The following is a 144,179-nucleotide window of genomic DNA, read 5'->3' on the forward strand; positions in this document are numbered from 1 at the left end:
CTACGTGCTATAGGTAGGCTCTATGCTGGTGAGTCTGTGGTCACTGTTGCAAGAGCCTTTAATTGTTCACGCCAGACAATAATTAATCTTAGAATGCGAGTGCTTCAAGCTGGAACTATTGCCGACCGCCCAAGGGCGGGAGCGCCACGTGTGACGTCACTCCAGGAAGATCAAGCAATACGATTACGTCATTTTAGAAACAGATTTGTCACTGCAACCTCCACAAGTAGAGAGATGTTTGGTGGAAGGGTAACTGCACAAACTGTTCGAAATCGCTTGCAGGCTGCTGGTCTTCGAGCTCGGAGGCCCTATAATGGACCAATATTGACACCTCTTCATCGCCGTAACCGACTTGTGTGGGCCACAAGACACATAAGATTTACTCAAATACAGTGGAATTCGGTTGTTTATAGTGACGAATCTCGATTCACTTTGAGATTTGCCGATGGCAGGGTCCGATGTACCGCAGACGAGGTGAACGTTACGCTCAAGTATGCGTCAGAGAAGTTGACCGATTTGGTGGCGGCAGCGTCATGGTTTGGGGTTCTTTTTGTGCACATGGACGTTCTCCTCTTGTTGTTGTCCAAGGGAACTTAAATGCTGTCCAGTACAGGGGTCAGATTTTGCAACCTATTCTTCTTCCGTTTATGCAGAGACATGGGCCTGGACTAACGTTTCAACAAGACAATGCTCGACCCCATATAGCAATTGCTACCCAGAATTTTATAAGAAATGCCGGTGTCCAAGTCCTGGATTGGCCGTCGCTTAGCCTCGACCTTAATCCACCACTGACGTTGCAGGACCTTCAACATGCTCCTGCTGAGCAGTGGCGACGTCTTCCTCGGGTAGTGTTTACTAATGTTCTGAGATCCATGAGAAGACGTTGTGTGGCAGTACGAGACGCTAGAGGAGGCCACAGCCGTTACTAAACACTTTATTCCGATTGTTCTCCAAGTCTGTGAATTTCATTTTGGGGGGTACTGTGACATCACGAACGTTATCAATGTCAAGGACTTTCGGCGAGGCGTATTCTTGCTTTCTGTTGATGTCAAGGTCGTCTGTGCACAACATAACACTAAAATAGTTGCCATAAACCGAATATTAAAAATCTAGTCCCAAAAATCCCGAGTGTCAAGTTTTTAATTTGGCTGAGTATACATTGCCCATGCAGCATGCCTATTAAATTTATTCTTAAATATTTAAATTTGTACCATAAATGGACCGAACCATATAAATAACAAATGTGGCACTAATCCATTAAGCTTTACAGTAAAAAAAAAAATGTGTAAATATCCCATTTAACATATCTAAGGGTCCGAGCTACATCATTTGAGCAAACAGGCAACCGAACTACCAAATTTGGTAAAAATCCATCAACCGATTTAGTACAAAAAGTCGAAATTGCCTTTATTTACCGTTTCTGGGTGTCCCTGCATAAGCCCCAGGAGACAAATGAACACTAATCCATACGGAACCTAGCAACTTTATTTGATCATATCTCTATAAACATCACAAATCAACAGGCCTATATCAAAATCAGGTTGTCCTTGACAAGATGTTGACAATGTCTGAAAATATCTGTTTTCCCCTTTAGTTGCCCTTTCTCTTTTCCAAAGACCCTACCGACTTTATTTAGACAAATCTGAATAAGATCAAGAACACCTAGACAACTTATCTACCAAATTTGGTTGAAACTTACCAAGCAGTTTGGATAAGGTGCAGAAACGTTGTACTGTTGTTTTCAGAATCCACTCAAAATCTACACTGTGTTGAATTGAAATCCATGATCCATAGTAGAACCGGACTGGATTTCTTTTTCTTAGAATCCATACAGGACTCTGTATTAAATGCAATCTGGTTAAAATACAGATTTAATTTTACATTTCGTTTCGTTTATTTTTATACTTTCGATGGCCTCTACTACATGAAGATCTGGCCGGTTGTAGTGGAAGGTCGTGTCACGGGTCACACGAGCGACTTTTGACCCTATGACGTCAAACATTTAATTATCCAATCAGCACTGATGTTTCCAGGGGGTTACCCATAGTTTCGTGCATCTCAGGCCAAAATTCGCTGTAACAGATCGTTTCATTGGCTAATCCCTCACATCATCCAGAACGGGGGTTATATAACAACTCTTCCAGATCCTAGTCTAGTAAAGACAAGTAAAACAAAATTTTGAACTATAAAAAAAGCGAAACAAAATAGGATCCATGTTTTAATCAGATTGTATTAAGTGAAAAACAAGGGGAAACCTTCGTCAATATTTGTTAAATTACACCTCAAGCGAAAAACTATTTTAAAATCGTACAATACAATATTGTACAGACACCAAATAATATTGTATTACTTTACTGCAGTATTTTACTTTCAAATATTTTGGTAAAAGTGAATCGACTCTTCAATAGTCTATCACTTAAAGTATAATACCGGTACCTAAATTTACACGTGTCTCATTCGATGATTTAACATTATGAACGTTTAAAAATTGTCTTTATTCACACCCTCGTCAATGAGTTTCTTAAATGTTTGAACACGGGAATATCAGAAACACATTCAACTGAACCAATATTAAGATACAACACAGGTCTTGAAATGTAGAACTGTTTTAGCTGGATCCGGGAAGGTGAAGAAAACTTCTTGAAGTTTGGGCTTGAATATCGGATGAAGTGACATATCCAACTCTGTTTTAGTTGGATCCGGAAAGGTGAAGAAAACTTCAGGATGTTTGGGCATGAATATCTGGATAAAGCGGAATATTCAACTGTATTAAATATTGATTTCGGCAACATGTAATGAGAATCTGACGGGTTGTTTAGGCTGTTTGGTCCTCACATCAACTACTTTATCTCTACCTTCTGGTGGTGCTGAAAATGTTCCTGCCTTTTGTTGCAGATTGCCCATATATTGTTGAAAATGGTCGACACTTCGCACATCTTCGGATAAATCTGGTGTAGGAGATGGCGTGACGTAATCTGCGATAGCAAATATATTGATTTCATTTGAAGTCGAATTTTCCTTAACGGGTTTCTTTATAACATTGCGTAATCCAAGTAAATCTAATTTTAATTTCCAATAATCGCCTTCCAATTCCGTGTGTCTGCGTTGTCTTGATTTATTTGGTATTCCAAGCGACATGTTTTGATTTTTAGTGTTTTCTGTGAGTAACAGACGACAATTAAGTTCACGGCTGCAACTCTGGTTGTCACACTGTACAATATGATCTGTAATAATATCTTCTGTCGTTGGTAGAAAATTACAGATATCCGTCTTACCCGTGTCATTCTCTTCTTCTCCAGGCTGATCCATTCTGATCGGATAGCTTTCTGAGATACAGTCAAGAATATCGGTTAAGCGGATTCCAGGCTCATCAAGATTGTTGTCATCATCAGACAAATCTCCAATAATAGAACTCTTTGTATCATCAACGTAACAGGTCATATCGAAAACGGCTCTAAGGAGCTTATATCAATACATGTCTTTATGTAATGAAACTAAAATATTTTCAGAATTCTCAAAAATTAAATGATTTTTATCCTTGCTGTATCATGCTATATCTTTTATCGCCCCCATCTCCCATAATAATATGTACACATCCAATATTGAATATTGCTATAAATATAAACAACGATTTTAACAACTTCATCTACCTGAAGCAGGCATAGATAATATAAATTTGAATTGCCAGAAGTGGTTTTTATACGTGATGAGCACAAGAATAGGAAGAAATTAATTACTGAAACTGATAAATAGTTTATTACGTTTGGTCTTATCGTTAATTTCTCTTGGGAACAGAACTCAATTCCTTACTGGTATGTCGGTAGGTGATATTGTGTAGAGATATGTAATAGGTAGTCCCTACACGTATTTTTAAAAAAGTATCGTGAGAATTCAAGCCGCAGGATGAAAGATTGCATGCTAGTTTGTGTTCAGACTCCTTTTTTTATAAAAAAAAAATCCGCTGCCCTAGCAAATCTAAGTACAATTCTATAATATAAAGTTGAGTGTTAATTGGGTTAACTTGGTCGATATTCTAGCTAAATACCAGAATATGTTCACTACCCTTACTACATGTTTGTTTTATGGGTTGGGGAGGGGAGTGTTTGTGTGTGTGTGTGTGGGGGGGGGGGGATGCCAATCGGGTGATAATTTTAGCTGTTATGTTTATAAGTATTCGCATGAATATTAACACTGGGTGGAAGTTTCTATTCAATCAGATGACAACTTTAATTTAGAGTGTCCAAATGAATTTTGGACCAGGTACTATATACATGTATAATATGTCTACAATGAATATATTCTCTTTCAGAAAAGGTTAAAAAAAAACCTGGAGTATTAATAGCATCATTCAATGCACTTTCACATTTGGATTTAGATATATATTTTTATGCATTTTCATGTGGACGTATATTAATATCCTCGCCCCTGCACGTCCGTCCACAATTTGTGGACACTCTACAGGTCACAATTTTTATCTGATTTTGCCGAAACTTGAAATATAGGTTGACCTCCAAAAGGTCTCGGTTCCTTTCGATATTGGCATGTATTGAACCGAAACTTCATGGATTATGGTCCCTGCCCTGGTTGTGACTCTTAGAGGTCACATTTTTTTTATGATTTTGATGAAACTTGAAATGTATGTTTATAACCCCAGATCCCGGTTCCTTTAGATATGTTCGTGCATATCGGGCCTTAACTTCCTGTATTATGGCCCCAGTTTTTACAAAACTTGTTTCCTGTCCATCTCTTGCAAAATGTGGGCGTATCTTGCATGGCAACCGTATGTTTAATCATTATTTCCATGTAGATGGCATCACCGGCAGTGTCGATAAGAACTGCTTACTAATACTCTCGACTGTCTAGTGGCAATCTTCATGTTTATCACACTTTATAATTAGAAATAACAAGACCATAGATCTACCGTATTTAACATAATATAATTTTTTTATTAAGGGTATATCTTACTTGAACTAAGATCATGCAACAAATGGCCGAAGATAGGATTAATATAAACATAAAATGAAGAACGAAAGACAGTATAGTGTTATGTAATTAAGTCACAACCACAATAACTTCATCTTAAAAAGTCTGCCAACTTCATTATCATTATCCCAGTTGGTGCAGAAAAGTAGGACGTTATTTTAAAACGCATGTTGACAGAACCATCAGCAATATACTCCCTCATCAAATTAAGGTTTTGCAGGGGTGCTTTTAAACTTTTTTCACAATGGTCAAAGGACTTTATTTTTAATAATTTTCTTGCAAAATTGGCTTATTGTCTATAAATCACAGTAGGTTTTATATTTATAACCAAATTAATTAATAAATTGTTCATGATTAAATTTCCTCTAATACTGAATAATGAAATATCCTCAAGTTAACAACTAAGTAAAACTCTTTCTTACAGAAATGTACATAGTACATAATTAATCACACACATATATATATATATATATAATATAAATTATCTCAATCTGAATAAAATACAGATTTATATTTCGTTTCGTATATTTTATACATTCGATGGCCTACACTACATGAAGATCTGAGCAGTTGTATTGGGAGGTCGCGTCAAGGGCCGTAGGAGAGGCTTTCGACCCTATGATTAATTAATCAATCAGCGTTGACGTTTCTAGTGGTTTACCCACAGTTCAGTGCATTGCACGCCAACAAGTTGCCGTAACATATGGTTTCATTGACCAGTTGTATTGGGAGGTCGCGTCAGGGGTCATAGGAGAGGCTTTCGACCCTATGATTAATCAATCAGCTTGACGTTTCTAGTGGTTTTACCCACAGTTCCGTGCATTGCACACCAACAAGTTGCCGTAACAGATGGTTTCACTGACTAATATCCCTCACACCATCAAGAACGAAGGTTATATAACAACTCTTCCAGATCCTAGCGTAGTAAAGACAAGTAAAACAATATTCTGAACTATAAGAAAACAAAAGAAAATAGGATCTGTGTTTTAATCAGATTGTGTTGTAAACTATCTATGGATACATTTGGCTTGGCATTCACACCATACTATATATTGTACAAACAGAACAAATTCTACATATACTGATGTCCAAAAGAAAGTATATACACTAAAAGTATGACTAAGTTTTGTTTAGATTAAAAACATTTGATAAAGCAAATCTTTGTTTTTTTCTCTTGCGTCCAAACTCAACATTTCTAGGCAAAATAAAAATGTGAAAAAAATTGACATTCTACCCAAATACCGTATAGCATGGAAAAACGACCTTGGTTGATGCAGCACAAAATGCACAGTGTATACTTTCTTTTAGACATTAGTATATATCTAACTATAATACATCATTCAACACAGCTTCTTTAGGTTAACTAAACATATCATTTCACTGGATTTCCAAAGTTCAAATTTTGGTTTCCAATTAATATTATTATTAATCCTTCAATTAAATATTTGAGAAGAGTGAGTTGCTCTTCATTTTGATATGTAATTGTACGTAACATTGTCCTATATAAAACATAGGCATCAAAAGTTTTAAACAATTTAACATTACATAAATATATGTAAACTTTCATACATCAAGTTTTCAGTCCTTCACGTTTAAGGGGAGCTTTGCTCCTGCTCCTCTCGACGCACGTCGGCTGTCTTTCGAAGGAGTCATTAAAAACTCCTGCAAATTAGCTAAATCCCTTAAATATTGAGATTAATAAACTACTTTCAGTTTTTGTTCACTTTTAAACTGCATATATTCAAGGTATCAGGAGCTTTTTATGACTCCCGCACAATTTTATAAACATGAAGGACTGAGTTTTAGACATTGTTGAAAACATACAGAATTGGATTTCTTTAATAGCACTCATAAGAGCAAACAGAATATCTACCTCAGTAAGCTCTGGCTACATTAAAGGATGGGGGGCGGGATAGAAAATAAAATAAAGCTTGATGTATTTTGGCTTCTCAGCTGATCCATTAGTTGTATTTTAATAGAATTGTATGGTCAATCAGTTTCTGGGACTACTAAGATGGATTATGCAAGAGCTAAATCTGCCCACTGCAGATTTTTTTTCTAGCTTCAAATGTTATAAAAATTATTTTTAAAACATTTATTCACAGGACAAGGCCATAATCAACTCTCTAGACCATCAGATGGCTGGGATATTGAGTTGATTAGACAACAATGTCTGCCATATCTATGGTAAAATGGAGACTTTGTTTATTATCGTAGCAATGGTAATTGACAATCGAGACTGCTTACGCTACTTTCTTGTCAAAACTTCACATGTGCAGATTAAAGCAGTGCGACTGAAATTATCAATTTATTCATTTTTCATTACCTATTGTTGAACTATTACAGCCCGCTCTTTCTTTAAATCTTACATAACAAGTGAGAGAGAGAAATGGGGTTTAACTCCCACTCAACACAAACTAGGTTATTTCGGGACTAACATATGGTTCAATTTTATTTCAATAATTCCCTTACGCAAAGGGGTCTTTAGCAGTAGGAGGAAACTGGAGGACCCAGACAAAACCCACGAGGTTGGAAAGGCGACCCTACTTCTTGTTATGTACAACTTGGAAATTGAAACCCCACCAGTTGACTCAATGACCGACCTTGATACAACCACATGCGCTAACCATTCAGCCATCCCACCCACCCACCTTACACAACAAGAAAAGATTTGTTAAAAGTATAGACATATATATAAACAGTTGGCAGTTATTCTAACGACTTTCCAACTCACTTTGTACAATTAAAGCATGTTCATTGAGAGCTGATAATAAATTATGAAGATAAGACATCTTGGATGTGTCCTTATCTTGTAGAGTTTTTTTCATATACTCAATAGACATAAGAAAATGGCATCTAGATTTTTCTAATTGTCTTAACCGTCCTTCTTTAACCGAACCAGTGAGTGTTCGTAGTAGTAATTTTCTCTTGGTTAACAAAGCATCCAAATGATCATTCAACGATTCGACTTTAGAACTTGAAGTTGTGACCTTCTGTTTTTCGGAATAAACATCCAATATCTTTTTCTTCATTTGTAATAAAGACTGAAACAGTCGTTGAGACATAAAAGTATTGAGATAAAGAAAACAGCCACCAGTAGCATACACACATTTAACTTCATGATCAAACAATACAGGACTTGGGATTCGTTCATTAGGTCTATACATGAAATATTTACTATGTAATCCCATGATAAGTTCTCCCTCAACTTCCAATAAAGCAGTTTTGAGTGTAGATTGCGTAATATCATCTTTAGAAAATGATTTACCTGCAGGAAGCTCCCACGTCATTTTCACAAAGTCTGATTTGGATGTTTTAGAAAGTCTTTCCAAGAGGTTTTGAATAATTTTGATTTCTTTAATTAGACTAGTTTTATTCACGAGAGTTTCAGTGCCATTTTCTTGCTGTATTTCTTGTGGTTTATTTAAAGCACTATGTTTAGACAGAGGACTAGAATCTATGTTTGATGTTTTGTGGGTAGCAACAGAGTTCTTCTGGATTTCTGAATTTTTGACTGGTGGTTCAGTTCCCTTTTCAGATGACTGTGTCACTAATTCGGCTCCAAAATGTCTATTAGGTTGAGGTGCATCCTTACTTTGTTCCGTTTTACCCTCTTTGTTTTCATTTTGTTCCAAGCGGCTGTCTGATGTATTCAAACTATTTTGCGCGTTTCTCTCAGCAGATGTCTTTGTTTGGGCAATATACTGATGCCATTGCGTCCACTTTGAACTTGTTGATGAAGCTGCTGAATCTTTGAAAACACGACCGATTGCCTTTTTAGGATTTACAGAGGGTTCCGTTTTGTACACATTCTTATCCGCTGTACTCCCGTATGTTGGTGTGGAAGCAGACACAGGGTACGATATAAAAGGAATATATTGCGAGTTTAAATCACTAACTTTAGCATCAGTTTCGGCCGAGTGTTCAACAGAATCTACTGGATGATCACTTTTGAAACGTTTAACAAATGGATATTGTAATTGAGAAGAATGTCTTTTTATTGGGTACGTTATGAGAGGTTCCAATCCAGTGACTGATGGTAAATAATTATGATTGTCCCTGATTACTTCATTTGAAGACAAGCTGCCGCTACTTGGCGCAGAACTTTTTAACACAGGTTCAAGACATGGAGTTGGTAGAGGATACACAGTAGAAAGTAGTGACTGAGTAATAAATGGAGAGGGCGTAGAGAGTGGAGACTGAGTTGGGATTGGTGAATGGGTACACAGTGGTGATAGAGTTGAGACTGGTGATGGGGTAGGGAGTTTTGATTGAGTTGAGACTGGTGACTGGGTACAGAGTGGCGACAGAGTTGAGATTGGTGATGGGAGTGGTGATTGAGTATGAAATAGGGAATTAGTAGGGAGTAGTGATTGATTAGAGAGTGGTGATTGAGTAGTGAGTGGTGATTGAGTAATGAGTGGTGATTGAATAATGAGTGGTGATTGAGTAGTGAGTGGTGATTGAGTAGTGAGTGGTGATGGAGTAGTAAGTGGATACTGTGTAGAGAATGGTGATATTGGTGATGGAATGGGGAATTGGGATTGAGAAGGAAGTGGTGATTGAATAGAGATTGGTGATGGGGTGGGGAATGGGGATTGAGTAGAAAGTGGTGATTGAATAGATATTGGTGATGGAGTGGGGATTGGTGATTGAATAGAAATGGGTGATTGAATAGAAATTGTTGATTGAGGAGTAAGGAGCGGAAGTTGTTTAGTGAATGGAGCTTGAGTAGATATTGTTGATTGAGAGGAGAATGGGGGTTGAGAAGGAAGAAGTGATTGATTAGGTAGTGGAGATTGAGTGTCTCTAGAACTAACAACTTCAGTAGACTGAGTAACTTGAGGTCCACTCAAGCCACTAACATTAAACTTATCTAAGATATCTTTAACATTCTGAAGAAGATGAGAATCAATTACAGGGGGTTCTTCCGGTAGATCAGTTGTTTTGGTTATTAGTGGAGATTTCATCTGGATGTCTTTATCTTTGAGATAATTTCGCACATCATTAGATTTACTTTCAGGAACATTAGAAATAATTAAATCTTGTTGTTTCTTACATACGTCACACTCGCTCTCCATTATTTCACTCATCTGAAAAAAATAAACGACTCTAATCAATTATAAAATACTGACAGGTAAAAATACAGTCTGATTAAAATACAGATCTATATTTCGTTTCGTATTTTTTTATACTTTCGTTGGCCTACACTACATGAAGATCTGACAAGTTATAGTGGGAGTTCACGTCAGGGGTCAAATGAGTGGCTTTTGACCCTATGACGTCGGACATTGATTAATCACTCAGCATTGACGTTACTAGTGGTTTACCCACAGTTCCGTGCATTAAAAGGCCAAGAACTCGCCGTAACAGACTGTTTCATTGGCTAATCCCTCAAATCATCCAGAACACGTCAATGATAACAACTCCTCCAGATCCTAGTGTAGTAAAGACAATTAAAATGAAATTTTGAACTATAAAAAGGAAACGAAATAGGATCTGTGTTTTAATCAGATTGGGTAAAGATATTGATGGCTCAGTGCGGGATCAATGACATCTATTTTAAAATTCTCTTGTTTTGCACCGACTGGGCTAATGAAGATGGGCATACACCATCCAGTGTGCTGTAAGAGAAAGTTTGCCTGGACAGTGGCACTACAGTGTATTCTAGATTTCGAATTCCAATTGTCAAGGGATCTTTTACATGCATGCCAATGTGTACACAGGACCTTGGTTTTTAATCCCATTCAAAAGACTATACGCTGTCGCTTGCAAGGCCCTCAAGTTCTACACCACTGGCAAGTGGGAACCATGCCGGAAAATCCAGACGAATTTTCAGGGTCAACACTGGGATCGAACATCACCCCAAAAACATTTTCACTGGATGACTGATTGTATTTTTAAGTGATTTATCTGTCGGGGTTTCTGGTTTATTTTAAAGATAATTTACTTACCCTACCCAGATCTAAAAGAATAACTTTCGGATCTTGAAACAGTTTTTCTTCTAGAGGTTTAGGTTCTTCTTTATCTGACTTCAGATCAGTTACTAAATCATTTTTATCTGAGCTAAAACCATCAGCAGTACTTATATCACCGTCCTGCTCCTTACATTTAAGTTGAGGGTCGCCAAATTTAGATGAAGATGGTGTCACATATGATGTTGGGGTTGACTTCACATTGTATTGTGCCGTTGAATAACATTCCATGACAGACACATTCGTTTTATTGTTTCTAAGGGGTACATCAGTAGCCATTAATTTTTGATTCAAGTTCTGTTTGACGTTATAGCGATTGTCGTTAGACGTCTGGGTGTAATTGGGCAGGTCCGAGTTGGGGTACGACGACGATGATTTATATGAATCCTGCGATTTAAAATAACCACTTCTATTATCTACATTACCTCGATGCTGATTAGTTGATGTTTGGGAAATCTGTGCTCCGTCGTTCGGCATTCCAAAGGGTTTTTTACGATAATCTTTATCTCCGAAACAATTAGTGATATGATCTCTGCTCAGAGGATTTATCCATTTGCCAGGACTATTCAGACCTGGTATTTTAAAGTTTTCTAAATTCTTGGGAAGTTTATCTTGGTCACTATCATAATTATTGTTCGTATAAAACCCACCTCCTAATTGGCTGTATCTATCGATGAGTTTATCAGCAACTTCACCCATTTCACAACTATATCGTCTAGAAGTAGAATTATCAGCAGAATATTGCCCTCTTGGATAATCTTCACTAAAACTTCTTTCAATTTTTTTATCTGGGTTGTAATTTTGTTGAGATTGTTGGTCCGTATCATTTCCAAAATTAAATTTAGATAATACGTCCTTCAAATCCCCCATAGATTGCAACTGGACAGCTAAATCTTGAACGTATCCAATTTCTTTTGGTTTGCTTTGAGGTGAGTTTTGAGCTCTAGGTTTATCAGTGTCCATGTCTTGGTCTGACTGGTTGTTGACACTACTATCGTCGGTTGTATAAAACTTACTTTTTGGACTCGGTTCATAATCTGATAAATCATAACCGGTATGGGGACCTTTGATAAATTTGATATTTTCATCATCATCATCAAAATTAGAATCCGTTTCAAAACTGGTATCCATGGTTTCATCAGATACAGGAACTTTACCAAATATCTTATTAACAGTCTCTAACATTTTCTGCATATCAGCTTTATTATCAATGGGTTTATTTTCCTCTTCTACTGGTGGTGGTGGTGGGACAGGTTCTGGTGTTTTTATAACTGGTGCTACAGGGTACACTGCATTTACTACGTCCGCTGTTGGATAATCTAATCTTTCTATCACTAAATTATTACGTCTCATTGGAGTAAACAATCGTGGGTCACTAACAGTAGCCCCAACTTTCTTTTTCTTGCGCATCAAAGGATTAAGGGGTCTGTTGGTGGATGCATTCTGATCTGGTTTATTTGCGGTTGCTTCACCTTGGTATTGTTGATCGTTGGCTCCATCTATATTACTAACTTGATCTCCATTATTACCTCTATCTAGGTTACTCACTTCCTCCATGTTACCATAGCGATTCTGTTTTTCCAAATGGTCAGATGGACTTGTAGATACAGTGAAGCCTTCTTTAGAAATGATGGAATTACTGCTGGTGCTAGGATAAAAAGCTGGTCTATTTTCATATAAACCAGCTTGGTTTGGAAACGGGAATCTGTTCATGGCACTAGGGTTATCTATATTACGGTTTATATTCATAACAGGTGGGGATATGGGGTTGGCAAGAATCGGTGGTCTATCTAAACTGTTTCTCTGAAGTGCTCGGTTTCTAGCACCGTAAGTTCCTGGTTTATATCCTGGTGTAGAATCAGAGGATAATCTTCGATGTACGACAGCAGGAGAGGATGTAATGGAGAAAATGCTAGAAATAGCCGAGGGCGAGGACTTTGGTTTGTTTGTTTTGTTTACAAATTTTACGACAGCGTACGGAAGACAATGTCTTGGTCTATTCATTGGTAATGCATCATCTGAATACTCGTAGAGAAAAATCTGAAAAAAAATACATTTTCAGTGAACAGTTTTCAAAATCAGCACATTTTGTTGATGGTTTAGTTTTGTTAAAAACATTTTATGTTATTCCTGACAACAAAAGACATTGAGTACATTAGTTCTTCTTGATTTCTAATTACCAGAGTTAGTTTTTTCATGCTTGGGATAAACTGGATAAATTCATTACTACTGGATAGGAATACTTATCGGGTAGAAAAATTACCATGTAACTATAAGAATACCGTAAATTCTAAGGAAGAGTTCGAGAAATTAATCTGTATAAAATCCCGCAATGTCAAAAATCACATTGCTTGATTTGCCGTTGACACTGAGCAGCAAAGAAACCAACAAACGGGACTCGTTGCCTGTCCATCTATATACGGTACCCTGAGAAATCTGGGATTAATAAGTAATCTTGGGTTACAGCGATCTCAATAGAGAGAGAGAGAGAGATGGGGTTTAACGTCCACTCGACACAAACTAGGTCATTTCGGGACTAACATATGGTTTAATTTTATTTACATAATTCGCTTGCGCGTAGGGGTCTTTAGCAGTGGGAGGAAACCGGAGGACCCGGAGAAAACCCACGAGGTTGGACAGGCGACCCTACTCCTTGCCACGTACAACCGGGGATTCGAAACCACGCCAGTCGACTCAATGACAGACTTTTTGATACAGCACGCGCACGCTAACCATTCAGCCATCCACCCCCCCCCCCCCCCCCCCCGATCTCAATAGAACGTACCTGAGTTCTGGCGAAGAGAATATTATGAGGATCACATGATTGCGCTATAAGTGAACTACTACATGAATCATAATTAGGTACAGGTTCACCAGTCACATTCTGTTGAGGTTGAACAGCTTTACATCGACCCAGTAGCAGCTGCAAGAAACAAGTACACAAAATAATTATTGACATCACATTCTAATATATATCATCTTAATGAAATAAACAAAATAATGCTATTTTAGAAATGATGAACTGTACATGATTACTGGAAAGAAGAGAGAAAAGGGGGGGGGGGTAATTTAAATGGAAAAAAAAGAGTTTTTTGTAGGACAAGAAGCAATTTTTGGAATTTCCATTTTTTTTCCCCAAGAATTAAGAAGTTAGAGGATTAAAATTCAAATTCGTATGCTTAAACATACATTATGCAAGAGCTAAATCTGCCAATTTCCGGTCTTCCTTTAGGCCTGAAATGTTATCTAAATAATTAATTAGACATTAACTTATCCAGACCATAATCAACTCTCGATGTCATCACTAGCCTGCAATATTTACTGGATTAGGATCCGATTTGCTGAACAACTTTCATTCATGATTTAATCATGAAATGGATAATAGAGACTATGTTCTTTTATCAAACTGACTTTAGTAATGATGATTGAGGTTAGGCCCAAAATTCAATCGCTAAATTCTCGGTTCAGAGTGGATAAATTTGACTGAAATTTTCAGCAAATTCCCTTTATATTATCTAGTTTTTAACTATTATAGTGAGAACTGCCAGCTCCTTTTCTAATCTCCCATAATGTATGTTTTACATACAGGGCTCTTATTTTAGGTCATATTTGCAAGACCTGACTGACTGGCTAAGAAACTAACAAATTTAAATTCAATGATTTTAAATGGCTCAAATAATTTAAAGAATGCAACCTAAAATAATAATAAATATGGTGAAATTTGTAGTTTACCATTTTAATACGATGATTGTGATATTAGCTCAAAATATGTATGTTTACAATCTTGACATCAGAGTGCTATATCAGTATAAATACAGATAAATTAAATAAATTTCTCTCTGTGTGTACTTACCTTAAATACTATAATATATGCATTTTCTTCTTTCTTACCAACAGGTAATTTTAGCTGTACATCTGGATGCTTACAAACATAGATACCAAATTCGTTATCTCCTATAATATTAAATACAAAGGCATTTTTTTTAAAAATTCAGCATATATTCTGTCTATCCTATGGTTTGGTAGTATGGTGACAAATATAAAAAGGACTGTACACAGAAAACTATAAATTTCCAACCCATAAAAATAGCTGCCTTGTAAGTCATGCAAGCTTTATAAGGATACCATGCAAAATTAGATATCATGATGGCATCTTATGAGCATAGTAAATATATATATCAAATACCTATTGGATTGAAGGCGGATTTCTTTGTTTTTAAACCTTCTTTGACCATTTTAGCTACTAAATATTGGTCTTTGACATATAGAAATCCATAATGTTCTGTGAGTTCTCTTGTATTTCGGCCATTTTCCTTCAAATCTTTTCTCTTTTCTCTGAAAAAAGACCAACAGTATAAGGAATAAGTTTTTACATAACAAATATACCTAGTTGATTTTGGTCATACTAAAGTGTAGAATTCAAGTATTATTTCAGTTACTGATGAGAGAGACTCTATATTATTGAAATTTCATTTAGGCAGATTACATATAAGTCAGTTTGTTTGCTAATTATTCTGCGCCAATCAAAGTTAGGGGAGAGATACTTAAGTGGGCTCAATCCGTCCTTGTGTACCAGTTTTGTAGGCCTATTTTATAAACCGTTCAAGATACCTTTATGAAACTTTGTTCACATATCAACCTATTACATTAGCTTTGAAACTTGCTAATTAAATATTTCTCAGATTTGATCATTTTTTTTTTCAGGAAAACAAATTTGATTTAGTTTGGTTTTTAGCTAGAGCGATGAAAACAAAATATAACCCCTAGACTAGCCTAATCTATGGAAATAAAATTTGGAATGCAAAAAGACTGTCATCTCGTAAAACAAAATGACCATTAGACCATCAACTATAATCAGATTGACTTTTTAGTTTTTGCCCAATTCAAATTGAGTCCTTTTAATACAAGATTTCCATTGCTATTCAATATGATTCTTTTTTTCATTTTGAGTAAGGCCTTTATTAGGAATGTATGGGAAGTAGGTTATTACAGTTGGTACTGGATCCATTCACTTGATTTGATAGTACTTTTATTGTTTATCAACGTTTGTGTATGATGTATTTTGTCTTTGGGTTTGTCATCTGGGTTTCTATTTGTTTATGTGAGGTTCTCCTTCACTTATCATTAGTCATGATGTCTACTGGCATTTAATGCCTCTGTCAGGTCTACCTAGTTCCAATGCTAAAAACATATCTCAATATGTAAATTTAGCATTTGAAAAAAGAGAGAGAGAGAGAGAGAGAGAGATGTTTTAACTCCACTCAGCACAAACTAGGTCATTTCGGGACTAACACATGGTTCTTTTTTATTTCAATAATTCACTTGCGCGTATATAGGGGTCTTTAGCAGTGGGAGGAAACCGGAGGACCCAGAGAAAACCTATGAGCTAGAACAGGCGACCCTACTCCTTGTCATGTACAACTGGGGAATCGAAACCCTGCCAGATGACTCAATGACAGACCTTATGATACAGTGCGCACATGCTAACCATTGGCCATCCACCCCACCCCCTTGCAAAAATAAATCTATACATTACTAACCTATACTCAGCTTCTAGTGTACTATTTTCTACTAATGATATCTTTCCTGTGGTCCAATCTTCTTTAAACGAATGATTCATAGCTTGATGATCAACTATATTCATTACATCTATAGCATCTCGACTAGTTAATTCAACCTCTCGTAGATTATCTATAAAATACAATATAACATATTTTGTATATTTTCATTTACGTCTACTCTCTTTGCTGGCATGATCCAGCAACTACACAGATCTACCGGCCTGTCCCGCCTCTGCTACTCTTTTAAGGGAGTGTTGCCGTTCCCCCTTCATTTTTTCCTGAGAGAGAGAGAGAGAGAGAGAGAGAGAGAGAGATGGGGTTTAACGTCCACTTGACACAAACTCGGTCATTTTGGGACTAACACATGGTTCAATTTTATTTCAATAATTCGCTTGCGAGTAGGGATCTTTAGCAGTGGGAGGAAACTGGAGGACCTGGAGAAAACCCACAAGATTGGACAGACGACCCTACTCCTTGTCACGTACAACTGGGGAATCGACTGACATATTATAACATAATAGCCTTATAATAATAAAACTAAGAGGTCAAGTGGTTATTTTTAATCAACATTTTCTCATGTGATAATTACCATAGATTCAAGGAATTTCTAGCTTACACACATCTGTAAAAGTACTACAGAATCAACATTCATACAAAATTTGTTTCTAAATTTCGCTCTCCACAGTATGTGGCTGAAGTTCAGTCGCCGATTAACTGAATCTGAATAAAAACCACCTAAAGCAAGACACTTGACATTTTATATTTTAGATCAATCAAGTTGTTTTTGTGAATGAGGTGGAAACTGTTACTGTATATCGAGGGTTTAGAACATAATTGTGATAAGTCAATATATCAAGCATTGTGACTTATCACAATTATGTTCTAAACCCTCGATATATATATAAAATGAAATGAAATGGGGTTTAACATACTACTGTTCTGCCCCGAACTGGACTAATGAAGACGGGCATACGCCATACAGTGTGCTATGAGGGAAATTTTGCCCGGACAGCAGCACTACGACCTACTCTTAAATCGAATTCCAACTGTCAAGGGATCTTTTATGTGCATGCCAATGTGTACACGGGACCTCGATTTTTCCATTCCATCTGAACGACTAGAGAGCTGTCCTTGTCAGGCCTTCCGTCCTGCATCACTGACAAGGGGGGACCACGCCAGAAAATCTGGACGAACTTTCTCGGCCAATACAGGGATTGAACACCCAACCTTCAGGCGTATATATATATGTTTGTTTTAAATGATTAATGATGCACTATGTAAGATTTAGATAAAGAGATGAATGTTCTTACGTGTAATTTGTAATATGTCAAATTACATTACTCTGAGTGAAGTTATGACTGTTTGAAGTTTTGACAAGATTTAGTCAAAATAGTCTTGATTGTCAAGTATCATTGCTATGATAAAAAACAAAGTATTGATTATCAATTTTAAAGTTAAATCATTAAATGACACAGGTGTGTTCTAATCCATTAAATATCTCGAGCCATCCGATCAGACCTACAGTGTTGATTATGATCTTGGCAAGTAAATAAATCTATAAATAATAATTATTATAAGCATTTGAACTAGAAGAAAGACCTACAATAAGCAGATAAATAGCTCTTACATGATGCATCTTTAATCCATAGTCGGCTGTTTGGCTTAAAAATACATTATGCAAGAGTTAAATCTGCCTATTGCAGGTCTTTCTTTAGGCTTGAAATGTTATATAAACTATTAATTAGACATTAATTACAATGACAAGACCATAATCAACTCTCGATGTCATCATATGTGTCAGATTTTCATTGGATTTGAATCCGATCTGCTGCTCAACGCTCATTGATGATTAAATCCAAAAATGGATAATCAAGACTATGTTTTTTATCCTACTGACTTTAGTAATGATGACCGAGGCCAGGCTTAAAACTCAAAAGCTAATATCTCGGTTCAGAGTGGACAGTGGAGCAATTTGATTGATATTTTCAATATATTCTATTTACGTTATCTATTTTTTAACTATTATAGCGAGAACAGTCAACTCTTTATCTAATCTCCCATAATGCCTCCTTAAACATACATTATGCAAGAGCTAAATCTGCCTATTGCAGGTCTTTCTTTAGGCCTGAAATGTTATCTAAATTATTAATTAGACATTAATTAACTTATCCAAACCATAATTAACTCTTGATGCCATCGGATTTCTCCGATATTAAATAGATTAGAACAGTTCAGCCATATTTTGATTTAAGCTAAAAATGGAGGAGCGAGACTTAGCTTCGAACAACCAGTACGGTGGTTGAAATTATTGCACATGTCTTGTCAAACCTTCAAAGGCTAATATCTTCATTCGCAATAGAGTAATTTGAATGAAATTTTCAAATTATTCATTTTACATTATCTATTTTCGAACTATTATAGCAAGAAAGGCTAGCTCTTTATCTAAATCTCCCATAATGCCTCTTTAATTATGGCTTACTGTGTCAAATATGGACACAGGAACAGACAATCAGAATAAATGTCTCAATCTTATGTTTATCTATGAACACAAAATTTGGAACATAATATACAGAATACAGACTGTCATCCCAACAAAGAAATCATACGAGATCAGCAATATAATTTTCTAACCTTTCCATTTCACAGGTTTTATCTTTGGTATACTGAAGTTGATTTCTTTACTCTGTTTCTTCATGATCCTGAAACATTATTCATTGAATCAATTCTCTTCAATATAATAATAAAATAGTGTTTGGATAAAAAAAAAAAATTAAAAAAATTGTAACAGATGTTCATGTAATATAATACTCCTTGTCAAAAACTGACATTAAAATAATAATAATACAAGCTGGAGTATTTTAACCTTGTATGTATACTATTTAGTTGTCATGTCAAAAAAAATCTGCTAGAAATAATAATGGTTAGTATATATTTGTCCTACTTCAGTCCACAAGCGATACATTTCACAACATTAAAGGGGATAACTGAATCTATTCTTTGGAGAAAGAGAGAAAGAGAGAAATGGGGGGTAACGTCCACTCGACACAAACTAGGTCATTTTTGGACTAACACATGGTTCAATTTTTTTTCAATAATTCGCTTGCGCATAGGTGTCTTTAGCAGTGGGAGGAAACCGGAGGACCCGGAGAAAACCCACAAGGTTGGACAGGCGACCCTACTCGGTGTCGTGAGGAATCGAAACCAAGCCAGTTGACTCAATGACAGACCTTATGATATAGCGCACACGTGCTAACCATTCGGCCATCCAAACCTCCAAAAAAGTCGAAAAGCACATATTGATAATGAATGTGATATGAATGAACATAAACTGATTTACACTCAATTCATTAAATTTTTTGTGTAATTTTTCATCAGTTATGTTCGGTGAAAAATGTGAGCAGTTCAAACTGAATGGTAGTCGTTTGCATGAAACCAAAAGTTAAAGTTTATTCGGACCACATTCATGGCTGATTTGGACCACTATCAGACGGATTGCGACTATATGATAATAAATACTAGAAACTTAGTTTAGATATTTAACTAAGTTTAAAGGAGCTAAGTCGCTAATATTTGGGACCTAGAAATTGACACAAATGGGTCGCAACGCATACAATAATGTAATATGAATGTATATAAATTGATTTACATTCAATCGTTTCTGTTTTACTGTAATTTCTAATCAGTTAGGTTCGGCGACATACGCCAGTATTCTCAATCGAATTTCAATCTCTAGCTTCTGGTTATTCCAGTCTACCCTTGTATTTATTGGGCATGCTCTCCAGATAAGAATATAGTGTCACCGTTTGACATGACTTGTGGAATATGCCTAGCCTCGTTTTTCGAGTCCTTTATTACACATAGCGCCGAAACGCATTATGGTACACGATTCGTGTACCAATTGTAAAATGTTTATTTTGTCTTAAATATTGGATATCAGAAGTCCATCTTTTCCCAGTAAGATCACAACATCAATGTTGATTTAAACCGACAAATAAATCGTGTTTTCAATGTCGAAGATTTTGGATGATATTGAGTTAGAGACTTAGCTACTTTAAATGGGTTTTATTAAGACTATATCATCACTATCTATATGCTTTTATTCATATCAATTTAAGTTAATTTCAATAAGACATATAAGTATATCTATGGGGTTTCCCAGTTTATGGACCCAATTTTAATACAAATAGCAATAACCCAGTAACATTGTGGAAAATGTACTATACATAATTATACATGTACTATCATGAAAATAAATGATCTTTAGAAAAGCTATCAAAATATTAAGCTAATCTTATTCAGAAATAGATAATTTGTTTTATTGGAGATACATGTATCTGATTGTTTATTGGATTTATTACTTAGTAAGTTAGTGTTTAATTAACAATTAAGGTGTGATTTATAGGTTCTTGTATATTTCTACCTGCGATTTTATACCTTTGTCAAGTAAAGGTGTGATTTAATTTAAAACATTTAGTGTATTTAATTAAAACATTTAGTGTGTATTTTTGTACATTACTAAAGGAATGCCTCAAGGATCCATCATCAGTCCAACTCTTTCAACTAACATGATAAATGATCTGCCAAGCTCGGGGTCGGCAAAATGCTGAATCAGCACTTTTCGCAGATAGCACTTTCTGGAAATCATCAAAGATATCAAAAAAAAAAAAAAAATTACAATTTTCACTACAATATTTATACTCTTGATCAAATCTCAATGGGCAAATGATGCGGGGGGGGGGGGGGGGGGGGGGGGATTCAAAATATTACACAGAAACACAATTAGCAATGCTGTTCCATCCCTGACAGCAATACAAAAATTGAGTCAAAACTCAACGGCACAATTTAAATCAGAGACTCACAGCTAACATGAAAGCCACACATCAACGACACCATCAACCGCACGTACAGCCAAACCTTGAATATGATGATCAGACTGGATAGCCATCTTATATAATAATACTGCAGGCCAACACATTTTAATAGTAAGTGCAGGGCTACTGCACCACATATAATTTACACAAAAACAAATCTACGGACAAGACACAATACGCAGGAATCACAAACAAACGTACATATCAAATGAAGTGAATGGATCTGGGGGCTAGACGTAAGCATCCACTTTTGATTTCACACTCATAAAATGCTACGTAATAATTAAAATATTATACACAGAACACTTTTCTTTCCTGTTTGCAAAATATCGCAGATTCGTTGCAGATTATACTGGTATGCAGCTATTTGATAATTTTAGGTTATCATTTCATTAAATTGATAATACTGGGTAAGTGTATGGACATGGTGACTAGCATTAGTTTATTTCCTAGTTCTGGGTTAACTGGAAATTGTTAATCACATTTTAACGACTGTTTCCGTGATTACTGAAGTAATCACTTTACACTACTTATAGTCATTTTTGTCATATTATTAAATATGCAAACATATATCTTAAATACTCTAGCCTCTAGCCATTCCAATAATGGTCTGAAAGTGAAGGAGCCTTATCATGGTCCAAATGTTAATGACTCATGAGCAAAGAATCTTGGCCGAGAATCTGGTCCGAATCAACCACTGTTAATTATTAACAACAACTAACTCCTTTTATTTTCTCAAAAGTCCCTGAATAAAAAGATCAACTTGGAGGCGGTGAAATTGTTTAATTCCCGCGGGATACTGACAGCATACAAAACCAAAGGTTTATAAACAACAAAGACAAATTGACAAATGTCAAAAGAAAATAATTTTAGTCCTATTAAGACTGATTTATGATGTTTAAGAATTAAATTTTAACAGAGATCAACTCACAAATAAGATAGTTATGTAAATGTAATAACATAGCAAGTATTCATAATAATAAAGACAATTCAGCGATAATTTTGTCCCTTTTACAATTTTTCTCTTCTCGTGTTTTTGTCTCACAGTCGAACTTGATTTAGGATTAAAATAAAGGAATCGGCACGGTAAGTTACAAATCTTGTAAAAACAATTTTAGTTAAATCTGTAGAGAATATGTGCTAACGACATTAATTCTTTTATTGATACATGTAATATCATAGCATACGGAACCCAGAAATACTCAAAACAATAGAATGTTGAACTACAACAGTTTATAGAATCACGTGAATATGCAAAGCGAGTACGTCCTTAATTTGTTGTGAGTTACCAAAATGGATGGTATGGAAGAACTCGAAATACCAGGTAAAACTATGCATGTGATTTTTCTGCTCTACTGTTCGCTCCTCATGCTTTACGAAAATCAGAATACTTTAAAACTTGGCAATAAATCTTACCACAAAAATGGTTGTTTGCTCCCATTACACAAGTGCAGGAGGACCGCACCACACATTCAATAACAATCATCATTTATAAATTTATATTTGCATAAAAATGATAAATAAAGTTATAAAAAAAACGTCAATAAAACATTATAACAAAACGAGACGAACCGGTGGACAAGACACACAGACATTGCAAGCACTAAAAAACAAACATATGTATATCAAATCAAGTGAATTGATCGAGGGGGCGCCAGCCCAATGCACTGTCATTCAGAATAAATAGATCGACTAATTTAGAAATTAATGAAATATTTTGAAAAAAAAATAAATACCGAAAAATTACTGAATAAATGCCAGTACCGGAAAGAAAAAAAAAATATCGAAATACTGAAAAATTACTGTAGGGACGTCTCGGCCTCCAAGCCTTGCCAGACCTTGCTTGGTTTGGCTCATTTGGGCACCCAGCTCCCAGTAGGGCTTCCTGGGACCCAGTCTTAGCCCTCACTGTAGGGTTTTAAATATTGTCATTATCTGTTGGCATGTGTATTTTTCTGACCATTCCCATAGACGGGCCTTCTGCAGTCAACTTGAAACACGTTATAAATCTGAATGTTCAATGACAGTATTGACATCTCCTGTTATGGCTTTTGGTTTATAACCAATCTCACAAACTAAAATGAAATGAAATGCAGTTAACATTCAACTGTTTTGTTCCGACTGAGCTAATGAAGACAGGCATAAATGCCTTACAGTGTGCTATGAGGGAAATTTTGCCCAGGCAGTGGCACTATGGCCTACTCTTATATTGAATTCCAACTGCTCAGGGATCTTTTACCTGCAAGCCAATGTATACATGGGACCTCAATTTTTTGTCTCATCCAAATGACTAGACAGCTGTCCTTGTTGTTAGACTCTCCATCCTGCACCACCGACAAGCCGAAGGGGATATACCATGTCGGAAAATCCTGTTGAACTTCCTTGGCCAATGCAAGGATCAAACACGCGACCTCAAGGCTAGCAAGCCAGCGTCTTACCCACTTAGCCACCATTGCTCCCCACACAAACTTAAGATCTGTGCTAAATTGAGTGTACCAGGTATAGGATTATATGATGCATTTGAAACAGTTTTAGATAGTGGATTGTTTCACTGCTTCCTTTATATTAGGTTGCCTGTTCGACCTCGTGGGTTTTCTCTGGGGCCTCCGGTTTCCTCCCACTGCTAAAGACCCCTACGCGCAAGCGAATTATTGAAATAAAATTGAACCATGTGTTAGCCCCGAAATGACCTAGTTTGTGTCGAGTGGACTTAAACCCCATCTCTCTCTCTCTCTCTCTCTCTCTCCTTTATATTAGGAAGGTTAAGGTTTACAAACCAAGATTATAAATCTGAATGTTTGTGATAAATACATGTACCTATCGATTCAAAAATAAAATTGTTCTGTTGTTTTGTTTTTCAGTTTCTGGAGCTATTTTCACTTTTGGTAAAAGTCATTTATCTGAATTTTTACCAAATCAGTTTTGGGTAAATAATGACAGTGTAGTTGATATTTCTTGTGGGGATGAACATACAGTACTTGTAGCAGGTTTGTATTTAGCTACATCTACAATCATTTATATATACGGCTACCATTTTTGAAATATCCATTTAACTTACTCAGTAACCCTAATATCTGTGTCGCCCTGGTTGTACGTGACAAGGAGTAGGGTCGCCTGTATAACCTCGTGGGTTTTCTCAGGGTCCTCCGGTTTCCTCCCACTGCTAACGACCCCTACGCGCAAGCGAATTATTGAAATAAAAATTGACCCATATGTTAGTCCCGAAATGACCTGGTTTGTGTCGAGTGGACATTAAACAAATTTCTCTCTCTGTGTCGCCTTTTAAGCTTGTAGATCATTTCACCTAAACTTTTTCTATTTTAATTTTCTGAATCTTTAAATTGGTTTACTTTTGTAGAAAGTGGTAGAGTATTTGTGTTTGGTAATAATGCTCAAGGTCAACTTGGTTTAGGAAATGATATAACTACTAAGAAACCATCCTGTATTAAATGTAAGTATCCAAACTTTATCACTATCAGTCTGCTAATACTGGTACATCATTTCATTTAAAATGTCACTCGAAATTGCCTGCCAATCTTTTTGATACATTGTTTGCTGCATTTAAATGGGAGTATAAAATTTCCTGAATCCAAGAGCTCATCATTTGGTAGAGTAATATCTGATTCAGGATTCTTTTATTGGCAATGCAGTATGTTGGAATTTTGAAGTTAAAAGTATCCAAGAATTTTATATTTATGATTTATGTCGTGATATTTGAATTTGGTCAGAAAAAAATTAGCATATAAAGATAGGTTGAATACAGATTCAATCCACCATACACTTTAAGCCAGATGTGTAATATTTTGATAGCCGTCTTTGGCCTCTGGTTATACTATTACACCAGTAGTATTCTCCTGTGGGGTATGTTCAGTCTCGTTTATCGAGTCGCTTCATTACAAACTCGAAAGCATTACTGGCATGCGATTCATGTGCCAATTTTAAAATTTTCATTTTGTGTTAAATATTGGATATCAGAAGCCCATCTTTTCACAGTAAGATAACAACAATGTTGATTTAAATAAACCAAAGAGTCGTGTTTGCGATGTCGAAGACTGTGGATGATATTGAGTTATCGACTTGCCTTCTTTAAGTGGCTCATTTCAACTGATTGTGACCTTTAAATTAATATTTCTTGAGTTAAATGAAGTCTATGTATTGATAATAATGGTGTGGTATTTACCATGACAGCGGTGTTTATTCTTCTAATAGTATCCAATATTAAAATTAATTAAATAATATCTACTGTATGCTAGAAATAGAATTTCCCAAGATCAGTGACATAAATTTATTAGCTCTTTGTGCATCATTTGTATTTTTCGGAAAAATTTCGAATTTTCAATGACTTTAAAATCCACACTAAAATGTACTCACGTCTATAATGTTTTCAATTCATCATGCCAGATAAGAATATTAACTAAATATGGTTTAATTAGAATGTTGACTTATAAGATTACTTTTTAATTTGCAGCAATTAAAAATGAAAAAATCAAGTTGGTAGCTTGTGGGAGATCTCATTCAGTTTTTGCTTCAGGTAAATTGAAGAATCAGATAAAACAGCAATCAATAGTTATTTTGGATAAATCTACAAGTCGCCATTGTTGTTAAGATTCATCCACTTTCAGAGGTTGTAAATTTGAGCTCTATATTATTGCAGCATGTTCTAATAGGCCTAAGAGGGGTTGGATGGCCGAATGGTTAGCACATGCGCATTGTATCATAAGGTCTGTCATTGAGTCAACTGGTGTGGTTTTGATGCCACGGTTGTACATGACAAGGAGTAGGGTCAACTGTCCAACCTCGTGGGTTTTCTCCTGGTCCTCTGGTTCCCCCCCCCACTGCTAAAGCCCCCTACGCGCAAGTGAATTATTGAAATAAAATTGAACCATGTGCTAGTCCCGAACCTAGTTTGTGTCGAGTGGACATTAAACCCCATTTCTCTCACTTTAATAAAAGTTTTCCATACATTTATATAACTGATAAATTAGAAAATTCAATTTTTATGATTTGCTATTTCAGAATCTGGTTATCTTTATTCGTGTGGTAGTAATTCAGAGAGTCAGTTAGGTTTAAAAGAAGTTAGACAAGTTGATAAACCACAGTGTATTAAGGGTGTTGAACCACAACAATATAAAATGTTATCATGTGGTGCTGACCATAGTGTTGCTTTAACAGGTAATCTAATAATCATCCATTATCCTTCAAAACACATCAGATTTCTTTTGCTTTGTTTTCGATTGTTATTTATTTATGTTTTCCGACGTGGTTTCTCCTTGTCAGTGGTGCAGAACGGAGGGCCTGACAAGGACAGCTGACTAGTCCTTCGGATGAGACGAAAAACCGAGGTCCCGTGTATACATTGGAATGCACGTAAAAGATCCCTTGGCAGTTGGAATTCGATATAAGAGTAGGTGATAGTGCCGCTGCCCTGGCAAAATTTCCCTCATAGCACACTGTATGGCGTATACCCGTCTTCATTAGCCCTGTATAGGAGCAGAACAGTAGGACGTTAAACCCAATTTCATTTTTATCCCAAAACTATCTATTTACTCCTTAAATTTTGCCCATTTGTACGTGACAAGGAGTAGGGATGCCTGTCCAACCTCATGGGTCTGGGTCCTCCGGTTTCCCCCCACTGCTAAAGACCCCTACGTGCAAGTGAATTATTGAAATAAAATTGAACCATATGTTAGTCCCGAAATGAACTGGTTTGTGTCGAGTGGATGTGCACATTAAACTCTCTCTCTCTCTCTCTCTCTCTCTCTCTCTCTCTCTCTCTCTCTCTGTATTAATAATGTGATTTTGGAGGTAAGTGTTAGATTGCAAGAGTTATGTCCCATATATTACTATAGAATATTTACTGAAGACTCAAACTGATCAGTCCCTCGATTTGTGACGGGCAAATATATACAAGAAGTTTAGAAACCAAGACCTTTGCCAACTGCATATTATACTATCTTGACTAATCACTATAGCCGAAGCCTTTTTATACAGCCCACATTGAAATGGGGTCATATATTGTTAACTGTCTGTTAACTGATGCTCTAAAGGCTAAAGTTAATAACCAATTGACTTTAAAGTTATACACTTTGTTCAAGGTCATGATTCGAAGATGCTTTGGCAGTTACTGATTATAATTAAAAAATGGATAATCAAAACTTTGTTTACTATCATAACAATGATTGCAATGACAATCAAGACTCCACTATTCTCCAAACAGCTGTAACTTAGCTCAGAATAAAGTACAGTAATTGGTCTGAAATTTCCAACATATTTCCTTTTCATTATCCATTTTTTAACTTTTATAGCGAGAAATATCAGTTCTTTATCTAAAGCTTACATAACGTATCTTTAAATACGTATCTTTAAAATCTGTTAAATGTTGATGAGACAGCCTTTTTTAAAAAAAAAGATAATGGAAGTTGTTATAACTCAAGAAAGAGTAAAAGTATTATGTAAAGCGCCTTAGAGCAGCTTGCTTGATTTGTCGGTGCTATATAAATTAATTATTATTATTATTATGTATTAACTATGATTATATGTGTTTTGTAGTAAATGGTGAAGTATATGTATGGGGTGGTGGTGATGATGGTAAATTAGGATTAGGTGATGAAAAAGAACACAATATACCAACTTTATTACCATTTGATGAAAAAATAACTTGTATATCATGTGGTTATTATCATACAGCATTTGTAACAGGTGAAATAATATATTAGTTTATCATTCAGTTATCACTCTTCCTGTTAAAACCTACACACAGTGAAATCAGATTAAAAATATTTTTATTATTGTATGGGAAATGAACAAGCTTGATAATAATTTCTTAAATATTTTTGTTCATTCGTGAGACAAAGAAACCCAGAGATTTTCAATGATTTCCGATAATTACTACCAGAGTTATGGTACTAGAGACCAAAGTTATCATCTGATTGACTTTAGATTTAAAATATTATATTTTTGTATGGGAAATGAACAAGCTTGATAATAATTTTTTAAATATTTTTGTTCGTTCTGTTAAAGAATATTGTTGTTTATAATTACAGTAAGTGGTAAACTATATACTTTTGGAGAAACAGATGAAGGAAAGCTTGGTTTAGAAAAATCTGTAAGAGAAGCTCTTACACCACATCATGTGTCTTCTATACCAGAAAAAGTGAAAGCTGTATCATGTGGTGGATCACATACAGCCGTAGTAACAGGTTGGTTTTATATTTATATTCTAGTACATGTGATGATTCGGTTTCATTTAACCCTCTCAACTTTCATGCAAAATTAATATTGGTAGTCTTAAATAACTGAAGTAACTAGGTATTAGATGTTAAACAGTATTTTCTTCATTTGTGAATTAATTAGCATGATAATTTATATTTAAAATGATGGAAGTATCACTGTAACCCAGGTATTGTTTAATCTTGTGTATCTAGCACTAATTTCTTTCACATTCGTTTAATATCAAATCTTTGTTTAAAAATTTGTAAAAATCGTTTAAAATCACCAAAAATCATCTAATTTGTACATGTGTCCAGTTTAAAGCTGACTGATTAATTTTGATAATGAGTGTCCAATTTACAAGTATTTAATTTCCTGATCACTGTTCAAAAATTAATCATTATACATCATTAATTATTTAATCAATTGGGTTGGGGTTTTTTTAACAATGATTGAGAAATTAAACACTTGTAAATTGGACACTCATTATCAAAATTGAATGGTCAGCTTTAAACTGGACAGAAGTACAAATTAAACGATTTATGGTAATTTTAAACAGTTTTTACAAATTTTTAAACAAAGATTGGATATTAAACGAATGTGAAAGAAATTGGTGCTAGATACACAAGATTAAACGAAACCTGCATTCCTATTGATGTTAGGAATTAGCCAATGAAATGATTTTACGGTGAGTTTTGACGTGAGTGGGTAATCCACAAGAGACATCAAGGCTGATTGGTTAATCAAATGTCTAACATCATAGGGTCAAAAGCCTCTCGCATGTAGTGTAGTCCATCGAAAGTATGAAAAAAGGAAACAACATATAGATCTGTATTTTAATCAGATTGGATAACATATGACACATGTATTTGTAGTGGATGGTAAAGTTTATACATTTGGAGATGGATCAAATGGTCAGCTTGGAAGAGGTACATCTGAATTACAATTATGGACACCGAAGTGTGTAGAACTTGGTTTTAAAGCCGTTGATGTATCTTGTGGTGAAAACTTCACTGCCATTATATCAGGTTTCTTATCTTTACTTATTATTTTTATACAAATATCATTTAATGTTATGCTTAGAAAATTTTCAATGATTGCAAATTCTATAACCTTTAAATTAATGTTGCTTTTAACAATTAATGATGAATTTAAGTTTTGATATGAAGATACGGTGAACTGTAAACCAAGATATTGATGCAAGCAACAAATTAACGGCAGTTGGTTATGTAAATGTTATACTTATGTAATTAAGTACATTCAAGTATAAAATCCCCTACCAAACATTTATGGCTTGTATGAAAAAATACATAAAGATGACAGCATAAATCAATAGGAACCAATGCAAACTTTAAATGATCGTAACTTAATGATTATGACTCATAAATTAGATTTGATCGATTTTAATGCATTTTGGACCAGGATTTTAAAAAAGTAAAAGTACTTTTGAGTATGTATATATTGTCTTATATTTAATATTCATCCCCAGAAACTAAGGGTGTATTCGAAACAGTGTTCGCACAGGTTCGCACAGATTTATACAATCTATTGTCGTTGCCCCCGTCCGTTTTGAAATTAATATATGTTGTTTGTTTTAGTGAGATGAAGAATCCTATTTAATTTCAATAATTTCCGTTAGTTTCTTCTGGAGTTATGGCCCTTGTTTCACTTTATTGCACCTTGTGAACGCTGTTCTACTTTATAGCTTGATGTAAATGTAATGATTATAATTGTAGAGAATGGGTTTTTATATACGTGTGGTAATGGTAGACATGGTAGATTAGCACAAGAACAAGATAGTTATTCTAATCAATTTTTACCTCAGAGAGTTAACAGATTTAGACAGTTCTTTGTTCATAAGGTAATTATATTAATTTTACAATGTAATGTAATTTTACAATGTAATGTATAAAATGTGCTTATTTTTGGAGAAAACCCAAGAGGACCCTACTCCTTGCCACATACACCAGGGAATCGAAACCACGCCAGTTGACTCAATGATAGACCTTATGATACAGCGGGCATACGCTAACCATTCAGCCATCCAACACTCCAGATTAGATAGGAATACCATAACTTACTTTAATACAATCGTACCAAAAATAATTTATTTTGAATAAATGGTATGATGATAGTTCTCTGACTTGTGGAGGTTGGATCGCTGAATGGTTAGCACGTGCGCGTTGCATCATAAGGTCTGTCATACAAGCAACTGGTGTGGTTTTGATTCCCCGGTTGTACGTGACAAAGAGTTGGGTCGCCTGTCCAACCCCGTGGGTTTTCTCTGTATCCTCTAGTTTCCTCCCACTGTTAAAGACCCCTGGGCGCAAGCGAATTATTAAAATAAAATAGAACCATATGTTAGTCCCGAAATGACCTAGGTGTCTCACCTGGTGTACCTGTTATATTATTACAGGTAGCATGTGGTGGTTGTCATATGATAGTATCAGCTACAAAACATGTAGAAGACTCTTCTAATAGACGCCATTCTGTTAATAGTATCAATGATATAGGACTACTTAATGAAGCTCGTGTTCGTAGACGTCAACTGGTATGTAGATTTATTATTAAATTGACATGTAATCTAAATTAGAAAAAGGCTGTCATCGTATATCTTGGTAATAATTACCTTGTTTCTAGTAAAACGGGATGCACTATACAAATTATTAATCCACCTAATAAAAAACTGGATACTCTTTAAAGGTTACCAGTTGACATAGTAAGGGGGTGTATTATAAAGATTATCTATACAACTGGTAAAACAGGAATGCAATTTATAATTAACAGTGCACCTAGTAAAACAGGGGTCCACTATAAGGATTAGCAATGCAACTATTAAAACAGGGGCGCACTATAAAGATAAACCATGCCCCCAGTAAAAGAGGGAATAAACTATAAAGATTAGCAATGCACCTAGTAAAAGAGAGGTGGACTATAATATAAAGAGTAACACTGCATCTTGTAAAAGTGGGAAGTTACTATTTGTTGGAATTCTATTTTTTTATGTGTTACCCGTAGTTAAATATGTATTTTCTCGTTGTCATTTTCAGCATAATATGTCATTAAATAAAACCATGCCAGTTCTGCCACAACTAAGTCGAAATAACTCCAAACCTAAAATGCTGAACCAAACCATGCCTCACCCTGTTTCTAAGAGGAAACTGACCAAGCGGGCAAGATAAAATTACACCGGGTTAATTTACATTTATCATTCCGTCCTATTTAATTGTTGATATTTGATAAATCTATTTTTTATTATTTTATTTAGTGATATATATTTTAGAATGCCTACATTGTGCTTTTATAATACAAATTTATCTTAGTGTTAATAACTTGGTACAAACATAGTGCAAAATGTCCAAATCAATTGGCTATGATTTAAATTAGCCAAAAACATTTTCTCAGAGTAAATATAAAATATCTAATTTGTAGACTGAGCTAGACTACAAATAAAAGATATTTTATGGGGTAAAAATCTCTATAGATAGTGACTTCTAAAAGTTTTTGTAAAACATTAAAGCATTTGATTATATGTGACAGTTTATTAAGACAATATTAATTTTGACATGGCATATATCGAGAATATTATTTCATAATCAGATAAGCATTATGAATAAATTCTAGGGGATCTTCGTGATGTTGATGGAAGCAGGCAAATCCCTATTATTGTATGTTGTACGAGATTTGATTTCATATCAGATTTGACTGTCATGGATACAGCACATTTGTGACTTTTTTTATTGAGTAAACTATTTGTGTCCGGAAATTAATGAGACTTTTTTAAATTTAAAAAAAAAAATGGCTCTTAGAACCAGAATATTTTTTTATATGGCCTTATAATTATTATAAAATTTGAAGCCGTAAAATAATACTTCCTATAATTATTATAAAATTTGAAGCCGTAAAAAATACTTGCATACATATGGGCATACATCTTTATTAGGGACACATCACACAGGATTATCTTAGAACCACAATGTTTTTTTATATGGCCTAATAATTAATATAAAATTTATAGCCGTAAATAATACGTGCTATAGGCAGATTTAGCTCTTGTATACATCTTTATTCCTAAATTACTGCTGAATAATTAAATGTTTTATTTCAAATTTTAAACATGATTTCAACGAATTATTGTATAGAATTTACACATTTTTATGATACTTAGAGAACTATTTGATTATATTCGTGAAGTTTTACTGTAGGCAATGTTGGGATTTCAAAATTTTTCTTGTCAGATGTTTTTACCGACAGTAAAGGGACATAACTCTTATCTTTATTTAAACAGGCAGTTTCAGACCACACACAAAAATCGTTTGTCAACAAAATATTCAAATTCGTACATAATAAAAAATACGTGCACCTCATTATTTTGATATTTAATTCCTGTGCGGTATTCAAATTAATGTCAGTAATATTCTTACAAAATTATGTGTTGTTGTAATACTATAGAATGAAAGCGTACCGACTACTGCCGACCTGTACTTTAACCAGTTATTTTCTATTTTATGTCTGTATAGCAAGAGATACATATATTGTTTTATTATAACTACTGTTAACCAGTTATTGTCTATTTTATGACTATATATTGTTTTATTGTACCTACCGTTTAATTCAACTAGTTATTAACTATTGTATGGCGAAATATGTAGATCTAAGTATTGTTTTATTAGAACTACTGTTTAATTCAACCAGTTATTATGGTTGTATATAAATATAAAGGTATTGTTTTATTATATCAGCTGTTTAATTCAACCAGTTTTTAACTATTGTATGGCTATGTCGATCTATTTATTAGATTGTTTTATTAGAACTACTGTTTAATTCAACCAGTTATAAACTATTATATGATTGTATTGGTATTATTTTATAATATCTACTGTTTAATTCAACCAGTTATTGTCTATTGTATGGCTATTCAGATCTATATATTGTTTTATGATCACAATACTACTATATAGCCATACAGAGTATAGAAGTATTGTTTTATCTCTTGCCCTCTGTGATTGTATGGGAAATTCTGATATTTTTAATTCAAAAATATCTTGGTGGCTCAAAATGAAATACCCAGCAATTTGATTTACTGTATTTTAACTTAATTTATTTTTATATAATAATCTACTCCTCCCATTTTAAATATTTTCACTTTCCTGGTTCATTTCCTACTCATTTTTTTTCTCTGTGTGGGAAGAAATCTTTGAAAGCTGAACATAGAACTGCCGGTATATTTTACCATCCAGGAAGTAATTTTAAACCGTTATCAATGGTATTCTATTCTACTACCTCTTCCCCTTCCTCTGCAAGTTGGAACAGTACAGTAGAATGTTAAACCATTTCCTTCCTCTGCATTGTCAACCCCCAAAAATGTGTACCATTATATTAATTAATGAATGAATGAAATGAAGTTTTATGGTACATCAGCTCCAACTGGGCTATATTGTGTCAAAGTACCGGTGCATTAAAAGTTGCACTAAAATTTAACTGCCAAATGAAGATAGTTTATAACAAATTAAAGCTGAGAATTTGTTGCTTTCGAGAATATTATTGTTTTCAGTGAACATAGTGATTTTTATCCAATACAAATTCCCAAAAATTTAAATGATATATATTAAATGATTTTATTATTATATCTATATATATCAACATAAGGTATATGATTAATCTAATGTACTTTATTTTATAGTAATAATAATAAAATTTTAATATAAATGAAATGGAAAGTCATTTAAACAAATGAAGTAGAAGATTCTCATTAGTAATTACAATGTAGTCCATTAAAATTATTTATGATTACTGGGAAATATAACAGTCTGTTTATATATATAATATTATACAAGTGGTTTTTAATTTGATATTATTTACTGTATAGTAGTATAAAGGGTAGTTCATCTATTACTGGTATAAAAGCTGGCAGTATTATATATTCTACCAGATTCAATGTGTAATAAATAAAATCAGGTTTAAAGGACAATATTGGTGTCAGTCATTATTGCATATGTGATAGAACTCGTTAAATACGTTCCAAATATAATTTTAACGCAGAGATCATTGCTATGATAGATGCGTAATGAAGGTTTCTACAAAAGGAAGTGACGAACACAAAAGGAAAACACGAGTTATCCTTCAATATAACTGACTGAAGTGACGAGTGATAACAGATACACGGCCGAATTTTTGCTCACTAACAATTCCTTCGAAGACCAAAAGTTGTTATGTGAGACTGTGAGAGGATATCTGACAATTCAAAAAAGTAATTGAATGTGATAATGACTGACACCAATATTGTCCTTTAACATCTAGCTTTACACCAACCAGGGCTAATGAAGATGTTCAAGTGTAACAACTATTGTATAAGTTTTATTTTATAAATTACTTTATTCCTACTGTTATATTTATCATTCTTTATTTTAGTTTTTATAATAAAATAATTTGTAAGAATTAAATGTTATTTTGTTTTAACTGCATAAAATTATAAAGGAAAGGATAGAGGCAGTGGTGTGATGGGATGGTTGCAGCAAGAGGGGCAAAATTTTGTAATTGTGTCCCATTTGGGGGGTATTAGCTACCACAGGCAGAGCCAAACCTACATTTTTTCAGGCGAGTGACCATAAACCACAAGTAAATTAATCCAGCTGCGGATCCCGGGAGCGTTGTATATGTAAGTCTACTGAGAGGGTCAAGGGCCTAAAACCCCAGCTTGTTTTTCTGTTAAATTGTGTACAGAATCTGATCATGAGATATGTTGTAAACATGAGCGGGTTCCCCTTGTGCAATGATGGACCAGCCTATTTACAACATTTATTGGTTTAGGGGAAATCTGCATGTGCAGTTGTTTTTTATATAAAAGCCGGTGTGGTTTGTCCCGCCCTTCTTGATCCAGGATTTTCAGCCAAGCTGGGTGCAAAAACCAGTTGTTCATTTCTATTGGATGTGTTTATTTCGATTGGATTATAGTGAGTAGTTTACATTACTTGCTTATATATATATATATATATATATATATATACCTATGTATTGCATGATATGCTAGATTAGCTGCTTGGTGTTAAACGTGCTCGGCTTGTCTGTGGACAACTAATCCCCTTTAAAATACATATGTGACGTCATCCTTCGGTGTTGGCGTATCATTATTTCAAAAAATGGTACGGCCAATGTGCCAAGCATAAATTATTTATACTAGTTAAAATTTGTGACCCGCGTTATGTATTTCATTGCAAAGTATTTTAAGTTGTTTAATGGTCTCAAGCTTAATTACATTATTACTTAATGTCTCGCTCTCGACCATTAAACCACACATATACACCCATTTGCCTGCACAACGGCCATCGTAGGCTGATAGGTTGGTTGGGAATTTATAGATATAGGTAACAGCGACCTATTTTAACATGAGATATACGTGACTGTCCCTTGTAGACAAGACAACCAGCTTGAGGTGGGGAGCACTACAAAATGTTACAACACACATAATATAGCTTGGCAGGTGTCCTGTGAAATAATTATATATCATATAAGAAAAAAATTAAAGATATATAATTGTTACTAACCTAACCACACCATCCATAATTTTAAAGTCTCTCGTTAATTCTCTAACATTTACGGGGGATCACGGTGGCTTAGTGGGTAAGGCGCTGGCTCGCTAGCCTGGAGGTCGGGTGTTCGATCCCTGCATTGGCCGAGAAAGTTCATCCCAATTTTCCTGCGTGGTTCCCCCTTGTCAGGGATGCAGGACGGAGGGCCTGACAAGGACAGCTGTCTAGTCATTCGGATGAGACGAAAAAACGAGGTCCCGTGTACACATTGGCATGCACGTAGTGCCGCTGTCCGGGCAAAATTTCCCTCATAGCACACTGTATGGCGTATGCCCGTCTTCATTAGCCCAGTTCGGAGCAAAACAGTAGGACATTAAACCCCATTTCATTTCATTTCATTTCATTTTCTAACATTTACATAAATAATGGGTTTCCATAGTCTCTACTAACTTAATGTAAACATTAACTGATTTATTTCCATTTTCTACCATGAATTAATTTGATATTTGCCCGTTATTGAAATTTCATTCTGAACCCCCTTATAAAACATAAAATTTATTCACCATTATAAGTGTGCTTGATTGAAGTAAACTATTTATTAATATGTTAAAATTATCCTTGAAACTGGAATTTAAAGGAGCTAAATCGCTAATATTTGGGGCCTGGAAATGGACACAAATGGGTCGCAACGCATATAATAATGTAATATGAATGTATATAAACTGATTTAAATTCAATCGTTTCTGTTTTTAGTATACTTTCTAATAAGTTATGTTCGGCGAAATACGCCAGAAGTCTCAATCAAATGGCAATCTCTAGCGTCTGGTTATTCCAGTCTATACCGATAGTACTTATTGCACATGCTCTCCAGATAAGAACATAGTGTCACCGTTTGACATGACTTGTGGAATATGTCTAGCCTCGTTCTTCGAATCCCTTGTTACAAATGGCACAGAAACGGATTATGGTACACGAAAAATGTACCAATGGTAAAATGTTTATCTTGTCTTAAATACTGGATATCAGAAGGCCATCTTTTCCAGGTAGGATCACAACATCAATGTTGATTTAAATTGACAAATAATTTGTGTTTTCATTGTCAAAGACTTTGGATGATATTGAGTTAGAGACTTAGCTACTTTAAATAAGCAATAAAATAGAAGTCTAATGCACTTGCTGCAGATTTTATATTAAGGATATAGGGAGGCAGGGAATAAAGTTAAATATAATTATGAAGGTTAAAAGGTTAACAAGCTCTTTATGACATAACTATTATAGTTAGGTGTGGTTTGCATTAGTAATATGATGGTTGACATTTTACATACATTTTCAAAACATTTCCTGCTATTATCATTGAAGCTTAACAGATCCTCTTTAAAGATGCATTGTGGGGGGAGATGGCCGAATGGTTAGCACGTGCGTGCTGTATCATAAGGTCTGTTATTGAGTCAACTGGCGTGGTTTCGATTCTCCGGTTGTATGTGACAAGGAGTAGGGTCGCCTGTTCAACCTCGTGGGAAAGCTCCGGGTCCTCTGGTTTGCCCCCACTGTTAAAGACCCCTACGCGCAAGCAAGTTATTGAAATAAAATTGAACCATATGTTAGTCCCGAAATGACCTGGTTTGTGTCAAGTAGACGTTAAACCCCATTTCTCTCACTTGGTAGTTTATGCCTATGTTTTCAGAAAACAGAAAATATTCACTGACATGGCTTATGTTAGTCCCAAAATGACCTGGTTTGTGTCGAATGGACGTTAAACCCCATTTCTCTCTCTCTCTTAAAGATGCATTGTCGTTCTTGTTATAATAATTTAAAATAGATAATGATAGATCAATATATTGAAAATTTCAATCAAATTATTTTAATCTGGGTGAAGTTATGAATGTTTGAAATTTTGACAAGAAATAGCATAAATGGTCCCGATTGTGAATTACCTTTGCTACAATAACAAACATGGAAAGTATCGATTTTCCATTTTAATGTTTAGTGAAAACATCACAGACATTGTCTAATCCACTTAATATCTCAGTCATTTGATAGTCTAGAGAGTTAATAATAGGCTTGTCATGTGAATAAATGTCTAAATAATAATTTATAGAGCATTTGAAGCTAGACAAAAGTCCTGCTGTAGACAGATTTAGCTCTTACATAATGCATCTTGAATTGAATGATGGCCAATGACTATGACTCAATGAAATCTATTTATCAGTAATTTTATTCAGTTTAGTAATAATTACAAACATATTCTAATTTCTGACTGTAATTAAAAATAAATGACCAGAAGGGAAAAGAAACCTTCAGTTTGACATCGATGTATGTACAAAAAATACTACACAGAATTCTAAAAGCTTATAGAGTAATAATATACAAAACAAAATCAAGCACAAAAAGTTGACAATACATTTCAAAAATATATACAATGAGTAAAAAAGAGCACTTATAAAATAAACCCATATTCAAAAATATTTTGGAAAAACCATTTACATTATATATATTTTAAAATACATATTCTAAAGATATTAAATGTTCAGTATTTTTTAATAAATCATTTTTATGTTGTAATTTTACAAAATTGACATTCTTTAACCATGATAGATTGATTACCCACATATTAGCACCCTTTCAGAAACAACACTATTCTTCCAATTATTTTTCAAGTTAATTTCAAAATAAGCGTTAATCTACACTAATTGAAAAGACCTTAAGAAATTAATATGTGATAATATTTTATCCATATGTAAACACAAGAGAAAATTTCATTATTCTATGGTAACATTTAAAAATTAAAAATATAAAATAACAGTTTTAAAAATGTATATTTATTACAAGTACTGATAAAAATTAGACAATATTTATCTTATCTTTCAAATCATCAAATATTTGAACACAATTAGGTACACTGGTATAAACAAGAAAACGACCGCGAGTTCAGTTTAAAAATAACTTTACCTTAGGTTACCTTAGATAGGTCAAGTTTAAAAATAACTTTACCTTAGGTTACCTTAGATAGGTCAAGTTTTAAAATAACTTTACCTTAGGTTACCTTAGATAGGTCAAGTTCAAAAATAACTTTACATATATAGCTGAATTTAAAATAGATTTAACCCCCAACTGGTCTACGTCATTTTGACGTCATGAAGTCGTCTGGCTAAATAAAGGCTAATGTGAAATATTTTGTATGCCTATTTCAAACGACTACTGCTGGATAATTATACGTGACATACACCTGACAACAATAAAAAAGTTGAAGGGGATAAGTTGATCTATAATTTGCACGTTGTCTCTCTTTTTCTAAATCATTTTCATCAGAAATATCGTCTTCAGAATCAGTGTCATCGATATAATCTGAGTCGGAATCATTCATAAGCATTTCAACCACTTTCACAGTCTTTAATTAACCTCCCGACATCATTAAAAAATTACGTTTTTGTCAAAAAATGTTGACAAGACAAGTTTCTGTCTGACACGCATGCATGGCCATATCAATTAAATACGAAACTAATTACTCAAAAGCGGCTTATAAAAAAGGTTCTTACTGCGGTCGACCGTGACCACTTAGCTGTATAATGTTATGGTGACTATAGTCGACAAAGACCGGTTAAGGGTTAAGATGTTTACACAAAGATGAGTTGAAATAACTGAATATAGTAAAGAATAAAGTTTATGTACATAAAGAATGTATATATTTAGATTCAATGTCAAATAAAATACTGATAAAAGTTATAAATTTTATCATGTAAGCTTATAAAGACATACAATAAGGCACCATTAAGCTTTCTGATCTAATACTGCTATTACTAGTTTTGAACCAAAGCGAATATTACAAAGCATTGTTTAGCTGTCTGCTGCCAACAAAAAAATCCTTCTACATCAACCCAATCTTTATCCTTGATCAATTGCTATGGGTATATATGAAGAGTCAATGGGAAAAACGATCTAAGTCACATTTTTGTCTTTTCGCATAAAAGGCTAAACAGACTTTTGGACGAGAATGCTTGACGCGAGTGGGTTTAATTACAACTTCAAAATGATGGTTAATACGAATCATAATTACCAGTACAACAACTGACTTCCACTTTTTAGCCAAATTAAGGTCAAATAAATACAATGGACTTGTATTTGTCCGGGAGGCCATTTCAGAAGGGCCTTGGTTCGATGTGACTGATCGTTTTTACCTGAAATTGATTGTTCCACAGAAAGCTTATACAATTTGATACCATATATGGTGCCATTAACTGGGGTTTGTTGAAAAAGTGACTTAGATCGTTCTTCCCCGGGGCTCTTCATATTGGTTGAAGATGTACTACTTACTGCTCTTTTAACAAGTTCTATCAACAAACAAGAACACTGATGCCATATAACATACAACAACATTGTTTAATGCGACAAACCAGATATTTCAAGAATTACAGCTAACCAAGGGTATTAATACAAAGATGCTTCCGCTCTAATCAGTGACTAGTCCTACATTCCAGCCCACAACTACATACACCCATTATACATTAAGCGCGTTAAAAAAAAGGAATGTTGGTTTGCAAAAACCAGAAAAATAAGTATCTTCAGTCCAGTCAAACATTGGCATTTATGGAAATGAAGATATAGGTGATAAGATTTATATATTACAATATATACAACGATTAATTGTTTTTTTATGAATAATTGAAACATGTTATACAGTCTATGAACCATTTACAGTATATTGTATCCATATGAAGGGGGTTGGATGTTTGAATGGTTAGCATGTGCGCGCTGTATCATTAAGTCTGTCATTGAGTCAACTGGCGTGGTTTCGATTCTCCGGTTGTATGTGACAAGGAGTAGGGTCGCCTGTTCAACCTCATGGGAAAGCTCCGGGTCCTCTGTTTTGCCCCCACTGTTAAAGACCCCTACGCGCAAGCAAGTTATTGAAATAAAATAGAACCATATGTTAGTCCCGAAATGACCTGGTTTGTGTCAAGTAGACGTTAAACCCCATTTCTCTCTCTCTCTCTGTATCCATATGGATATACTATAAATGATATATATAGATTGTATTGTTATGGATATAAAATATATGAAACATATAAATTGGATAAAATATAAAAGAAACAAATAAATTGTATCTTGATAGACATATGGAACATATAAATTGTATCTTGATGGATAGACATATGGAACATATAAATTGTATCTTGATGGATAGACATATGGAACATATAAATTGTATCTTGATGGATAGACATATGGAACATATAAATTGTATCTTGATGGATAGACATATGGAACATATAAATTGTTATCTTGATCGTTAGACATATGGAACATATAAATTGTTATCTTGATCGATAGACATATGGAACATATAAATTGGATCTTCCTGGATATAATATGGAACATATGAATTGCATCTTTTTTGATATACAATAATATATGGAACATATAAATTGCATCTTCTTGGATATACAATGTTATATTATGGAACATATGAATTATATCTTTTTTGGATATACAATAATATATGGAACATATAAATTGTATCTTGATGGATATACAATGGAACATATGAATTGATATCTTGATTGATATACAATATATTGGAACATAAGAATTGTATCTTTTTGGATATACAATATATGACACATATGAACTGCATTGTGATGGATATACAATATATGACACATATGAACTGCATTGTGATGGATATACAATATATGAAACATAACTTGTATCTTGACAAAGATACAATATATGTAACACATGATTTTATCCTTAAAGGTATAGGATATATGAAACATCTTACGGGCTACAAGGTAAACGAAACAATATACATTATACCTTTCTGGATATTATATGAAACTGCACAGATACAATATTTATGAAACATATCAATGTTCAGGTATAGTAAAAAAAACAAAATGAGGTTTTTGTTGTTACATAATTAGACTTAATGAATTTATTTTCACATGAAATTACTGAAAATCAACAATAGTGAATTAAGATGTAATAAGTCAAACCCAATCTTCAATTCTGAGACGCTATATCGTTATGGTTTCATGGTTTGTCCGTTACTAGAGTTTTACGTCCACTACCACCAAGCGTGATATCGTAGACAACCGTGTTATCATGAAATGATTGCTCCTTTAATTGGACCCATCATAAATTTTGCATTAATTTCAGGCATAAAATACTTTCATTTTTTATGGTATTTAAGCTTAATAATATATGGTACATCCTCTTTGCCAAATCAGTTTTTACTTAAAAATATTATACATTTTCTAATGTATTTACAACACTAACTTATGTATCTTAAAATTAAAGGACAATAGTGGTGCCAGTCATTATCACATATGTGATAGAGCTGGTTAAACACATTCCAAATATAATTTTAACACAGAGATCATTGCTACGATAGCTGAGTAATACAGCTTTCCTGGATCGGAAGTGACGTACGCCAAAGGAAAACACGAGTCATCTCTCTATATAACTGACTGATGTGACGAGTGATACCGGATATACGGGCGAATTTCTGCTCACTAATAATTCCCTCGAAGACCAAAAGTTGTTGTGTGAGGCTGTGAGAGGATATCTGACAATTCTTAAAAAGAATTGACTGCCACTAGATAAGTGAAAACGAAAGAAAAACATAAAAATGCTGTGCATTACCATGTTTTTATAAGGTATAGAATGAATATAAACAGGGGAATTTCTATTTTTCTCGTGTTCTCTTATCTAATGACATTCAATTACTTTATTGAATTGTCAGGTATCCTCTTACAGTCCCATATAACATCTTTTTGTCTTCGAAGGAACTATTAGTGAGCAGAAATTCGGCCGTGTATCTGTTATCACTCGTCACATCAGTCAGTTATATAGAGAGATGACTCGTGTTTTCCTTTGGCATTCGTCACTTCCGATTCAGGAAAGCTGTATTACTCAGCTATCGTAGCAATGATCTCTGTGTTCAAATTATATTTGGAATGTCTATCACATATGTGATAATGACCGGCACCAACATTGTCCTTTAAGCTAGTGTACTATAGTAGATTGAACAAAAGTATCCATTAATTTTGTGATTAGTTGGCAAGATGTTTGCAGATGGTATGGAAACATGTTTCGATGAGAAGAAACTTAAAAAAAAAAAAGAAAGCATACCACATAATTACACATATGTACTCTCTAGCTTCAATAACTCTTAATAGAAATAACAACATTCACTTTGTTTTTACAATGCCCTATATGTATTAATAGAAGTTTTTTTTATCCGTATTTATAACATTTTTAAAGTAACAAACTTCAAATAGAATATAGCTTCATGTCTTTTTATGTATCAAGTTATATTTTACAAACGCTGAGATTGAAAAATAATGGTAGAGTGTTTATGCAAATTAAAACCCTGTATGTAAAAACACTGTAAAATCATTTGATAAAATTTATAATCAAAGGACAATATGCCATATGTAAAATTATGACTCTTATACCAAATAAAGGTTTTTTAAAGACGATGCTAGTTATAAATTCCTAATGACCTACACATGTACGACATTTATTCATCATGTGTAGTATCACCATTGCCTTGTGATATCCGGCTCCCACGTTTTTTATCGGACTGTGTTTCTACAAGTTCAATGGATCGATCATCTATAGGAGCGTGCTGATCTTGTTCCAGTTGATGTCTACATAAATGAGCCACCACACCTGCTCCAAAACTGTCTCCTAATACGTTGATAGAGGTACGAATTCTGTCCCTAAAAACATAGAACAGATTATGTGATTGCAGGATGGATACCATTTTGATAATTAGATTGCAGAAGGTATAATAAATATGCTTAAAATACAGATGTGATGTCATTCTTTGATGTTGGCGTAACATTATTTCAGATAATGGTTTATACTAGTTTAAATTTTGGACCTTTGTGACATATTTCATTGCAAAGCACATGCGAGTGTCTGTATTTTAAGTTGTTTAATGATCTCGACCTTAAGACATTGCATAATATATTGAAACAACACAAGTGGCATAGTCACGAGTTGTTGTTTCAATATAATGTCTGGCTCTCGACCATTTTACCACATAGAGGGCACTGAAGTTTGAACCTGAGCAAGTGTCTATGAATATAGTATGATAATAAAGGTATGTTCAAAGTTTAATGAAAATCTATTCACTAGAAATAAAATTATTAGGTTTCAAAGGATCAACAAATAAAATTGCTAAAGGTTAATTAAATATCCATGGATAGCTCTGAAGGTATATAAAAAATATACAGGTTTTATTGCCACTTGTACTTGATCTTAAGCGGGTGACTGATAATGATAGTATGTATATCCCCAGTTTTATCAACATTCTCCAGAAATAAAGTTATTTCATTTTAAAGGATCAACCAACTAGATGTCAGTAGACCTATTTAATATGGACAGACAGCACTGATGTTCAAACTTTGGTCAGTGACTGTGATAATAAAGATATGTTCTTAGCCGTATCTAAATTCATTTTCTAGAAATAAAGTTACACATTTTCAAAAGACCTATTAAATACGGACAGATAGCATTGATGTTCGAACTTTGGTCAGTGACTGTGATAATAAAGATATGTTCTCAGCTTTATATAAATTCATTCTCTAGAAATAAAGTTACAGGTTTCCAAAAGATGGAAAGACAGGACAGATGGACTCAATAATGTAATAGCCATACACCTTCAGGCACAGTTTTTTTTAACTGTTTCAGGTACTACTACTAATGTCAATGTTATATATTGGAACTTACAAAAACCAATCAACAGCCAGAATCAAACTGACATCATCAGCAGGAAGACCAACAGATGTAAGTACCATCACCATGGTAACCAGACCAGCACTGGGTATAGCAGCAGCTCCAATACTAGCACATGTTGCTGTTAAACTGCAAACAGAACCATTAATAATCAAAATAAATAATATGTAAAAATGATTTGAAGTAGATACCAATGCAATGCATTTCTTCCCAAAATAATCATAGTATATAGTGGTGTATGCAGGATTCACTGAAATAAGTTCTTTAAAAGAAAATATGGTCCATGTCAATCAGTTCATTTACAATAAAGAGGCACTTTAAAAAAAAATTTTTGATTTGTAGAATTTGACTATTGAGCATTCAAATTAGATTCTATGCAAAATTTGAAAGACACCTGTTCATCCATCACAGAGATATTCATATTTTAACTTTCATTTACAAGCCATACAAAATTTTTAAGGTTTTTTTTTTTAGGAGTAGCCTTGCTCTAATTATAAAAATAAGGTGGGTTACTTCGAATCTGATATTTTTCAAAATTAAGATACATTTATTTTCTTGTGGAAAAAATTAATACCTAAGACTGTGTATTTAGTGCTAATTTCTTTAATATTCATTCAATATCAAATCTAAATTCATAAAATCGACTAAAATCACCCAAGGATTTGAGGCTAAAGAAATTAAGGCTAATTACGCAGGATTAAGTGTAATACCACTCCCAAAAGGATTTTATAAAATGAGACTATATTATAAATACCTAAAACTGTAATCTGGGTATCATTTTATAAAATGAGACTATATTATAAATACCTAAAACTGTAATCTGGGTATCATTTAATCTTGCATATTTAGCACTAATTTACGAATCTAAATTCGTAAAAATCATCTGAAATCACCCAAAGATTTGATACTGAATGAATGTGAAAGAAATTAGGGCTAAATACACAAGATTAAATGATACCTGGGTTACAGTGTAATACTACTCCCCAAAAAGATTTTATAAAATAAGACATTATAAATACCTGATAGTAATAATCTGACCAAAGTTGAGGTCTATACCATTCATTTGAGCAATAAATATGGGAGCAACAGCTTCATATAGAGCTGTACCATCCATATTTATAGTAGCTCCTATTGGTAGGACAAATCTTGTTACACGTCTGTCAATATTTAAATTCTCTTCTAAACAACGGAAAGTTACTGGCAACGTAGCAGAACTGAAAAAAACAACAAACGAATTTAAGTTCAGAACAGATAAAAACGTAATATTTCAATTGTCATTATACTCAAGTGCTCTGTTGATTGAGAAAGTTCATTTGGGGGGTCGTTTAGCCAAAATGCGACCGACTGATGCCCATACCCCTAGTACGAGTGACGCAGTCAGGAGCCGAGCACCACAGGTGCGAGTTTTGTAGGGGCCATGTGCAGTAGCGGATCTAGATAGGGGTGGGGGTCCAAATCTAGGGCGCCACCCCAGCCACAATTCCACCCCACAATGAATGTCAACAAAATACTGGCTATAACATTAAGCGTCCCGGTAGAACATAGGTGGTATTGTATAATTATATAGTTGTTTGCCGATCGTTGTCTCGCTGGAAAGCAGTTTTATTTAAGTTGACATAAAGTTTATGTCATATATGATTGTGCCTATAACACTGAGCAACCCGAGAAAATTTTGAAATATTCAGTCAATATCTTGGCATTTGAGGTCATTGCTTGGAGAAATTCTTGTGGACGAGAGGACCAGAAATGTGAGTCAATTAGACAAAATCTCGAGATCTACCCCTGTCAATTCCGCCTGTTTTGCAAGAGTTGACAGAACTTTTGTATAGCCTGACACCCACAACCCACACACCAGTGCCAGTGGTACTACTAACATAACTAGGCAGATCAGTATAACCGTGAATATGATAGTGCTGAGATAGTATAAGACAACAGAGGAGTGGAAGAATGATCTTATAATGGAATGTAGCGCCGCAGGCGCGAAAAAATTTCAGATGTGTAACCGAGCTTTTAATTTTTGGGACTGGGTCTGACAATTTTATTCAATGTCATGGCAAATGAATCCAAATTCTCGTCAATATCGTCAATATCGCCTGTTTTGTGAGAGTAGAACTAACAATTCTATACAGTCTTTTGACCCACGACTCACTCACTAGTGGTACTACTAACTGGGCGATTCACTGTAACTGTGAATATGATAGTGATGAGATAGTATAAGACAGAGAAGGAGTTGAAGAATGATGGCATAATGGAATTGAGCGCCGATATGTAACTGAGCTTTTAATTTTTGAGGACTGGGCCTGAGGGTACTTTACCGCAATGGGGCGCTTACTTGGTCTCTGAAATGCCCTGGACTTTGGGGAGAGATTTTGCAGAATTCTGATGGCCAGAAAACACCCCATTAATTCATTTAGTCTGAGACTGACTGCGGTGAGCACTTTTTTTTTGAGACCGACTATTTTTTTGCCATGGGGTGAAAAACATTTTTTTCAAACATGATCAGTTGACAAGGTTATTTTATACTAAAGTTTTGCGTGAGTAGAGTGACGTGTGCAGTGAGCACTTATTTTGATACCGCCTGCTCATATCTTACGACCAACTGCACTGATTTTGAAACCGACTAGTATTTGGGATCTATTCTGGCATTATTTGTTTACCTCATTATTTCATTAAAACGGCGATGCATAATTTTGAGACTGACTGCAGTGACTGCACTTATTTTGAGACCGACTATTTTCCTACCTGGGGGAAATTTTGTTCTTAGACCTACATACTTATTTTGATACTTATTTTGATACCGACTGCTCTTATTTTGCGACCGACTGCACTGATTTTGCGACCGACTATTTTTTTTCCTGGTGTGGTACACCCCCCCACATTTACGCCCCTGATTAGGATTTTCTGGAATGGTTCATCCATGTCAGTGGTGCAGGACGGAGTGTCTGGTAAGGGACAGCATATAGTCCTTCGGATGGGACGATAAACCAAGGTCCAATGTACACATTGGTATGCACGTAACAGAACCTTTGACGGTTGGAATTTGATACAAGAGTAGGTCTAGTGCGGCTGTTCGGGAAAAAAATCACCACAAAGCACACTGTAAGTGAAGAACTGTAGGACTATAAATCCAATTTCAATTCCTTTGTTTTTTAAATTATTATTAACTAACACTTCTCCCTTTAATAACACTGTTTAATTAATTACATTTCATTTCATTTTTTTTATTTTTAGTTTTAATTGGGGTTTTTTCCCCTTACATTACATATATTTTGAAGTTTAGGAGGATCTGTTCGTTTTTTGTTAAAATTATTATTATTAACTAACACTTCTCCATTATTAATTAAACTGTTATTGCATTTCATTTTCTTTTATTTTTAATTGTCTTTAAGTTTAGCAGGGTTTAATAAAAGGTTAGATTGTTGCAAACTAAATAAATTGCTTCATTAAAAATCATTATTAATTATTATTAACTATTATCATCTATCATCATATTAACACATGAAAAAAACTGTTACATTTTATCACAAAGTCGGAATCAGGTGATAATTTTAGCCTCTAGAGCATCTAGGGGTGACAAAAATATACGACCACATTTCAATGTGGGCTTATATATAAATTAGCAATGTGGCTAGAAAGAGTAAGCCTTAATAGTCTTGTAGATGATACATGCCATTAGTTTTAGCTAATTCAAATGATGGTTTTGGCATGGATAATTTAATTCACTAGAGCATCTTGGGGTGACAAAAATATACGACCACATTTCAATGTGAGCTTATAAAAATTAGAAAGAGTAAGCCTAAATAGTCTTGTGGATGATCCACGCCACTAGGTCTAACTAATTCAAATGATGGTTTTGGCATGGATTTCCGAAGTTTCAGAATAATGTCTGTGAAGAAATAAATCCTATTACAACCTTTCTTATTTGATTGTTCTGCATTTGGTCATATCATTACAATGGTTAAATCCTACATGCTCCATCTATACACTGACATTTTATTCCAAGCCCATTGATATTCTGAACACCATGATTGAGGATTAGACTTCATTCTTTCCAATGGCTAGATCAATTTTTTTTTAACTCGAAAATCTACTAAATCTTATCCATCATGATCCACAGTCTGACAGATTCTACTAAAAGACATCTTGTTGATTTCATGCCATGAGAAACACTATGATTAACCTTAATTCCTATTGTTTCTTTATGAGGGTAAAAATGCATTAGACAGTAACAACCATTTTACACAATACTGTTAATGGTTATAGTAGGAGTATTTAAATATGGGGTAATCACCACAGATTTTGCATAGCACAGATAACTATATGAAACATCTGACACCAACCTTACTTATATATATTTACTAAAAGATAATTTTTGCCAAGTCTGCAGCATTTTTTTTATTTCAATAAAATTCAAGTGACAATATGTCATCAAACATTAGATATCAATTTTAAATCAGTCCGAAAATAACTTTTGCCACTAGAGGGTTCACAGTGAAACTGATCAAGGGAAATAATTCTGATAGTAATTATTGGAAAAAGATTAAGATCAATAGGCTTGAACAGTGTATGGGACGATAACGTTAGACTCTGGAGCGCCTACAGCATCTGTTAAATAGAATCAATAGGATTCCTTGTCTTTTTAGCCTCTAGAGTGACCACAAGATATTTCATATCGTTCAAGGGCCATAACTCTGATAGTAATTATCAGAAATTGTTGAAAACAATGAGATTTAACGTCTCATATACCAATATCCAGTTGTCCGAGAATAACTCCATGAGAAGCAATCACTTTGTGCCTTGATAAATCGGTCTTATGAACAGTGACAAATTTCCGCATTAAGTAGTCATGTTTATCAAATCACTCAATGAAAAACGGGACGTGAACGCATCTCAATATTATGAACTGCAACTTTCTATTTCTTCACATTATAGTATTGGATTTACATACTTAAAACAAGCTTTGATTTAGAGACCCCATGATATCTTTAAATTAGAACGGTCCTAAAGTAGATCCTTGTGGGATACCCTGAGTAACTGACTTATGTTTAGAATACTGCATAGTGTTACAGGATTCTAGATTTATCACAATAGACAATATCTATTTTTTGTCTAACATGTTATTGATATCAATTATATGGACATCTTATATTAATTATGGGTCATCATGTTTTGGGTGAAATTTGATATTAACAGAAGTTAAATTATATACTGAATTGATGGAAGTGGAAATTAACATTGATAGAAGTGGAAACTTATATTCATGGATGTGAAATTTAAACATACATTATGCAAGAGCTAAATCTGCCTATTGCAGGTCTTTCTTTGGGCCTGAAATGTTTTCTAAATTATTAATTAGACGTTAATTAACTTATCCAGGCCATAATCAACTCTTGATGGCATTAGATTTCTCTGATATTACATAGATTAGAACAGTTCAGTCATATTTTGATTTAAGCTAAAAATGGAGGAGCGAGACTTAGCTTCGAACAACCAATACGTTGGATGAAATTATTGCACATGTCTTGTCAAACCTTCAAAGGCTAAAATCTTCGCTCGCAATAGAGTAATTTGAATTAAATTTTTTAAATTATTCATTTTACATTATCTATTTTCGATCTATTATAGCAAGAATGGCTAGCTCTTTATCTAAATCTTACATAATGTATCTTTAAAACTGATGGATATGTGAAATTTTATATTGAAGGAAGTGATATTTTATATTGAAGGAAGTGAATATAAATACAACTGTTGATAAATAAGGATGATCTGATTTGTAAACAAACTAGCAGAGACAGTAAGCCTATTAACTAGAAACAACAAGTAGAAGAAGAAATGGAGTTTATTATCAACTTGACACGAACTAGGTCATTTCTGGACTAACATATGGTTCAATTTTATTTCAATAATTCAATAATGCGTAGGAGTCTTGTAGCAGTGGAAGTAAACCGGAAGACCCGGAGAAGACCAACAAGGTTGGACAGGTGACACTACTCCTTGTCATGTACAACCAGGGAATCGAAACCATGCCAGATGACTCAACGACAGATCTGACGATTCAACGCGCACACGCTCACCATTCGGCCATCCAACCCCCGTAACTAGAAACAAATATCTACTGTATATACATACCTAGAAGCAGTACCCAAGGCAGTGACCCAAGCTTGTAGAATTCCTATAAATAGTCGGAGAGGATTTTTACGTGTAATAATGAAGTAGATGGAAGGTAGTATGATAACAGCATGTATAATCAGACCGGCTAATACAGTCACCATGTACATTCCTAGACGTTCACCTAGAGCAGCTGGATCATCTAGAGACAATATCTTACCAATAATCAAAAACATAATACCAATAGGTGAATACCTGAAATAATAAACATAATACCAATAGGTGAATACCTAAAATAATAAACATAATACCAACACGTTAATTAACAAACATAACACCAACAGGTGAATACCTGAATTAACAAACATAACAATAAAAATAATAATAACAAAGAGAGGGAGAGAGGGAGAGAGAGAGAGAGAGAGAGAGAGAGAGAGATGGGGCTAACTCCACTGGACACATACTAGGTCATTTCGATACCAACGCATGGTTCAATTTTATTTCAATAATTCGCTTGCGTGTAGGGTCTTTATATTAGCAGTGGTAGGAAACCAGAGGACCCAGAGAAAACCCACGTTTTTGGACAGGCGACCCTACTCCTCGTCATGTACAACCAGGGAATGCGCTAACCATTCGGCCATCCACCCCCCCCCCCCCCCCATAATAATACTAAAAATACTTCCACGCTTTGTGTGGCCTTCTTTAATTGTTGTCTTCATTTGATTTCAGGATTATCAATTTTCGTCAAAATGTGTAATTTGTTGCATTACATGGGTTATATTCTTTCCAATCCCTGCCGTGTGTGTGGAGATGAACATAAAAAGAAATTCCCTTTACAACCATTTAGGACAGTTATATCTGACTTGTGAATGAAAAAATCAGTAACCATGCATCAGAATATGATCACGTTACATCTGTGCATCTTTAATTTTACAAACAGGATAAGCATGCACTTGAATAGCAATGAAATGAAATGGAGATCAACGTCCTACTGTTCTGCTCCGACTAGGTTAATGAAGACAGCTCAAATAGCAAGTGTTCAACTATGCATCTAATATTTCACAAATAGGATATACATGATACTGCATGAATATCTTTATCAATGTCAATTATGTTGGTCTGTGGGGAGATATACTTTAAATTCATATTCATGTTTTCGGTACTATCAAATCAGCATATAGGTTGAAACATACGCCCACATATTTATTCTTTTGTAAATGGAGCTTTTATAAGGCACTAAAACTGACCAAATGCAATGACCCATGATGTAATTATCAAAAATAATTTTAATTTGATTGGCTTCTAGGTCTTGTTTGTACCATTTATTATACAAAACATGTACCACATGTTCGCATTATCAGAGAGAGAGAGAGAGAGAGAGAGAGAGAGAGAGAGAGATGAGGTTTAACGTCCACTCTACACAAACTACGAGTTTGTTGTACTGAAACTAGACTCCAAGTTTGTTGTTCTGAAACTAGACTCTGAGTTTGTTGTACTGAAACTGTACTACGAGTTTGTTGTACTGAAACTGTACTACAAGTTTGTTGTACTGAAACTAGACTCTGAGTCTGCTGTACTGAAACTGTACTACGAGTTTGTTGTACTGAAACTGTACTCAGAATTTGTTGTACTGAAACTGTACTACGAGTTTGTTGTACTGAAACTGTACTATGAGTTTGTTGTACTGAAACTATACTATGAGTTTGTTGTACTGAAACTGTACTCTGAGTCTGTTGTTCTGAAACTAGACTCCGAGTTTGTTGTACTGAAACTGTACTCCGAGTTTGTTGTACTGAAACTGTACTACGAATTTGTTGTACTGAAACTGTACTACGAGTTTGTTGTACTGAAACTAGACTCCGAGTTTGTTGTACTGAAATTGGACTCCAGGTTTGATGTACTGAAACTAGACTCCAAGTTTCACCACTCTCAATCAAATAGAATCAAGGTTATAATGTCCCAAAATATTGACGCAGAAAATGTTCATTATTGAACTTTGTCAAGGTATTGATCATGTAATGAAACTATTGGAAATGCGCATTATCAAACTTAGTCATGGTATTGACGGAATGATATATGCAAAGTTCCACCATCCTCTGTCAATTAGAATCAAAGTTGTCGAGCTCCAAAGTTTTGACCAATCAAATTGCTTTCCAATCTGCCTAACCAGAGCCAAAAATCATTATGGAACTAAGTTTCATCACTCTGAATTAATTAGAAGCAAAGTTATCTTGTCAGAAAGCATCCACCAATCAAACTGCGTATCTCTGGTTAGACTAAGCAGAAAATGCTCATCATCGAACTCAGTCAAGCCATTCACCTAATAAACACCTACACCAAGTTTGAAACTTCTAGCTTAATTATAATTGTGCTCCAAAAAGTGTGATGGATAGATGGACGAACAAACAGATAATAACTAGCTTTAAGAGCATTCACAAGATTTTTCAAATTCATCAAGGGTGGTAACTCTGACTACATGATTATCAAAAGGCTTCTTTGTTTAATGAACATAAGTAATGTGTATTAATTTCAAGACAATTAAATGATAACTATACCTCACAGACTCTACATCCCCAAGATTTTTCAAATTGATCAAGAGTCATAACTTCCACAGTTATTAGTGGAAATCATTGGAAGATAAAAGGTTTCTTAGTCTCATATAAACATAAACACTGTTTTTGGACAGTAAATATAGCTATTAGTGGGTCCACAAGAAATTCTGGACAACTGTTGGATGTTGGATGATGACAATAATGGACTATGTGAGAAACTTCCTTTCAATACAAACAGGCAACGCAAACCAAATATAGAAGGCTTCATGGTATCTTTCTCGATCGAGTCAAATTCATGCATCAATAACCCCGAAGAAGTCACTGATGAAACGTTTGCTTAAAAGATGGGTTTTTTTATATATATCATTGTGTTCTATTATTGTGTCTCATATTTCAGTGTCAACAAGCAACACAAACCAATTACAGAAGGCTTAACAGGATCCCTCACAAACCCTAAGAAGTCAGTACTTTAACTGATGAAACATTGGATAAAAAGATGTTGTTTTGATATCACAATTATTGTGTCTCAATTGTCTCATATTCAATGAGGGTGTATAAAAACAAGATAAGGTTTATCAAGATGTCTGATATATCATCTTCTGAGATATAGTTTTACAGTGATAAGCCTACTACTCGTGTCACATCATTATAACCTCAACACATTCCATGTCCTTATTATAAAAAATCTTGAGATCACCAAACAAAGAACACCTGTTGCCATCTTTTTCAAACTTTATCAATAGCTGACAAGCAGTTGCCATGCAAGATAAGCCAATATTTTGCAAGAGATGGACAGAGAACGAGCTAATTATATCTGGCAGTTTTGGTCCGATTTACATGAAATTCGAACTCAACCAACAATACAGTGTAACAGTGATATATTCGAACGTTTTTTTAAATCAGATAATAATTGTGACCTCTATAGGGACCACAAGCTAAAAACGCGATTTTTGATACAATCAGGGGCCATAATCCATGAAGTTACGGTCCGATACATGCCAATATCGAAAGGAACCAAGATTTTAGGGAGATAAACCTATATTTCAAGTTTCGTTGAAATCGGATAAAAATTGTGACCTGTAGAGTGTTCACAAACAATTGTCGACGATCGGATGGACAGGGGCGACAACAATATACGTCCACCTGAAAATGAGGGTGTATAAAGATGATCAGTCATGAAAATTGAAACCAGGATATAAAGTCAAAAATTTGCCTCAATCCATATTACAGACGTGTGAGGTAGAAAATTAATCTAAATTTATGTTAATTTATTCAAATTGTAACATTGTAGTTGATGATTTTATTATACTTACCACATGACGAGTAAGACCATCTTCATTATAATTTCATTGAGAACAGCAAAAAAATCCACCATAATTTTACCTCGCTCTCCCATTTTACTCAGCATGATACCAAATACAGTACAGAATACAATCAATCCTATAAAAATATAAAATAGATTTATCTACCTCATTGAGATATACATTGTTGGGAGTAATGTTTTCTAGCAAGTTGGTACTTATTAACGCATGGTATATGACGCTTAAAGGATGATTTTTTCATTTACCAGTATAAATACATTAAATTTGAAAATCTATTATGAAGGTCCAGGCACTTAAACATATGTTATGTAAGAGCTAAATCTGCCTATTGCAGGTCTTTCTTTTGGCCTGAAATGTTATATAAATTATTAATTAGACATTAATTAACTTATCCAGACCAATCAACTCTCGATGGCATCGCTAGCCTGTGATGTTTATTGGATTAGGTTCCAATTTCCTGTTTGACTTCCATTAATAATTTAATCATTAAATGGATAATCAAGACTATGTTTTTTATCATACCGACTTGAGTAATGATGATCGAGGCTAGGCCGAAAATTCAATCGCTAAAATCTCAGTTCACAGTGGATCAATTTGACTGAAATTTTCATCAAATTCACTTTACATTATCTAGTTTTTAACTATTATAGTGAGATAATCAAGACTATGTTTTTTATCATACCGACTTGAGTAATGATGATCGAGGCTAGGCCGAAAATTCAATCGCTAAAATCTCAGTTCACAGTGGATCAATTTGACTGAAATTTTCATCAAATTCACTTTACATTATCTAGTTTTTAACTATTATAGTGAGAACTGCCAGCTCTTTATCTAATCTCCCATAATGTATCTTTAAAGGATGATTTTTTTCATTTACCAGTATAATATAATGAAACTGAAAATTTATACTGAATGTAAAATGTCGTATTTCTGAAAATTTTCTCAAATATTTCTGTACAAAATGTATGGGTAGCCATTAAAATAAGTAAGTAACTATCCACACATATCAAGCTCAACATCTAGTGCAGAAATAAGAAGTGAAAGCTATTTATTTGCAATTTTATACAGCAAAGACGTATCTCAGGAAAATATTCACCTTTACCTGCTTTAATTTCATAGATTTCACACAGTACAGGCTCAACAATAATTTCAATAATACGTATTTAACCATGAAACAATACTGGCTATATTTCGTTTGATTGTAATGCTTTGGTTAGACACAAGGTTGATTTTTTCAAGACAATACAACATTTTAGCTCTTAATATTTTTTTTTTTTTGAACACCCCATATACGAAATTTGAAAATAATATCAGTAAATCTTCTTTTTATTGGCTTAGAAATACGACAACCAGATGAAAAGATGCGCAAGAAAATTCTCATTCTGAAGAAGCAAAAAAGTGAATTTTGCAAAATATTCCAGATACGACCTTTTGACTACCCACCCGACAATATGTGAGAATGTTTATTCCGCCGTTGAGTTAGAATTCAACTATAAACATCAACAGATTTAGAGGTATTTCCTGGATATATTATTGGATAAGAGTTGTTTGGAAGAGCAGGGGAAGGGTGTCGGGGATAATAATCATAAGCCATAACACAAATTGACTTTTTTGTTTATTTTTAAGTACCTTACTATAAAAAAAAAAAACATGAAATATTATTTAATTTGCAAAATTTCTGTTCATTATTAAAAGTGGAAGTCCTGTCAAGACTAAGTGGAAATTTGGATAGTGTCCGTGGAAATAGTTGTGTAGCAAATCACAAATCATCAGATTATTGTTTTGTGTTGCGTATTTGTAAACTACATTAACTCACCTAGTACATTGATGCCGTCAACTGGAGGGAAAGTACGAACCCATCTAAACGCAGCTTCTGTCATATTTGTTACATTAACTGATGCTGTGGTGGTTAGTGTAGAAACAGTGGTGGTAATATTCGTTAAATCTGTAGAATTATCTCCATCCGTCGTCTTCAAATATTTCTTTTTATACACGGTTTTTGTATGTTGAAAACAGGACTGCATGATATTATTAGGAAAAATGTTCCTGAAAATATGAACATTAGGAAATAGGTTTTTGTATGTTGAAAACGAGACTGCATGATATTATTAGGAAAAATGTTCCTGAAAATATGAGCATTAGGAATATCGATACTTGTACTTTTTTGACAAATTTATAACAATAAACAGAAGTTTTCCATAGTTATCAATTCTACCTTGAGCCATGCAGCCATATTATGTACATATATACATGTACAACATTTTTCCAAAATAATTGAATGAAGATGTCGTATATCTACCAGGGTGCCATATAGGTCACAGCCTATACCAGTGCCCTATATCTTTTACTTTGTTTTTGTTGGGAAGGCAAAGGGCTGGTCAATAAAAAAACTTGTGGGCTCTAAATTCCTCAAACATAATTAGGTTTGCTATTCACCCCCTTCCCCACAAAACAAAACCCCAACTTATTTCTATCTTTGAATATGATATTTGTAACAGACAGTAAAGATAGGTTGCCAGACAACGAAACAGCAAAAAAATTGTCTGAGCATTGGACAAGTGTTGTCGCATATCTATTCTGTTGTAGATAATAGGGCCTTTACTCTAGAAGTAATTAACAGAAATTATTGAAATTCAAAAGGCTTCTTTGTTTTATTAATTTAAATGAAGCATATAAATTTCATATAGATTGGATGATAATTTTTGTCGTTTGAGCGTTCACAAGGTCCAACAAAGTAAAACAAGGGTCATAACTCTAAGACATTATTAACGAAAGTTGCTGAAATTTAATTGTCGTTTTCGTTTGACTAATCTAAATGATACATAACTTTTGTCGTTCACAAGGTGCAACAAAGTGAAACAAGGGCCATAACTCCAGAGGAAATACCGGAAATTAAATAGGCTTCTTCATCTCACTAATGTAAACAACATATATCAATTTCAAAACAATCAGATGATAAATGATGACTGTGGAGGGTTCACAAGAAATTGTGGACGACAGATGGACAGACAGATGGAGCAATGACGCCAATATACAACCACATTTCCATGTTGGCGGATAAAAAGTAGAATTATAGACTCAAATTACATAATAAACATTTGTTCGATTAACCAGAGTTTTACAGCTCACACTGTTGTCGCCCTTTGCAGTAACAAAAGAGCGCTTTCATTCATCCGCTGTTCTACAATTAGGGGCTTCACTTTGCAATGGTTTTTCTTTTGTTCCTTCGGCCTTGTCCCATCTCCATCAGCGTGACAGTCAAGGACTCTACCTAAAGTACCCTTACTTATGACTTCATGACTTCATGACTCTACCTAAAGTACCCTTACTTATGACTTCATGACACATACACCCAACTCTTAACAGAGAGAAAGGGAGAGAAATGGAGTTTAATGTCTACACGACACAAACTAGGTCATTTCTGGACTAATGTAGAGTTCATTTTATTTCAATAATTCACTTGTGTGTAGGGGTCTTTAGCAGTGGGAGGAAACCGGAGGACCCAGAGAAAACCCACGAGATTGGACGAGCGGCCCTACTCGTTGTCATGTACTACCGGGGAATCGAAACCACATCAGTTGACTCAATGACTTAATGATGCAGTGTGCAAGTGCTAACCATTCGGCCATCCACCCCCTACCAACTCTAACAGAGTATCACATACACATCACCAAAATATGTCTGCTGTAATACTAACAAGTTGAATATACAACTTTTTTCAAATGCTGTTGTGTACTTTAGTTTTATGACATAGAATAAAATCAACACTTTTCTGAGAGTGTGGTTCCAGGTGCCAATGGCGTTCATCAATCGTCTGGTTCACTCCATGTACCGACCCCCTGCTGCTGTTATTTCCACTTGCGGTTGCAAAACAGATACTGATGTATAGACTGTGTACAGACTTTAAACCATCTCGTAAGGTCTTGGAATTGTGATGAAATATTCACTAATGTGTCAAGATACTGTTCACAAAAAATTGCTTTGATCCATTTAGTAAGTCATTTTCTAGAATGATTTGATTAAAGTGAATCTCTGATTTTGAAATCGTACTGCCGTTTCTTTTTTGGCTGTTGAGTATAGAATAAAATCAATGCTAAATACCTGATTAAATCTAGGAAAGCATCTAAAGATGAAACAGGTGCTTCATCAACTAAATCAGTCTCGTTGTCCATAATGGTGAAAGTACCAGGATGTATACTAACTACCAGTATAATACCCAGTATAATAGCCATAAATGTTGTGGCAAAATAATATACCACTGCATATAGACCCATACGACCAGAAGAATTCGCATCTAGTGATGCCAGACCTGGAAAAAAAAATTATCATGAAAGTTGGGTTTTTTTCTGGACAATTAAACAATGAAGTAAAGACTAATGGGATATTTGTTTCGTGGTTATTGGTTATTTTTTAATTTTTTTTACAGGCTGATGAGGGTCGGGGCTAGAAGAGACATTTTTTACAGGCTGATGTGAGTGGGGGCCAGAAGAGACATTTTTACGGGCTGATGTGAGTGGGGCCTAGAAGAGACATTTTTTACGGGCTGACGTGAGGACAGGGTAGAAGAGACATATTTTTTACAGGTTGATGTGGGGAGGGGGTGGGAGAGATATATTTTCTATGGGCTGATGTGGGGAGAGGCTAGGAAAGACATATCTTTTTACGAGCTGATGTAGGGAAGGGGTATGAAATGGGGTTTAATGTCCTACTGTTCTGCCCTGACTTTGCTAATGGGCATATGGCATACAGTGTACTATGAGGGAAATTCAGTTATGATTGCATTGAGATAGTATTGTGTCCATCTGCACCATCTGTAGGATTTTGAGAGATCAATTCTGGAACATCAAGCATTCCAATATAATTAATTCTGGAACATTCAATCAAGTAGTCCAATATAATTAATTCTGGAACAATCAATCAAGTAGTCCAATATATTTACCTGTAATCATACTAGAAACAATCAGAGGTAGAATATATTTACCTGTAATCATACTAGAAACAATCAGAGGTAGAATTAACATCTTTAACATTCTCATTAACATATCTCCAGGAAATGACACCATCATTATTGTATCGCGAGAAGGGTTGGCAGTTCGTGCTGCAAAACCAAACACCACTCCAAAGAATACACCAATAACAGTCAACACCAAGAGAAGATTGGTCAAACACCATTTTCCGACCTGAAAATAAATTTTTAAAAATTGTTTAATTCTTCTCTTCTCGTAGTTTATTTTTGAAATACTTTTAAAGAGAAGAACGAACTCATTTTCATCACAGGTTTTCATCTCTTCTGTTCAAATTCTTTATTTGTTATGGACATTTGGAGGTACTCACACCACACACAAAACAATACCTCAGTTGTTTCTATAACCTTCGGTAGATCTACCGAGGACGTCATGCAATGCTATTACTTCTAGAGCAGAGATATATAGTAATCAGTAATTGTAAAGCTGTTTCACACCAGAAACTATGAAATGCTTCCACTGAAAGAAATAGTCCCTAGGATCTCTAATGCAAATCCTGGTGATTTTAAACTAGTAGTGCGTAACATTCACTATTGTATTACCCAAATCATAACTGTTCTGACCGATAATTATGCATGTGCATTAGGTACAGGCGCTGTCATTTACCCAGAAGGTAATGTATGTGTCAGAAGTCATATAGGACAAGCTGTTCAGATAATAAAGTTAAACTCTCTTAATCTTTCTAAGCTTCATCCGGATCAGGTGAATCTAAGTGGCATAATTAATTAAACAATCACAATTTACTTGGTGCTGTAATTCAAGATCTATCCAGGATGGAGGGCCTGACAAGGACAGCTGTCTAGTCCTTCGGATGAGACGGAAAACCGAGGTCCCGTGTATATATTGGAATGCACGTAAAAGATCTCCTGGCAGTTGGAATTCGATATAAGAGTAGGCGATAGTGCCGCAGCCCGGGCAAAATTTCTCTCATCGCACACTGTATGGCGTATGCCCATCTTCATTAGCCCAGTATAGGAGCAGAACAGTAGGACGTTAAACCCCATTTCATTTCATTTCATTTCATTTCAAGATCTATCATTTCCTTTAATCATGATGTCTCTAACTAAACCACAATATATATAACACTGCTTCTCTCATTCTCCACACAAGTCTCGCTATCCAGCATTCGACTCCGTCGCCGGCTCAAGCTCTACACCGGTTGACCCACAGACTATTGGTCACATGATTAACTATATGACAAAAGTGGTATGTCAGAAATGTTGCTGGCATTATAAACATTTAACGAGTTTTAGTCAATTTAAGGGGAAAATGCCCTCCGAAAAAATAAACCCAGTCTAAATTTGGTATTGTTTATTGATACCAAGTATCTTGGTGGTGTAGTCAATTGTGCCGTTAGCAGAGGTTAACGTGAACTGCAAGGGAAGACAACTCTGTTTGGGAGATTGTGCTTCTCTAGCAAGCAGGAACTGATTAGGGGCTCAGGGTTCCTAGACCAAACTCATAACAATCATCTGATAAATTTGTTCCGTTCTTTTAGAGGCCAAATTAATTCTCAAAACACTGATTGATCTTCTATTACTAAGAAAACAGTCTGGTAACCAAGGATGACTAATTGAAATCTTAGCAAGTACAATATTTTTAGATGCCATGTTTCAACCTGCTATTTACCACACCCAGTGAATTAAATAAATAACCAAGCAGGAAACTCAACTTTCATTTGTGACTGCGAAATCAAAGTATAAGTTATCTTTTCAAACGAGAGCATTGCTATCTCTGCAATATACATCCACATTCCTGCCTTGATTCATATGATACTTTTTAAAATAAAGAGGCTAGGTGTTGGGATTGTTTTCGCCAAATTTACAGACTAAATTTAACAAAACGTGGGTGTGACACCGCCCCTGGGGGTTTGGACATGCACCAATAGTTGCCATTCTTATGGTATAAGGAATAAATATGCCAAGTTCCCTGATGATCCATTCTGATTCAGAATTCCAGCCTGTAGACAAAAAATGCACAAATTGGGGCGTGGCTCTGCCCCTGGGGGTTGGACATGGACCAATATAAATATGTACAACCCTATGATGGAACATACTGAATTGGATCCAAATATGTTAATTGTAACCTGTAGATTATTTACAGACAAAATATTACCCAAAAGTGGTTGGGGGACTGTCCAAGGGGGGTGGGGGAGAACCATGTACCAAAATCAATAGTTGCCGTCCTTGGGGCATAAGGAATAAGTATACTAAGTTCCAAGATAATCCATTCAGAATTGAGGCCTTCAGGCGCTAAACACAGAAAATGGGCGTGGCTCTGCCCCTGGGGTCGGGACATCCACCAAAATAAATAATTGCCGCAATTAGGCTATAAGGAATACATATGCCAAGTTTGAAGACGATCTATTCAGAATTGCAGTGAAATTGGGTGTGGCTCTGCCCCTAGGAGTCGGGACATGCACCAAAATCAATAGTTGTCGTCCTTAGGCTATAAGGAATACTTATATAAAGTTCCAAGATGATATATTAAAAATTGTGACCTGTAGGCAACACACTGAAACACAGACATACATACCCACACACAGGGGTGACAACATCACAGTCCACATGAGGACGTGGACGTATAAAAATGGCGAAAAGAAACACTGTATAGTATATGAGGAAAGGTCAGTGGGTAACAGAAACACTTTATATCTGTGTATACCAGTGGAGGCCAGCGAGTAAATGAAATGAAATAAAATGGGGTTTAACGTCCAACTGTTCTGCTCTGGCTGGGTTAATGAAGTTGACCAGTGGGTAAAGGAAACCTGGGGACGCCAGCAGATGAACTGTTTTCTGGGGGGTTCATAGCACCGTAATCCAGCTTTGAATTTTCCCCACACAATAATAAACAGATAGTTATAATGTTCAAGTATTTCCATGCATAAATGGAGGTCGGGTGTTCGATTCCTGCATTGGCCGAGAAAGTTCATCCAGATTTTCCGGCGTGCTTCCCCCTTGTCAGTGATGCAGGACGGAGGGCCTGACAAGAACAGCTATCTAATCGTTCGCTTGGTACGAAAAACCGAGGTCCCGTGTACACATTGGCATGCACATATAAGATTCCTTGACAGTTGGAATTCGATATAAGTGTAAGGCATAGTGCCGCTGTCCAAGCAAAATTTCTCTCATAGCACACTGTATGGCGTATGCCCGTCTTCATTAGCCCAGTTTGGAGCAGAACAGTAGGATGTTAAACCCCATTTTATTTCATTTGATAAATGTGCCTGTCCAAATCCATCTATATACATATAGGGCCCTCAATATAGACTCTTTATATCTTATCATGATGCTTTTAATAACCTGTCATTGAAACTGTGCAATACTCTATTCTAATTGTTTAATGTCATACTGCTCTATCTCCAAGATCAGACACACTACACACAAAAAATACTCTTATCTTATACTATTTCAAACAGATATGGCACATTGAAAAATAGAAATAATAATTCAAAGTGTGTTTGGACTTAAAAACCCAACCATTTTTATTCAAGAATGTATATTTCCATGACAACCTATTTCACAAAACGATCATGTCAGACAGACTACATCCTAATATCTTTGACAACAAACCTGTCCACATGAAAACATACCTTCACAAATATATTAACAGATTTATCCTTTGATGTCACAACCCCGTCTTCTGCCAAAATATGATGGGTATCCATTTGAACAAAGTATAATATAATACTGTGTGGTATGACAGGTGAGAGAGAGAAAGTATTGATTAATTAACCAGCTATAATTAACATCTCATCATTTATTTATAGTTTTATTTTTAACTTGTGTAATGATCTGTGTACAATGTCAATGTCGTCTGCTATTTATTGTCTGCTATTTATTGTCTGCTATTTATTTGCGTTAAGAGAGAGAGAGAGAAATATGGTTTAACATCCACTTGACACAAACTAGGTCATTTTGGGACAAACACATGGTTGAATTTTTATTTCAATAATTTGCTTGCACATAGGGGTCTTTAGCAGTGGGAGGAAACTGGAGAACCCAGAAAAAATCCCCGAAGTTGGACAGATGACCCTACTCCTTGTCACGTACAACCAGGGAATCGAAACTAAGCCAGTTGACTCAATGAAGGACCTTATGATACAGTGCGCACATACACATCCAATCCCCATGTTTCTTCATATATATTTCAGCATTACACCACTGAAGATACAGACGTGTTGGTTAGCCCTAAAAATATTAATATATCTTTATTTTGAGTTGTTAGATTCTGACATTTTATTCAACCTACATGTATCTTTAAAGAAAGGAGAGGGAGAGAAATGGGGTTTAATGTCCACTCGACACAAACTAGGTCATTTCGGGACTAACACATGATTCACTTTTATTTCAATAATTTGTTTGCACGAGGGGTCTTTAGCAGTGGGAGGAAATCGGAGCACCCAGAGAAAACCCACAAGGTTGGACAGGCTACCTTTAAAGAAGGGACAAGGCCACTCTGAATAATGAGGCTTAAATAGATGACAATATGAAGCACAACAGGTGACAATGATAACACTTATAGTTGTCTCTTAAATAGAGTCATTTATCCACATACTGGCAACTTTTGGGTCAATCTATGCAATATGTGTTTTTCCACTGCCAAGATTTTTGTGGTATTAATATATTCTAATTTAAGACACACAGTGCGGAATCAAAAGGTTGTGACACAGCTGAAGGCTGAATAGATGCAAGAATATATTTTGATTATAAATGGCATTTACAATCATATCATATTGATTGAAAACAGGTATATATAATTACTATGACAGGTATATTTATAGTCAATAATATTCTGTTAATCAGTTTTTCAACAGGTTGTTTTTGTGTTCAGGATTCTTTACAAGTGACAGGAAACCACATGACCCATAAAAATGGCATACAGATTCAGTATCCGGGACAACAGATCAGAAATCTTTTAATGGGGATTCAGATCTGAGCACAGCTGGCACATACTTTTCTAGAGTAGTTTGGTAACGTTCTATTCAATTTTGTATTAATAGATGATTACTGATGCGGCACAAAGATTAAACATTGAAAAGAAAAGAAAAATCAATCTTGATTATTTATCGTCAAATGTCATATCTTTGTCAATCTGATTGAAATACAAATCTATATTTCGTTTCATTTTATTATACTTTCGATGACCTACACTACATGAAGATCTGATAGGTTGTACTGGAAGGTTGCGTCAGGGGTCGTGCGCATGGCTTTTGAACCTATAACATCAGGCATTGATTAGTCAATCAGTGATGACATTTCTAGTGGTTTAACCACAGTTCTGTGCATTGCATGCCAAGAACTCGCCGTAACAGACTGTTTCATTGGCTAATCCCTCACTTCAAACAGAACACGTCCATGATAACAACTCTTCCAGATTCTAGTGTAGTAAAGACAAGTAAAACAATATTTTGAACTATTAAAAAAACGAAACAAAATAGGATGTATGTTTTATTCAGATTATATCTTTGTAACAATGAATGAGACTGAACCATTTTTGTTTGGACTGATATTCCTTTTAGAGCTTGTAATATTGTAGTTTGCTTGGTATTCAAATCCCTCAAGCGAGGATCGCTGACTGTCAATTTGTAATTGTTTAACACATAATCAATTATATCGCAAGATTGGTTTTATTAACAGACGTACAGATTGTTATCTCATCAAATCGACAATTTTATGATTTTATTTTTGATTCAAATGAAAGAGAGAGAAAACGGGTTTAACATCCACTTGAGGCAAACTAGGTCATTTTGGGAATAACATAAATATGGTTCAATTTTATTTCAATAATTTGTTTTGGGTCAATTTTTTTAGCAGTGGGAGGAAACCAGAGTTTAAGTCTACATTATACCATATCCTGACCATATTTATACAAGTCTAGTATGGAAAACAGATTTAACCTTGACTTAATAAAAGTGATGGATCTTTCACACACTGCTTGTTTATTCATTTAACTAAGTAAAAAAAGTAGTAGACTGACTGAACCATAAATTATAATATCATAACACTGTAGGTTAGAGTACCGAATGTTGAATATAATTAAATACTGCATTTCGAGGTCGAAATAAAAGAGTCACTTTTTTAGTTGAGGAGGACCTTATCCCAGGTCCCCCTGCACCCCTGCAAACCTTTTAATTGAAAGATTTTTGGTATATAGTTTAGTTAATTTTATTTTCTAGACTAACTAAATGGGTCACTTGAATTTTTTAATAAGCGACATTTGTACACCATTAGTTGTTTTGTTCATTCTATTTGGTGCTGGGAATATGATATTAGTATAGAATGGAAAATACAAAACCTAGCCGGCCTCCGGTTTCATAGTTAGGGAACTAATAATGCATTTAATGAAGTAGCTTATATTATATCCTACTCAGATGTTGTTATATTAAGACAGCAGTTTATTTATTATTATATACAGACAGCTGCAACTAATAATCACTTTGACATCCCAGCCTGTAACTGTCTACAGAAAATGTTTGCACTGATTAACAAGAAAGTATTCTGATATCACAAACATAGTACAAGAAATTACACATATATGTACAGTACAGAAGAAACCTGTTCTGAAAGTATTCTGCATGTTAAAACTGTATTTACATAATGCCTTTAATCTGTTCAACTTGAACTCAATTAACAGTAATCAAGTCGAACAGGTAACTAAATGAGGTATTATCACTTCAATAAGTGTCTCTGATGTAAAACAGATAAAATTTGATGTTTCAATAGGATTGTAAGCAAATTGCAAAATTAATTAGACAATCCATTTCTGGGATTATTCTTGGTGAATGTTGCACTTCAACAGTTTAACTTAAAGGAGCTAAATCGCTAATATTTGGGATCTAGAAATTGACACAAATGGGTCGCAACGCATATAATAATGTAATATGAATGTATATAAACTGATTTACATTCAATCGATTCCGTTTTTACTCTAATTTCATATCAGTTATGTTCAGCGAAATACGCCAGAAGTTATGGATGACAGACGGACTGGAGAAACGACATTATAGGTAACACACATCAATTTGGGTTAATAAAACAATGACAAAAAAGCCATTTAAGGACAATGGCAATCTGATAAAAATACAGATTTATATTTCGTTTCGTTTTTTATACTTTCAATGCCCTACACTACATGAAGATCTGATCAGTTGTTTTGGGAGGTTGTGTCAGAGGTCATACGAGTGGCTTTTGACCCTATGATGTCTACATTTGATTAACCAATCAGCATTGATGTTTCTGGTGGATTACCCACAGTTCTGTACACCTCACGTCAAAAGCTCGCTTTAACAGACCGTTTCATTGGCTAATCCCTCACATCATCCAGAACATGTCAATGATAACAACTCTTCCAGATCCTTGTGTAGACAAGTAAAACAAAATTTTGAACTATATAAAAACCCAAAATGAAATAGGATCTGTGTTTTAACCAGATTGGGACAATGGTGTCAATGAGAACAATTTGAGGGTATCAATGCAGTATTCATCAACATTAACAACCATGACACAAGAAACAATGTGTTTATGCGCCATATCCTTTAATGAATAAAAAATATGCTTGATGACAGATGAGATATGTTTGACATTTATCAGCGATCTCCTACAGGTCTACAAAAGTGGTCAACTCTTGTATTTCTAGTTTCTGTCATATGTTTCCAAAACAGTTCAATCATAGGACCTAGGTAAGGACTAAATCGGCGATATTTTGTATTTTATCCCACATATTTAGACAAAACAAAGTGTCATTTCTCATCTCAGATTTTAAATAGCAGAAACCTACCAAACCAACCTCCAAAGAATATTTATTTTTATTCTTGCCTATGGCATATCTACACAACAACTCTTGCAGATGTAATGGCTGTCACTGAACAAATTTTGAATACCACAGAGATTAGCATTAAACAATCACCTCTATTCAAAGTTAAAACTTAAAATCTCCAAAGACAATTTAAACATACACTATCCAAGAGGTAAATCTGCCTATTGCAGGTCTTTCTTTGGGCCTGAGATGTTATCTAAATTATTAATTAGACATTTATTAACATATCCAAACCATAATCAACTCTCGATGGCATCGCTAGCCTGCGATGTTTACTGGATTAGGATACCATTTGCTGCTCCACTTTCTTTCTTCATTTAATCATGAAATGGATAATCGAGTCTATTTTTTTTATTGTACCAACTTTAGTAAGGATGATCAAGGCTGAGCCAAAAATTCAATCGCTAAAATCTCAGTTCAGAGTGGATCAATTTGACTGAAATTTTCGGCAAATTCCCTTTACATTATCTAGTTTTGAACTATTATAGTGAGAACTGTCAGCTTTTTATCTAATCTCCCATAATGTATCTTTTAATTTTTTTAAGTGTGTGGATGAATCTTTAGTAAGATCTGAATCTGTAAATGTGCTTGCTAATTATTAACAACAGTTTTACTGTCAACATATAATATTTATGTTATAGATAGTTTCAAAAACTTACATTTTTAGCAACTCTCTTGGCTCTGTTCTCCTTAGTAAAAATATTCGGATCACCTGCAAAATCCACCATTGGTTCTTGAGCGTTTTCCTTATCCGCCATATTGTATGATATATCTCCTTTAGAAGATTACCATCTGAAAATATAAATGACATATTCCTATTATATAGTGCTATATCAATTTCTGAACCCATGACATGTTATGGTGCAGTGGAAATATTGTCGAATAATTTCCATGTTGTGTATGCAAACTATAACTGGAATCTCATTTTTATCATGCTAATCCAGGCTAACTTGCACTGAAAACATCCAGATGATGAATTTGAATATACAAATATATATATTTTACCAAAACAATTTCAGGGAAATTTTAGGTTAACAAAACATGGGCGAAAAAGTTCCATCCTCAATGTACTTGATGGGTTGGTTGGTTTAGCAGATGTCACTCATGCATCACATGATCAGAAGTTTCTGTAGTATAGACAATTTGGCATTTAGTGCCAAACTCTCTCCCACGCGTGTGTTCACTTCCTAAACCTCTGTATCAAGAATTTTCAGATTTAAACAAACAAACAAAAGACATTCACCCGAGATTTACATCTTGGTAACTACACCCATATTATCTTCACAAAGCAGAATTCCCAAAAAATATCAATAGCTTCCTGGCATTATAACACCTCGCCATATACTTGTTTGTGTGTAAGTCATTTCACAGGGGCAATATTTTGACAAATAATTGACTGCAAATTGTGAATTTTGACAAGGTTCAGAATCAAACAATACCTGTAACCAACAAAGTTGATAATAAACATCTGAAAAATGTTGTAGTGTTGACAAGGTTTCAAGGACAGAGCCAATAATTAAGAGTACACAAATAATCAATGCACAACTGTAAGAGGTTATATTAGCAAGTTCTATAAAGTGGTCTAAAAAGAAATTGATGAGTGTAGAGCAATGAGAGAGACAGAGAGAGATAGATGGGATATAATGTCCACTCGACACAAACTAGGTCATTTTTACTTTTAGCAGTGGGAGGAAAGATGGATAGATACAACCGGGGAATCGAAACCATGCCAGTTGACTCAATGACAGACCTTATGATACAGCACTCATGTGCTAACCATCTGGCATCAAACCCCCAGAGCCCAACCCCCCAGAGCAGGGATCACGTGGCTAAGTGGGTAAGACGCTGGCTCGCTAGTCTGGAGGTCGGGTGTTCGATCCCTGCATTGGCCGAGAAAGTTCATTCAGATTTTCCGGCGTGGTTTCCCCTTGTCAGTGATGCAGGATGGAGGGCCTGACAAGGACAGCTGTCTAGTTGTTCGGATGGGATGAAAAACCAAGTTCCCGTGTACACATTGGCGTGCACGTAAAAGATCCCTTGGCAGTTGGAATTCAATATAAGAGTAGGCTGTAGAGCCGCTGCCCGTGCAAAATTCCCTCATAGCACACTGTATGGCGTATGCCCGTCTTCAATCTTCATTAGCCCATGTTAGGAGCAGAACAGTAGGACGTTAAACCCCATTTCATAATTTCAAACCCCCAGAGCAATTATAAGAAGTAGACTAGAAAAATGGTGGTGATCAGTTGACAACTATATACTACCACCTAAATTGTTGGAAATGATATCAAATATCATTGGACAGTAATGAATATTTTAATTTCATTTTTTCTGTTAAGAAACCATAATTTATAAATATTCAGATATACAGAAAATATAACATCCTGCCATTTTGAACCAATAATGCAATTGATATTTTGTTTCGTTTTTTTTTCCTTTCGATGGCCTACACTACATGAAGATCTGACAAGTTGTAGTGGAAGGTCGCGTCAGAGGTCATACGCACAGCTTTTGACCCTAAGACGTTAGAAATTTAATTAACGAATCAGGGTTGATGTTTCTATAGGTTACCCACAGTTCTGTGCACCTCATGCCAAAAACTCGCAGTAGCAATTGGCTAATCCTTCACATTAGCCAGATCACGGGTTATATTATAACTCTTCCAGATCCTAGTGGAGTAAAGACTAGTAAAATGAAATTTTGAACTATAAAAAAACAAACAAATAAGGATCTGTATTCTAATCAGATTGATAATGCACTGTGATATCAGGGAAATATTGTTCAGACAATATGTAAGTGATAGGAAAGATTTTCCAGGTCTAGCCAAATAATTTAACCCTCTGTCAGCATGACAATCTGATCATCTTAAATCACGATATTTCACACTATTTTGTGCGAAAACAATCTACTTCCTTATACTAATGATGCCTTGACGTCTAACAACTGATGCGCATATTTTTTCAAAGATATCTTTTGATGATAACAAAATAGTTACACAGAGAAAATCAGTTTCTAGTTTAGATTAATGGATATAACATCCTGACAGCCATGTTAAAAATCTGGGGTATTGTAGTCACAAACTACTTATTCTTATATTAAATAGCTCACTTTGTCTTGTCTAGGACTGACTATATTATATTATCATTTGTCATGACATAAATCAAAACCATGTTTTTTCGCTTTCATCCACCATGTAATATAGATTAATCTATTTGTGTAGAATCGCAGGATTATTCGAATAAGATCAGCGCACAATACAGTCTCTTCTTTTAGTTTACAGAGAATATATAACAGAGAGAGAGAGAGAAATGGGGTTTAATGTCCACTCGACACAAACTAGGTCATCACATGGTTCAATTTTATTTCAATAATTCGCTTGGGAGGAGACCAGAGGACCCTGAGAAAACCCACGAGGTTGGACAGGTGACCCTACCCCTTGTCACATACAGCCAGGAAATCAAAATCACGCCAGTTGACTCAATGACAGACTTTATGATACAGCATGCATGTGCTAACCATTCGGCCATCCAACCCCTCAATTTGGGGATAAGAGTTAGCCTGGTCTAATTCATGTGATAATATACTAGGGGCTTTATTTCGGTGTTTGTGTACCAATGAAGCTGAAATCAAATTTTTGGGAGATATTTTGCACACACTAATCATGTTCAAAGCTAGTGAATTGGGCTATTTTCATCAGCAACACAATGGAAATAGCGACCAGTGAGGGCTTTCTGTCACTCAACAAAATCAAACAATGGCATAATTTCAATCAAGTCAATGCTTCCCCATTGTTAGAGATGTACAATGTAGGACAGACGGCAATGCCGTAAAAGATCCCTTGTCAGTTGGAATTTGTTATAAGAGTAGGCCCTATAGGCTTTAGCGCCACTGTCCAGACAAAATTTCCTTCATAACACACTGTATGGCGTATGCCAGTCTTCATTAGTCCAGTCAGAACAGTAAAACATTAAACCCCATTTCATTTCAGAAAGACCTGATGATATTATCAATTACCTAAACTATTTTACTATCTGTGAGCAGGTGCAGCAACCATGTTCACCCTGAAGTAATTACCATAACAATTTAAAAGAATACTAACAGAATGATACTTTTAACAATAAAATAGCCATACAAATAAAAATGGGTTAAAAGTGTGGAATATAACCCTGAATTAAGGGAGTATAATTTATTACAAAAGTGAACTTGTGGCCTTTACAATGGCTCTCATTATTGGTGATTATAGTCACACATGGAGATCATCCCTTTATACTTCTTCCTGAACACTGATTTCATTCAATTACCGTTACCCTAATAATTCATATAAACTGTTGGTTAGCAATTTAATACTTCCTGTGTCAAATACTCCTAACTTACATATTAACAATAAACCTGTATTGATTATCTAAGTAATCTACACCTAGATTTCAGCAAACATATGCCATTGATGATGACATACTTTTTTAAAGCTACAAATAGAAACAGGTTTTAATAACACGGCCTCTTTATATGATCAGTTGTGTGTTACCTACTTTAAACTCCTCCAAATGTCATTGTATACAGTGTAATACAATATCATATTGGATCTAAATTTCAATATTGTATTCTTAATTCATATTTTATTTGTAACTCAATTTTAGACATATATTAAGTGACAGATTAATTGTAAGATTTAATTTATATGAGGTGTAGGTTGTTGAAATAGTATTATGTAAGATTTAATGGATTGTACAAACATGTATACTCGGAGTGTCTATATGATATAAGATTCAGGCTTAACACGTATTGACACCTTTTGTCTTGAGCTAAGATGTGTGAATCTTAATAATTACTTTTCATTGTTCTGATTACTAATGGTATTAACTATGGCGTGCCTTAACCGATATAAAAAGCCTAGTTTACAAGCAGGCAGGGAGGAACAGAAGAGGGCAGAGAGAGACCCGTAGAGGCTGAGAGGTCTCCCGGACCTCGGGAGAGTGTCTGTCCTCGACCCCGGAGAGAGGGGTCCTGTGAGGCTGAGGAGAAGCAGCTATAGCTAGACGTTACTATACCCAACCAAATGATGTTTATATGTACCTGTAAATATGTTGTCCAGTATTAAAATATCTTTTTAATAAATAAGAGTTATGTATTCTATCACAACAGATAACAAACAAATTTGAATGATTAATAATCAAGGGTTCCCATTAAGGGTTCCCATTTTAGGCCGAGTTCACAGTCACCCACAAAGTTACTAGGTACAATTTGTTGTTTGAGATCGCATGGGACTACAATCTTTATTCAATAATTCGCTTGCATGCAGGTGACGTTAGCGAAAAACGGAAAATGGAGAATGAAGCTTTGGATCAAAATCACACCTCTTGACTGTAGAATGGTTTAAGACAAAATGGATTACCCGGTAGTCTGTAATTTTAATCTGGACATTTAGATGGCAAAAATCAAAATAAGCCAACTTAGAAAAAAAAGCCTTCTTGGTGACAGGTATATGGAGCTGGTGTTTTTAAACTGCTCCACCTTGGCATGGCTATTTAATATAACCATTCAGAAGACCAACTTAAAGTAGCTAAGTCTCTAACTTAATATCATCCAGTCTTTGACATTGAAAACACCAATTAATTGTCAATTTAAATCAACACTGATTTTGTGATCTCACCAGGAAAAGATGGGCTTCTGATATCCAGTATTTAAGACAAAATAAACATTTTACCACTGGTACACGAATCGTGTACCATAATGCGTTTCAGCACCATTTCTAACAAGGGACTCGAAGAACGAGGCTAGACATATTCCACAAGTCATGTCAAATGGTGACGTCATATTCTTATCTGGAGAGAATGCACAATAAATACTGTTGGTGTAGACTGGAATAACCAGATGCTAGAGGTTGCCATTCGATTGAGACTTCTGGCGTTTTTCACCGAAATTAGGTCCCAATTATTAGCAATCTAGTTCCTTTAAGATATATGTTTTATAAGCTACACTTCAAATCCTCTTTGACCCAATGGTGTATTTTGTGAAAACGTAGTGCTTCTGCAAAACTAAGATACTGAACTGTCAGATCTAGTCTTGCTCCCATTGCACAATTTCTTTGAGGTTAGTGCGTTCAAGCAAAATAGATCAACATGCCATTCTCCCTGTGCAAATCACTGTGCAAATCAGAAAATTAAGACAGTACAAAAACTGGAAGTTGATACAACCAAGCATATAATATTCATTAAAGAGATCGTTACAAAGTTACGTGTAGGATAAAGCACGAGATTGAGGTTATGCTGGGGAAAGAAAGACTGAAGAAAATAACCTGAGAAAAAGAAAAAGTTCAAGTCTTTCTTCCCCAGCATAATCGAAGTCGAGGACTTTATCTTGCTTATAAACCGTCTATGTTTATATGTACGCAAAAAGAGAATACCCCAGAATCCCCGTAAGAAAAACCCGTTACAGGTTAAAAAAAAACTTTCAGAAGAATAACCCCAAATTCCCCTGTATATAGCCAAAGCCACGTCCGACTTTCAGACCGCAAGTTAATCCAGGCATAGAATATACCCCAAAGATCAAAAGAGATTTACCGTTATAGCTTTATAACAGATTTGAACAAATGGGGAACAGGAGAATAACCTCATATTTTCAACTTTGGGATCTGTCCAATAACTAGGGGTACTCCACTACTTGTCAGCCATTAGCACCTGTTGACAGAATGTGTGTCTTATTGTTACATTATTATATTGGCAGCCATCATTAAAAATACCTATATATAATGAAAATAGATTTAATGTAAAAACATCCTGTTCTCTTTATAGTAACAATCTTTCTCCATTTATCCTTAAAGACGTACTACGCAAAAGCTAAATTTTCCTATTGCTTGATTTTTCCTTAAAAACATACTACGCAAAAGCTAAATTTTCCTATTGCTTGATTTTTCCATTTTCCTGACAATTCAAAATCTTATACAGATTTTATTAATGATTAGTGTTAAAAATCTATTAAAGTTTTTTTAATTTACCGGTGAAATCCCCATGAACTACAATATATCATTATTAAATGTCAATGAACTAGCAGTATATATAAAATTAGGCCATGTACAGGAGGTGAAAGTGAGTATGGTCTAGAAATATATCATTTGTACAGATGGGGAGGAAATGAGGACATTACAATTCTCCCACAGTGTAGGATGTCAGCAATTTATTTTTAAAGCCATACTACCTAAAACAATATTTGCAGTGAAGGATGTCTTTTACAGTTATATGAATTGTAAACGGTTCAGCTCACTGGATTCTTTTGAAATATTTTTAGGCCCTATGGATTTGCAATAACAAATTTTTCTCTAAAAATACCCAGTAAATGAACAGAAGAATGTTTTTACAACAACTTTGACTTGCTGGATTTAACATTATAAACCACTGTACTCTATGGTATCAAACACTAAAGGGTTGCTTATGTCGACCTTGCAACCGAAAGCAACTGGGTTTTTTTTCGGTATAAGATAAGATAAGATAATAGTGCACTTTTAACGCGCTAAACTCCATACACTAAGTATATGCTCATAGCGCTACAAAAATTCTGATGACATGTTGGTTTATGTGCTATAACAGTTTTATGTCTCATAGTATTCTTTAAACAGGTGTGTTTTTAATAAACTCTTGAATTGCAATTAAGTTTGTGCATCTTTAACTTCTGAGGGTAGTTTATTCCAAAATGTTGCTGAGTTATACTGGAAAGATCGCTGTCCAAATAATCTTAATTTGACTTTTGGGACACAAACTAAAGTTTTGGTTAGCCGATTGTAGTGTTCGGCAACTGGGATCAACTGAAAGCAACTGAATGCAACTGAAAAAGTTGACCTGAGGGCCTCTTACAACTGAAAGCAACTAGTTGCAGTCAGTTGCACATGTTCAACTAGTTACAGTCGAATGTTAAGTGTGATCGCTATAAGTTCTGAGTCGACATAAGCATTCCGAATTCAGTTGCTCCCAGTTGTCCTCAGTTGCTGATATGATCGACATAAGCACTCTTGCAACTGACTGCAACTAGTTGCTTTGGGTTGCAAAGTCGACATAAGCCCCGCTTAAGGCACAACCAATTCCTTAACACATAAAATCAGGATAAAGCTCAAAAAGAAAAATAGTCCCATTGCTACCATTTCTTATGGAATATTTATTTACTGAAGATAAAAGATTTGTTATATTTTTTAATGGAATTATGATTGAATTGTCATAAAGAGACACAGGTTAATGGTTAACAACAAGTTATCCCACCATTTCAGATGGAGTTTGAGTCGTCTCTCACAATGATCAAGGATTAGTGCTAAATGATAAGGCCAGCTGAATTTTTCACCATAGGTCAAGAGATGTAAATAGGGCTAGCGGTAAACCCATCCCTAACCCTGTACATAGCCCCAATGCTTACCCTAACCCTAACCTACAATCTTGCAAAAAATCATGTGCCCTAACCTTATTTACATCTCAAAGACCTGGACAAAAATTGAGCTGGCCTTAACAAATAGATTTAGCATTGATGAAGTGAGCCTTAAAATGACAAAAAGTTTAAAATTTGTTTAAAATATCAATATACATGGTGAGAACAGATAGATTTTATTGTTAATGGCCCAGTTATGTCACACACTGAAAAGTACAAACTACAGTAAGCTTAATCATCCTTTCCAGTCAATACCAATTTATAATACTATTATATTCAGGCCTGGAAATAACGGTTTTAGATGTACCTGACAAAATTTCAGGCACTAATGAAATAGTACCTGACATTTTCAACTTAGTGCCAAACATGTATTAATAATAGCAATAAAAAGACAGGTCAGTGCCAAACAAAATGACAAGCACCAGAGGTTTAGTGCCCGACAAAGCCTGAAGCTGAGCCTGACATTGTCTGTGACAGGCGTCTTATTTCCAGACTTGGTTTATATATGAAGACTAAACTGATCAAATCAACTGGTAGATTTTTATTTCACAAATCACCTGTACATAGAACTTCAGCAGAAGGATGAAATATGAAGACCTGGAAAACCCCATGAGCTTACTACTCCTACTGGGATCAAAACAATGCCACTTGACTCAAAGATAGAGCTTATAATCTAAAGGACAGGTATTAGACCACTGACTCCTTTCTTATCAAATACCAAATATTAAGTACAGTATCACAATACATAGCCTATATTACACTGTTATCATTTTGAGCTTATAATTGACTTAACTTGGAGTGAAATGAAAAGAAAAACATATATGGATGAGTTCACATAATATCTTTATCATTTATAATTCATAATGAAAAGTAGTTGCTTTAGATCAACAAGTGCAAATTTTTTTATTAAAAGTAAAGGTAGGTTGCCAGGGGATGAAAGAAAGTGAAAGAGAGAGAGAGATCGAGATCTATAATATATGATCTATAATACAACAGAAAAACTCAGCTATTATCATATCTGTTTCCAAGCTTGCACAAAACTGTCATGGTTGACAAAACTGACTTCAAGTACAATAATCCTGTACAAAAACTATTCAAATATTAAATGCTTCTTGATGTTATCTGACTTTTTGGAGCATAAATATTAGTGCTAACAGGTTTGCCTTCCCAAGGGTAAAGAATTTAAAGAGGATTATAAATTTACCAGAGTAGCACTTTTTAAATAGACATACAGTGCATGTAGCTATAGTGTCAGAGAGAGAGAGAGAGAGAGTGTGTGTTTAAGCTCCACTTGACACAAACTAGGTAATTACAGGACCAACACATGGTTCAATTTTATTTCAATAATTTGATTGCACGTTGGGGTCTTTAGCAGTGGGAGGAAACTGGAGGACCCGGAGAAAACCCACGAGGTTGGACAGGCAACCCTACTCCTTGACACCCCAGGGGATGAAGCAAATGCCCACAGCAGCTAAGTTGTCCACAAAGGTTGTCACACATGTATTCTTTTGCAGCCAATGGGAGCATTAATAAGATCATTAAAACTGATTTCGGTTAACAGTAATTATCAGAATAAATGAAAATTTGATTGGCTTCTAGTTCTTTCTTGCACAAACATTTTTTATACAAAACATGTATAAATTTTAGCTGTTTTGAGTTATCAGAAATTATTTGAAATTAATAAACAGCTTCATCTCATCAACATAAACGCTATGTATCAATTCCAAATTGATTAGATGGTGGCTTTAGCCTCTAGAGCATCTGCAAGATTTTTTTCAAATTGATGAAAGTTCATAATTCTGACAGTATTTATCGAAAATGAAAAGGATTCTTTGTCTTGTGAACTTAAGCACTGTGTATCCATTTCAAGTCAATTGGATAATAACTTCAGCCTCTAGACCATCCAAAATAAATTGTGGACCGATGGATCGATGGACGACATTTCATAGTAGATGAAATAAAAGCTGCCATAGAAATTTTGTTTTTCAAGTTTCAACACCAATTGTATCACAAGGTTTAAATATTTGTTTTAGTTTAGTAACTAACAGATTTATAGTCAATGAATATTAGTCAGTTTATTTATAGAAAATATAAACACTTATAGTGATACTTTAAAGACCCAACATGTCAGTATTAAGGTTAAAGATACATTATGGGAGATTACATAAAGAGCTGGCAGTGCTCGCTACAATAGTTAAAAACTAGATAATGTAAAGGGAATTTGCTGAAAATTTCAGTCAAATTGATCCACTCTGAACCAAGGATTTAGCAATTAAATTTAAGGCCTAGACTCTATCATCATTACTAAAGTCGGTAAGAAAAAAACCAGTCTTGATTATCCATTTTTTGATTTAATCATGAATGAGCGTTGAGCAGCAGATCGGATTATAATCCAGTAAATATATTGCAGGCTTGCGATGACATCGAGAGTTGATTATGGCCTGGATATGTTAATTAATGTCTTTTTAATAATTTAGATAACATTTCAGGCCTAAAGAAAGACCTGAAATTGGCAGATTTAGCTCTTGCATAATATATGTTTAAATAATAAGTTTAAGGCCATATACACGATCAAATGTACTTTCACATCTCCATCTTTTTGTTTTAGATAAATAATGTAATAATTCTGCTATCATACAGGCCAGCCTATTTTTTTATACTTGGATTATGTGTTATGCTTGATTACATAACAACGACTATGCTTTAAATTAAGGGGAGTTGGATGGCCGAATGGTTAGCACGTGCACACTGTATCATAAGGTCATTGATTCAGCTGGCGAGGTTTCGATTTCCCGGTTGTACGTGACAAGGAGTGGGGTCACCTGTCTTTTCCCCAGGTCCTCCGGTTGCCTCTCACTGCTACAGATCCCTATGCACATGTGAATTATTGTCTATTGAACAAAATTAAACCATATGTACTCCCGAAATAACTAGTTTGTATCGAGTGGACATTAAACCCCATGTTAGTCCTGAAATAACCTAGTTTGTGTCGAGTGGACTTTAAACTCTCTCTCTCTCTTTTTAAATTAAAAGTACATATCTTTGACCTTCGAGCTCTGCTGTGCCTTTAAATTTAACTATTTTCTCAGATGTTATTTTTGTGTTAATACTATAACAAACATAAACGTATAGACCGAGCTTACTACAAATATTTGTTGGGATTTTTTTCCATTTTGCACTAACCAGCAAATGGTTGCTGTCAAAACACTTGAAACTACATAAATATTAAAGAAGAAATAGTGTGAAGATCTTAATAAGACAGATCTCCACGACTCTTTTCACATGGTATTCTCATAAATGTTAATATTTGGGGCTCTTAAAATTCCTCATATTATATTGGTTATCGTTGAGATGGCAATGATATGGTATGGGTGAGATGGTAAGATGATATTAATGTAAGAAAGCTCTGATTCTACACATAGGCGTACAGGGAAATTTTTGACTGGGGGGGCGGTGGTGGTTGGTGCCCAAAAAATGTAGTTCGGTTCTTAGTATGTTACATAATGATAATAAATTTGCTGTTAAATTGGACCCATTCAAGAACACAATATTTTTTTATACAACTGTGTGCCTAAATTTTCCCAGCATTTGGTGCCCAAAATGGGGGGGCGGCTGCTCCCCCAGTCCCCCCAGCTCGTACGCCTATGATTCTACATCTGTCTACCCTACATACTAGAACAAATAGTAATAACAAATAGGTTGAATAGCACAGTGTCAACACACTACAGCACTTTTAAAACTGATCTATAATACAACAGAAAAACTCAGCTATATCATATCTTTGTTTCCAAGCTTGTACAAAACTGTCATGGTTGACAAATCTGACTTCAATTACAATAATCCTGTACAAAAACTATTCAAATATTAAATGCTTCTTGATGTTATCTGACTTTTTGGAGCATAAATATTAGTGCTAACAGGTTTGCCTTCCCAAGGGTAAAGAATTTAAAGAGGATTATAAATTTATCAGAGTAGCACTTTTTAAATAGACATAAAGTATATAGAGGTATAGTGTCAGAGAGAGAAAGGGGGTTTAACGCCCACTCGACACAAACTAGGTCATTTTGGGACTAACATATGGTTCAATTTTATTTTAATAATTCGATTGCGCCTAGAGGTGGGAGTCAGGAGAAAACCCACAAGGTTGGACAGGCAACCTTACTCCTTGTCACGTACAACAAGAGAATCGAAACCACGCCAGTTGACTCAATCCCCCCTGTAGTGTCAGAGGAGAAATGGGAAAGATTTTTTCCATCCCCTCAAAATACCAACCAGGAATAAAATCAATTGACACAAAAATAAAGTCTGGAGTACAAATATTGAAACAAATATAAATTTGTAAATGACTAGATTGACTGACAGATCAGTCATGCACGTAATTTACACTGTCATTATTAATCAATCACTATAACATTATTCTATATTTATATTCTAATTTTTCAAGTTTTTGTAGATTGCACAGGATAAATGTTAAATTAAAACATTAATGCCAGTGGCTTTAAGCATTTAAGCACAAGCAATTGATAAAAAAAAAATTTGTAGATTGCACACAATACGCCTAAGTTAAAACATTAAAGATACATTATGGGAGATAAGATAAAGTGATGGCAGTTCTCGCTATAGATTGTATAGGATACATGTTAAATTAAAACATTAATGCCAGTGGCTTTAAGCATTTAAGCACAAGCAATTGATAAAAAAAAATTTTGTAGATTGCACACAATACGCCTAAGTTAAAACATTACAGATACATTATGGGAGATAAGATAAAGAGATGGCAGTTCTCGCTATAATAGTTAAAAACTAGATAGTGTAAAGGTAATTTGCTGAAAATTTCAGTCAAATTGATCCACTATGAGCCGAGAAAGAAGCGGGTGAAATTTTTGCATAGTCTCGGTCATCATTACTAAAATCATTAATATAAACAGCATAGTCTCGATTATCCACTTTTTCTGATTTAATTATCTTTGGCCGTTAGCGGCATATAGGAATCTAATCCAGCCTACATCGAAGGCTAGCCTTGACATCGAGAGTTTATTATGGTCTGGATAAGTTAATTAATGTCTAATTGATAATTTAGATAACATTTCAGGCCTAAAGAAAGACTTGTAATAAGCAGATTTTGCTCTTGCATAATGCATGTTTAATTACAGTGGCTTTAAGCACAAGCAATTGATAAAACAAAATTAGTATGTAGATTTATATGTAACAATAACATACAGTAAAAGATAATCAAATACATTTAGTACTTTTAAACTTCATTCATTGTACAAGTCAACAAAACTACGATCAATTACTCTTCTTAACTTCCTCAAACTTATATGTATGGTTATCCAGCCACAAATATAGTATAAGTGTAACAGGAATAAAATTTGTTTAAAAGACAAAGAGGATACATGTAAGTCCATTTGATGGAGATCTTATTACTATGAAAACGTGAAAGATTTACCCAAAGTACCAACAATCACATACCTACACTAAAGTTAACCTTAATACACTAATTCCCATACAAATGGATCATGAATAATTGAGACTAAAGGGCCTTTCCTACAAAACTGACCAATTTTATTCATTAAAATATATATGGTAACACCTCCTTAAATACCATTTCCCCTTGTTTAAGAGATACACGACCCAACCACCTATTTTACATACACACAGTTGTAAAGAGTTCTTGACGCCCTTATCATTATGTAAAGTTACATTATAATTAGACATTAGTACAGCGGTTCTCAACCTTTTTTGCCAACGGCACATCTGGCTGAATATACATGAAAAATATTTGAATTTTGTAAATAAAAACATGGTAAGTCAGACGGCATACAGCCGTAGCCAGGGACTAGTCGTAGACATATAGAATGACTCAAACTAAATAAAGAAAAACACAGCTATGAACTTATCAGTAGACACCAGCTTTTCGAATTTTCTTAGTGTGCCGTTCAAAAATTCGCAGCAAACTTAGGAAAATCTCGCGGCACACTGGTTGAGAATCAATGCATTAATCCCCGGGTTCAAACCTCTCCCTTTTCTTCTGCAGAATACATTCATATAGTTAAAAAAACATCCAATTCATAGAGACTAGGCCTACTGGTAATCTCTTCATCTAGCAAGGTCAGACATATTATCATATTCAGTTTGATCTTAGTTCAAACACATAATGTAGATTTTTATCTACATAATAATAATCACTTAAAAAAGAATTACAAGTAGCTAAAAAAAAATATGCAAAAGAAATTGTATTGGGGTTGAGATAATTACTTCTATATTAGTCTCCCTTTAAGTAACAAAAGTCTTGAATTGGTAAACTGAAACATACCAACTAGTTCTAAGACAAACAGATGAGAACTATGAATAGTATCAAAGGTCAATGAATCTTGGATGTCTTCCCTTAATGCACTATTTATGATGATGTACGCAGATGAATGTTTTATCTACACGAAGAAATATCTAATATAAATTTCCCAGGAACACCTGATCACGCGCTTTGTGCTTTAAAAGACAACAAATGCATCAGATTGTCACATAAATATAATTGACAAGCTTTTAGGGGATGAGAGTTAGATTTAATGAAACAAATCTCTGGAGAACCAACACCACTGATTGTGTGAAAATAGTTGCAATATAATGGCGTGATGTATTTAAATAGCAGAGAAAACAAAACTTGTATTAATAGAGGTTCGACCATGCATTTGTCAGGAAGCTATTGTGCATGACACAATGAATACTATAACTACAAAATATTTTTATTGCTTTAATAAATGTATGGCCTGCATTTGTCAGGAAACAATGCATCTAATAACATAACTGTGAGAGAGAGAGAGAGAGAGAGAGAGAGTTTAACATCCACTTGACACAAACTAGGTCATTTCAGGACTACCATATTGTTCAATTTTATTTCAATAATTCACTTGTGCGTAGGTCTTTAGCAGTGGGAGGAAACCTGAGGACCTGGAGTAAACCCATGAGGTTGGACATGCGACCCTACTCCTTGTCACGTATAACCAGGGAATCAATGACAGACCATACAGCGCTCACATGCTAACTATTCGGCCATCCAACCCCCCAAATACAAATGCAACAAAACATGGCAAACAGTCTTGCTAAAATGTAGCAGTAAATAAATTTACAAGCGATTTATTTGGATAATTATCACATAATTTATTAGTTAAATTACAAATAATGCAATAAGTATCTTATAATGGCTATGATAGCTTACCATTGCAACTTGATCTTGTTAGTTCAAGAAGGTGATAATCCAGGTATGTTCATCCTATTGTCAGTGGCTATCTTTCATGACAATAGGCCAAGATAATAGCACATTCCCCGGTTCGTTGAGGTGTCTTATACTCTTATGCAGATAATTATCTACAAGGCACATTACTTTCAGTTTGATCATGTCCAAAAACTCATCAGACTGGTAATAAATGAATGAAAATCGTCTCGGATTTAAGTTTAATATCTAATCTGTCTATAGTGTCTAGAATAAATTTTTTGAATATATGTAAGGGATGGAACTGGGCCCTGTTTCTCGAAATCTTAACTAAAGATAAAATCCAAATTTTAGTATATACTTCAATTTTGATTGGCTAAGCACTAAAATCAATCTAATATTATCCAATCAATTTTCAAAAATTTGGATTTTATCTTCGTGAAATAGGATCCAGGGCCTTTAATATTCTTTAAAAAAAATCAATAAACTGAATGAATTTTTAAGACCTTATTGACACCTAGAACTAATTAATCAACTACTCCTGTATCTCCCTAAGCCAATTAACTGGACAACAGCTTATCTCCCTGGAGGTAATTAGAGGATTATCCATTAATCCCATATAGGAGCAGTTTGTTTAAATTTAGAAATATATAATGTATCTCTTCACTATTATTTGAAAAATGAAATACATGTAGATTTTCTCAAGGCCACTTGATAAATTAATACATGAATAATTTAATGTTTGTTTGCATTCGGTCTTCTCATTGAAAACCTGTTAGAATTTTAAGTACCCACTCCATGACTCTAAACAGGCATACTGTCTACTGAGGGTTAGTGTTAAATGATAAGGCCAGCTCAATTTTTCATCATAGGTCAAGAGATGTAAACAGGGCTAGCGCTAATCCCAACCCTTACCCTAACCCCAATGCTTACCCTAACCCTAACCTACTATCTCACCAACAATCATCTGCCCTAATCTTTTTTACATCTCAGCAACCTTGACAAAAATTAAGCTGGCCTTAACAAATAGATTTAGCCCTCTACTGAATTACAGATCTCTTAAAATAAACCTTTAAAATTAGATACATGTACTTGAATCAAAGTTGATATTATGAATGTTCAATCAAGCTGGTAATTTGATTTCACTTGGTGAACAAATTGTTTCCTTTGTTCTCGGAAAATAAACCTCAACTCAAGAAATAAAAGATGAAGTAACATGCCAATCTTTGTTTGTTTACACACCAGCTCCCAGCAAGAGACCTTTATTTTTAATGCTACTTCAAGCCTGTTACAAAACAATGTGGTCCATCCTTGACATTTAGGTCACCAGAGTTTAGAGAGTAGTTCATTTTAGAACCCACTACTACTACACAATGATACCATTGTCATTTCAGAAATGTGATGGTTAGTGTGAAGAATAGTAAAATAAATAACAGCCGAGAATAGCGAACTTAGTATTAGCCACATGCAACTTATTAGTTCAGAAGAAATTCAAGCCTATTGTGCAGTCTTTTATAAAGGTTATTCTGCTTGGAAACTTTCTTTTACAGAGTGACAAATGTAAAGCATGAATCAAGCAAAGCTCGCTCAGGTCAGCTACGCTTTCTATCAGATCTGTAATCTCTTTGAAAAAAAAAATCAAAAATCAATATTAGAGCTTCCAGTTTCACTTCCATTATTCAGCTTATTGACCTGGCTACACAGATGTCATTTGTTATTCTGTTGTGTTTTATTTTTTTTCTCACTTTCCACCATTAGCAGAGGTTGGATAAATTCTAGATTGTGGCCGATATTGATGGAATAGATAATGTATAGGATAGAATACTACAGAAAATATTTTACAACTTTTTACATGATCATTTATCAAATAAAACGCTATTTTTTTTCTATCTATTCATTTCAATAATTGCAGTTCAGAAAATATGGAACTTTCATAAAATTAGATCAGGATATTTTTTTTTTTATATTGCCAAATGTTTTACTGATGATTTATTTTTGTTGTCAACGACAATGTGATCCAAAATTTAATGTCATTGAATTTTTGCCTCAAAAAAGCCAACATTATTAATTTCATGATCTTAAACAGAACTTTAATCAATACAATACTTATGTCATGTCTAAACTTGAGATTTTTAATATTAAATTTGGATGTGTAACATTGACAAGAAATTATTTTTTTGAGACGTAACCAAAATTCCTTTACTTCAAATTCTGGATCAAACATGTAGGTGTGTGGTCCAGTGTACACTACACTGTATGTTAAATAGGCGTTATCACTTTCAACAAAAAACAAATGTAAACAGTGGGGTTGATGCCCCCTATCGCAATCCAAAAATAATTAGATGAAACTTATGCATTATTTTCACATTTATCTTTTATATAGAGCATTGAAAAATCAAAATCGGTATATGCCAAGTTTCATCAAAGATTTTGAACTCTTTGAGATCCATCCACTAAAGATATCAAGGTTGTGGACCCTCTAGAGACCACAGTTTTTATCCAATTTGGATGAAACTTTAAATATATGTTTTTATCATTAAGATCTTGGTTCCTTTTGATAATTATTAACATTAGTGTTACTTTATTTTGTTAATGTAGAATGGTAACAAACTGCTCTTTTCATTTTCTTTGTTTTATTTGTTTCGTTTGAATTTGATTTATCTGTTTAGTTTTTGATTGTTTAATTTTTGTTAATGAAGTTGATTCTTTTAAACTTCATTTTTATTTTTGAACTCTACTTGGTGTAGGTGTTCATCAGGTAATACCTCGACTGAGTTCAATATTGAGATTAGCCGGTTGATTTGTTGGATATAAACCTTTGAATAATAGCGCCTAACAGGCAGCTGTGTTTAATTATGTTCTCCTGATTTTGATTGTTTCTGTGTGTTTGAAGTATATGTTTGTGATATGCGCTTAGAAACACTTCACGTGTAATGAAGCGCTATATAAATCGAACAATAATAATAATTGCAATGTTTTTGACTTGAAATGAATCCTGATATGAATCTTACATCTAAGGCTAACAAATTGATTGGACCTAATTTTTGTACTCAATTCCATTTAATTACATCACTATATATACATGTAGTAAAATCACATCAAATTACAAATTTTTTTTTTACCAACTAGCAAAGACCTCCAAAGTGGTAATTTCTCTTTAAACACGAAATGAATCTTAAAATGAATCTTACATCTAAGGCTCACGAATAGATTGGACCTAGATTTTGTACTCAATTCCATTTACATGTAATCACATCACTATATATGGTAAAATCACATCAAATTACAATTTTGTTTTTACCAACTGGCAAAAACCTCAAAGTGATAATTTCTCTTTAAACACCAAAAAATCAGACAATCATGGCTGATATAATGTTATTTTATGATTTTTACTTTAGTACTACTTCAAAATAAGACTTGAAGCATGACAATATAGCGTCTATTAATTTTTTTATTTCTTATATTCCTGTCTTTCATTAGGTGTAACTTAAGTCATACCATTAGTCAGACTTTATTTTTCTTATTTGAAACCTGATTTGGCAAGAGCCAAGACTTTCTGGCAGAAGTCATGGAGTTCCACTAATCTAAAAAGATTGAATTTCGAAATTATCTACACATGGTGACATAATTTGTAGTGGTTTGACAATGTCAGCAATGGAACTTAGTTATTTTCATGCTTTAATAATGATATGAAATCTTTAAATTCCCCAGAAGGCCGAGAACATAAAAATTATAATAAAATCTAACTTTAAATGAAAAAATTAAAGCAGTTTTCTCAAGTTTTCTTCAATATTAAACATGTCCTTGTGGCAGATAAGAAGAACACAAGATGCTTTGACTAACAGTGTGGCCCCCCTATGAAGGCTGGCAGAATTTGATTGCTTTGGAGAATCGAAAGGGGTTAATGACCAACTAATGTTATTTATATTATTCTTAAGTGCCTGCAAATTTAAAAAAATAATTTATCTAAAACTTGGACCTATAATATAAGGTTATGTGTTTACATGGTTTCAATTAAAGGATGATCAATCTACAAAAGAATATGCATAATTCCAAATTTTGGACCAATTCCTCTAATGGCAAGCTATTAAACCTTAGCAGGGTGTAAACATAGGGACATGCATTCTAAAACAAGAAAATGTCTTTATTATAATGCTTATAAATGGATTAAATTTATAAGGCCAATTTAAATTAATCATTACTTCTCATTCTAAATTTAAAAAAAAAGATTGATCTGATGGAGAATTTTAAATATTCTTCATATTCTCATTTTTATAAATAATCAATATGAAATATTTTCATATCACACTGAAAATTATGCAATATTGAATGCTGCCATGTTGTTCTGATATTGATATCAGGAAGTCTTATAGTATATACACAGCATTGGTGTTTTGTGTGTAAATACTGGTAAATAAAATATGTAAAATAAATTTAATATTGTTCTACTTTTCTGCACCAACCGAACTAATAAAGACACATATTTATATTTGAAAGGGCATGAGAAGCAAGGCGAAATGTTTTATTGGCCTACAATACTAAAGTTGACTGCATCAAATGTATGTAAACATATAAGAATATTATCAATGGGTTTTATTATAACAGTGATGAATGGGTATAGAATTTTAAACTTAAATCTTCTGTGTTGGCCTATAATTATGTGGTGACAAATTAAAAGTGGGTTTTTGTCCCTCTTAGTCTTATGTTTGTTAATCTTTTAACTGATATTAATCAATGTTCGGATTATGTAGGGTTAAATGTATATAGAATCCGTTGTACACAATATTATATTGTAATATAATAACAAAGAAATCAAGAGACATTATCAAAATTATTGTTTGTTAAATTAGACATCGAATATTGAATAAAAACAGCTGCACATAATTTTGTATTCTGTGTGATAAATAAGTAATGGTGCAACGAGGACCTTTGTCGTACGCATGGCTTCTTAACAAATCAATATAAATAACACGTTATTTTACATGTAAACACGCACCGTGATATCAAAGTATCAACGATGCAAATGTGTGGTCGCACCATGTAGTGACATGACAACAGCAAATAAAAACTCGGCTTTAAAAATACTTACAAAAGATGTGTCTTACAGCAGCACAAGTGGTGTATTTCGTTTTCCTCTTGCGTTGAGAACAATGTTTCACACAACGGTTACCCACGGCTTGTGTGACCCAGTGTTTTATTTTTACAGTTTTCTCAAATTATCCAATGATGGGAGAAGAACACAGACTCTGGGCGGAGCGATCTGTCACTTTCCATTTTAGACCTGATTGTCAAGACTGTATCAGTAACTCGATCCCTCGACTATAACTAGCTACACCCTTTGCTTTAAAGGTCTAAGTACGATCAATCACATTATATTAATAACTGACAAGTGATTCCATTGTATTGTATGTCAGATCTCATTATATTTCTTGAAAATGCTTAAGACACACAAATGCCATCTTTATTTCCGCATTCCCCATTCTTTTTTCTTTTTTATTTGTGTATTTCTCATTTTGGCATTATGGCATTTTGCATCATGGCATTATTATGTGTGCGGTCCAAATATGATGTTATATGTAATAAAGCTATCAATTATCTATGGGAAAGGGTGAATAGACGTGAAAAATGGAATAAAAAAACAAAGATCCACCCGTGTGTACGTAAAAAAGAGTAAACGCCACTGTGACGGACAGCATAGATGATACACAATATCTAATGACATTCTTTTAAAACGTCACTTTAAGAGAACCTACACGTGCTGTTGCAAATAAGCCTATATCACTTTGTTTTTAAAAATATTACATGTTTAAAGTAAGTAGACACTTATAAACATGTTAAAGTATAAGATAATATTTATACCGATGAGTCAATGAGGGCTGGGCTCGGCTGGGAATATAAATAGTTTAGACATAGCCAGCGAAGGGCAAGGGGGGGCGAAGGGGGGGGGGGGCAATGCCCAATGAAAAAATGTTTTGCCCCCATCCTCCCCCCCCCCCCCCGAAAAAAAATTTGCCGACTATAGCTCTTAAATACCTACTGTAGACTGTGCCGGGTATGCTCCCCCCCCCTTCCTACAAACTTCACTGCCCCTCCGCAGCCAGCAAAACACGGGTCCTTGGGTTTTCGCCCCATCCGAACTACCAAACACTGTTCCATATCAGTCCCGCCGTCCTGCACCACTGACAAGGGGAAACTCTGCCGGAAAACCCCGAGAGCCAGTGACTTACACACTGAGTGTGTCACATTGAGCCACCGAGCCAGGGTTCCCGCGTAGATTAGGCACCACACCTTTATTGCCGGGCACACCTCCCTCCTGTCAGCCATGCTACATTCGTGCAGTCTCATCAGTATGGAAGCCTATAACTACCATTCATAATTTCTACTTATCGCCCCTTCAAAACACGAAAGTCGATAAGTAGAAGTTACGACAAAATGTGAGGCGACAACACGCTATACAAGCCAAAATCAACTCGAAAATAGGAAATTAAGAAATAACACACAGCGATAATAGCGCCCCTCGTTTTTTCCTAATTTCTTATTTTCGACTTGCATTTTGGCTTGTATACCGTCTTGTCGACTTTCGCCTTAGTCATATTTTTGTATTTATTGATGTCAGTAAAAAGGCACCAATACGCATACCAAGCCAAAATGCATCTTGAAAAGTAGAAATTAGGAAATAAACACACGCGCTATTAGCGACCTATCATTTTGGCTTGCTGTCGTACTGGCGACTTTTCGACTTTCGCCTCGGAAGTGGTTGTAATCTCAATTTGCCAGGTCGCATTTAAATACATGTAATTCGCGTTAACAAAATAGTCTGTATGATAAAGTCTAGTATTGAAGGCGATATTAGCGACCTATGATTTTGGCTTGCTGTCGTGCTGTCGACTTTTCGCCTCGGAAGTTGGTTTAGCCTCTACTTTCAAGGTCCCATTAGAATACGCGCATTGGTAATTGAATTTCATTTACTGTGGTTTCATACCGCATATAAAATATACAGGTTTTCCCGATTGTATATATATTATTATATTTTATTTCAAATTATATTATCACCATGGGTAGGAAATGTAAGAACAGGTCGAATAGTGACGTTTCAGTACCGCCGCCAAAATTCTCTAATGATTGTAAGCATGTCTTACAAATACGGTACCTGCAATTAAGAATAGGCCTATTGAACATGCAAAACGTTAAAAAGGGAAATCCTTGGATGAGACTGGCGTGTAGAGGCTGAATATTTGTTGTTCAGTAGATGTGGAAATAACTTAAGACAACAAAAATAAATTCTGATCTTAGTGGATCACCTCAAAACTGCGCTAATGTATTAGTGAGAGAGAGAGAGAGAGAGAGAGAGAGAGAGTTATTCAGAGACTAATATGGTGCAATTTTATTTTAAAAATTGGCGATATAAGAGAGAGAGAGAGAAATGGGGTTTAACGTCCACTCGACACAAACTAGGTCATTTCGGGACTAACATGTGGTTTAATTTTATTTACATAATTCGCTTGCGCGTAGGGGTCTTTAGCAGTGGGAGGAAACCGGAGGCCCCGGAGAAAACCCACGAGGTTGGACAGGCGACCCTACTCCTTGCCACGTACAACCGGGGATTCGAAACCACGCCAGTCGACTCAATGACAGACTTTATGATACAGCGCGCGCACGCTAACCATTCAGCCATCCAACCCCCCGAGAGAGAGAGAAAGAGAAATTAAATGAAATTGGGGTTTAACGTCCTACTGTTCTGCTCCGAACTGGGCTAATGAAGACGGGCATACGCCATACAGTGTGCTATAAGGGAAATTTTGTCCGGACAGCGGCAATACGGCCTACTCTTATATCGAATCCCAACTGTCAAGGGATCTTTTACGTGCACGCCAATGTGTACACTGGACCTCGTTTTTTTGGGCCCATCCGAACAACTAGACAGTTGTCCTTGTCAGCCCCCCCCCCCCCGTACTGCATCACTGACAAGGGGGAACCCGCCGGAAAATCTGGATGAACTTTCTCGGCCAATGCAGGGATCGAACACCCGTCTCCAGGCTGGCGAGCCAGCGAGAGAGGCTTTTAATCCACTCGACTCAAACTAAATCATTTCAATAATTCGTTTGCACGTAGGGTTTTTTAGCAGTGGATAGAAGCTGAGGTATCCGGAGAAAACCCACAAGGTTGGACAAGCGACCCTACTCCCTTGTCATGATTAAGCGGGGAATCGAACCACACCACTTGAATTAATGTCAGACCTTGTGTTAAACCACTAGACCACCCAGCCCCCATGTAAGACGGATTTTGTAAGTTGTTGTATATTGTATATATCGGTACGGGAAATTTGTTTTATAATAGGCCTATAAAATAAATTAAATTTTGTTGTAGCCTAAGGTGTTTTTTTTTTATCAGACATTTTTGGCAGATAAAATATCCCAGTTGGCGGAAAAATTATATGAACATTTCTTTTTTATATAAAAATTATTATCCATTTTGACGGAAAAGAATGAAAGGCAGTGTGAACCCTGATTGCACGTATTCAAATGCGACCTGGAAAATTGAGACTACAACAGCTTCCGAGGCGAAAGTCGAAAAGTCGACAATACGACAGCAAGCCAAAATGATTGGTCGCTAATAGCGCGGTGTGTTAATTTCCTAATTTCTACTTTCCGAGTTGCATTGTGGCTTGGTATGCTTGTTGGCGCCTTCTTACTGACATCAATAAATACAAAAATATGACTAAGTCGAAAGTCGACAAGACGGTATACAAGCCAAAATGCAAGTCGAAAATAAGAAATTAGGAAAAAACGAGGGGCGCTATTATCGCTGTGTGTTATTTCTTAATTTCCTATTTTCGAGTTGATTTTGGCTTGTATAGCGTGTTGGCGCCTTCTTACTGACATCAATAAATACAAAAATATCACTAAGTCGACAAGACGGTATACAAGCCAAAATGCAAGTGGAAAATAAGAAATTAGGAAAAAACGAGGGGTGCTATTATCGCTGTGTGTTATTTTTTAATTTCCTATTTTCGAGTTGATTTTGGCTTGTATAGCATGTTGTCGCCTCACATTTTGTCGTAACTTCTACTTTTTCGACTTTTGCGTTCTGAAGAGGCGAAAAGTAGAAATTATGAATGGTAGTTATAGGCTTCCATACATCAGACATCTCAACATTTTTAGCAACTTTCGTAGCTAATTTACACAGTGTTCGAAGTAGTTTGAATAGCATGTTAAAGACTAGTGAAAAAATGCATCTTAGGCATTTCTGTTTTCAAATCTAGCCAGATGAAATATGTGGAATGTGTAACACTATCCGGCATTGAAGTTGTCTTGGAAATTGACAAGTTTTTGCTCATTTATTATCACGTCTTCAAACCTTAAGCAGCAGTTAACGGGATTTCAGTTAGCCCAAGATAATGTCAAACGTCATTGCACGTAATGTAAATTCAATTAATGGGGAAACACAGCTCTGATAGATAGTTAGACGTTTTTTAAATGCTATATTTTATATTTTGAAGAACACGTTTTCTTCTGTTTCTGAATTCATCCTCTCATTACGTCAAATAAGTGAATTTGTGACAAGTAGCGGATAAACAAGGCACACTCGGCAAACCTCAGCAGATTCCAGGTTTGCCGAGTGAAACAAAGCAGTTTAGTTTTAAAGACATCTTCATCTGGTTCCAGTTTACTGATAGTAATCTATATTTTTGCTAGTTCGGTATAAAATAACAAAACAGGAAACAATATCCCAAAATATGCTCATTTTTTGATACATATAGAAGTATATATATCCCTTTGGCTTTTGGCATATTTTAAGATTTTAAGGTATCTCCAAATGGCGCTGAAACGCATTATGGTACACGATTCGTGTACCAATGGTAAAATGTTTATTTTGTCTTGAATATTGGATATCAGAAGCCCATCTTTTCCTTTAAGATCACAAGACCAATGTTGATTTGAACTGACAAATAATTCGTGTTTTCAATGTCGAAGATTTTTGATGATATTGAGTTAGGGACTTAGCTACTTTAAAGTAAAGATTGAGTTTGTTTTTCTAATAAGGTAGACAAGTTGTTTCAAACAGGGGAAACTTAGATATGTGAGTTTGGAAGTAGACATGGAATTTAGGTTATATTGTTAGATTAAATAGCCTAGGCCTGTAAGCTTCTATAGCCTTGGTCCTAGACCTGTGTTTATTCCTTTCGAATAAATTTCAACTCTTAAACTCTCGTCAAGCATATTGAATTATTTCCTCTTACCAAAAAGCGCATGTATTAGAGATTTTGGGTTGAATTTGACAAATTATTTTCTTTTTCCATTTGTTTGAACACATGATGATCCTTATAGAACATATTCTGTTATATAGAACAAGTGTTCTAAAATCCAGCCGGTCCATGGAAGAACATTTAAAAAATGAACACATACTGTTCTTAATGTAAACATATAGTGTTCTGATAGAAGAAAGACGCGTCAGAGTGTTCAAAAAGTGTTTCAAAATAGTGTTCTGAAATGGCTTATTTGGTGTCCTAAAAGCGGACGCCGGGTTTACAGTATATATGGAGCGCGGGTCTAGCATCTGACCCCCGCCCCTTTGCGTCGACACTGAGTATGCGAATGGATGGATATGGAACAGGAATCTAATACAGAGAGAGAGACAGAGAGAGAGAGAGAGAGAGAGTGGGGGGGCGTTAAACTCTGTCTCTCTCTCCCTGTCTCTGGGGGGTTGGATGGCCGAATGGTTAGTACGCGCGCGCTGTATCGTACGGTCTGTCATTAAGTCAACTGGCGGGGTTTCGATTCCCCGGTTGTACGTGACGAGGAGTAGGGTCATCTGTCCAACTTCGGGGGATTGCTCTGGGTCCTCCGGTTTCCTCCCCACTGCTAAAGACCCCTACGCGCAAGCGAATTATTGAAATAAAATTGAATCATGTGTTACTCCCGAAATAACCTAGTTTGTGTCGAGTGGATGTTACCCCCCCCCCCCTTCTCTCTCTCTCTCTCTCTCTCTCTCTCGCCCACGCTAACCATTAGGCCATCCAACCCCCCGAACCTAATACAAGCAGTCAAGCGATTTACATCCAATATTATGATATCATCCAAGTTTCTTCTGGGAAACAGGTAGATATCTCTGTTGCATCTGTAAACATCTTTATCACATGGAATTCTTGATTTGAATGTACATTCTTGTTTATATGCTGTATAATGTTTAATACACTGTTTAAAGGTCGTAGACAATCTTGTGTATCAAAATACTCATAAAAATAGGTCGACCACGGGTAGGTTGGTAGTACAGACTCCTTCTTAAATTGTGCATATTCCACATCAAAAGTAATATCATCCAGTTCTGACTGAAATGAATTTTATTATCTATATTATAAAAGCTTATTTAAAGTAGCTTTCCAACTCAATATCATCCAAAGTCTTCGTGTCAACTTGTGGAATATGTCTAGCCTCATTCTTCGAGTACCTTGTTACAAATGGCACTGAAACGCATTACGGCACACGATTCGTGTACCAATGGTAAAATGTTTATTTTGTCTTAAATATTGGATATCAGAAGCCCATCTTTTCTCGGTAAGATCGCAACATCAATGTTGATTTAAATTGACAAATAATTCTTGTTTTCAATGATCCAATATTTAAGACAAAATAAACATTTTACCATTGGTACACGAATCGTGTACCGTAATGCGTTTCAGCGCCATTTGTAACAAGGGACTCGAAGAATGGGGCTAGACATATTCTACAAGTCATGTCAAACGGTGACAACATATTCTTATCTGGAGAGCATGTACAATAAATACTATTGGTGTAGACTGGAATAACTAGGCGCTAGAGATTGCCATTCGATTGAGACTTCTGGCGTATTTCGCCGAACATAACTGATTAGAATATACAATAAAAACAAAAACGACTGAATGTAAATCAGTTTATATATTCATTCATATTACATTGTTATATGCGTTGCGCCCCTTTGTGTCAATTTCTAGGTCCCAAATATTTGCCATTTAGCTCCTTTAAAGAGCACGACTTTTCTTTTGGGTCAATTTTATTATTATCGATATCTGATTACATCACATGTAATTTGTGGGCAGGCAGAGGGAAATAATTGGAAAATAATCATGTTCTTTATATACAAAATATTTCGATCAATATGCACAAGGCTAAATATTCATCAAGGGCGATAGCCCTGTCAAAACGTTTATGGCACTGCGGAATATAAATCGGGTACAAGATTCCACCAAGACAACGCCATATGGAGCTAAATCAGCCAAGAATGGGGCTTAATCGACATGTGTCACAATATGGAACACAGCAAGTGCTAACAATATCGCTATGTGGAACAATGTCTGAATGTTCGAAGAATTTCTTTTTTTTACAAAAGTACGCCCTGTAGCGTCTTTACAAGGTGGGGGGGGGGGGGATGGCTGAATGGTTAGCGTGCGCGCGCTGTATCATAAAGTCTGTCATTGAGTCGACTGGCGTGGTTTCGAATCCCCGGTTGTACGTGGCAAGGAGTAGGGTCGCCTGTCCAACCTCGTGGGTTTTCTCCGGCGCTTCCGGTTTCCTCCCATTGCTAAAGACCCCTACGCGCAAGCGAATTATGTAAATAAAATTAAACCAAATGTTAGTCCCGAAATGACCTAGTTTGTGTCGAGTGGACGTTAAACCCACATTTCTCTCTCTCTCTATCGCGTTTTTACAAGATAAATAGTTACAAGGGCCGTTACTCCATGAACTTTCAAAGTATGCCTCTGAAATTAAATAAGGTTTTGTTAGACTTTGAGCTGAACAGGTCCCCGAAGTTTGGAAAGCTTATCCCAAACACTCTGACCTGCACCATGATTATTGTAGTCATGATATTTGGACCAGACCTGAGCTTCTAGAGGAAATATCAATCTGTCCTAGCAAAACTCTGTAATCTCGATATATAAAATCACTTGTTTCTAGACGAAGTTGCGATATACTCCCAACTCGTCAGTGTCCGCAGATATACGATATACTCCCAACTCACCAGTGTCGGCAGATATACAAATCCAACAAATAACAGCCGTGAATCATATCCAAAAAGATGAATCGAATTAATTCCTTATCTTTCTTATTGTCTTCGAACATCCCTTCCTCTTTTAATGTATGAAAAAAAATCTATCTAAAATTCCATGTGATTCCAGCATAAAAAGCTCTACTAACATTCTATTCGTTGATTTGCTGTATATCTTCAATATATAAATCTTTCTTCGGGCTCGTCTTATTTATGGTCACCAAACATCGCCAATTTCTGTACCTCGGTCGCATCTCATGTATTCTGGAAATTCAACTGATTCTATAAAATAACCGACAATAACTTTTGGATCACTGACTGTCCAATTTCCCAGATAAGCACCAAAGCGTCCATTTTAAGGGAAAATACCGTATCTTGAACGATACTTAGTATCCCACAGGCTCGATATAATTATCTGGGCCGTTCAATTTAATTATCTCGATCGAGCGCTCGACTTTGTATCTCGAGTGGTAGACTTGATGCGCTCGAGAAAAAATATATTTTTGGCAAGTGCTAAACCAGTCACCGTATAGGAAGCTTACTCAAAACATTTTTGTAATAAAAAGGTAAAATGGGATGTTAAAACTCCAATTTTGTTTCAAACGCTTTTATGAACTCATCACCGTTATACAGAGTTGAATACATTTTTGGTGCGAAAAGGTTCGTTCGATACAGGTTGGGGATGTTGATAACTTGTCCTGGATCAGTGTCGGACAAAAGCAATAATTATAACTCCGTGGAAGCCTAATGATGCTTGATTCTCACTAGAGCGGAGACGGTAAGTTTACCGAGACTGGAGACGGTATGCTCCTGATATACAGTTATAGTTGCGTTATCAAAGACAAATCTAAGGGGGATAATATTTATTGGCAATAATGGTCACGGCTCAATAGTACATTTTAATATATAAGCAGCAAAACAACGTCAGGTTGGTATGTTACACTGAATAGACGCATCGCATAAAACTTGCCAAATGTTTTTATTGTAGCCTATATTTGTGACCACATCTCCAACTTTACCTGAGCAATAAGGCTCCTTCCCAAACACAGAATTGAACCAAGGAAATGTTCACTACCTGACTTCTGAGATGGCAATGTGTTCTCCGTGATTTGCATGTAACTCATGCTGCACGTGCTGTTTGCCAGCCCTATAAAATGCACCCCCATACCTGGTTGAATCAGTCACACTACAACGTCAGCATGCCACGACTCAAGACAGCTCAGAGGAACCAGGCGCTTGGAAGACTCGACGCTGGCCACACTGACCAACTTTACCTGAGCAATAAGGCTCCTTCCCAAACACAGAATTGAACCCAGGATATTTTTTACAAAAACGCAACCTGACTTCTGAGATGGCAATGTGTTCTCCGTGATTTTCATGTAACTCATGCTGCACGTGCTGTTTGCCAGCCCTATAAAATGCACCCCCATACCTGGTTGAATCAGTCACACTACAACGTCAGCATGCCACGACTCAAGACAGCTCAGAGGAACCAGGCGCTTGGAAGACTCGACGCTGGCCACACTGTCCAGAACTAGTGACACAGGCAATGGAGAACTGTTCTGTTCACAGATGAGAGTCGGTATTGCGAATCGACTGCAGATGGCAGGACCAGAATATGGCGTCGATGTTGCCAGCGTTATTCTGACCAATGTGTCATGGAACGAGACTCACGGGCAGGTCCAAGCATAATGGTTTGGGTTGGAATCGGCCTGAACCAGAGAGTGATTCCTGCGGTGTTCCAAAATCTTGGTCCAGGGAGAGGAGGCGGCATCACAGCAGTGCGCTACATCGATCAAACTCTCAGAACCCACGTCATACCACATTTTGCACGTTATTGAAACAACGTTTTCCAGCATGACAACGCCCTTGTCCACACCACCAGAGTTACTCGGGACTTTCTACAGCAGAACGGTGCCAACGTTATGCACTGGCCAGCCCTTAGTCCGGACTTAAACCCGATTGAACATCTCTGGGGTGAAATTCAGAGGAGACTTAATAACGTCGTACCGAGACCAAACACAGCCGATGGATTGCGCCAAGCTTTTGTGAGAGTGTGGTTCCGGGTGCCATTGGCGTTCATCAATCGTCTGGTCCACTCCATGTACAGACGATGCGCTGCTGTTATTGACACTTGCAGTGGAAACACCAGATACAGATGTATAGACTGTGTACAGACTCTAAACCTTCTCGTAATGTCTTTGAATTGTGATGAATTAATCACTAATGTGTCCTATACTGGGCTAATGAAGACGGGCATACACCATACAGTGTGCGATGAGGGAAATTTTGCCCGGGCAGCGGCACTATCACCTACTCTTAATTCGAATTCCATCTGCCAAGGGATCTTTTACGGGCATTCCAATGTATACACGGGACCTCTGGTTTTTTTTTCGTATCATCCGAAGGACTAGACAGCTGTCCTTGTCAGGCCCTCCGTTCTGCACCACTGACAAGGGGAAACCACGTCGGAAAATCAGGATGAACTTTCTCGGCCAAAGCAGGGATCGAACACCCGACCTCCAGGCTAGCGAGCCGGCGTCTTAACCACCTAGCCACTGTGGCTCCCTTGTATATAAGAAAGAGCGGGGTTAACTTTCCCTTTAGACATTATTTGGAGTTCGTAGTAAGACATTATAGAGCGGTCCTTGAGGGACGTTTAGCCTCCTCTGCTTGACCGGGATTCAGACAGCATGCGCGTTTCTTAGAAGAACGTTGGCCCCCTCCCAGTCTCTGGTTCGAGGCTGGGGTAGAGACAATATGTAGAGTTTCTGCAGTTAGGTGTGTGTTCTAGGCTTGTTAAACTCCGACTGTAGATATTATAATAACTCACAACGCACTATCTTAGATGTTGTATTTCATATATAGCCTAAACATACTTATAAAAACAAGGTGTTCCGGAGTTCATTTGATCATCGAAGTTTTATACCCAACATGCTGGAAGTCATGAGTTAATTCATCTATTTAAAAAAGTACACAGCGTGAAAGTCCTACCGAGACACAGGATAGTGTCACATGGGAAGCAGAATTCAGACTAAGATATCTAATGTCGTCGAGAATATTTGCAGCTGAGTATGCCATCTTTTTTTATAATCCAATAAAAACGCCTTAAACGACAACACAAAGAAAGTATCCTTTGCATTTGGGAGGGAGGTTGGTTTTAACAGCGTTTTATCGAAATTGGTGGTTATTTAAATTGGTAAACGAGAAAACGTCTCTAGCATAAGCTTCGTCTTGGTAAATATTAAAGAATTGGTAAAAGAGAAACTTGTCTGGTAATTATTAAAAGCTTATAAAAGAGAAAATTGTCTGGCATATACTTCGGCAAACAAAATGACCGCAACCATGTCATTTAATTACCGTAAATACGCTAAAATTCAACGCTTTGATAAGGAACTTTAATAGAAAAGCTAATCTTGAAAGCATAATATAGCCACCGAATACAGCAACGCAGCATGTGCGTGCCTCCAATAGAGTTTGTTGTCGAGTTGTTCATGATGATAATGATGATCTAAAAAGGTAGGTTGCCCAGTAAAAAACTAAACCAAACGACTTCAGCAGCTAAGGTTGACTCATTGTTCTTTTTTTGCACTCAATAGAAGCATTGACAAGGCACAAAAAGAAGGGCTAGGCATGTGATCCTACTCGTTGTCACATGCAATTTTTGGTATCGAAACCAGGTGTCTTGACTCAATGGCAGATAATATAGTTCGAGCACCCTCAAACTGTGAATGACAGATGAACAGATAGAGGTGACAACAATATACAACCACATTTAAATTTAACGTATATAAAAATGGAGACCAATCAACTTTACTGTACATTTTTATTACATCAGAGGAATATAAGTATAGCTTGAAAACTAATAAATAAAACATGAACAATGTTACTTTTAAACATCAAATACATGTCTTTTATATATATGAAACATTTAAAACATATATGCTTCTTCAACCATCTTTTCAACTAATAGCACATATTTTATCCTGCTTTCAGATTACAACTTCCTATTAGCTCATAGCCATTGATATATTATGCTATTGGTTATAAAGAGCTTAAATAAAACATGGTGCTCAGAAACAAAATGGTAGATACAAGATTGAATTTGAGCAATTGAGAAAGAGCATTAACAGGTACTGTTAGTTAGCTAGTCCAAAAAAAATCTACCATAAAATGTTATTTCTATTTTCAAATAATTTAAAACACAAAAGCAGAAAATTATGCAAATTGGGATAATCCTTCTAGAATTGATTCCCTTTATGAGATCTGTAGTATTATTATAAGAGATTTGTTGGGGTTTTTTTTTTTTAATGTAATATCGGATTCTAAGTATAACATTACCCTGAAACATTTAAGATGACTCTTAGTATACCTACTCTGATTTACAGATGATGACCATAATATGTCATAATAGAACCATAATATGTCATAATAGAACCATAATATATCATAATATATTGTAGGAAATAATCAGTCCTACTGTTAACAGCACCATTAGTCTCGAACATGTTAGTAATGAAGAATTAAGAAAACTAGAATTAAATGAAAATTTCTAGAAGTACTGAGTTCAATTTTTATGCTAATATTATTTTAAAGTGATTCTATAACAAAAACAATTCTCTAAATTTGTTCCTTGTCTAATCCATCATACTATTTTTTTTAAAAAATCAACAATTTTTTTTGATCATAAAATATAACTTCACGAACTCGTAGCTGGCTGGGCTTCTTCCTGAAAAAATGAGTAATGGTAACGCACACTGGCATTAGAAGACAATGGGAATAAGTAATAATGTACATATATCAATCATGATTATTAATACTTTTAAGTGGAACTTTATTACCGTTAAACAAGGATGCTATTATTATTATTATTATTACCAAACTATAGTATGCTAATTTGTGGTCATTCATAATGGGTGTGGCAGTTTATTTATGTATTTACTTACTTTGAACTAAGCCAAAATGGAGAATAATTTGTACTATGATACATAATCTAAACTTCTAATAAATTAGCACCACTTAATATTTTGTTTAAAAGTGTCACCTATTTATAAATCACAGATCAGCAGTGGTGAGATTCAATGCATTAATAAGTCATCTATATCATATTTAAATAAAATTCAGTAAATTATGGGATTTCTGATTTAAGCCATTATTCAGTTCCATTTAAATCCAAGTGCAGATGGGGTAGCATTCTACAAAAGGCTTTGACTACACAGCATATTTTCTAATTATTCAGCGCATGTTTAAAGCAAAAGTTACAAGAAGGGTCTGAAGCCAATCAAGGCTTAAAAAATAAAGAGATTCTTTTTATAGAAAAAAATAAACAATACATGAAAGTGAAATATTAACAATACATAAACAAACATATAATAATAAAATTCTGTAGTATTTATAACTAGCCCCAATCAGTGGCTTTAATAAAGATAATTTAAAACTATCATGTAATCTAAAGTAAAGAAGCTTTGATTTTATCGAGTATTAAAATAAAAAGATCTGTACCATTATAAATAAAAAAATAATATTATACACAGTAAATTACCCTATCTCTAAATATAAATTATGCTTAAACCCCCAAAATGCCAGAATACAGACAATCCACAATCAAATGTACTTCTATTGAAAAACATTTTGATCCCAAAATTATTCAAATCGATTGATTCAAACTCAAGTCTCTGTGTGTCATTTGGAATTTTCAAAATTTTTTAAATTTAATCAAATCAAAATATCAACAGTAGATTATCTCCAAGTCTGGTTTCATTCGGATGAAAAATACGATCATCACTGACGGTGCTGTTTTTTTTTATCATCATCAGCAGTTCTGTTTATATCATCAGCAGAGTATTCCGAATAGTGATAAATTTTCAATTCATCAACAGAACTTGACCATTATTGGACTGATACTCACAAATTTCATAATAATAATTGTGACTTTTGAAATATATATGAATGATCTGGCTTGTGCCTTTTAGTATATTCAGCATCTTTGCTTTACCACTTTTCGTTTGAGAGAATAGAGCAAGTATACTAGCATATTAATCTTCCTCTAGGCGATTGTTAAGTAACAGCTGTGATTGACATGTTGTGGAAATTTATCACATTATTTTAAACATTACAATATAAGAATTTTTCTTTCAAAGTAAAAACATCAAAAGTTGTATAGTAAGATCTTAATATTATTTCAAGCATTTTTCAAAGCTTTTTTTTTTATCCTTCATTTTCAACAATTCAGTTTTCTAGCAATAATAAAGATTTAAACCCAACAAAAATATATTTTGAAACAGTCAGAGAATAAGAGTGATTATTTTAAGGAATTAATAAAAATGAGGTCAGTGTTGGTTAGGTTTAAAACCCTGTGAACAATAAAAGTCATTTCCGCACAAATAATAGTTAGTACATATAATATCAATAAATTAACAAATTCATTGACCTATAAAACAAGTGTGATCTATATTTTGCTTTCAAATCTAGGTTACATGATATTCTTAAATTAAAAATCTACTGTCGGATGTTAATGAACTAAATCAATAAAAAGAAAAATAGAAAGAATTCCTTTGTAAAATTGTGACAATATTATATTTTTTGGTGCCAGCATATATTACATATTTCCTTCGTTATCATGTGTACATTCCGACAGTAGATTTAATATAAACATTTAAAATAACAAGAAACAATATTTATCTTTTAATAAATAGTATGTGGTAAAATAGACATATTCCCTCATTATACAGTATTATCATAGAGTATTTGGTAGAATATAGCACTATGTACAATATCTGAAGTGTCGTTTAATTATAATAATAGTATATATATAACATACAAGTCAATACTGGTATAAGTAATAATAGTGGTAGTTTAAGTGTTTTAATATACAAATTAACCTTAATAGAAAACTATTCATTCTCAAATAAGTTATTTGTAATTAATTCAAAATACAGTACAGTGTTTTCACTAATAGACTGTTTGGAATTCCAAACATCTTACATTGAGGTTCTTTAACCAAATAACATTTAACTTTATGGCCGCTTTGGCTCTCAAAATTCACTTATCAGGGGAAATAACTTTTTTCAAAAATTCTACTATTCTTTTAAATACTTTCCATCTCAAAATAGAATTCAATTCCATTCTTAAAGTCTTTAAAAAAAAAAATGACATCCACACATTCTTTCAATCCAAACAATACAATTGTTTAACATGAGAATCTTCCCTTGAACATCCAGGCAAATGTTAATGAATAGTGTCAAGGCAATTAATTAACTCTGTAACATACACATGGAAAATGCCCCTATTTCTTTTAATGCCACTTGTACCTTTCTTTCCACTACACATCTAAAATAAACAGTTTTATATTTATGCAATAACAAATTTATCAGCTTATTATTAATAATAGATATTGATTTTCAAAAGTTCAACACTATTATATAATAATAATATAGCAATTTATGTCCGGAAATTATGACAAATATCGTATTAGGAGCAACTTGAACCTCACATTATAACATCTATGATAGCAGTTTAACAATTAAAATATAGAAAGTTGTGGGGAGGAGTTTATTTATATGATGATAATGACAACATGAAGAGGAGTTTTAGTATATAATACACACAGTGTAAGGAAATATATATCTAATATAGGTTATAATTGTATTATAGCCACCACTAATTTCAATATATAGATCTATGTGGTACTACATATTATATAATTAATGTACATATAGAGAAATATAAATTAAACGTTTCTGTACATATTCAGGTAAAATACTTGTGATGGCATTAAAATGAGACCTTATCCATTCATTATAACTTATATTAATTAAGATAAAATGTCCACATAACAAATGTTTTCAGTCACTGTACACAATAAAATAATATTCTCCCAGTCAAATTTGTGACTAAAAACCATTATATCTATATATATAATATTTATAATAGAGATAATAATAGGTCAAACGGTCAAGACTAATTACACTATAATTTATGTACATGTACATTAGGCTATTATGAAAACTTAAAGGTAGGGTTTCACTAAATAAACTTTTATTCATGTACAGATTTCTCCAAATTCAAGTGGAAATTTATACAATTGACTTTATACACAATCTCTTCTCTTTCAATTAATACATTTACCAGATGGTTTGAGCAAGGTCAAGGTCAGATCAAGACTTCCCATGATATCAGTTAAGTTTTGAGGTATATCATTGTTTAAAAAGCTAATATTGTTATTCCTTTTAATATTCCATCATATTCAATTTTAATGTATTGCTCAACTTTTTTTCTACCGCAAAAATAAATATGAACAAACACAAGATGAAAATACTTAACAACAATTAATGACTTCAATATAATGACTTCAAAGTGGACATACACACATAAAAAAAAAATCAAAATTTCTTACATTTAACAAACTGACGTAAAACTAAAGCAAAACACTTGGCTGTGGCAACAATATAACAATGGGGAAAAAAAGGAGAAGATAACACACAGCAAATTCTGAACACATATTTCCAATGACAAGGAAAAACCATTGTTTATTAGCTTAGATTGAAGATTATGGGGGAGATCTGACTGACACAATCACCGATCAGTGGTAGTAATGTAAACAGCACAAGGTTCTCAGGGTTCATCTCTTCTATGACCAGGTTTATCTGATGATTGCCCAGCATCACTTGTTGTTTCCAAAGATGATGATGATTTGGCGGATACAACCTTAGCTGATGGCGGCGGAGACTCAGACTCTTCTTTAATTGGTTCCATCTCAGATTTATCAGAGACCACATCCTGGAATGAAAATGAACAATTATCAACCTCAGATATTGACTGTTTGTTACATTTGCCATCTACATACCATTACAGCTTCCTTAATACACGTATTAATAATTTTTAATCTTAAAGTACAGATTTTGATGGTAATGGTGACATACAATTTATGCATATGACCTTTGGTAGATTAATAAAGCCATCATAAAAATAAAATGTATCCGTCAATCCGTGAGGGGTTTAAAAGCATGGATTGACACCACATCTAATACTGATAATCTGAATAATATTGACTTGTATGAAATAATATCTACATTAAATTATTACCAGCATAATATTAATATTTAAATTTAAAATGACCAGTGGTCAATTCAATTTCATTCAGACATTTCTCTTGTGATAGATGTTTTTTAACAATAACATACAGTGGTCAATTCAAATTCATTCAGTCGATATGGAATTGAAATTAGACATTTCTATTGTGATAGATGGTTTTTTTTTCACAATAACATACATAGCAATAGTTTCATGTTTTACAGAATTATATTCATTTCCTGATATGATGCATTTCAACACAATGTATATGGGACGGTACCCCGATTACACCAGCATGTGATTAAACACTTTTAAACACATGACATTTTAGGGTCACCCTGTGGTGTTTTTAAAGTGAATAATTTGACTGTTGACCTATGGGCTCTTCCTTTTCATTTCTATACTGAACAACACAGAATCATATTAAATTCAATAACATTCAAAATCTTACTACCGGTATATAAAATATACATATTGTTTAATTAAAACTATAAAAACAAAACAAAAAAAGTCCCTAAAAGACATAAACTATTAGAAAAATTCATGCATACATTCTCTAACATTCAAAAGAAATAAAAACTTAAAAGTAGTAGATAATTAGTTAGTCTTCAATTTGTAATTAAGTACCAAAATAAACAAACATATGCATCTTATATTATATTATTAGTCATTGCATTTCATAATATAACCATTTGAGAGAGACAGTATAATTTAAATGTGTGTAATAAGAAACAAAATCCTCGAAATATGAAAGTAAAAGATTGCACATACTTGTCCTACAATTCATCTACGCACTGGTATTGTATATTTTCAATAAATTTTAGATCATTCTTATTAAAATTAAATTTCGGTAAAACAAGGTCATCTATTATTATAAGGTCTATGTACTGGGTACATATATACCATCTTATTTTTTTTCTCAAACCATATTTTTGTTTTAATAACGACCTGTGTAATTACCTAATGGGAACTGGACTTAGAAAGGTTGTTCTAAGCTTTAAAAAATATGAGTCAAAAGCAACACATTGTGTGATGAGTAATATTAGGAATGTTTGATCTTATTGATGGGATATTATTACAGTTTCCTGTTAACCATTTCATTGAAGCATGATCTTCAAGCAACGAAATCACCACCATATAATAAAACACTGATAGCAAAGTGAAACACATAATACGGTACTAATTTATTGTGAATAGACTACAGACTAGATTCTATATGATGTACTGTGAAATATACACATAAGTACATTTACCTACATTCACAATTATAACCTAAGAAATAGACAATATTTGATTAATTTTCAATTTCACACAATAATAATAATATAGAAGAAATTTAAAGATACATTATGGGAGATTAGATAAAGAGCTGGCAGTTCTCACTATAATAGTTAGAAACTAGATAATGTAAAGGGAATTTGCTGAAAATGTCAGTCAAATTGATCTGAACTGAGAATTTAGTGATTGAATTTTTGGCCTAGCCTCGATCATCATAACTAAAGTCGGTACGATAAAAAAAAAACAGTCTCGATTATCCATTTCATGATTTAATGAAAGTTGAGCAGCAAATCGGATCCTAATCCAGTAAATATCGTAAGCTAGCGATGACATCAAGAATTTATTATGGTCTGGATAAGTTAATTAATGTCTAATTAATGATTTAGATAACATTTCAGGCCTAAAGAAAGACGTGCAATTGGCAGATTTAGCGTTTGCATAATGTATGTTTAATGGTTGATATTGTATCAAGTTTTTATAATTATTATGATCATATGAACGAACACAACAGTAACATGTTTTAATATGCTTGTTATTTATTAGAAGCCTAATGATTTACATGACACCATCACAGTCAAGCTACCTTGATTTTAACACAAGTCCAAAGTAATAGCCACCATATCTGAAGAAGGGCCAGGTCTAAGTTTGTTTTTTTCTCTGTCCAGATGGCATTTCTATTGCAAACTATAGCAACAAGAATATGGTCGAACCACAGACCATGTACACAAGAGAATGAGATATTCGATACTGCACATTTATCAGTAGTTAAACATACTTAGACATGGCCCTGATGGAAGAAATCAACTCCCTCTATGGACAGTGTTTAAGAAGCTTAGTTTAAAATAAAAAATACAACTTCCCTCACCATTTTACAATCTTTCTCAATTCCAAAGAACAAAGACAAATGATGAGCAGGCAAAAAAAGAAAATTTTTTCTCACCAAATGCTATTCAGTATCTAGCTACTGTTTAACGGCATGCAATTCTGTTCATAAAAAAAATGCATGCAATGTATAAAAAAAAAAGTAATTCAAGGAATATTTCATCTTATTTATTTCTAACTCGGATCAATTGCATTTTTTCTTCTTTTAATCATAATTTTCATTTTGTATGGTAGTTCAAATATTATTATAACCTAAAACAGAAATAGACGATCAATTTTGGACTTGCACTCTGCGATACTTATATTATTGTCAATAAAATAATAAATATATAAGACAGACTATTGATTAAGTGTACACATGTATATCAATACAGGTCATAACAAACAAGACCTTTTCATTTCATGTACCATATGTGTTTTTATTATTAGTAACTGAAACCCAATACAAACTTCCAGAAATGCCCTCAAGGGAAATAACTCTCTTAACAATTGCCATATGTCTGAAGAAATTTTCCATACTTTGGAAACCAAGTTTTCTACAATAAATACCTGCTTACTTGACAATAAATCTATACCTCATGAAATTAAAGCAAACCAAATTGGATTGAATCAAATGAAAATTGTAGAGTTATATTTCTAAAGGTGGGGTGGGTAAGTGGGTGTAATTGCTTTTCTGCAATTTTAACAATGGAATTATCACTTCAATATCTCTTGCCTATTTCTATGATGAAACAAAAATATTGGTTGCTATCTTCTTAATCAGTTTATTATTTTCTTGCTGTGAACAGGATTTTTTCTGACAGATGTTATCAACATACTAATTTCACCATAGTGTTATTTTCTTGTTTTTACGTATTTAAGTGGATATCGAAAGATAGACTTTCCTATGATACCATTATGAATACGACTAATTGTTAAATTAAAGGAAGTTGATTTAAATTCATAATGAATCATAAGAATAACATTTATCTATGCTTCTGTTAAAATAATGGGAAGGGAGATAATTTGTTAAGTACCAGGTAATTGTGTAATCTAGCTGCTTGTTTGTTAACTTTTAACAAGATGGTAATATCTCGAAAAATCAATAATTTAGGAGCTCATATTTTCCCCTTTTCTATTTGAAAGATAAGGATTGAATTGAACATAACAGAATATGGCCTAATAGAAATGACATGATAGTGATACTATAGCCTTAATGACTTCCTTTCATACGAGACTATCATTTTAATTTAAAGATGCATTATGTGTAATTAGATAAAGAGATGGCAGTTCTCATTATAATAGTTAAAAACTAGATAATGTAAAGGGAATTTGCTGAAAATTTCAATCAAATTGATCCACTCTGAACCAACATTTTAGCGATTGAATTTTTGGCCTAGCCTCGATCATCAATACTAAAGTCGGTACAATAAAAAACATAGTCTTGATTATCCATTTTATGATTAAATCTTGAATGGAAGTCGAACAGGAAATCGAAACCTGACATCGGGAGTTGATTATGGTCTGGATGAGTTAATTAATATCTAATTAATAATTTAGATAACATTTCAGGCCTAAAGAAAGACCTGCAATAGGCAGATTTAGCGCTTGCATAATGTATGTTTAAGTAGCCTACAGAGTTCAATAAGAACAGACATGTGTTAACTTGAAGGGTGTAACTATATATATGCAAAGATTATTACAAACCAAAGCAACAATATGTTTATAAAATTACGGAAGCTGCCCATATATATATGCACTGACATTATATTCTGAAATCAGCATCAAGTTTCATTCTCGCCTTTGATAATTGAGCTGTACGAAATGTATGTTTGATCTTATGGAAGACATTTAGAGAAAAGTCTAAAACATGCCAAACTGAAAAGTGAACATATCTATAAACTGTACCTATATAACCCATCTATATGTTGAACTAACTCAACTACAAAGTTCACCTGTTTAAGCTATAATAACACACCAATCTATTCTAATAAGTCCTACATACACACACTTCTTTATTTATTTCTAATATAATTATCAATTAATTGGGTTTATTTCTTCTAAAATAATGAGATACAAGACAAAATTTTACCAAAATATGAGTCGATTTCAGAAATTGAAGGTTGTAATTATTTTTAGAGAAAATATCCATTAATACGGCTTCCAAATAATGCCAAATGTGAAAAGGATATTTTATGCAAATTCAATAATATACATTGCCGGTTAATTACCTGTTAATGTATGTGTATGAAAGTTTTTTTTTTATTTTTATGGATATAATTTTACAATACTCAAGATTTCTAGTCAGTTTAAATGAAATTTGAATAAATATATATTTTGGGATTTTAATAAATTTGCTTACTACATTTTGTGTGAATGATGCTTATATCCAATTTTCTTTTTAATATCTGTAAAATGCTGCAAAAATGGATTATTTTAAAAACTGAGAGTAATCTAAGTTATTTCACTGTTGTTTTACATACAAGTTAGGGAAAACAAGTTTATTTGACCACAAACCAGGACTCTCTTACTAATCAAAGGTGGTAAAAATTAAACCATGGTATATCACATTAACATTAATTTGTTGTCTGTATGAACATTTTTCGCAGGGAAGGTAAAGTGCCATGGTCACGTTTTTGTAAAATAAATCTTAAATATAATTTTTTTTTTCAAATATTGTAAACCTCATTTCAAACAGAGCCATCTATGCCATTCATCTCTGCATATTCTAAGAAACCCTTGGAATTCAAACACCAATGGGCGTCCTCGCTAGAGATAAGCAGGCATAATTTATTGGAGACACCATAGAGACGGCTGTCCCACATAACCTCATTGTTTACCTTAGAGCATTGTATTCCTCTACATTCATTAGGTTAGTTTTAAATGGAATTTAAATACGATACGTTGAAAAACGCGGATCTCTTAACATCAATAAGATCCCATGGAACCAAGTTTTTACTAGCGACGCTTGGTGAGAATTCCTTCAGCGAGGACACCCATTATCAGTTGACACATTCTATATTTTGACTTATCCTCAATCCCATAATAATAGGTTACTATTATAGTATTCCTAGCTCATTGTCTTTGGAATATAAATGATCTCTTCCTGATACTGTTGGCATGGTGATAAGTCTTGATCATCTTGATTATATAAAATTACCATAGATTAGCCTATTACCCAGGCTTGTTAAGATAGCAGACCAATGTGCACAATTGTAATACCCAGCATCTCTAATTTACTAATGTAAATAATGCATGTTTAATTGAAACTGATCAGATTGTAAATAGGGTCTGCTTTTATCAGGGTCTATAAACAATTACCAGTATCAGAAATAGATAAAACTCAATAGGCTTCCAGTACTTATGTCAGCGGCTAAGTGAGAGGGACACAATGACACGCTTTGTGTCATGGTTTTGAGTTTTTGCACCCCTCTTGAGTTTTTGCGCCCCATTGCAAATGGTAAAAATCAAGCGGTTTCAATGTGCTTTTCAACATCATTATCATAATCATAATGCTCAATCAGTGTCAAACATATACCATGGGTCAGATATGATACAAATCGACACTAGCATGTTCCACACAGCCCATCACCACTCGGCGGCACAGGGAGGGAGCCTCCACTTTCCCCACACACACATATAAATATTGTTTTTTTTTGGGGGGGGGGGGGCGGACGGGATTTTGTTCCTCATGTAAAATCATGGCTCACCATGCCTCTGACGTACGCAGATATATTTCAATATCTGAGAGACAAAAACTATAACACATACTTATGGAAGAACAATTACTGATTTATTTAGCCGACATTTGGAAGAGTATAGGTGACGCTTCAAAGAGTATTCTCTCAATACTCTTCGAAACGTCGCCTAAATAAATCAGTAATTGTTCTTCCATAAGTATGTGTTCAAGTTTATTGCTCTATCCAGTTACTAAATGTCTCTATCAGATCCTTATCTGAGAGACCTTTAGGGAAGTCACAAGAGATAACAGACCTTGTGACAGGGTATATTAACTTTATGTTATTAGCTAACATTGAAAATATTTTGTTAAAAATAAAAACTTAGGCTAGAAAAACATTTGATGTTGTACATTACAGTGGCATTTTTAAAGAAGCCATGAACATGTCCTTTGGGAAGACAACACACCTCCATCCACCATGGCCTCTTTAAAGCCAATTTGTGGACCATTTTCTGAGATCATGCATATACATGTACATCATTGGAATATTATTCTACATTACTACATTAGTCATTGAACAATCAAACGGAGTCTTTTAAAGCAGAAAATGCTAATAATTGAACTTAGTGATGGTTTTGATGTAGTGTATTGAAACTATACACCAAGTTTCATCACTCTCACTCTATCAGAATCAAAGTTGGTCCAAAGCATTGACCAATCTCATTACTTATCTCTGTTTAGTCTTAGTAGAAAATGCTAATCATCAAGACTATCACCTAATAAACATCTATACCTAGCTTGAACATTCTACCTCAATTAGAATAATAATAATAATATTATTGTATATTTATATCACGGTGGTTCCATCCACAAATTCATTTTCAAGGCGCCATCCATGTCTGTACACTTTAAACACTAGTTACTTGATCACAAGATATTCAACGTTAAACAGGTAGGTTTTCAAATTGCCTTTAAATGATTCGAGCAAACTTGAAGTTTCAAAACTATGTTGTAGAAAAAGAGTTATTGCATTCCAAAGTTATTGTGTCCCAAGGTATCAATCAATCAAATTTTTTTATCTCTGCTTCTAAATCTCATCATCACACTCATTAAAGGCATTCACCTAATAAACACATACACATATTAGCTTGATGTTTGAACATTCTCAGCGTGTTGCATGGCCGAATGGTTAGCCCGTGCACGCTGTATCATAAGGTGTCATTGAGTCAACTGGTGTGGTTTTGATTACCCGGTTGTACGTGTCAAGGAGTATGGTTGACTGTCCAACCTTGTGGTTTCCTCCCACTGCTAAAGACCCCTACGCGCAAGCGAATTACTGAAATGAAATTGAACCATGTGTTAGTCCCGAAATGACCTAGTTTGTGTTGAGTGGACGTAATACTCCATTTCTACCTCTCTGAACAGTTAGAAGCAGAATTACTGTGTCCAAAAAGTGTGACGGACAATTGGACAGACAAACATACAAACTCGAAAAGCAGGGTACAGAACTATTATTAGATTGTCTACTGAATAAATTTTAAATAAAAGCTGTTTTTTTACGGTATTAAATTGATATCTAAAGGGGGGCAACTGCTGTTTTAAACTGGCTATGGGTCTCATTGCAACATTTTTTAGCATACACGTACAGTTATTTTAAATATTATGGTACATTAAATTACACATAAATTGTTGGTTACTTTTAGAGACATTGAAATTAGAGACTTGAAAATTGACATCAATGATTGAAGTCATTACAAATAGTTAAAAGAGCCTGTATAATTCAGTTTAATTAAAGAGAAATTGTATTAAATTGATCGGACATTAGAGCATACAGTTGACATATTATCACCTTATAATGCATAATCATAAACAGGCAGTTAACAAACATTGTTAATGCTGGAATCAATCTGGTTAAAACACAGATACTATTTCGTTTCGTTTTTTATAGTTTAAAATTTCGTTTTACTTGTCTTTCCTACACTAGGATCTGGAAGAGTTGTTATCATTGACGTTTTCTGTATGGCATGAGTTGCACGGAATGCTGATTGGTTAATCAAATATCTAGTGTCATAGGGTCAAAAGCCGCTTGTATGACCTCTGATGCGACCTCACAAAACAACTGGTCAGATTTTCATGTAGTGTAGGTCATCGAATGATTGTATGTATAAAAAACGAAACGAAATATAGATCTGTATTTTAATCAGATTGTTCTGGAATCTAAGATCTATTTTAAATATAAGTATCTCATTGTTTTGTTTGTTTTTGTTTTCAAGAAAGCTCTATTTTAAGCAAGACAAAAAGCTGAGGCAGGTCATACACTTGTTGATTAAATCTTACATAGTAAACAAAAATTGTAATCAGCTTACAATCCTATGAACACATTATCTTCAAGTTCATTATCAAGCTGTGTAGAAAAAAAATTACAAAAAAATAACAATACATATATAGGCCTATATTATGTAGAGAGAAAAAATATACATGTATTATTAAAACATTTATGAAATATATGTGCAATTTCAAAACATGGCGATAAATAAATGTATTGAAAGACGAGTGGGTCAATAGGCATTATAAACAAGTTCTTATCTCCCTTGGACAAGTCTCCTGTATAGGAGGTAAATTAAGCTACCATACAAATGTATCGAGTTTAATGGCGCAATGCACAATTCCAAATGCTGCTAAATCAATGTTGACTTCAGTAAAATGTGACGTGTGATTGGAAGAGGGATATCAGCCTACCGATGTCAATGATTCGGTTTTGTAAGACTGGAAATCATGTGATAAGAAGAAAACTAAAAGATGGAGACTAGTACCCTGTTATAGGCCTATTAAAATGTATAACCTGCAAAAAAAAGAGCAATAACCAAATAGCTGTCTAGTGAGCATATAAAAAGCAGAAAGTGCTCAGCATAAAGCATAAAATTCTCCAGCCTTTATTTCTGACGGCCGATACCTGCTTTCTTGTAAAAAAATAAAAAGAGTGAGAGAGAGCGACAGATGTACTAGGATGACTTTAAAAAAAGAACAATATGACTATACGTGTAGACAGTGCATCTAAAGCCTACAGATGAAAGTAAAAAGTATGGCACTAAGAAAAGAAAACTGAAAAAGAGAAGACACTTGGAAGTATCATTACCCGTTTGGTGTGAAATCCTCGCTCCATAAGCTGCAAATATTGCTTTGGATTAGTTCTCAAAATAATCAAAGTGTTATGGATTTTATTTTCTAACAATTCAAACAACAATTAAAAATTCTAACTGCTTTAAATATATCCAGAATACATGTATGTAGCCTATAGTCATATAGAATTACATAAATATAAGGCATTCTGTTATAAAAGAACACATTTTAACATAGCAAGAGTTAATACAATATTATATAACATACTAAATTTAATTTCAAAGTGACCCAGAAATTATGTGAAAGGCATTTGGTTTTCTATATTTTTTTTTTGTCAATAATATATGGAATGGTCAAAGGATAGTACTCAAAAAGTCCAAGAAGTTCACTAGTTTGATGTATTTTGATAATGTGTGGTCAAAGGCCCGCTTTACATGTAGTGTACGCATTTCCGCGTGCGATTTTTTTTACAGAAAAGTCTCTTAAAGATTGGGGAATCCAACATAAATGACGTCATAAATAAGCATTTCTTTTTACAGCATGGATCCCGACATTGTTTACATTCAGTCACTGCCTTTTTATAATAACACCATATCTTAAAATTCTTCCCATTTATAAACTGAATTAGCAGCAACAAGAGCGATTGATTGACATAGCGGAAGTGAACCCATGTTTGTACGATGCGACAAATAAACCTGTGGTTTAAAATACAGTTTGTAGCCATCGCCAGAACAATAACTTCCTGGTTTACATTTCACGCAAGAACAAAAGCTACAAATAAGTCGCCCATCTCATCATGTTTACTTAGAGAAACTGTCCCATTACATCTGCATTAGACAGACTTTATCGCCGGCGGAAATGCGGAAATTGAAAGCGGGCCTAATTAATAAAGAATATTCCTTTTTTTGTATATAAATGACTGAATCACTTTATGTAAATATTGACATGCTGAAATGAAATGAATGTTATTAAACCTGAATTTATTTGTTGATAGTAATATATATTATAAATAAAACATGACATGCGTAGGCCTACCTTTAATATTGACTGAGCAGATTCATTTTCACTAGATTTATGCTGCTCTTCATCTTTTATTCGTTGAATCCATAATTCATAATTATCTTTCATGTTTTTAGTCAATAAACAGTTGACTTTTCTTGTTACTTTAGGAGTTTTCACAACCACTGTCCCTGAAACAATATAAACAACCATAATAATATAGAAATTTTAAAAACAACACACATTCCTTTATTATCATCTTAACTTGACAAGGTGCCATAACAATTTTTGGAACAGGAACTGGTCCCCAAGTGCTACCCATCTACTTGTTCTTGTTGGCAACGCTATTGAGAAGAAGGTGCCATGACATATTTTGGAACATGAACTCATTCCCAATTGCTACTATCTTCATTTATCTTCATCTATCATGTTCACAAATTTTTCCGGACACATAATAAATCTCTGTAGCAGAAAGTCCTAGAGTACTGAAAATCAACAGGATTCATCCTCTCTGATCCCTATGCTCTCTAAGGACTGAACAGACATACTTAGAATTCTCTGTGACATTATAAAATACTAGAAGTTTTTTTTAATTACCTGATTCTGAATCACATTCATCTTCTGTATCTTTATTATCTAGATCTCCTCTTTCTGTATCCGAAAAACCAGATACTATAATAAAAGATAATACAGAAAATGTTTAAAAGATAATACAGACAATGTTTAAAAGATAATACAAACAATGTTTAAATTGAAGTCAACACAGTGTATCTGTTTTATGAAAAGTGCCCCAGCAGCTGTTTTGGAAGGTGATCGGAAAAAAAGTGACAGGAAAAAAAATAACGGTCAAAAAGTAAGAGTTTTTGCTAGGAAAAAAGTTTTCAAATTTTCTTACAAACAAGCACTATTTTGTCACATCACAATATTCATTCATTGTCGGAGTACATAATTGTTCATGTGGTTTTATTGTTTGTTATCATAATCTTCTTTAATGACAAGATTATCAACATTGATCCTTAGATCATTCAAAGTTTTATATTTTAAATACTCAAAGAACGTTTTTTATAACTGTTCAAAGACTTGGTAACATACCAATGTGTTTATACACAACAATTTTTAAATCTGACAGTCAATTAGCTGTTTTTTGGTATAGTAAAATAATACATGATTTTTAAAATGTATGTAGAATTAAGGAAAGATATTATGATAACTTACTTTCACCATCACTCTCTTCTTCTACCCAGGTACCTGGTAACAGACCACCTGTTACCATGGCATTACATAATGGAGCTACTAAATGATTTATAAATGTTTCCTGTAATTTGGCTAATTGGGGACATTTTCTATCCATGTATGGTGAAATTGGCATTCCCCTTTCTGCTTCTTCATCACCCTAAAGAAAAATTGATTTTTTTTTAACAATTTGAAATTGAAGGTCCCGAATGACATACCTTTCTGCTGGTTCATGGACTTAATGTAATCATACAGGTGAGCATGGATATGAGGTTGACATTTGAAATTTTCTGACTATGTTCATGTATGGAAACGGAACCAAATTTTTCAGTTCATTGAATTTATTTTTCCAATGGATTAAATATGGACACAAAATTGAACATTTTCTGTCACTTTTGTACTTTATTCCTAAGAATTTAGTCATGTTTATCATTCAGTAGTTGTTATTTATGCGGTTAAGACATAAATAAACATATCTCACACTATAAATTATTGAATAAACTTTGTATACTTTTGAATTAGCAATCTCAACAATACAGAATTCACAGTTTCTAAAACTTGTACCTGTTCATAGAATTCTTCAGCTATCCGCCGAGTCCATTCAAAATGAAGATCTCTGGCCTTTCCCGGTCCATTTATATCCGCTATTTTTATTACCATCTGCATGACTAACATTCTATCGGTTTCCTGAGTCCAGTCGATACCTGGGGCTTCTTCACAATTTACCTACATACAAAATCATATCACATTTTAAAAACAACCAAATAAAATTTATTTAAATAATGCAAGTAATTATATCAACATATCCTTTCCATAAGTATAACACGAACCCGAATGTCAATATTACCTGCAGCAGGTAAATCTCACCATTAGTTATTACTTGCATTATTTAAAAAATTTATGAAGCTATTTCAGTGACCTTTAACCTTGCATGATCCTCGATTTGGACAGACTTCTTCCATTTATCTAACCTGATTTCATCAAGTACATGTATTAAAATGAAATTTTGAAAATTGTCACTGTCAGGGGCATTAACTCATTGATTGTTAACTAAGAATTCCAATAGGTCTTTTCCTTTTTGGGTACCTGAACCGTCACATTCACTTTTTTCCCTAATAAGTCTAATTCTCGGTTTCATTCAAGTCAGAGAACTAAAATCAGAAAACTTTTCATGTTAAAAATGTTCAAACTACAATGACATTTTACAGAATAACTTAATATTTACCTTAGCATTGAATTCTGCCAGAATTTCAAAATGTCTTTTTAAATCTGTTGCTATAATGGCCTCTATTACAAGAAATCTAAAGCGTTTAAATTCTACATTATCTAAACCACGTAAGAAATTATTTTTAGGATTTGTAAGTAAAACTCTCCAAGCAGCTGCTGCATGATGATTTTCTAGGACTGATCGATCATTGTATAATATAGCCTGAAAATAAAGACAAGTAAATATGTAAATAATAAACAGTTTAGAGAGAGGGAGAGATAAATGGGAAACGTCCACTTGACACAAACTAGGCCATTTCGGGACTAACATATGGTTTAATTTTATTTCAATAATTCGTAGGGGTCTTTAGCAGTGGGGGGAAACCGGAGGACCTGGAGAAAACCCACGAGGTTGGTCAGGCGACTCCTTGTCACGTACAACCGGGGATTCGAAACCACGAAAGTTGACTCAATGACAGGGCCTTATGATACAGCGCATACGTGCTAACCATTTGGCCATTCCCCCCCCCCTCACCCATTTAGAAAATAGTTGTTATTTACATAATGCCTCATTTATGGTACATTAACATGAAACTTGTCTTTGTATAGTTATCTTTCACAATAACTAGTGAACAATTGTTTTCAAGTATTGTTCACATTCCTTCAAAATATAATTGATTTCAAGCAAATTAGTATACATAATTTGGGGAATATTAAGCAATAAATGTGGAACATTAAAAAAACAATGTATTTCCAATTTACCAGCTGTTGATCTGTCTTTTGGTATGTTATCATGTGACATCACAAAGATGAAAAGACATTTAAACCTGTGATGGTAAAGGGAGGCTACTGCCGGAAATGAAAATTGCACTTGTAATGTTTAAGGGGATGCTCGATTGTCAGTCCAGAACATCCCAAATTGACGGAATTGTAAGTGGTATGAGTAGAATCGTGACGTAATTAAACACAACGAACACGATTCGATTGCCTAGTTGGTTGAGATATTTACTTATTCAGTCGACGCATGCGTTGTAACCCAAAATACTCCTTTTCACTCGATTGTCACTATTTTTGGGATTGAGAGAATTCAATTCCAGAATGTTCAATCGAGTACCCTTTAAGTCTATACCTCTCTTTGCTGCACAAAGTTAGTTCAAGTTTATATGAATGTTGATGTGATTGACAATGTATAATATATATTCACTGATCTGTACAAAAATATATGATATTAAAAAAAGTGTCACAATTTTAAAATGATATATGATTATCCATAAAATTGTGTTGTACCATTCAAAGATTAAATGTTAGATGATAATTGTGCACAAAAGTGGATATATTTTTTCAACCTATCAGTTGCTGCCACACCATCAAAATTCTTCACTGTATATTGTTTAAACCATGAAACTTACCTGTGTGGCATGAGTAGCTACCAGGAAGGCATTAGTACGACCTGGATGATCATAATCGTGCATGGCTGCTGCTGTATACAGTGCCATTAATTCAAGAGCAGGAAAATTACCACCCATAATACCATAACTATCATCAGCTGCAAAACTTGGTCGATGGGCAAAAGTAGAACGTTCGTGTGTTTCATTTTCTGAAGTAACATACAAGAATATATAACTTACAGGTTAAAGATAGGTTGCCAGGCAACAAAACATACGCCCACAGCAGCTAAATCGTCCGAGCAGTCATCAAGAGTTGTCGCATATTTATTCCTCTGTAGGTAATTGGGGGCCTTTACAAGACAGTTCCATACAGATCAGATTATAAATTTGGTCATTTGAGGGTTTACAAGGTTCTACAAACTGTAACAAGGGTCTCAACTCTGGAAGTAATCTACAGAAATTGTTGAAATTTGACAGGCTTTTTCGTTTTACTAATTTAAATAATGCATATAAATTTCATACAGATCACATGATCACTTTTGTCATTCAAACCTTCACAATCGCCATAACTCTAGAAATTATTGTTGGAAATTGCTGAAATTCAATAGACCTGTTTCACAAATTTAAATGATGCATATAAATTTCATACATATCGGATGATGACTATCATCAATCGAGCATTAACAAGGTTTAACAAAGTGAAACAAGGGCAATAACTCTAGACGGATTAACCGGAAATTGCTGAAATTCAATAGGCTTTTCCTTTTCACTAATCTAAATAATGCATATAAATTTCACAAAGAGCAAATGATAACTTTTGTCGTTGGAGCGTTCACAAGGTTCAATAAAGTGAAACAAGGGCCATAACTCTAGATGTAATAAACAGAAATTGCTGAAATTCAATAGGTTTCTTCGTTTCACTAATTTAAATAATGCATGTAAATTTCAGAAAGATCGGATGATAACTTTTGAGGTGAGAGCGTTCTTCACAAGGATCAATAAAGTGAAACAAGGGCCATAACTCTAGACGTAATAAACGGAAATTGCCGAAATTCAATAGGCTTCTTCGTTTCAGTAATCTAAATAATGCATATCAATTTCAGAAAGATCGGATGATAACTTTTGGCGTTAGAGCGTTCACAAGGTTCAATAAAGTGAAACAAGGGCCACAACTCTAGACGTAATAAACGGAAATTGCTGAAATTCAATAGGCTTCTTCGTTTCACTAATTTAAATAATGCATGTAAATTTCAGAAAGATCGGATGATAACTTTTGGAGTAGAGCGTTCACAAGGTTCAATAAAGTGAAACAAGGGCCATAACTCTAGACGTAATAAACAGAAATTGTTGAAATTCAATAGGCTTCTTCGTTTCACTAACTTAAATATTGTATATAAATTTCACAAAGATCGTATGTTAACTTTTGGCATTAGAGCGTTCACAAGGTTCAACAAAGTGAAACAAGGGCCCTAACTCTAGACGTAATAAACGGAAATTATTGAAATTAAATAGGCTTCTTCATCTCACTAATGTAAACAACATCTATCAATTTTAAAACAATTGGATGATAACTTTTGGCGTTAGAGCGTTCACAAGAAATTGTGGACGACGGACGGACGGGGGCGACGGCAATATACGTCCACATTTCAATGTGGGCGTATAAAAAGGGGTCATCAACATTATTTATTAAAATTGCAATGATGATGATATTTAAACAAATAATCAACATCCAAAGGATTGGTAAGAACTTACAAAAATTTATTTTAATACGATTTGAGATACATATAAATACAAGAAATTAAATGAAATAAAATGGGATTTAGCGCCCTACTGTTCTGCTACGACTGGGCTAATGAAGACAGACGCCATACAATGTCCTATGAGGGAAATTTTGCCAGGGCAGCAGCACTATGGCCTACTCTTTTATTAAATTCCAACTGCCAAGGGGTCTTTTACATGCAAGTCAATGTGTACACGGAACCTCGCTTTTTCATCCCATCCTAACGACTAGACAGCTGTCCTTTTTAGGCCCTCCGTCCTGAACCACTGACAAGGCGAAACCATGTCTGAAAATCGTGATGAACATATAAATACAATATTACCTGATTCACTAGATGAACCATGTCGAGACATTCCTTCTGTTGAATTGGATTGCATGAAACCTGGAATAGGCTGAGTTGTCAAGAAATACACACCATGTATTACATCTGTAGCATGTATTCTATTATGATCTAAAAAAACAAATACAGTACATTAAATACATAGGTGAGAACTACTTTAATTATTATGTATGGTGCAAGGTTCTTAAAACATTTTAAAACAAACTTGACAGGATAGGGTCACTAGCAGTAGTTGTCAACTTCAAGAAATACATGTAGCAAGCATTGCTTCACTTCCATTCCATTTAATAGAGAGAGAGAAATGGGGTTTAACGTCTACTCAACACAAACTAGGTCATTTTGGGACTAACATATGGTTCAATTTTATTTCACTAATTTGCATGGGCGTAAGTGTCTTCAACAGTGGACGGAAACTGGAGGACCCGGAGAAAACTCACAAGGATGGACAGGTGGCCTACTCCTTGTCACGTACAAGCGAAGAATCGAAACCACACCAATGACAGACCGTATGATACAGCGCACACATTAACCATTCGGCCATCCAAACCCTGTATTCCATTTAATACTAACAGACTTATTATTGGTGTGTAGTCATATTGTACTCTCAATAATAAGAATGTAAACTGTTACTCGATTTTACACATGCCAACCAGTACAAAAAATACTAATCCATAAAGTCTTTCTACATGTATCTGTCATTCAAACCACGTTAATCCTAGCTACCAAAGTGCTTTCTTTTGCTAGATAATAACCTAGCTGTCTTTTGTAATAAATCATGACAATTTCGTAAAGATAACTTTATCAAATTCCTGCACAAAACGACCTCATATTTTCTTCATCTTTTTCTTCACTCTACACATCACGGAATGTAGACCACGAAACTAAAACTGCAATGTGAAGACTAAAGGGGGATAACTGGCTTTTTCTAACACAGGTACAAAAAAGGTTCCCATAGAGCTACATGATTGACATACACCGCTAGAAATTAAATCCAATGACTACAGTACAGCACCAAATATTGATTCACCTATTCAATCTCTCTCTGTGGTGGAGAAATAACAAATTTTCCTAAGAGTTAAATGTCTTTATATTTTCAAATGGAATAAAATTTCCTACTGTAAAAGTTCCTGACTAATACTCAATACTTGGCAAATTTAACAATTACTGTTGCTCACAGAAAGAGAGAGAAAGAAATGGGGTTTAACGTCCACTTGACACAAACTAGGCCATTTCGGGACCAACACATGGTCCAATTTTATTTCAATAATTCTCTTGCGCGCAGGTGTCTTAAGCAGTGGGAGGAAACTGGAGGATCCTGACAAAACCCACGAGGTTGGACAGGCGACACTACTCCTTGTCACATACAACCTGGGAATCGAAACCCCGTTATTTGACCCAATGACAGCAGACCTTATGATACAGTTAACCATTCAACCATCCAACCCCCCTTGCTCACAGAAAATAAAAGCATAAAGCCGAAACAATTTTATTTAAACTAACAAGGCCTTACATTCATCTCTAATTATTCTTGAATATGGTATATGTTATACTTTAATATATTGGTAAACGAAAGCTGATTTGCAGGACAGATCCACATTTTTGTAAATCTAGATTTAGAGACTATGGAATGCTATATTAAAGATAGGTTCCCAGAAAAGTATTTATCGGGTTGTTATTTCCAGTAAAAGTATGGCAATTTTGGTACATATGGAAAGTAGAGATATCCAATCTTACTAGAAAAATACTGGATTCCCTGAAAAACACTCATGGAGCGTACACAGGACAATTGACAGCCCGACGATTAGGAATGTCTGCACGCGTAACGTCGAAGGTTGCATGTGAAGATTGAGCGCTTGGTGTGCATATTGATAAACTTTATGAAGAGTTAGTAGGGGTGATGATTTTCCGTTTCAGAAAATGGCATATTCCGTTTTAAGTATTTTTAATTCCGTTATTTTCCGTTTCAGAGCTGACCATATTCCGTTTTTTCGAGATAAAATGTTATTTTATGAATAAATTAATAATACATCTTAAAATGCCTTTTATTACAAAACGGACCATTTTAAACCAATGATAACAAATGTTGAATTGTGAATGACTTGTAATGTTCAATGACTAGTTATTCTTTAAACCAGTTTCCCGAATTAAATAACAGAAAATTACATCTTGTGAGCTCGTTTCATCTTTTTAGCAGACGAAGCCATTTTTCTCAGCTGCTAGGTGTAGTCGCGATTTATCCAGACATCTTCGTAGTTACTACCGTTTCTTCGAGAATAAGGGCTGGATTCACAAGGCTACGGTATATTTCTGATGTCACGTGGTTAAACACGAGTCACGAGCCCGGCAGTAAAATAAGAAGTAAATGAAACGATTTTTACTTTTATGAAGTGACAGAAGTTTTTTTTAAGACATATATATACATTACAATGTTTAATTCAAGTTAAACTACAGAGTAATTTTATAATGGGATACATGAAAGACGGGTTTTCGTTTCGATTAAAATTATGATTCCTAAATGATGAAATGAAAGTAGCGAAATACTAAAATAGACAGTAACAAAACCACGCGATATCATTCAATATTTCCGATTTTTATGAATAAAAAGATGAAATACTTGGATAACTGCAAAATTATTTTGAGTTTGTGTTTAGTATCAGCAAATATCGGCTTTTCCGTCTTTTTCCGTGTGAGATTTCAAATTCCGTTTTGAGTGGACAATTCCGCGATTTCCGCGTTTTTTCCGCGATCACGGAAAATCATCACCCCTAAGTTAGACATACAACACTTTTTGAGATCAAAATCACGGAAAAAAACGCGGGCAGTGGATAATCTGAGAACTTAATTAGGATTTGATATTTGTAAATAAATAGTCAGCGATTAAAGACAACATCGTCGTGTGTATACAATGAATTCTCCTCCGACTTCGCCCCCGTTGCTATGGGTACCGAGAGAGTAAGTCACGTGAAACAAACATGACCTCTTTTGATCAATTTTTATAGCAGGGTATTCCTTGGCAATTACAATGTTTTGAGAAGAATTTGAAGCAAAATAATGATAAATTGATTAGTTTGAATATGTTTTTAGTCCAAATATATCATCAAATCACCCAGTTTGTATGCAGGAATGTATCTTTAACAAATTTGCAATTAATGGAAATTTTTAAAATCACAACAATAAAATAAACCGTTTTGAATAACAATTAACATTTATATATTCCCCGACACATATCTAATGTATTTTAAATATTGTTTGATCATTTCTGATAAATATAAATGTTCTGCACTTTTAGAGATAACTGTCTGTTTTTTTCTCTCCAAAATGTGGCATGGTATTTTTGGCATTTTGATTGAATGAACTGTTATACTTACATGGTTTATCTCGATATCCCAATTCTAATGCATGGAAATAATTTATAAATTCTGCTATGGGTATTCGGAATGTTTCAAACAATCCAACTTCTGTAAATAATTTATATGCAACCTGAAATTGAAAGATTGGCATTATTTATAAACAAGATAACAAGGATATCATTATTCAATATAAATTAAAATAAATACCAATAAAAACATAATTTTTTATATAAATATACATTGACCTTCACCCTACTATCTACATATAATATTTTTGATGTATGTAAATATGTAAGTGGATAATAATAGAAAATAACAGGATATAATTTGGACATGTAGGTAATTTGACATGTTAATTAATATACAAAAACACCCAGTGACTTGGTATATGAATAAATCCCCATCATCAAATTATACAACTTTAACATCATATTCATATAACAATGGTGAGATCTGTGTCATATTAACGACATGTTCGTGTTTAACATAAAGTTTTGAAAATAATTTGCATTTTGTTGTGTAGGCTGAATGTGAAGTCAACCAATCCATTCACCATTGTGTACTCACCTTACTTAAAATAAAATCTTTCAAATTGTCCGATAATTGAAATATTGGGTAATCCCATTCATTTAATTTACTTATTTGAAGAAGGGGATGTTCCTCGACATCTGAGATATCAAATAAAAGTTTATTATCGGAGATGCTGCCATCTGTCTCATCTTTATCTTCTATACCCTGATCGCCGTCATCTTTATCATTGACATGTACCACTGTTTCCTGAAATAATATTCCAGCAAAATATGATGTAATAATACATGTGAAAATAATAAATTTTTGCAGTGCTTAATGCTTATACGTCTGATTTAAAACTAAGAAATAAATGTATTAACCTGATCCAAGATCTGGGTTTCTTAAAGTATATGAAATGAAATGGGGTTTAATGTCAAACTGTTCTGTTCCGACTGGGCTAATGAAGACGGGCGTAAGAACTATAGTATAATTACACAATGTCGGAATTGTGCATTCACTTACACCTGGCACATTTTTTTCACTGCATTAAAGTATCTGTAATTAGTGCAATTACATCCTGGCTGTTCGACAATTTAATTAATATTCAAATATAGCATGTGAATGAATGAATGGATTTATGTTGGAAAGTAATTTGCAATTGTTTGGTACGCAAGTTGGTCATGTACATTTAAAAACATTGAAGCATGTTTATTTGAATAATGATAAATGATAGTTTGTTTTTGACTGATAAAATCTTCCTACCTATACTAGCCGTGAAAATTGGAAAAGTGATAGTTTCATGTAAAAAAAAATCCAATAGGATTGTAAAAAAATTGGGTAGAAATGAAATGGGGTTTAACGTCCTACTGTTCTGCTCCTAACCTGGGCTAATGAAGACGGCAAATTGGGTAGTGCTTGATACAAATGTACATGTATGTCTAAGAATAGACCAATTTTCTGATTAGACCTTAATCTGATTAAGATACAGATCTATATTTTGTGTCGGTTTTTTTTTTTTTATACTTTCGATGGACTAAACTACATGAAGATCTGACCAGTTGTAGTGGAAGGTCGCATCAGGTGTCATACAACTCAATGACGTCAGATGTTTCTAATGGGTTACACACAGTTGATTAGACCGAATCCCACTCAAACACTGCTGTAATGAAAGTAAATTTCTGTTCCAAATTATGACTGGTCAATGATCCGATTAACAACCAATACCTAACTGCGTACCAATATCATTCGGGTTTAAACAAGAGCTCCAGCTGTTAACATAATGTTATGCTATGACTTACGAAATTTATTATGCTCAATTAACCAGTGCATAGCAGCATATTGCAGAAAAACTAATTGCATGACAAACAATGCTATCAAAACGGATACAATGCAAACAATACTGCTTGGAGACAAAAAATACTTTCGCCATTTTAAATCACTGTCCAAAGTTTTAGGGAAGATCCCAGATTAAACGAAGGACTGCCATGTTGCTGTACTTGGGATAGATTTGATTGAACGGGAAGACTGGACACACTCCCCCAAAAGCTCAAGTATCAGAAGTTAATCCAGCAATGGCCAGAGAGGATTTCTCAGGCCACTGCTTCAGGAATATGCATGGCATCAAGTGCTTGTGGGAAAATTTACCGGTATTAATGATACTTTATACAAGTCTTACCCTTTAAACTTTACTTCAAAATTTTTGACAGATATGGAGAAATATAGATACACAATTGAGAAAATAATTAAAATAACATACCTTTCTAGGAGGAGAGCCCACAAGATCTTCTGAGGTGGCAATATTATCACTATGATCACTACTGCTCGGTGAATCACTACTTTCATAATCTGATGTAATATGTAATCGTTTTGTAAGAGGTTTAGAGACAGCTTCTCTATCCTCCCCTTGTTCAAATTCAGGTGGGGCCATCGGCCGAACAGTTTTACTATCTAATTTCACTGGACTAAAACCAATGTCTGATGTGTTACCAACACTCTTGCGCGAATAACGTCTTTGGTGGGATTGGGAACTGGGAGTGGCAGCTAATGAAAATGACCTTGATTTAGGTATTGTTAGAACAACTGTTGTGTTGGAAATGGGAGAGGGACTATTGCTACGACTGCCATTAGGACTTGAACCTGGAGTTCCCTCTCTTGAATGTCGAAAGGAAGCACTGCGTATACGACATGGTTCCGGCTCTAATGTTGGCATACCCGTCGCTGAAGTGGTGGTTGTCCAAGTACTTGTCGACATCCTACGGATCAAACTTGGTGGCAAGCTTCGTCGCAGTCGCTGTAAATATACACATAAAATGATCAAGATTATAAATATCGATAGTCCCACATCGAAATGAAGCTTTTTAATACATTTATGCAATTATGTATTAATATGACACTGAAATAATGCATTATTAATCAAAGATTAAAATCTCATAGTTTCTAATAACAAGGGAATATGTGACATAATGCATCTACAGATTATTTGGAGTTAGTAATAATCATTTCCTTAAATACAAATCCTCAAAAATTGAAAATTTAATTTTGATAGCCACTTTCATTTGCGTACACCAGAAAATATTACTACCGATTATTTGGAGTTAGCAATAACATTTCCTTAAATAAAAATTCTCAAAAATTGTAAATTTAGTTTTGATAGCAGGTTCCATTTATGTACACCAGAAAAAATTACTATATGTTAGCCTAATACGGTATTGTCCGTCAACATGTTCGGGGGCTTGATAAGATCAACAAGACTTCTACCATTTACATTCATATGATTTACGTACCTTTGGCAGAGACGAGGGTCGTTCTCCTGTATAAGGACTCTCTTCTGAGTCGGAGCCATAAGAAGAAGACTCTGTTAAAGATACAAGTGGACTAACACGAGGTTTATGAATAGAAGCATGACTTTCAGGTGGTTTCAACAGATTACTGACAGCACGTAAACCACTGACAATATGTGGTGGTAAGTTAGAATCTGCCAGCATATCTGAGATCAACCCATGGGCCTCACCAATAATAGCAGATTCATAGCCAGCAGATGCACTCTGAAAAATATAAACAGACATAAACAATTAGTGTTTTTTATCATCAATTCCTTTCTTCTCTGATCAACATTTGTTTTGCTACCCACATTCGAATCTCATTTTAAATTCAATGATCAATGACATAGGTCTACATTTATTTCTGATGCACTTTATCAATAACTTGGCAAGCACCATTCAGAGTTCTTGATATTTCACATTTCACTTTCTGGTCACACTACCATTACTAATATAATATATTAGTTTTGAAAATACCTGTCAGGATCCAAAAGTATATTTTTGAAACTGGTAAGACCTCTTGATTTCAGTATAGAATGAAATAGAGAGAGAGAGAGAGAGAGAGAGACACACACACACACACAAACTAGGTCATTTCGGGACTAACATATGGTTTAATTTTATTTCAATAATTCGCTTGCGCGTAGGGGTCTTTAGCAGTGGGAGGAAACCGGAGGACCCGGAGAAAACCCACGTACAACCAGGGATTCGAAACTACGCCAGTTAACTCAATGACAGGCCTCGTGATACAGCGCACACATGCTAACCATTCGGCTATCCAACCCCCCAGAATGAAATGAAATGAAATGGGGTTTAACATCTGCTGTTCTGCTCTGACTGGGCTATTGAAGGTGGGCATACGCCATACAGTGTGCTACATGTTTAAAGGGAAATTTTGCCCAGTATGGCCTACTATTATATCAAATTCCAACTGCCAACAGTGATTTCAGTATAAAGGAATGAAATAGGTTTGCAACTTCTACCAAATGAAAAAAAAACAACAAAAGAAATCTTTTTAAAAGATCACTTCTTTCAAATAATGATGTAAATGTATTGTGTATTCAGTTAAAATATTTGAGTGCATATTCATGCTACTTTGACAGATGTTTAAGCATCTGAAAACTAGAAAACCAGATTGGTAAAGAAAAGTGGTCAAATGAATATGTTCCATTTTTCCATGGGTTAAAGACCTTACTGATCTCATCAAACGGCAAAATTCCCAATGCCATACACAATCAATGAGTATGGAAATCCTAAAATTGCCTGCGTCAAACCTAGTTACCTATGGTGATCAAATGTTTAGCATTGCTGCTCCAACTCTGTGGAATGACAAACAGTTCCATCAAAACTGCCAAAACATTACTTGACTTTAGGAAAACGTTAAAAACACACCCGTTTCAACAAGCTTATCTGGAGTGACATTAGAAGCGCTTAGAGCAAGCCTCGGCATGGAATAAGCGCTATATAAATAACTTTATTATTATTTACATCATTTCACTACATGTACAGTGTACCTTCATTTCTCCCATCAAAACCTGGTACATGTAACTCACTTTTTTTTATCAAAATTGAGTTAGGACCAAATTTGTAGTTACTAGGGTACATGTATGTGCTTCCTGTTGTTGTACTAGATATTCCAATCTTTTGATTTTGTAAGCAATTACACCCATGACACAACCTAGCTAGCAACATCCTTCATTTGCCTAGTATACCACAGCAAAACCTAGTAACTCAATAGTCAAATCAATGGATAAGCTGGGGTTTAATATTCATTCATTACGTTTTCTTTTGTTTTCTCAAAATAAGAAAAACGTGAGTTACTAAGTGTTGCCTTTTGACGGGAGATTTATAGTCTCATTCATGTATAAAATGTTTATAGAAACATGTTAAAACTTCTCAAGACAGACGGGAATCATTCAACAAGTGGACCAACAAAAAATGTTTGTTTTACCTCGCTTAAACTACGATGAAATGATCTGGGTTTACACCTTCTTCGAAGTTCAACCAGATCTAGATCATCTGGAGAAGCAGACATGTTGATATTTCTATTCACTGGTTTAGATTTCACAAAATACAATCACGTAAGTAAAAAATGTTGTTATAATTATATAACGGTACTGTGAAATGTCAGATCACAGATTCAAGAAACAAGAATCGAACTGTCTTTTTTATCAAATAAAAACAGATTTACGCTGTCCTCCATTTTCCAACTGCCAATCTGTCGTCTGCTCAGATGTGGTGATCACAGTTCCTTCTGATTTGAACACTCCACAAATTACAAACACCTTACTGTACAATCATGAGATATTTCAAGTCACATATAAGTATAAGATATATACATCCCAAAATTGCTACTTCTTTTTCCGATGTCTAGGAAACTTCAAAGCTTTCTACTAATTGCAGTTCAATGTTTGCGTTATAGTGAAATAAACAAGTAGTATGCTGCCTAATTAGGTTGCTTTCCACATATTGATCCGACTACCAAATCCGAAAATCCCTCTCTTAATACAACTCTGAATTTGAAAATCCTGCTGGCCTAAAATATTCCACAATGTCGCACTAACAGTAATTGTCAGCAGACAGAAAATAGGATTATTTAAGCTGTGTATCGCAAATGTACAAAGAATTTGAATTCGCTCTACCGAAAGTAATATCTATCCTTTTACTGGAATAAATGGGGTAAAACTGTTACTTGTCAACAGTGTACGTTACTGGTACATAATAAGCTTATTTCCATATGATATCTATTACACTCATCTCTAATAATATTATATGTAAATAAAAGATTTAAGGATAATGGAAGTCTATTTTATCAGGAATTATGGTTTTAAATCAACACACCAGAGATTTGAATAGAAAAGGTTAACTCTAACTGTGTAGAAGCCCTTGAAAAAAAAAATGATGAGTGTTAAAATCAATAGAAACCCCTTACAAGTATAAAGTTGAAAGCCTCAACACATAATAAATCATGTCATAATAGACATAAAACATGTAACCTATCAAACATGAAAACTTATAGGTTCTTCTTTACAAAATACAATCTAATTGAATCTTTCTACATTAAGCCAATTTTAATGTCAATCTCAAGTTTTTCTTGAGGGGTGGAAGAAATACATGTATGCCAAATGTACATCAAGATGTACACTATGTCAGCAATGACACGTTTCATGACACGGTTCACACCCTTATTCAAATATTTCACACCCATGAAATACTCCTTTTTCTTTTCAAATTTTCACATACTTTTTATTTTTTTTTTACCGATTTAACTAGATTTTAAACCAGAATATAGAATAAATCAATCAAGTTAAAAGACCTCTTAATAAATACATCATGGTCTCTCTCAATGATGTGATGGATTTATGTTATATAATCTGACATAGCTGATAGAGGACCCATAGATACGACAAGATTTTAGGCCAGAGGCAAGACTTTAATGCTCAAAACCTTCAGAGTCCGCTTTTTAATGATTTACCCCAACCCACCCCTCCCTGAAAAGAACATTAAAAGTAATTCACAAATCGTGACATGTGTATATCTCAACAGTCACTGAAATAAATGAAATGAAATGAAATGGGGTTTAACGTCCTACTGTTCTGTTCCGAACTGAGCTAATAAAGATGGGCACACGCCATACAGTGTGCTATGAGGGAAATTTTGCCAGGACAGCGGTACTATGGCCACTCTTATATCGAATTCCAACTGTCAAAGGATCTTTTACATGTACGCCAATGTGTTTTTCGTCCCATCTGAACGACTAGACAGCTGTTCTTCTCAGGTCACTAAAATAAGGAAGTATTTTAACCATAATTTAGTCTGTTCCGTGTGTAAACTGATTTCTAACCCTCATTTGAATAATATCATAGAATGCAGATCATTAATACCGACATTCAATACACCTGAAGAGGAACTGAATCCCTCCATTGAGGCAATTCACCACATGAACTAAAAATATAAATGTTACAGTACTCCAAGCAGGTTGTATTATTGGTTTGATTGGACTGCTTCAATCATCCCAGAGCTCTTCCAACCAGTACAGTGTGTTAATTAAACCCCGAAATAAATATCCCACGTCGTAGAGAGGCAGATTATTACCCAAAAAAATTGCCAATTTGTGGCAAACATGTCTTTACACTCTGCATAACAGGAAAACGTGTACAAATAATGAATTTATCTAGAACAAATACTGTTCATAATTCAAGCCAAATTTTAACAAGGAGAGTGCTTTTATAATTGGGTGCAGTACAATGAAGCATACATGTTTCATGAAATAAAATATAGCTTGCCAGCAATCAAACAACCGATTCTATCGACTATCTATTTCAAAACTAAATTGAACACTTTTATTATAAAGGTAATGAGATGGATTTTAACGTCCTACTTTTCTGCAATCACCTTCATTATAACAAAAGAATTCGACCTTCAGAAACAAACAAATTAGTTCCTGTAGCCACATTTTAACCTTTTTGAGACTTTTGCCAAAATTGTTTATTTTGTTAGTTTTTTGATAAGAGATTGTTATGCCTGTCCTAAAATTCAACAAGTTCTGACAGACGACACCCTAATTTAAAACGCAGGAACGTGTCGTCTAATATGTACACGTATTTGTGTAGTCACGATTATAATTTTATGAGCACTATTATTAGCACTAGCTTTAACAATTTTGTATTGTCAAGATACACTTTACCTCCCTATCGAACAAACTAAGCTTTTAGTTTTCTTCACTGAAATCTTAGATGACTATAAATTCAATTAAATTTTAGGTGGATCATTTAGGACAATGGAGAGAGGGAGAGAGAGAGAGAGAGAAATAGGGTTTAACATCCACTCAACTCAAACTAGGTCATTTTAGGACTAACATATGGTTCAATTTTATTTCAATAATTTGCCTGCGCGTAGGAGTCTTTAGCAGTGGGATGAAACCCGAGAAAATCTACAAGGTTGGACCCTACTCCTTGTCACGTACATGTACAACCAGGGAATCGAAACCCCGCCATTGACTCAATGACAGACCTTATGATACAGCACGCAAGCGCTAACCATTCGGCCATCCAACCCCTCTCAGGACAATAAATGATCTGTGAGAAATTTCAGATCCTTAGGCATTCCCTCAGATGCACACAAAACAATTTGACTTTTCTAATGAAATATGAACAAAACAAAGGATTTCAATCTTACCGTGGCCTCTTCCAAATCACATTGGATGTTTTTATTCGTTGTTAAACTAACAGGTAACGGTAATGTCCTTTCAAATTCTAGAACACTATGTCTAAATATTTGATTAGAACTGGATTCTGTTTGTTTATCTAACATTATGATAGTTTATCTATATTACCACTATAAGATGTAAAATATCGTGGATTGTGTTAATTTTTGATTGTCAGTTATAGTTTCATCCCATTTACATACAGTTTTCCAAAATATAACCACAGCATAACACATTCTTATCCATTTAAAAATTTTCCAAAGATTACTCCACAAGCCTGAACACTTATTTCTATTATCAAAAGCACAGTGAAACTATGAAATAAGACATAAATTCAGGATATTTTTTGTGTTATTACTGTTCACCACCTCTTCTCCTATAGCCACATGTAGATGTACTGTTAGACAACTAGAACAATGCAATACCAGCATCTTAACCTGTCTTCAACATTTAATGACAGTATGTCTAAATTACCGGTTTACAAGATGGTGATAGATGTGTTTATTACTTCATTATGATACAAGACTGTCAAAATAAAGACTTACTATCAAGTCCCTTGACAGATTTCATAACTTATCACTGCCGTGTCAACATGCTTTCATTCATACAAGTAAAAACTCTCTATACAACAATCCAGGGTATTATTCCAAGGGTATAAAACTATTCTAAGCCTTGCAGGACACATACAATAAATCTTATATATAATATATGATTAAAACTGTATACAGAGTTCTTTATTTCTGGAATTATAATATTATATATAATACTACATGTACAGTGTATAGGAGCTTTTGTACTTTCTGGAATTAAAATATATATATATAATACAACATATATAGTATCTTTTGCACTTTCTGGAATTAAAAAGATAGGTTGCCAGGCAACGAAACACACGCTCACAGCAGCTAAATCGTCCCGGCAGTCAACAAGAGTTGTCGCAAATTGTTACTTTTGTCGGTAATGAAACATTTATAATACACTAAAATCTGATTAAGAGTAACAACTCATTAAGTAATTATCAGAAAATCATCTAAATTTGTTTGACACAAGCTAACATTTAGTATACAAAACACTTAATATCATGGATTTAGCTGTTCAAGTATTGAAAATCGATATACTTGTTTGTCTCAAGACCTTAAATTGAAATGATAAAAAATAGGCGTAAACACAGTGTATAAATATAAAATCAACCAGATGATAACTATGGTCTCTAAAGCATCCACAAGATTTGTCAAAGTGATCAGGGGCTATAACTCTAGCAGTAATTATCAGAAATTGTTGAAAATCAAAAGGCTTCTTCATCTCATGACCTTAAACACTGTGTATAAATTTAAAGTCAATCAGGTTATTAACTGTAGCCTCTACAGCGTCTACAAGATTTTCCAAAGTGATCAAGGGCCATGACTCTGGTAGTAATTATCAGAAAATCAATAGGTTTCTACGTCTGATGACCTTAAACACTGTGTATAAATTTAAAGTCAATTGGATATTAACTTTAGCCTCTAGAGTGTCCACCAGATTTCCAAAGTGATCAAGGGCCATAACTCTGGCAGTAATTACTGGAAATCTGTAATATTCAATAGGCTTCTTCGTCTCATGACCTTAAAGACTGTATAAATTCAAAGTCAGTTGGATATTAACTTTAGCCTTTCAATGTGGGCGTATAAAAAATATATATAATACAACATGTTTATGGTCTTTTGTACTTTCTGGAATTAAACAAAATATTTATATTACAACATGTGTAAGGTCTTTTGTACTGCAATCAAAACACTTTTATCTGAAATTATGGTTCTAATGAAAACACAAAACATGATATATGCAAATAACCATGACATCTATTTTCAAACATAATTTCATCTTAACATGAAACCCCCATTACTCAACACCTACTATTTTATTTGTAGTTTGGTGTACCAAAGTCTATAATGCTAAAGTAACATACATGTACATGTACATGTACCAATAAAGATCTATACATTATGTGCACATGTATTGGTACATAATATAGCCTTTTGTATCTGATTGATTTCAGATTTCAAAGACACTTAAAGTAACGATGCATGAATTGCATTTTTTGAAAAATATCAAATTTCGTACCGCTTAATCCACACTAATATGTACTCAGATTGATAAGTTAACATTTAACTAAGGAAACAAAATTAAAATATCAACGCTAGATAATCTCCCAGCTTGGTCCATCAATTTGGTTTACGGCAAATAAAGATGACAGCCACTTATTACACAGGGAGCAGCATGAGTTGATGGAATTCTCAATCAATTTGTCAGCTTTGTGAATACTAAACGGAACTGAAACAGTTTTGTACTGATATTTCTTTTAGAGATTCAACTTTCACATTATTGAAGTTTGCAAGGGAGTCTATAATGCTAAAATCATGCATATAGAGCAGTGGTTCTCAACCTTTGTTTGCCAACGGCACACCTTGGAAAACATGAAAAAATAGCGGCACACCTGGCTAAATATAAGACAGGTAGAAATGGGCGATTCTTCCAGTTATACCAAGTGTTTTAAAGTAACTAGTTTCGTTCGTCTTGAACTCTTCAGACTGCTTAGACTCAAAAGTGAAGTTCTATTTATAAAATATATTTTCAAATTTTGATATTTGTAACTACATGTACATGTACATTTAGCTTTGTATGAGTGAATGCTTAAATAAACAACGCCAAAACAATGACAGCTATAAAGAATTCTTGTACATGACATACACTTGCTGACATAATTATAACTTTGTGACAAAAAATCAGTAGGCATGCTTTTCCAGACTGACTGTCACCAACAAGGGTTATCTGTGACAAATAATCCTTGGTGAGTGCAGGCCAAAACAAGTTTTTGATGGTTACCTAATGAAAATAAATTAATGTTTAAAATTTATGGTTCACAATAATATCCACAGACATTAGACAGTATAATGTACGTCCATTTTATATACATGTACATGATGTAACATAATCAATGTTGATTTCAAGTTTTTCAATCAGTTCTACATTGTATACTAACGACATCAGGCACTAACTGAAGGGCTATGTAACGTTAATTATACATAGTGATTAGGAGCATACATGTACATACATGTATCGATTTTCTTTCGAGGGGTGTTTAGAAAAAACAAGACCGACGGATGCATAGTACCCCAATACGAGGGACGCAGCCACGAGCCGAGAACCACAGGTGCAAGCTTTCTAGCAGGGTCTTGGGGAGCATGCCACGAGCCGAGAACCACAGGTGCAAGCTTTCTAGCAGGGTCTTGGGGAGCATGCCACGAGCCGAGAACCACAGGTGCAAGCTTTCTAGCAGGGTCTTGGGGAGCATGCCACGAGCCGAGAACCACAGGTGCAAGCTTTCTAGCAGGGTCTTGGGGAGCATGCCACGAGCCGAGGAACCACAGGTGCAAGCTTCCTAGCAGGGTCTTGGGGAGCATGCCACGAGCCGAGGAACCACAGGTGCAAGCTTTCTAGCAGGGTCTTGGGGAGCATGCCACGAGCCGAGGAACCACAGGTGCAACCTTCCTAGCAGGGTCTTGGGGAGCATGCCACGAGCCGAGGAACCACAGGTGCAACCTTCCTAGCAGGGTCTTGGGGAGCATGCCACGAGCCGAGGAACCACAGGTGCAACCTTCCTAGCAGGGTCTTGGGGAGCATGCCACGAGCCGAGGAACCACAGGTGCAACCTTCCTAGCAGGGTCTTGGGGAGCATGCCACGAGCCGAGGAACCATGGGTGCAAGCTTTCTAGCAGGGTCTTGGGGAGCATGCCACGAACCGAGGAACCACAGGTGCAAGCTTTCTAGCAGGGTCTTGGGGAGCATGCCACGAGCCGAGGAACCACAGGTTCAAGTTTTCTAGGGAGGTGCTCCCCCATAGAAATATTTGAATCAAGAGTCCCTAAAAATGCCAGTTCCAGGACTTTGGGGAACATTTTGTAGATCTTTGACGATTAGAAAACACTTATAGCATGAGTAAAATTGAGTACTACGCATGGGAGTTCATCTTATTTATTAAGAAGTTTGCAAGAACGTACAAATTACTGTCAATCTCTGAAAACTTATGACTTTTGGGGTTCACAAGTTCAGCATTATATAATTTATAAATTCTTTGCTAAGATAGAATATCGTCTGCAAATCACCCAACTGACCTTTATAATATTGCCTGATTTAATAGTAACATCTTATAACAACCATACATGGAAACTATGTGAACCATTGGCGCATATTTTGACATCTAATCAAAGCAATTATACATGTAGTATACACAGATATTTTCATACGTATATTAAGTATTTGGGATTTTTCTCTCCCATTTTAGTATTTTTTGTTTACCTCATTAATTCATTTAGTCTCTGATGCATAATTTTGAAAGAGAGAGAGAGAGAGAGAGAGAGAGAGAGAGTGAGAGAGAGAGGGGGGGGTCTAACCTCCACTTAAAACAAACCAGGTCATTTCGGTACCAACACAAACTACATGTAGGTCATTTCGGGACTAACACATGGTTCGATTTTTTTCAATTTTATGATATAGCGCGCATGTGCTAACCATTCGGCCATCCACTACCCCCCCCCCCCCCCCATAATTTTTGAAACTGTGACATTAACAAAGAAAGGTATGCTTTACTCTAATACATGTTCCTCTTTCAACTGGGCTTATTAAGTTGGGACCACTGTAATGTCTATAAGAGTTTTTGTATGACTAGAGTGTTGAAACTTTAGTCTTTACAATTGATGAGGTGTTTTTGTGTCTGTTCAGATTTTCTAATGGAATGTTTAATTCTAATTTTTTCAATTGTTCATTTCTTGGTTAATACTCCATACCGCCTTGCTCTTCTTTTTTTTAAATTGCTAGATAACAGATAGAGCGGTACAAACTTCTCAACAAAAACATATAGACCTACATGTATATGTACCATACAGACAATCCAAAATGCTTAAATGGAGTCTGGAGGAGAGGACCACAATCAACATATTCTTTTCTTCTTCTTTATCTCATGTTTACTGACTTTTTTGTCTAGAATGGATAGATTTGAATTTAGATTTTCTGTTAAGTTTTGGTTCATAATCATGGTTATAATACAAAAGAATAAGAACATAATCTGGCATGTTATGGGGAAAGCTATGCATAAATTGGCATCACCAGTAGTTGTTTACTCATTTATTTCAAAATTGAGATCTACTCACTTTAAAATTTATTATTAGATGTCTCTTTGTCATCAAACAGATTCAAACCATTAATATTTTAAAAACAATCAGATTACCCCAGAAATGAATTCGCCATTGAAGTCAAAGGAGAAAAAAAAAACAGTGGTCTGAGCGCTACTGATTGGGTAGAGTTGTTGCCCTTGAAACACAATGATATAAATCAAACTGAATGCTGTAGGAAGGCCATGTTATATCTTTTTTGAAATTTGGCACGTGTACAGGATACCCCACACATTTTCAAACAGCATTAACGCTTTTCCTTCTGTCAAATGATGTATGTTTTTTTAAATCTGATAAGATTAACAAGTACACATACATGTAAAATCGATATTACTAATTACCATGCTCATGCTCTCGTTACTGAGAATTACAGTACAGCCATTGATTTAAAGTGACAGCATCAGGTATTAATATCAATAAAAGCGTATGATTCAGTTATGGTTAAATATAGAGTTTGAAGATCATACGTGTGTATAATTCTTGCGTTTAAATCTTCCTTTTGGGCTACTGGTAGGCCTATTAAAAAAATTGAACAACATTGACAAAATTAGACATGGAAGCAGCTGTTATATTACCAATGTCATATACATGTAAACCTTGCCAAGGAAATAATTTCATATCATTTTATCGACACAGTAAATTAACTTAACAACATATGATGAGTTTTCAATTTTTTCATTAAAAGTTGGCTTTAAACTGAGATGGGATTTAAATTACATCTTCAGTTATTTTAGGTTTGTCATAGAAATTTGCGTAATTCCAAAACGTTTGATGATAAATAACATGAATATTCTGATATCATCTCAGTGTATAATACAGCCTACTGATAATGTTTCAAATAATAATATACATAATTTGCTATACACATAGGTCAAATGAAATCAAATGAGAGTCTGCATATGCCATGCTGTGTGCTATGAGGGAAACTTTGCCTGGATCAAGGCAGTTCCATCTACTCTTTGTCAATGCTTCTTTTACTTACACGCAAATGAGCACACAGGAACTCATTTTTCTTAGCGTCATAATGAATAGACATTGTTCTTTGCCAGGTCTCACACCTCCTCATAAAAACATTCATAATTATTCATAGACTTTTATATTGGTGTGTAACATATCCACTTAACTTAAACACTGACTGAGATATGTAGTTGTAAAACTGACATTCATTTTCAGAAAAAAAATGACTAGAATTTACAAAAAAAACAAGAAAACAAAGTGAGACACCATAGGAAGCAAAAACAGCAAATGTGTATTTTTCATTCTTTTTAGATAAATATGCTTGAAACCCAAATCTGTAAAGCAAAATCTTTGCATGGTTCTTACTGTATCTGCGATGAGTCAGGTCACATTTAGCCAAATCTGGTCATACATGTATTTGTATTATGTACAAAAACAAAGATAACGTCACCCTGAACAGAAAGACAACAGTATATGACCAATGTAAATGTAGACATATAAAAAATGAAGACTGAAAAAATATAATTAAAAATGTGGCTTTCGTTCAATATAATTTTCCGTGACCCAGATAAGAAATCACTTATCACAATCTTGAACTTGTTATTATTATAGTCTACTAGACAGAAATCAATATCCATTTTGATAATAAGCTGGAATTTATAAGTGTATGATTATATTGTAGTATAGCCCTCTTGGCGGGACAGTCCCGTAAAATGCTTCCAAGTCCTGCGTCCGAAAACCAGTCAAAATGTCCTACAGTTGCTCTCATGCAAGATTTCTATACAGTAATACATGTATGTGTGAATCTAGTCTTGCGATGATAGTCTATTTGAGTATTACATGTACATTATTTTTTTTTATCTAAACTCAATCTACAACTTATAGTTCTGTTTCTCAAACATTCTGAACATGCAATACGATTATTAAGTTTATAGCACTCGTAAGTTCTACGTTTTTAAAGTACCACAACGGAAAAACCCTTCCTTAAAAGTTAAGATGTAAACGTGTAGTTTAGAGAAACAGACTTGATTTATAAATGATATTGCTTCTCATCACTTAAACCTAGGCGATGGATGATGAAAGTGATTAATTCTTCAATTAATGTGTTGTTCCGCTAAACCTGCAAATTTAATCAAATTATAGTTTCCTTTGTTCTTTCCATGCCCGTTAGCAATGCTTATGCTTATCAGTACCATACCTGTATATCTTGTCTCAGATCTCCAGGAATGGCTTTTCCGGGCTTCTATTTTTCCAAAATTTATTGGGGAAGGACCCTCCCTACCACCATTACCCCATCCTCCATCGCTTACGGCATTGAGGGTGAGCAGCTCCGCCACCCACGGAGCCACAGAAAATAAGTGGGTTTTTGAGCAACACATATTTTTTCTGAAATGTCTTGCAATATGATCAAGCAATGGTGTTCCCGTAGCCTTAATAGAAATACAGTAATTGTTATCTATAGAACTGTTGTGTCTATTTTAGTGGTCACCCTACATTCTATGTATTTCTGTAGCGTATAAAGATGGATTGGTAGAACTGTTGTAAGTTAATAACAGATTAACATTTAACCTAAACACAGTTTTACCTTTTATCTTAATGAATCTTACACTGACACTACATGTTACTGTCACATCTAAAATCAATAGTGTAAACCTTAATGCTTTATTCATTACCTCTCAGGAAACTGTTGTTTCCAATTTGAAAGTGGTGCGAAGCTACAGTGGCTAAATTGATAATACTGGTTCACTAGCCGGGAGGGGGGTGGGGACGAGTGCGCTCTACATGTAGGTGTTGGCCGAGAAAATTCATTGGGTTTATTCAGAGTGGTTTTTCCCTGTCAGAAGCTGTAGCGCCGCTGTCTGGGCAAATTTTCTCTCATAACACACTGTATGGTGTATGCCGGTTTCCATTACCCCACTTCATTTCTGACAGTGGTGCACACTGTATATGGTGCTTATCTCTTTACTTAGAGGTGGACACCATTGTTAAAATTATATTCAGAGATTTAGTGACCCAAAGTGGCTTATACATGTATATCTTTTGATTTTGAATCGAGCAACAGAAGTTTGTTTTTTGGGGTTTTTTTTTGCAGTTTCAAATATTAATAACTTGGTGACATCTGCAAAAGTTTTTAATCGGTTACTTATTTTTCTTATTTGTGAATTATATCAAAATTAATATTCTTTATTCTCTGTTATCTTTCTTGTTAAAAAAAGAAAATATGGGAAAAGTATGATTAAATTACTGTTTCAAAAGTTAGTTTATTAATTTAATAATTTTAGTCATTTTACTGTGTCAAAAATGAAGCACACAATCTCAACATTGGCTTGATCTAAGGACATAGTTTAATCCCACTAAACAAATCAACATATAAAATCCAATGAAATTGAAAGATCGAAGGAGTGGCATCCTAATAGACCAGTGATTCTCAACCAGTGAGATCTTCCTAAGTGTGCCCTGAAATTTTGAGCGGCACACTAAGAAAATGTGAAAAAAACATGTGATCACTGGTGTCTACTGATAAGTTCATAACTGTATTTGTCTTTATTTAGTTTGAGTCATTCTATATGTCTACATGTATGACCACACTCTTTCTACGGTTGTATGCCGTCTGACTTACCATGTTTTTATCTTGCAAAATTCAAATATTTTTAGCCAGGTGTGCCGTTATTTCTTCATGTGTTCCAAGGTGTGTCGTTGTCAAAAACCACTGTTATAGACCAAGAGACAGTGACGAAAAAAAAAATGCCTCATAAGTAATAGAAGGTTTGACCATATTAATTGGCAGCTATTGATAGAGCAAATTCAAAACACCCAGTATTGCAATGTTTCAGTTGGGCATTTGGCTGGGATGGGCAGATACAAAGGGCTAAAGCCTCATAAGTAACAGGATCAGAATTATTTCTAAAATGTTGCTATAAAATGTACAATGAGGTTCATCATCAAATTAGAACTCAGGACATTTAATTGATTGATTACTGTAACATTCATTAAAGTACATTACATACATGTACATGTATTTCAACTGAGCCTACGTCAATTGAAATATTTTCATATATGAAAGTAAATTAATGGGTCAAATATATGTATGTTTGAATAATTGAAATACACACTAAGTTAACATAACCTTTGAATAGGATTATCTTGTGGGATGACAATAAACTGAATTGAAAATAGAAGATAGATTTGCCAGGCAACGAAACATACGCCCACAGCAGGTAAGTCGTCCGGGGAGTAAACAACTCATTAAGTAATTATCAAAAAATCATTAGAATTTGTTTGGCTTCTAGTTCTGCCCAATGCTAACATTTAGTATACAAAACATTTAATATCATGGATTTAGCTATTCCAAGTTATCAAAAATCATTGAAATTCAATATACATGTACTTGATCGTCTCAAGATCTTAAACTTTGTGTATTAATCTAAAGTCAATCAAATCATCACATTGGCCTGCAGAGCATCCACAATAATTTCGAAGTTAATTAACTCTGGCAGTAATTATCAGAAATCCTTGAACGTTATATAGGTGTCTTCGTCTCATGATTGTAAACAGTATATATAAATTTAAAATCAATCGTATGATAACTAGCATCCACAAGATTTTTCAAAGTGAAAAAGGGCCATAACTCTGTCAGTAATAATCAGAAATCAAAAGGCTTCTTCATCTCATGAGCTAAAGCACTGTGTATAAATTTAAAGTCAGTCAGATATTAAATTTAGGTTCTAGAGCATCCACAATCAATTGTGGATGCCAGACTGATAGAACCCAAAGATGGGGGCGACGACAATATACGACCACATTTCAATGTGGGCGTATAAAAATAGAGATTATAAACAACATTTATTTTCATTAAAAAAAAGCAGAAGCCTACAGACCCCCCTACTCTATAAACATACCGGTACTAATATAAATCACAGAAATAAAGTATCAACATTGTTTACAGTACCTTCCAATTATTTTTTTACTCAAATCGCTTACCCACAGTGAAATTGAGATTAAATCTCTAGAAAATTGCTACATATGTAAATGTAAGTATTCGCCGTAATTATACGTGTCTGAGAGATCAATGTGACTGAAAAAGAGTCAAATAGAAGAATGGTGGATTTGATTTTCCAGTTGGAGGTATAGATTTATCAAGATTTAAAGGAGGATGTAGTAGGTAAGTGTTAGAATGATTAAGTATGGAATCCATTCTCTGACAACAGATGGGATACAAGAAGGAAAAAATAGAGAAATTCTGCAGAAATATTTGGTGACATTGTTCTTGTTTCTTGGTTTATAAGAGAGAGAGAGAGAGAGAGAGAGAGAAATAGGGTTTAACACATCCAATGACACAAACTAGGTCATTTTGGGACTAACATACGGTTCAATTTAATTTCATTAATTCGCTTGCACGTAGGGGTCTTTAACAATGGGAGGAAACCAGAGAAAACCCACAAATATCGACAAGTGACCCTACTCCTTGTCACATACAACCGGGGAATCAAAACCACGCCAGTTGACTCAATGATAGACCTTATGATACAGCGTGCATGTGCTAACCATTTGACCATCCAACCCCCCATGGGTTATAATAAGTAAAATAGGGTGATAGTGATGATACATTAGCATGTACATGTATCAATTACAACACTTACATGTATTCACTAGAGTATAATTTTGTAGAATAAGTGAATTTATGTCCACGCTTTTTCTCTTGCATTGTGATAAAACCTGTTGATGACTTGTGTCTTTTACAGCACTGATACATAAAATCCAGAATATATCTAATTGTAAAAGTTATAGTTTATGTCTTAGATCAACAGTGCTTCCATATACATGTATATATATATATATAT

General features: G+C 34.6%; 4 protein-coding genes and 1 long non-coding RNA gene across 17 annotated transcripts in view; 1 reads left to right on the top strand and 4 right to left on the bottom strand.

Moving 5' to 3' along the window:
* Positions 1 to 4,926: 4,926 nt before the first annotated feature.
* Positions 4,927 to 22,433, bottom strand: LOC126812028 (uncharacterized). Of its 2 annotated transcripts, XM_050538189.2 has the most exons (8): positions 22,322 to 22,433; positions 19,151 to 19,218; positions 16,499 to 16,649; positions 15,145 to 15,293; positions 14,812 to 14,912; positions 13,744 to 13,881; positions 10,938 to 12,998; positions 4,927 to 10,076 (listed from the first exon to the last, which is right to left on the bottom strand). In XM_050538189.2, the coding sequence occupies exons 2-8, from the start codon at positions 19,212 to 19,214 to the stop codon at positions 7,698 to 7,700; spliced, it is 5,043 nt and encodes a 1,680-aa protein (XP_050394146.2). In that variant the 5' UTR covers positions 19,215 to 19,218; positions 22,322 to 22,433; the 3' UTR covers positions 4,927 to 7,697. The 2 variants fall into 2 exon arrangements, with proteins under 2 accessions (XP_050394146.2, XP_055955033.1); XM_056099058.1 differs by lacking the exon at positions 22,322 to 22,433 and having other exon boundaries at positions 19,151 to 19,319.
* A 223-nt stretch (positions 22,434 to 22,656) lies between these two features.
* LOC126812045 (X-linked retinitis pigmentosa GTPase regulator) lies at positions 22,657 to 35,042 on the top strand. The gene is made up of 11 exons (XM_050538216.2): positions 22,657 to 22,714; positions 24,252 to 24,377; positions 24,749 to 24,841; positions 25,859 to 25,921; positions 26,407 to 26,562; positions 27,940 to 28,089; positions 28,434 to 28,589; positions 29,475 to 29,627; positions 30,336 to 30,460; positions 31,016 to 31,150; positions 31,650 to 35,042. Exons 1-11 carry the CDS (start codon positions 22,684 to 22,686, stop codon positions 31,779 to 31,781), a joined length of 1,320 nt encoding a protein of 439 aa, XP_050394173.2. The 5' UTR covers positions 22,657 to 22,683; the 3' UTR covers positions 31,782 to 35,042.
* A 3,283-nt stretch (positions 35,043 to 38,325) lies between these two features.
* LOC130010716 (uncharacterized) lies at positions 38,326 to 42,978 on the bottom strand. The gene is made up of 2 exons (XR_008785995.1): positions 39,162 to 42,978; positions 38,326 to 39,119 (listed from the first exon to the last, which is right to left on the bottom strand). It is a non-coding gene; the product is annotated as an uncharacterized LOC130010716 (long non-coding RNA).
* A 76-nt stretch (positions 42,979 to 43,054) lies between these two features.
* LOC126810411 (excitatory amino acid transporter 2) lies at positions 43,055 to 88,533 on the bottom strand. 3 transcript variants are annotated; one of them, XM_050535461.2, is made up of 10 exons: positions 88,400 to 88,533; positions 68,357 to 68,489; positions 59,837 to 60,035; positions 58,957 to 59,164; positions 56,672 to 56,901; positions 54,847 to 54,973; positions 51,003 to 51,236; positions 45,893 to 46,087; positions 44,868 to 45,002; positions 43,056 to 43,852 (listed from the first exon to the last, which is right to left on the bottom strand). In XM_050535461.2, exons 2-10 carry the CDS (start codon positions 68,453 to 68,455, stop codon positions 43,651 to 43,653), a joined length of 1,629 nt encoding a protein of 542 aa, XP_050391418.1. In that variant the 5' UTR covers positions 68,456 to 68,489; positions 88,400 to 88,533; the 3' UTR covers positions 43,056 to 43,650. The 3 variants fall into 3 exon arrangements, with proteins under 3 accessions (XP_050391421.1, XP_050391418.1, XP_050391420.1); XM_050535463.2 differs by lacking the exon at positions 88,400 to 88,533 and adding an exon at positions 68,703 to 68,868; XM_050535464.2 differs by lacking the exons at positions 59,837 to 60,035; positions 68,357 to 68,489; positions 88,400 to 88,533 and adding an exon at positions 59,795 to 59,815 and having other exon boundaries at positions 43,055 to 43,852.
* Positions 88,534 to 100,142: 11,609 nt separating this feature from the next.
* LOC126810409 (cGMP-inhibited 3',5'-cyclic phosphodiesterase 3A) overlaps positions 100,143 to 144,179 on the bottom strand; it is a 69,948-nt gene continuing 25,911 nt past the window's right edge. Inside the window, exons 1-15 of one of the 10 annotated variants that reach the window (XM_056098513.1) lie at positions 129,920 to 130,196; positions 127,933 to 128,193; positions 126,906 to 127,439; positions 125,207 to 125,416; positions 124,658 to 124,769; positions 121,272 to 121,400; positions 119,191 to 119,378; positions 117,801 to 118,004; positions 117,140 to 117,301; positions 116,558 to 116,735; positions 115,940 to 116,014; positions 115,379 to 115,533; positions 114,360 to 114,389; positions 113,590 to 113,627; positions 100,143 to 105,111 (exon numbers count right to left, since the gene is read on the bottom strand). In XM_056098513.1, the coding sequence (XP_055954488.1) occupies positions 104,865 to 105,111; positions 113,590 to 113,627; positions 114,360 to 114,389; positions 115,379 to 115,533; positions 115,940 to 116,014; positions 116,558 to 116,735; positions 117,140 to 117,301; positions 117,801 to 118,004; positions 119,191 to 119,378; positions 121,272 to 121,400; positions 124,658 to 124,769; positions 125,207 to 125,416; positions 126,906 to 127,439; positions 127,933 to 128,193; positions 129,920 to 130,003 (2,607 nt within the window). In that variant the 5' untranslated portion in view covers positions 130,004 to 130,196 and the 3' untranslated portion in view covers positions 100,143 to 104,864. The other 9 variants (XM_050535450.2, XM_050535454.2, XM_050535451.2 and 6 more) reach the window with 9 other exon arrangements.

This window comes from Patella vulgata, chromosome 2 (assembly GCF_932274485.2).
Source record: "Patella vulgata chromosome 2, xgPatVulg1.2, whole genome shotgun sequence".
In the NCBI taxonomy this organism is placed as follows: domain Eukaryota; kingdom Metazoa; phylum Mollusca; class Gastropoda; family Patellidae; genus Patella; species Patella vulgata.

Coding starts and splice junctions, on each gene's coding strand:
- LOC126812028 (XM_050538189.2), bottom strand. CDS start 19,214: ATGAAGAAACAGAGTAAAGAAATCAACTTCAGTATACCAAAGATAAAA. Junction 16,650..19,150: donor AAAACCTGTGAAATGGAAAG/GTTAGAAAATTA, acceptor TGTATTTTATAG/ATAATCTACGAGAGGTTGAA. Junction 12,999..13,743: donor TTCTCTTCGCCAGAACTCAG/GTACGTTCTATT, acceptor ATTTTTTTTCAG/ATTTTTCTCTACGAGTATTC.
- LOC126812045 (XM_050538216.2), top strand. CDS start 22,684: ATGGATGGTATGGAAGAACTCGAAATACCAG. Junction 24,842..25,858: donor GAAACCATCCTGTATTAAAT/GTAAGTATCCAA, acceptor TTTAATTTGCAG/CAATTAAAAATGAAAAAATC. Junction 25,922..26,406: donor TCATTCAGTTTTTGCTTCAG/GTAAATTGAAGA, acceptor TTGCTATTTCAG/AATCTGGTTATCTTTATTCG.
- LOC126810411 (XM_050535461.2), bottom strand. CDS start 68,455: ATGGCGGATAAGGAAAACGCTCAAGAACCAATGGTGGATTTTGCAGGT. Junction 51,237..54,846: donor ATGGTCTTACTCGTCATGTG/GTAAGTATAATA, acceptor TTATTATTTCAG/GTATTCACCTATTGGTATTA. Junction 46,088..51,002: donor GCCTTGGGTACTGCTTCTAG/GTATGTATATAC, acceptor TGTTTTTTTCAG/TTCTGCTACGTTGCCAGTAA.